This window comes from Engystomops pustulosus, chromosome 3, assembly GCF_040894005.1.
Source record: "Engystomops pustulosus chromosome 3, aEngPut4.maternal, whole genome shotgun sequence".
Classification (NCBI taxonomy): Eukaryota; Metazoa; Chordata; class Amphibia; order Anura; family Leptodactylidae; genus Engystomops; species Engystomops pustulosus.
In genome coordinates, this window is record NC_092413.1 from 119,201,646 (window position 1) to 119,345,824 (window position 144,179).

The 144,179-nt window shown below is 40.7% G+C and overlaps 3 protein-coding genes across 4 annotated transcripts; 1 reads left to right on the forward strand and 2 right to left on the reverse strand.

The window, feature by feature from the left end:
* Positions 1-30,198: 30,198 nt before the first annotated feature.
* Positions 30,199-65,642, reverse strand: FHL5 (four and a half LIM domains 5). Of its 2 annotated transcripts, none has more exons than XM_072141926.1 (6): positions 65,434-65,642; positions 40,216-40,387; positions 38,780-38,954; positions 35,422-35,591; positions 34,742-34,928; positions 30,199-33,320 (listed from the first exon to the last, which is right to left on the reverse strand). In XM_072141926.1, exons 2-6 carry the CDS (start codon positions 40,372-40,374, stop codon positions 33,169-33,171), a joined length of 843 nt encoding a protein of 280 aa, XP_071998027.1. In that variant the 5' UTR covers positions 40,375-40,387; positions 65,434-65,642; the 3' UTR covers positions 30,199-33,168. The 2 variants fall into 2 exon arrangements, with proteins under 2 accessions (XP_071998027.1, XP_071998028.1); XM_072141927.1 differs by lacking the exon at positions 65,434-65,642 and adding an exon at positions 64,565-64,696.
* Positions 65,643-76,123: 10,481 nt separating this feature from the next.
* UFL1 (UFM1 specific ligase 1) lies at positions 76,124-111,467 on the reverse strand. Its single transcript, XM_072141930.1, has 19 exons — positions 111,278-111,467; positions 108,624-108,769; positions 106,163-106,191; positions 103,656-103,753; positions 99,208-99,322; positions 98,188-98,318; positions 94,178-94,236; positions 92,949-93,095; positions 90,922-91,097; positions 90,154-90,333; positions 88,224-88,341; positions 87,374-87,499; positions 84,935-85,055; positions 84,490-84,656; positions 82,457-82,587; positions 82,287-82,367; positions 79,954-80,039; positions 78,092-78,272; positions 76,124-77,413 (listed from the first exon to the last, which is right to left on the reverse strand). The coding sequence occupies exons 1-19, from the start codon at positions 111,352-111,354 to the stop codon at positions 77,195-77,197; spliced, it is 2,388 nt and encodes a 795-aa protein (XP_071998031.1). The 5' UTR covers positions 111,355-111,467; the 3' UTR covers positions 76,124-77,194.
* Positions 111,468-128,482: 17,015 nt separating this feature from the next.
* LOC140121842 (cystatin-like) lies at positions 128,483-134,168 on the forward strand. Its single transcript, XM_072141928.1, has 3 exons — positions 128,483-128,769; positions 131,441-131,554; positions 133,929-134,168. Exons 1-3 carry the CDS (start codon positions 128,563-128,565, stop codon positions 134,013-134,015), a joined length of 408 nt encoding a protein of 135 aa, XP_071998029.1. The 5' UTR covers positions 128,483-128,562; the 3' UTR covers positions 134,016-134,168.
* Positions 134,169-144,179: the final 10,011 nt, after the last annotated feature.

Sequence of the window (144,179 nt, forward strand, 5' to 3'; positions counted from 1 at the left end):
CCTAGTTCACACTGCAGAATGATGATAAACTCAGTGTCTCCTAATCCTACCAGCACGGTTAGAGGAGACAGCAGGCACAGACGTGACCTCTTTACTCTAAGCTCCTTTTATCTCCGATGGTAGAGTGTCCATATCTTTCTTTCAAGGTTGGAGAGCGGGGAAGACTTGAAGTTCAGGACGACCCTGTAATGTCAGAATGCCACTTTTGGGGGAGGGAGGTCATGGTGAACACCTGAGGCATCTGAGCATGCCCTTCCTATGAAAGCTGAGGAACAGCCTGGGTCTGGGTTGCACACAGCCAGAATTTCCATGTCAGGAGAAGCAGGTATGGAGTCCACAGTACTAATGGAGGGTCACATGGCAGATCCTGAGCCACTGCAGTAGGTGGTAATCTGCTCTCCATAGAGGGGTCTTGTATAAAGAGGGAACCTTTAGAGGTTGGGCTGTGCCCTGACTCACTTCTCAATTCTGCTCCTGGTGCCCTATGAGATGGCATGTCTGCCTGCTGGTAAGAGCTAACAGTGGGCACTAGCATCTCCGGGGCCACAGGTATGAGAGAAAGCTGAAGAGGAGCACATGGTGTAGTGGTGCTTGGAGCCTTCGTGCACCAGGTGGAGGCGTCTGCTGTCTCCCAATGTGCACTCAGTAACAGAGAGATCTTCCTGGGAATGGCGCAGGTTTTCCTTCCCCTGGTGTAGCCGCAGCAGGTGAACAAAGCAGGAAGATGTAGCGCGACCTAACACGTGACAAGATGGCTAACCCCAGAGCCTGGTATCATAGTTGGAGATGGGAGTAGAAGAGGTCAATCTACCCAGGAGCCTCTTATGCTCCAGGTTTTCCATTTTAGTGCCAGATTCTGTTCCAATTCTAGGGCTCAGTGCATGTCTGCACTGCAACATGGCAAATCATGCCCCCCCATTTTGGGTCCTTTTTGGGCATTAGGGTTAATTGGAATGAATCTACCCTTTTACCTCTAGCAGACTCTAATGTACCCAAATTGCCTCTCCTGGTCTATCTACAGAGGGTCTTCCTCTTTAAATATTTAGGAGTTTAGGTGTCTTTCAGCAGTATCACTGTAGAATTCACATTTTCAAAATTATCATTCTTCCATTATTCTTATATTTATACATGCCTGTCCTGTTCTGCTCCTAAGACCATTGGCAATTGGTTGCCCCGGATATGTATTTATATTATTTGGCCTCCTGGCTTGTTTATGCTTACTAAGGGGTGGATATAAATAGAACAACACTGCTTCTGCTCTTGCATGTGTTCTGATAGGGCCTTATGAGGTACTCACTAACCTTATGTATAGGAATAAATCTTCCACTGATGTCCCCTCCCACTGAGTTGGCATAGGGTCAAGTCTAGTGCACTACTCCTTCTTCACCCAGTACCCTCCTATGGTTAAATCCCTGGCTTTCCCACTTCTTTTCTCTTCCCGGATGGACTATGAGGAGGTGCTGGGGTGAAGTTCCTGGGATGAAGAGCCACATTCTGTCTAATAACTCTGAATTTCTGTCCTTTGATGAACTTAAAGCAAAATTTTAATTGACTGTAAAAGCTTCCTTCCATTGCTCTCAACATGCTTTTGGGTTTCAATTTAGCTCTGTCTCAATCTCAGCTGTGTTTACAAAATTGGAAGGGTTGTTGGGCTATCAGAATTTTCCTAAGAAACTCACTTTCAGATGCTGTGTAAGGGGGGAGGGGGGGGGAGGAAGGGAATGGATGTGCATTGATATGTATGTCTGTTGTTCGTATTTTCCAAGTGGACATTGTAACTGACTTAAATAATTCCCTTATTTTTTGTGACTACTTATCTCAGTATGGACTGTGATTTTCTTCTGTTTCACTCCTAAATGCTGGTTGCCAAAACTGGACATTACGCATTGTTATTTTCTTTGTATGTAAGTTTATCACTGTTCTATTCTAAAAATTCTAAATGTATAAATAAATACTTTAAAATAAAGACAGTTACAGTATATTTGGTAATTGTAAACATTTTTCCTTTAAAGAGGTTCTCCAGAGACATACCAATTAGCCCCTAGGGCTAACTTGCTGATCTGTGGGGGTCTCAGTGATGGGACACCCATGGATAACAAAAATGGGGGTCCGTTGTACTGCCCTTGTACCCCGAGATGAAGAGAGCGGCATTCCCTGGCTGCTTCATTCATCTCTATGATGCTGGAGATTGGCAGCAATCTCCGCCAGCGGCATATAGAAGAATAGAGGAGCCGGCGCATGTGCGACTGGCTGCTTTCTTCATCTCAAGGGTACAACGGGGGTACAATAGACCCCTGTTAGTCATGACCTACACTACTGTTCCCACCGAGGAGCTAGGAAAGAGCTTATTACCTGATTAAGTGTTGGCCTCTACATTGTAATAGATTAATGTGACTCATGGACGTAATATATTTGGTGCACTACTGTACTGTACATACACCAAAAAAAATAAATTATTATTTTTGGGCACATCAATAATTAATGAGGCGAAGGTTCTGGATTGTTGTAGTGTACATATTGAATGTAACTGATAAATGGCAGTCCAGTGTTTCCATGCACCAACAGAGACCACCTGAAGAAAACTTCAAGGGATTTAGTTCAATAAAAACTTACGTCCCTTTGTCTCTTCCCCTTTCTCTTCTAATTCCACTTTCCCGTTTTCCCCCTTTTACCTCTCACCTTCCCTCTCTAACTCCCCACCTTTCATGACTTTTGATTGTAAGCAATGTCTGAGTTTTCACGATCTTGTTAACAAATACATTTTTGAACTTAGAAAAAAAACAACATCTAAGGCAAAATATTGGCTAAAGCTCTAACAAAGATGCTAAAAAATAATCGCCTATCTACACCCCCAGTGGCCTAGAACTCCATATTATGTGTTTGTCTGGTCAGACCCAGGTACTGTGTCTACTTTCCTCCACGTGTTCTGATTGCTAATGGATAACCATTTAGATTCTAGAGCGCTCTTGAACAGACCGCAATCAATCTAAACTGTGCTGTTAGACAGGCCAAGATAAATCAATGGAATCAGATGCATGTATCCAGTCTGGCTTTTGATTGCTAGGATTTGATTAGTGTCCTTTCTTTAGTGCTCTTGTTATGTGCTACGATAAGTCTATGGTGTAAGATGGCTGTAGTTTTATTGCAGTGTATTATTAAATATAATAACATCATTTAGGGAGCCCACTTATTATGAGGTTTATTAACTGCTAAAATTTGTGAATAAATCAGAACCTGCTATTTTAATCATGTAATCATTTGTGTTGACAGATAGCAGAGGATCTTATAATGTAATATTATATTAGCAACTTTTTCATAAAATACTATTTTTATGTGAGAAGCTAGCTAGTCAAAGAACACCTATCATGTAACCCTCCATAAATCCTTCATTTGTGTGCCAATCATCAGCATAATGCCCTCTATGAAATCTGTACATTTTACAAGAATACAAACTTATAATCCACAGGAATCCTTGTAGCAGGAATCATAGGAAAGGTCACCACTACTCAATGAAGATAGTGGCATATGTCTACAATTGTTTCTTCTCTGATTCATATTGGTGGTTTTCACCAAAGCTACCACTTTCCATTCAGGCTGGTAGAAATGGATAGCTTTAAAGATCTGATGGTGGCTGTCCCACAGGTGCCACTACTTTTCCTGCCCTGCAACAACAGGTTGCTGATATCAAATGTGCACTACACCATGCTAGGTGCACCTCACAACTGGCACATGGACCAGTAAACACAGGCAGGGATGTTACATCTGGCAGTAGGTGCTCTAGCTCACGTTCTGCACCCATCCAGGATTGCCGGACATCACCCATTGCCTGAACAGCAAGATGGCTTTTAACCACAGTGACATATATATATTTTTAATTATATATTTTTATTTCTTTATTTTTTAATGTGATATTGTTATTTCAAGTACTTTCCCTAGCCTGTTATGGGCAAGACAACTGCCCTGTTATTCACACCAATTTTCAGCCCTCTATGGGAACAGCCGGCCTTTAAGGAAACCCAGGAGTGCCAGCGCCAATCAGCACGCGTGCGGACCAGATCGGACGGGAGCAGGAGCGTAGAGAGCTGAGTTTGATGGTGGGTTCGGGGGGCCATGCCACAATGGAGAGGGGCATGAGTGTACACACAATCCGAGACATGGATCGCGAGGGCAACCGTGACAGCAGTGCTCCAAAAGCATAGGCAATGCCCCGTTGCAGGAAGGTGCTCATTTGCAGCACTCCAGTCAAAGGTGACTCATTGAATTATACCTTATGGAGGGCTTGAAGGGAGGAACATGACTCTGGTCTCTAACAAGGTTCTAGGAATACAATGGAAATGCATTATTGAATGAATTAACTGGAGTGTTCTTTTAAGCATTTATATATGTACATAGGTATGTTTGCAATGTGTATAAGAGGTTCTGTAAGATGGTGCAAATAGTTAGAAATCACAAAGGCGGTAGACTCCTTTTAGAGGGGCTGGGTCAACAAAGAAAGGGAGGACTGTGTGAGCATAGATAGCCCACTGTTCCACTATCTGAATAAAGTTGTGGATAGAGAAGTCCTTGTAAAAGAGCTCGTAAAGGTCAAAACATCCTATTGATACCTGACTAAGAAAGTTAATTTGTTAGGTTGTTATATTAACAGTTAGGGTGGCCAAACTTGGGTTTTGCACTTGGTTGTTTATTTTTTCATCCTAGTAACTGGTTAGATTTTGGTCACATCTTAAAACAAATATTTTCTTTTTTTTACTACCCAGCATGGGTCAATACCCCCTGGTATATTTGAAAACAAAGATATGGATGAAAACCCACGCTATATATAGATTTTGACCTCTAATATTATGATTTATTTTAAACATGTAAACTTGCCTGCTGATTCCTATTTGTACTGAATCACTTCTTAAATTGATTTCTGCTGGAAACATAACTTGAGCACTTTGCTTTTATAGTATAATAATGTGGTACTGGTAGATTTATTACATTGCATTGAAAACCAATATAATGAAGCTCATTCCTTATTGGTATTAAGTATTTAGTGCTCACAGCTCAGAGTTGTCATGCCAACATAAATGTCACCACATTAGGAGTGTAATGTGCAGCTTTATATATCGTAAAAAAAAATGCAGTTTATAATAGCAGAGCGTCTGCTCCAGTCTTGCCAACAAGTATTTTGAGAATTTGTTTTATGCATCATATTTTGCCTCTGATTTCTAATTTGGCTGCATTACAATCCATTAGAATTAGGAATATGTTGTGCAGTTGATCCATTTTTGTTTGAACAAAGTTTGGCTGGAAATGCTTGTGGGTGTTGTATAGGTCTAATAGTCTCATATTCATCAAGATCGAATGATAAATGTTAACAGAAGATAACACTGAGACCTTTATTAGTAAATACACATGTTGCGGATTTGTTGCAGAAAGTGCTGCAAAATTTCTCAAATTTATTTTGGTTCATTAGGATGGTTTACCTTACCTCTCCACATCGCAATCCCCAATGGATTGTGCCACTATTCACTACGAGCGTGCGCCCGATATCCTGCATGTGTCGCTCCCTGCTCAGGTCCGCTGGAGTTCACCTTCTTCTTCCTGGTGTATGTAAGTGCATTGGTTGTAACACAATTTGAATATTCAATCCCGCACTCAGTCTGAATCAGTCAGATCATCCGACGGCGCGGATCTATCGCTCCAATAGACTAAGCATTCACATACAGGAGGTCCCCTACTTAAGAACACTCGACTTACATACGACCCCTAGTTACAAACGGACTTCTGGATATTGGTAATTTATTGTACTTTAGTCCTAGGCTACAATGATCAGCTGTAACAGTTATCAAATGTGTCTGTAATGAAGCTTTAGTGTTAATCTTGATTCTTATGACAACCCAACATTTTTAAAATCCAATTGTCACAGAAACCAAAAAAGTTCTGTCTGGGATTACAATGATAAAATATACAGTTCCGACTTACATACAAATTCAACTTAAGAACAAACCTACAGACCCTATCTTGTATGTAACCCGGGGACTGCCTGTATAGAGTAAAGGCGAGAGAGAGACCCCGGCTAAGAGGTTTTCAAGTTAGATAGTTCATACAGATTTTGCCAGTTATATTTGATAATAGTCCTTTTATTTTTCATTTTACAAATACTGCTTTTCATTTTAGTTTTGAAATTGTGATTAAACCACTTACAGCATTCCTATTCATTTTGGTTTATTGAAACATGAAACTTTTTGAACCATTAAATTTTATTGCTGGTTTATCATGCTTCATTTTGATGGTAGATTTCCTATAAACTGGACAATTGAGCTGTGTCCCCATTTATACTAAAGTCAGTTTAGTATAAGGGTATATTCACCATACGTCCCCATAGACAGCAATGGCCAGCAGTACTGTGCCACACATGTGTGGCACCGTTCCGTGCCGTACACGGGTAAAAGATAGAGCATGCTCTATCCTTCCCTGTGTGTGCGGCCTGGTGGCACTGTTCTCTATGGAGGGGGGAGGGGTCAACTGCGATATGCAGTTGTGCGGGGCATATGGCTGTGTAAATGTATCCTAAGGGATATACATTCATGAGAAAAAGTAACAAAGAAAAGTTTTCAGCAGGTCTTAAAATCTTAAAAACCTTACAAGAACAACAAATAGCAAGGCTGGGTGGGCATAGTCAATAACTTGGATTTGGAAGTATTTGTAAAATCATATTAATTGGTGGTGCTTTATGGAGTTTTAGTAAGATCAATAGGTCACTGAATCTGATAAATAAGTCACCACCATCTTGAATCGAGTCAGTGCCCCCAGTGGGCCCCCAGCCGCCACCGAGGACCGGGAGCCCGCGCCGAGGTTCCGAGAGCCGGAGGGTGAGTATTAATTTTTGGGGCAGGCTGTATACTTTTTGGGGCAGGCTGTATACTTCTTGGGGCAGGCTGTATAATACATGGGGGCAGGCTGTATACTTTATGGGGGCAGGCTGATTGTATACTACTTGGGACAGGCTGTATACTACAGGGGCTTGCTGGTTGTATACTACAGGGGGCTAGCTGGCTGTATACTACACCCTCGGCTTATACTCGAGTCAATAGGTTTTCCCAGTTTTTGGTGGTAAAATTAGGGGTCTCGGCTTATACTCGGGTCGGCTTATACTCGAGTATATACGGTAATTGTGCCATGTTCTGGGTTGATGATGTTTTCAATGCTACCAATTTTAGGACTGTATGGTCTTCTGATCACTTTTTATAAAATTTTTATATTTCTCAAAATGGCATTTTCGACTTTGGGCATTATTTTCCGGTAACCGTTTTTATATATTGAATTTTTGAGTTTTTTTATTTAACTTTTTTATTTTAACTTTTTGTTTGTTTGTTTTACTAAGGTATTTTCAGACTTCCTAGGGTACTTTGTCATACTACAGTATGGCAGTATATGGGGAATTTGCACATCATCTATTGGTCTACATTAATTAAAGTGTTTGTGCCAGTTTTCAGTTTTCAGTGACTTGAACACTGAAAAGAAAGTGCAAACTGCTTGCACATGGATTTATGATGTGTTTGCGCCAGTTTAGTGTCATGGCTGCACTGTGCATGCCACACCACAAAATTTTGCATCTAAGGGGGCTTTCAGGTGCAGAGTCAGTCCATGCACCCCATTTATTATAGCAACTCAATATAATTGTATTGCGAGCTCTATGTTAAAGGTACACCAAAAATAAGTTGGTGGAAACTTCCTGAACAAAGCAAGGTGCCCCATATTAATGAAGACCATGCACCACTTTTGATTAATCTGGCGCACTTTGCACACTCACTGTGCACACTTTTGATAAACGTATCCTAATGTGTCTGATGTTGGATAATAAATCTGATGTAGTATAAGATTATCTAGTTGTAATTTACACATCCTATTAGTTGGCTTAGTTTATACCAGATACTCCGCTACAAATGATGCAGGCACGCACAGGGTTATGGAATAAACTACCTTTGTGCCCCTGTATGGATCCCTAAATATTGGTTTCGTAGGTTTCACAGTATATTAAGAGATTTAGTATGGAAGAGGGGAATCCCTCGGATCCAGCTAGAAAAACTGCAAATACCAAAGCATAAAGGGGGGTTAGCGCTCCCTAATACCTGGGTGTATTATTTGGCTGCGAAATGTCAGCAGTTTAGAGGCTGGGACCTGGCAGGGCATGATTCCTGGTGATCGCAGGTGGTCAGATATTAAGTAGGGACCTAGCTGCTGGTAGCTGTATTAGAAGCAGGACTTCTAGGGAGAAGGGCAAGTAGCCTCCCGATTCTAAGTCTTATGCAAAAAAAACCTGAGGAATGTATACAAGGCTGCTAGGGGTGGGTCCTTGGATTAAGTTTATTCCTTTGTGGGAGAACCCATATTTGGGAGAGGTATATTTGCTGGAGAACATGCAGGTATGGAGGAGACAGGGAATTGTATATTTGCTTTAGCTATATACTGGGGCAGTTCTTAAGTCGTACCCACAAATAACAAAAGAATTTGGGACCCAGAGGTCTATGTTCTTCAAATAGATGAAGGTGGACGGCACCCAGAGGTCTATGTTCTTCAAATAGATGAAGATGGACGGCACCCAGAGGTCTATGTTCTTCAAATAGATGAAGGTGGACGGCACTCCGCTTCCAACGGTGCTCAGGGGCCTGACCAAGACGATATACAATCAAATACACTCGTTTTCCTCTCAAAGCTTGTAGGTTTATTAACACAACATAAATAGCTACATCACAGTAATGATAGGACACGTTGAGAAAGTACTATTACGGCGCGCGTCGGTAAGGGGTTAAACATTCCTCCCAACTTTTAGGGGAGACAAAGAGGGACAAAAGTCCCATCCCCTTTTTTATAAACCATGCCCCCTTGCCCCACACACAAGCCTTATATAATTTTAACCTATCCTCCATATTGTGGCCTCCTGTCCTCCAGCTTCTTCCTGTGCTACAGCCTCCTAATCTTCCTGTAGCCTCCTGTCCTTCAGCCTCCTCCTGAGGACTCCTGTAATCCAGCCTCCTCCTGTCCTCCAGCCTCCTCCTTTAACCTCGTATCCTTCAGTCTTCTCCTGTGGCCCCTTGTCCTCCAGCCTCCCCCTAAGGCCCCCTGTCCTCCAGCTTCCTCCTGTGGCCCCCTGTTATCCAGCCTCCTCCAGTCCTCCAGCCTCCTACTGTAGCCTCCTGTCTTCTACCCTCCTCCTTTAGCCTCTGGCCTCCAGCCATCTTCTCTGTCCTCCTGTCCTGCAGACTCTTCCTATGGCCTCCTGTCCTCCAGCTTCCCTCTGTGGCCTCGTGTCCTTGAGGCTCTTTCTGTGGCCCCCTGTCCTCCAGCCTCCTCCTGTAGCCTCTTGTCCTCCAACCTCCTTCTCTAGCCTACTGTCCTGCAGCCTCCTCCTGTAACCTCCTGCCCTCCAGCCTCCTGTCCCTGTTCTCTAGCCATCTTCTGTGGCCTCCTGTCCTCCAGGCTCTTCCTGTGGCCCCCAGTTTCCCAGCCTCCTCCTGTGGCCTCCTGTCCTCCAGCCTCCTCCTGTAGCCTCTTGTCCTCCAGCCTCCTCCTGTAGCCTTCTCTCCTCAAGCCTCCTCCTGTAGCCTGCTGTCCTCCAGACTCCTCCTGTGCCCTCCTGTTTTCCAGTACCTTCTATGGCCTCCTGTCATCCACCCCTCCTTATATTGTGGCCTCCCTCCTCTGAATACTGTGGCCCAAATGCTCCATCCTCACTTATTGTGGCTTCTCTTCCCTCCAGGTTATGAAACAAAAAAATTTGACCTCTCCATCATTCCCCCCCCCCAGTCCTGCTTCCTCCTCTCCCCAGGGATCCGAGATGACGAGGAGGATGGCCCCGCTTCCTTCTCCATGTTATTTTGGAACCTTGGGGAGAGGAGGAAGCAATACTACAGAGGAAGATGGCAAGGTAAGTAAAGTTCTTTTTCTTTAAATAGAGTGGAGCAGCAGGAGCTGCTCCAGCCTCCTGGTCTTGGCTCTGCATCTCTACTGTGTCGGGATGGGGGAGACCAATAGACATTGCATGACAGACATTCTCCCTACCGCCTAGGATGGTTGGGAGCTATGCGGAAGAGATTAATGGAGCAGAACGGTGATGTGCGGCCGTGTGCTCCATTACTCTGATGGAGCGATGAGGGGTCAGACGGAGATATGTGGGAGCCCATTGGGCCCCTCGTTTTCAACCCAACCCTGCCCTGTGGACAGGACCTTACTTGTGTTCGTAGGAGAACCCCTTTAATAAATGTTTGCCAGTGTGTGTCTTCTGCATCTAGATTTCAAAGTTTGTAAGACTTTTAGCATAAAGTGATTGATGTAAGCAGGAGCTGGATTTATGAGGGGGCAGGTATCTTCAAAGATGTACTGTGGGAGGGAAGAGTGTGGGAAGTTTCTCTGTCAACCTATGTGGAGAAATTCACCAAAATGTGTTTTGCATACATTTTAGTAGATTTAATTTGGTACAAATATGTTGCCTGGGAACTTTAGATATTAAAGATACAAAATTCTTGTGGAATGTCATGTACTAAAAAATGCTGCCTCTGTGGTTGAAAATGAAGCATGTAGATAATGTCCTGAGGGAACTGATTGTGATCGGATATGTTTTATGAAGATATGTCTGATATCTGATGACAGTGGTGAATGTTTCCATACATAAAGAAGTAGGCAGTGCTAATTTTATTATCCGGGTGCTAAATGACAGAACTAATGTGACATGCAATGTGTTGCCTCTAGCCTTATTTTGTTGTGGAGTGAAGGTGTATTGTGATGTGACACTGTATGCATGACACTGGCCCAGATATATCAAAAGTGAGGCAAACAGCCTTAGTGCAGTTTGCCTCACAAATTTGCAGGGTGCGGCAGATTACTGAATACGATGCACGATCTTCAATTATCAGGTGCACCCTGCACTGCTCGGGAAGTGTGCACCTTTTACATACAGTGGGTGATACAATAACACATAATAAATGTGTTGCAAACTCTGACTATCCTTTAGATGCATATTTTTCTAAAGTGTCGGACAAAGTGCAGCCAAGACACAAAACTGGCACAAACACTTTATGAATACATACGCAAGCTCCAAAGGCGTTCTTTTTAGTGTAAAGATAGAAAAAAGGCTGGAGCAAACACAATTATATGATCTGTATCTGTATAAAGAAGAGTTGGAATGAGAAAAAGTCAAGCCCCTCAGAACCATTTATAACCAGATGGCCACACACAGAAATATTTCCATACCCTGAAGACCATATTGGGGCAAATTTATCAAGTGTCTGAAAGTCAGAATATTTCCAGTTGCCCATGGCAACCAATCACAGCTCAGGTTTCATGTTGCCAGTGCTCATGAATATTTTAAAGGGGAGCTGTGATTGGTTGCCATGGGCCACTGGAAATATTCTGACTTTCAGACACTTGCTAAATTTGCCCCATTATGTCTGTGACTGTGACCCTTAGGCGCCTTCTACACTAACGAGTGTGATGCGTTGAACTCGCAACGCATGCTGCTCGGATTGCACGGAACTGAACTGACATGCTGAGTTCACTCCCGGTGTGCAGCGTTCAGGCCATGCAATCCGAGCAGCACGCGTTGCGATGAACCCGCATCACACTTGCTAGTGTACAAGGGGCCACATTTATCACTTTTGTGCGCCTAAGTGTAGTAGTTGCGCCTAAATTCGGGCGCACTGTTTTGCCAGAATTATCACAAGCTACAACCATCTGTGATAAGTATATTTTCTGCCTCTTATTAATCACTTTACTTTAACACAGTTTAGGCGCAGTTTAGGCGCAGTTTAGGCGCAGTGTTAGATTCGGGGACTTACATGTGATCCTGCTACAAGCTCCTCTCTGCTACTCCCACAGCCCAGAATGAAGATAACACTCACAGCAGCACCCAGGTGTGTGACACCCTGCACCCAGTGACCTCCTCAGCAGTGGCTTCTCCTGGAGGGGATCCCCAGTGCTGGTCTCCTGCTGCACCCCTGTAATTCTGCACAGTATCCCCCTCAGACACTGTGCAGAATTACATGAGGAACACTTGTTTTTAGTATCTGCAAGCTTCTGCAAACTTGTGCAAACTTCTCTTGCTCTTGCTGTGAGCTCAGGTTTTGCAGAATATTTTGTAAATAGAAGGTGATGAAGTATAAATAGAGTCTGCAGCTCCTGTCTGCAGTGTATCTAATGTATCTATTATATGTTCCAGTGTCTGGCTGAGCTCTGCTGCTAGAAATGAGCTCTTCTGCAAAGGGGCTCAGTGCTTTCTTCTCAGATAACGCCACCTTCGGGCTGGAGTGTTTTTGCGCCCGTTTTTGCGCCTAAATGCAAAAGTCGCACGTGATGAATATCATTAGGCGCAGCAAAACATCTGGAATTGAATGATAGATGAGGGAAAGCTGGTTATTTTAGCTGCGCGGCTAATTTGACGTTTAATCGCAAAAATGGCGCAAAAACGGTGCGCCTAAACGAAAAGGCGCAAAAACAACAGAAAAAACAAGTGATAAATGTGGCCCAAGGTGTCTTACTCTGGAGCTAATGCACATTGGCATTTGACACTGACTTGCTGTACTTGTAATTGCTATTATTTACTCTAGGTAATTTTATAAGATTACACAAATTACCATGATGTCTAATTTGTTATTGTGTATATAGATTTACCAAAAGAAATATATACTATAAATGAACACAAGTACATTATTTATGCAGCAGTTATTTAGCGGCACTGAATAAAAGACTTCAGGCAGAGTTTAGAGATTATTTTTAGTCTGGCTGTAGGACATGAAATTAGCTATTTTTAGAATTCTTTTGGTGAATGGCTGCCGAGGAGAAACATTTACTAAGGAGATTATACTGTAGAAGGAAACGTATTCTTCTCTGGGAAATTCATAGCGACATTATTTATTTAGCGGAGCAAAAAATAATGTTCGTGTGCTGTATGTATATACGGGACTAGGCCTTGTGGGGGATATTGCAAGAAAAGAGGGAGATGCTGCGGAATGATGATCGTTCTCCCCGGGGCCTTCATGATGTAGCTGTAGGGATCACTTGGTAGACGGTAAATGGGGTGCCCCTGATGTTAGCAGCTTGTAGCAGGGATCACGCGGAGACAATGGATGTCAACCATAAACTTAAAGTTGCTTATTGTAGAACATGGCAATGACAAAAAACAGCAGATGACAGCTTAACTGGTTCAAGGTAACTGGTTTGATGTTTTTTGGAATAGGTTGCTCACAGCCTGGTATAAGTAGCTTCAGGCGGGGATGAATGTCTGCTTCAGCAGCAGGATAATGTAGGCTCTGGTATATGGCTCAGGTGCCTGATGGTTACAGGCCATGTGGTGAGAAGTGCCGAGCGCCAGCACCCTCTGGACTCTCTCTGGAGAGACCTCAGTTCAAAGATCCACAACTTTTTACCCCAAGGGCTTTTATAAACTTCCCTTGGGAGTGCCCAGCTCAGGTTATCCAACCAGCACCTTTATTACATAAGTGATAAACAATGCATCCTATCGTCAACAATAATAACCTTCCTTCCCAGGCAAATATTAACCAGCTGAATTACCAATTATAGACACCAGAAGGCTCACAAAGGTGGCATACGAATATCTTTTGGGAGCATTAGTTCGTAACACACTTCATTGGCAGGGGCGTTGCATAGGTATGCATATGTTTGTATTTTTATATATACTGCCCAGTATCTTTTCCATATGTACCTGTTATATAGAATTTTTCACAAGTATACACCAAACTATACGACACTAGTAGAATTGATTTGCATTGTATGGCTCTTCAAACGTAATAAAGTTTTTCACAAATACAGGTTGTAGCAGATTCCTATAGAGCCCTAGTAACTATCTGACACCCTTCTTTTACCTAAAAACAGTTTACCTCAGATCTCTGTAAAATCAGAGTTATAATCTTGCCTGGTATCTAGGGATAATTGGAGCAAGTCAAGGGGTGTGGCCTAATGTCATCTGACCAGAGTGACATCATCACAGTTCCTTAAGCTATGTAACATTAGCAAACTGTACCCCATGTACATATCTGACCACATAAAATAATCACAGAAGCCTGCATGGACTTCTACTCCTCTCCATGCAGGCTGCTGTGATTTCATATGATACAATATGCTATGATTTCATGAGATATATGCTTGGTGTACAGTTTTCTAATGCTAAAAAGCTGAGGGACCTGCGATGATATCACCCTGGTCACATGACATTACAGCTGCATACAGATATAGAATGGGGAGGAGCTGCTAGATTTAGCCCAAGGAGGCCACACCCACCTCGACTCGCTGTAGCCATGCTTAGATACTAGGTAAAACTATAAAGTTGAATATATGGGAATCTCAGAGGAATCATTTTTAGCTATAAGAAAGGTGTCATATAGTTACTAGGGCTCTATGGGACCTGTCAGTACCTGTATTTGTAAAAAAAAAAAAAAAGGGGTTGCGGGTTCCCTTAAAAATGCTCTAATTGAGCCAACAAGTGAAATAAAATAAAAAAAATATTATGACTCTCATTGGGAGCACACAATTCTGCACTCCACCCTATGCAAAATGAACTTAAAATTACAAATATTTACACAATGATTCATTATTATTTGTGCAAAGAATGGATCATTACATAATGGTAACATGTAATCTAAATGGAGCAGACTTCATTTTTTATAAGCTTATTTATTATATCTAGCCAGTTTCTCAAATGATTTTCCTGTCAGTGGTCAGTTGCTTCTCTCCATGACCTGATATAATCTCTCCCCAGGACATAGCTTGTCTAGCTTTATAACGAAATCACTTGCAGTAAACATCGCCATGGCAACTAAATACAAATGATAAAACATTTTTCGAGTATTTTAGTATTGGCTTTGGCTTCTCTGTTTAGTAACATTTTTAAACAAAAGTAGCACAGAAGCACTTTTTCTGATCCCTGCAATCCTCCCCTGACACCTGTATAGTCTTCTGAGGTCACCATCACGGTACATGCTGTCTCCATACAAAAAAGCATATAAGGCTGTAATTACTTTCACAAAGTCATTGTGGCTCTAGGAATTGACATCATATGTGCAATATACCGGCAGATGAAGGTGTTGCAAGACAAGTTGCGGAGCTCTGAGTAGTGATTGTTCTGTACTAGACTGAGACTAGGGAAACTGTCACTGCAATTTTGGACACTAAACCGCCTACTAATCGCCCTCTACGTGGTTACATTAAAAAAAAATTACATTTATGTTTAGGTACATCCAGGGTTTCCGGGACAAGCACGTTGGGAAGAGTGAAACTGGCATGGTACACCCCGTCTTTACTGTGCAAGCACCATAGGTAGGGTCCATGAGCAATTAGAGGGGTATTCCCATCTGGGCATTCACATTTAATTTAATTCATTTTCCATATGTAAACATTTCTTCAATTGAATACTATTAAAAAAAATGTTCCTGTGTGAAGATAATTTCTCATAAATGTATCCATGTTGTCCCTTAGAAACGAGATGGCTTCGCACTCTTGCAGCAATGGCCAGACGTGCACTGACCTCCTGGCTTCAGCGATCATTACCATTATTACCACAGGACAGCTGTGGGACCTGCAGTAACTCCAGGACATTATATATACAAAAATGTTTTGCTTCTTTGTGCAATCTCTCCAGCTGAGGTGGCCGTATCTGAAGACACAGTCTTGTTTCTAAGAGACCATATGACTACATTTATGAGAAATTATCTTCACACAGTTAAAAAATTTTTAATAACATCTAATTGAAAATAATTAAGCCAGGATATTATCCCAGCTTCACTTGAGGGGCCGGCACTGGATCTGCAGAAGTTAGTCCAATGTGACTCATTGGTCTCACATCTACATAAATATTTTTAATTGAGGCCACCCAAAACTCAAATACTGGTCTATCTGGGACCATAAAACACAGGTCCACATGTACCTGTAGTTCGTTTGACCTGACAGAAACTCTTTAAAAGAAGCCATAGCATAAAGAACCTTACCAGCCGACATACAATATTCCCATCCATGTAGTGCAAAATGTACTTTACTTAATCACTACTAATGCCCATGATGAGGACTCACAGGCTGGCAGTGATTGTGGGTGTCAACCATTTACCTGATGCCAGTGTGGACACTACAGTTGGATCGTTTCTACCTGATGATGTCATTGAGGAGCAACAATCTGTTCTCATGGCAGCCTGGGGTCTGTATGAGACTTCAGGACCATTCATTGGGCAGGATCTTTAACCCCTTAACGCCCTTTTTTTAAATCTGACATGTGTCACTTTAAGTGGTCATAACTTTGGAACTCTTTAACATATCCAGATGATTTTGAGATTTCTTTTTGTGACACATTGTACTTCATGTTGGTTGAGAAATTTAAGCAATATGTTTAGTATTTATTTATGAAATAAACGGAAAGTTGGCGAAAATGTAGAAAAAAACTATTTTCCAAATTCTACATTTTCTACTTTTTGGAAAGTTATCACCAAAATAACTTGACAACTAACATTTTCCATATGTCTGCTTTAACTTGGAATCATTTTTCAAACATATTTTCCTTTATTTAGGATGTTAGGAGGCTTATAACTTTAGGTGTGATTTTTCAGATTTTCACGGAAATCATCAAAACCTATTTTTCGAAGGCCAATTAAGTTAGAAGTGATTTTATAAGGCCTGCATGACAGAAAACCCCCACAAATGACACCATTTTAGAAACTGCACCGCTCAAAATATTCTAAACAACCTTTGGGAAGTTTTGTTAACCCTATGAGCATTTCATAAGGGTGAAAATAAATGAAAGGGAAATTACAGAAATGTAATTTTATCTTACAATATATTCATTGAACACTAAAATTTGCACCTTCACAATGGGTTGAAAAGGAAAATGCATTTTACAATGTTTAGGGCATTTCCTCCAGAGTATGCCAATACCCATTTTGTCACTGTACCCTGCTGTACGGGCACAGGGGGGCACTTGGAAAGGAAAGAGCGTTGTTTTGTTTTTGGAAGACAAATATGGGTGAAAAAGTTTTCATGTGTCAGGATGCATTTAGAGAGCCCTAGTGGTACCAAAATAGAGGAAATCTCCAACAAGTGGCACATTTTAGAAAGTATTTAAGTATTGGAGAATTTAGCAAGGTGTTATTTGTGTATTTTTCCCTTCAGGTGTTTGATTCAATTAGGCCCCAAAAAGGAAAAAGGTGAAAATTTTTACCCCTAATGTTTCATAACCACAAGGGATAAAAACATAATAACCCCCCAAAATGTGTAAACCTATTTCTCCCGAGTGTAGAAGTACCCCACTTGTGCATATAAAATGTTGTATGGGCGAACAGTAGAAGGAAAGAGGGATGTTTGCATTTTAGAAGCCAAATTTGACAGAAATCTTTTACATGCATTCGGAGAACCCTAGTGGTATAAAACAGAGAAGAACCCAAAAAGTGACCCTAGAGAATTAGCTCTGTATAATATGTGTATTTGCTCCTATAGATGTATGATCCAATTAGGCCCTAAAAATTAAAAAGGTGAAAATCTTCCTGTAAAGGTTACGTTTACCCCTAATTTTTGTAAGCTACAACGGATAAAAGATGAAATAACCCCAAAAAAGGTGTAAAACAATTTCTCCTGGGTGTAGAAGTACCCCACATGTGCATATAAATGTTGTATGGGTGCACAGTAGAGGGAAAGAGGGATGTTTGTCTTGTAGAATTTGCCAGAAATCCTTCACAAGTGTCAGGATACATTTGGAGAGCCATAGTGGTACCAAAACAGAGGAAAACCCGAAAAGTGACCCTTGGAGAATTTAGCAAGGTGTAATATTTGTTGTAGTGTAATACTCGTGGTAAAATGATCATTTTGAACATACAGGTGGTTTCCAAATATGATGTGCAATGGATGACCTTAATGGAAATTGCAATTATTTCCGGAAAGTTCAGTGTCTATTAGGTGACGTCTATTACGTGACGGCCGTTATGTGGTGCCCATTATGTGGCACCCGTTATGTGGCGCCCGTTATGTTGTGCCCATTATGTGACGCCTGTTAAGTGATGCCCATTATGTGACGCCCAGTTTGTGCCACTGTACTATTACTGTTAGGTCACTTCCTGCCGCGCTGTACTATTACGGCGCCCGTTGGTAAGGGGTTAACAGTGCCCCTGAGGCACACTGATTTGGATCCCTAGCTAATTCTCTTGTATAAATGTGATAACCCAAGAAATAAATTAGAGGCATAATTTGGAGTTTACAAAGAAAGCCAAAAAACGTGTCCACAAGCAAATGTGTTTTTTTTACAATGTGTTCATATTTAATAATAATAATAATAATAATAATAATAATCTTTAGGGATTAAACAAGATATGTTTCGCATCAGTGTAGCTACAGCATTCTCAAGATATGTTTGGTTCATAATGCATAAAAACAAATGGTAGATTTCCTTTAAGTCATCTGTGAGCTTTAAGTGAGGAGATGACATATAATAAAACAATTGCACTTTATTGCAATTTTTTTATTGCAATTTTTTCAATAACAAAAATGTAAAGAGTCCTAAGCAAAACTTTAGCTTAAAAAAGGCAACTATGGCTGGCATACAATATTCACTAGGCATGCAGGGGTTTAGGGGCAGTAGTGACTGTCATGCACCGATCTGTGGACAGCGGTAGCTGGCACACTATACTGGAGGCAGCTGTGGGTGGCACTCCCACATACGAGCACTTGTTGCTCGGTGTATGTGCAAATATAGCTGGCCTATTCTGATAAAAAATCAAGAGAAATCTTATCCAGGTAGTTGTGGACAGCATGCATTCATAGTGGACATGTAGCTGGAAGACATTGTTAGGAGAACCCGTGGGTGGATTAGACTTATAGGTGACCGGTGGTTGGCACATGCCGTTATCGGGCACATGTAGCATTCACAAGATATTATGGGTCTTATTTGTAGACTCATGGCTGTAAACTTTTTTGCATTCAATCATTATCCTTGAGTATAAGGGATGTACCCCCTGGAGTATGTACTGCTGGTTGAGAATGAATGTACTATAGGCCGTATTTTTCGGCCTATAAGGCGCACCTCTAATAAATGCCTGCTAAGCAGGGCCGGATTAAGGGTGGTGGGGGCCCCTGGGCGCAAAATATGGTGGAGGCCCCCACTGAGTGCAGCGTGCATACTCGTCCTCCTGCTCACTATCCACTATCCCCGCAGTAACACCGCTACATACAGCCGCCTCATCCCTAGTAACACAGCTACATGCAGCCGCCTCACCCCAGTAACACATCTACACACAGCCGCCTCATCCCCTGTAACACAGCTACATACAGCCACCTCGCCCCCAGTAGCACAGCTACATACAGCCGCCTCATCCCCAGTAACACAGCTACATACAGCCACCTCGTCCCCAGTAACACCGCTACATACTGCCGCCTCGCCCCCAGCAACACCACTACATACAGCCGCCTCACCCCCAGTAACACCGCTACATACAGCCGCCTCATCCCCTGTAACACAGCTACATACAGCCGCCTCATCCCCAGTAACACAGCTATACACAGCCGCCTCATCCCTAGTAACACAGCTACATACAGCCGCCTCATCCCCTGTAACACAGCTACATACAGTCATCTCGCCCCCAGTAACACAGCTACATACAGCCGCCTCGTCCCCAGTAACACCGCTACATACAGCCGCCTCGTCCCCAGTAACACCGCTACATACAGCCGCCTCGTCCCCAGTAACACAGCTACATACAGCCGCCTCGTCCCCAGTAACACCGCTACATACTGCCGCCTCGCCCCCAGTAACACCACTACATACAACCGCCTTGGCCCCAGTAACAGAGCTACATACAGCCGCCTCATCCTCAGTAACACAGCCGCCTCGACCCCAGTAACACATCTTGATATAAACCTTCACCCCTACCAGATATGCAGTCCCATTTAACATACACCTCAGCCCGCACCAGACACCCAGTCCTGCAGTTTATACAATTACACACATTTATACACTGATATATACACACATAAAGTTCTACACTGGTATGCTTGCACCCATCTATATATACAAGTATACACACACATTTATGTATACATTGTGATACCTGTGCAGGACAGGTTGTGGAGGGGAGGTATATTTCTCCAAGGTTCCTCTCATATGTGAAGTAGCAGTCCAGAGACTCGCCTGCTGCCTAATTAATGAGGTGTTCAGAAGGAAAGTATTTAGGGAAAGTCAGGTGGGCAATTCACTCTCTCTACCTGGAGACACAGGGCTGTCTGTGCGAGAGCCACATGCAAGTAAGGTTGCAATACTGCTGTGTTTGTTAGCTGGCAGGGAGAAGCCCTCCAGTTGCTAGTAAGGGCTGTACTGTGTATAGTCAGTGCCGGACAGGCAAGGAGTTTTGTTTGTGAATGTTTTTTTGTTTCTTTTCTTGCAATCTTCTGCAATAAACCTGACCCAGAGTCAGCTTCTACCTACCTGCTGCTGTTTGCCTCGAATTGATGGAAAAAGAAGCGTGACCTTTGACTCCAGCAAAGGCGATCCCTAACCAATTTCTTACAACATTTATACACTAATACACAGAGTATACACAAACTCATAAAGTATATACACACATACGGTATATATACATCACACACATATACACTGACCATATATACACATACATGCAGTATAAAAACACCATATACACACAGAATATACACACATACAGCAAATACACACACATTCAGTATATACAGCATTTTCACACACATACGGGAAATACACACACACACATTCAGTACACAGAGCATATACATACATACCACATACACAGCATATAAACATAATCATATATATTTAAATGTGCACATATATATGCTTATACAAATATATGCGTGTATAAATACAGTATATGCAACTATACACAGTATATACATATAAATACAGTATATACACATTATAATATACACAGTATATACACATTATATATACAGTAGATGCATGTATACACATATACACAGTATATACACATTATATATACAGTAGATGCATGTATACACATATACACAGTATATACACATTATATATACAGTAGATGCCTGTATACACATATACACAGTATATACACATTATATACACAGTAGATGCATGTATACACACATACACAGTATATATACAGTAGATGCATGTATACACATATACACAGTATATACACATTATATACACAGTAGATTCATATATACACATATACACAGTATATACACATTATATACACAGTAGATGCATATATACACATATACACAGTTACACATATATACAGTATATAAACAGTTACACATATATACAGTATATACACAGTATATAAACACTGTATATATACTGTATATACATATATTCAGTGTATATACATATATACACAGAATATACATCATATATACACAGATAAATACATACTGTATGTAATGTATATACTTACCCTTTTATGGTGACCGGCTGTGGCGTCAGGCTGGTGTTGGGGGGGGGGGGTCTGTCGGTTGCTTGTTCCGACAGGAGGGGGGGTTGTACGGGCAGGGGGGGGTTTTGGTCGGAGGACGGCTGCCTCTTCGCGCAAGGGGGGGATCGCGGAGGACAGCTGCTTCTTCGGGCGGGAGGGGGGGGGAGATCGCGGAGGACAGCTGCTTGTTCGGGCGGGGGGGGATCGCGGAGGACAGCTGCTTCTTCGGGCGGGGGGGGGGGTCGCGGAGGACAGCTGCTTCTTCGGTCGGGGGGGGGGGTCGCGGAGGACAGCTGCTTCTTCGGGCGGGGGGGTTGATCGTGGAGAACAGCTGCTTCTTCGGGCGGGGGGGAGCGGAGGACAGCTGCTTCTTTGGGTGGGGGGGGCTGCGGAGGACAGCTGCTTCTTCGGGCGGGGGGGGGAGCGTAGGACAGCTGCTTCTTCGGTGGGGGGGACGGCTGTTTCTTCGGGCGGGGGGAGCGGGGACGGCTGTTTCTTCGGATGGAGCTATTAAACACTGGTAAATGTGCAGTACATCTTGTCTGTAGTCAGGGCCGGCGCAATGGGTAGGCAAAGGTGGCAATTGCCCAGGGCCCCCAGGGAGAAAGGGGAGAATCTCTTCTTTCAAATGAAACTTGAATTTTGTTTCTAGGTGCCAGGGATCCAGAGATATTCAGGTTTAAAGTGAGAATATCAGGTGCCATTTTTATATATAAATATCATTTCCGACGGCAGTTTAACAGTTAATATCTCTGTTTTTTTCTGCATTTTAGAAACACAAATTTAGATTCATATAAAAGAGGAGACTCTCTTCTTTCATAGGAAAAAAGAAGTGAGTTTCTATGAGTCACAGACCCAGAGATACAGCCCCCTGAAGTGTCTCCCCCTCTTCAGATTCTTAGCCATCAGGCTGCGGGAGCATTTGCTGCACACAGGAGCTGCTGCACCTCACAGATAATGGAAATATTCACTTTATATGTTACTAGTACTACATTTTGAGAAGGGATAATATCAACTAATATTCATGTTTTTAACCCTTCCCTATGCAAATCTAAGAACACACTTTGGGCCACATGTATCAATCGTTTTTTTTCTGTTGTTTTTGCGCCTTTTCATTCAGGCGCACCATTTTTTGTGCCATTTTTGCGACTAAATGCTAGCTGCGCAGCAAAAAATAACCAGCTTTCCCTCATTTATCCTAGCGATCCAGATGTTTTGATGCGCCTAATGATATTCATCACTTGCGACTTTTCATTTAGGCGCAAAAACGGGCGCAAAAACACTCCAGCCCGGAGCTGGCGTTAACTGAGAAGAAAGCACTGAGCCCCTTTGCAGAACAGCTCATTTCTAGCAGAAAAGCTCATCCAGACACTGCAGACACTAGAACAGATCATACAGACATGAGATACTCTGCAGACACTAGTACAGATAATACAGTCATTAGATACTCTGCAGACAGGAGTTACAGACTCTATTTACAGTTCATCACCTTCCATTTACAAAACATTCTGCAGAATCCTGATCTCACAGCAAGAGAGAAGAGAACGTTACAGAATGTTGCACATAGTACTGATAAGTGTCCCCCATGTAATTCTGCACAGTATCACCAGTGTGTCTGAGGGGGATATTGTGCAGAATTACAGGGGTGCAGCAGGAGACCAGCACTGGGGGATCCCCTCCAGGAGAAGCCACTGCTGAGGAGGTCACTGGGTGCTGGGTGTCACACACCTGGGTGCTGCTGTGAGTGTTATCTTCATTCTGGGCTGTGGGAGAAGCAGAGAGGAGCGTGTAGCAGGATCACATGTAAGTGCCCGAATCTAACATTGCGCCGAAACTGCGCCAAAATTGCGCCTAAACTGTGTTAAAGTGAAGTGATTAATAAGAGGCAGGAAATTAACTTATTACAGATGGTTGTAGCTTGTGATAATTCTGGAAAACAGTGCGCCTGAATTTAGGCACAACTACTACACCTAGGCGCACAAAAGTGATAAATGTGGCCCATTCTCTCTTATTCCCTTTTATTTTGTGATAGATATTTTTTGTTGGGAGAATTGACTGATACGATGAACATTCAATCCTCTTCGCCTAATGGGACTACACCGCGACCAGAACATGTCCATAAAGTTATATGTAACACCAAAAACACACACATGTCCTGGTATAAAGTTTTTATTTCCCATCATCCTCCATTATTTACACCTATGTTATGACGTTCTCACTCTCATTCTTATGAAGCGGGGAGGGTTCTGTTATTGTGATAATACAATGGTGCACATCTAAACTTGACTTTTATTATCTCATTAGAGGGGTTTATGGATATATAGTTATTTATTTGGGTTACCATTGCGTAAGGAACAGACAATGATAGATCTGTGTGAATTTTCTGCAGTTCCCTTTGCTGCATATTTTGGTGAATATCCACATGTGGGGTATGTATGCTCTCCTCACATCTGTTTTAGGAAAGTAGATTTTCTTTATACAAGTATCTGGATTTGTACATATTTTAGAGGAAATTTTGAATGTTAATTGCCAAATGCATCGCCTGGTTGTCTGCTTTCAAAATTCTATAGGTTTTATGGCGCCTTTTACTTTTTATTCTGTTTTATTGATATATTTTGCAGGTTGTGACTGTCTAAAAATGTCTAGCTGAAAAGCAGATATCTAGTTATTACAGTTTTAGTGATATTATGTGGATTTATTTATGTGAACATATCAATAGGGCACATTTGTGAACTCTACAAATGTCCATGTATTACATTTAGGAGATGTGAAGGTAAACATTTTCTGTTTGGATCAAATTTTTTGCCATCAAGGTCAAATTTTAAGTATTTTTAATAAAATGTTTCAATTTGAATCAAAATTGCATGAAGGCGCCTATGTCTATAAACTCTTTGATGCAATTTTGAAAATGGGGCAAGTGTCTGCTTTCAGAAAATATCAGTCCCTCTCCCCAATGGGCCTCACAGTCTAATCAACCTACCAGTAATTTTTTGGAGTGTAGGAGGAAACCGGAGGACCCGGAGGAAACCCACGCAGACACAGAGAGAACATACAAAATATTTGCAGATGTTGACCATCGCTGCAAGGCTGTATTGCTAATCACGGAGCCACCATGCTGCCCATAAATCTCCCTATCATTTATCTATCGCCTATAAAATTCTCCCATATTACAGTTTGTTTTACCATACTAAAGGAGCCTCTTACTGACTGTGACTGGTCATAAAATAGTTTTATTTTGGGGCCCCACTTTTAGTTTTGCCCAGGGCCCCACTTTGTCTAGAACCGGCCCTGTCTGTGGTACATTTCTGTATAAGTTGATATATAAGGCGCACTGGCCGAAAAATACGGTAATATTATTATTATTTACAATGCCTGGGAGCCATGTATTTCATAATGCTCTGTCTAAAGGCTTCTTATAATGTTATATTAAGCACTGTTAAACTTCTGCACATCTGAAATGCTTGACTGTGTGTTCAGTGCAATGTAGCTCTAGTATGGTTTAACAATTCATATATATATATATATATATATATATATAAATATATATATATATATATATATATATATATATATATATATATATATATATATATCTATATCATGGTCTTCCCATACTTATTTTTTACATATGACTTTCCAGCCACAGTTCTACAAAGGGGAAAATACTGTTAATTCCCATACATATATGTTTTTTGCATTAATACAATTTGCAGCAGGGAATTGTGAATTCTGCTATAAACAAAACCCAGGCTAGTGCAGACATAACCAGTGCTCTCAAATATATATCTGTACATTACAGGCAGTCCCCGGGTTACATACAAGATAAGGTCCGGGTTTGTTCTTAAGTTGAATCTGTAGGTAAGTCGAAACTGTATATTTTATAATTGAAGTTCTAGACAATTTTATTTCTTTTGCTCCAGTGACAATTGGAGTTTCAAAATTTTTGCTGTAATTGGACCAAGGATTAACAATAAAGCTTCATTACAGACACCTTACAGCTGATCATTGCAGTGTGGGACTATAGTAACATCCAGAGAGCTTCACCAGAGGTCACAGTGGGCAGTGAGATCCCTCTGTAACTATGGGTTGTCTGTAAATCGGGTGTCCTTAAGTAGGGGACCGCCTGTACATAGTGGGAGGTATTTCATCATTTTTCTTCATCTATTGCTTACAGTAGCTGATTGTAATGAGACCAGATGTTATATGTGTCTATTCATGTCTTCTCTTCTAATATTTTAAAGAATAAGAACTCAAATTACCATACAAAACATAACAGCGAATTATAATAGTATGTGCCATTTTGTTGGCAATTTGTCATTTTTCATTAAAGGATATAATGTATCAATTTCTTCACTTTTACTGCAACCTAGTGGCCAAAACTGGAATTTTTGCTTGTGGTTTATAATTACCATAATTTTTTTTTTCCACTAACACTACTGCAATGTATCCCCAGTCCCCTAGCAGAACAGTAAAAAAATGTAAGTAAAGTTTAATAAATAAATAATAAAAATAAAAACCCCACAAAAATCACTCATTTCCCAATATATTTAGTACTAAAAAAAATAAAATAACTCCCCCACTCACAAAATTGGCAATGTTGCCTCAGTTGCGACTTTAGCCATGCAAATATTACATTATCATAACCGTATTGTGAAGGGTTTCAAAATAAAAATAAAAAACAAATAAAAAATTGCTATTTTAGTGCTTCCTACCTCCCAAAAATATGTAATAGAAAGCGATCAAAAAGTCATATGTACCCTATAATAGTACTAATCTTACCTTTCATTTTTACCATAATAAATAAGCCCTAATAATCTTCTTTTTATTGGGGCATAAAACCATTACAGCTCTCAGAATATGGCAATACATGGGCAAATGAGGTTTCCTTAGAAAAGTGTTTTATTTTCTAAATGGGGAACTGTGTAAAAAATTTTATCAAAAAACATTTGGCTAAAACATTGTTTTATTCTGTTTCACTGCAGGAAAGCGTTAATAAATTTAAATCATTATGCTATTTTAACCATAACAATTAAACAATTGGAAAATACAAACCTTACCACAAAAGACAAACCCACATATGCCCATGCCAGATAAAAAGAAAAAAAAGTTCTGTCTTTTGGAATTTGATCAGGGAAAAACTAAAAAAGTGCTTTGTCCTGAAGGCCATTTTAGGCCCTGTCATTAAGGTGTTATGAAGAAAAACAATGCTTTTCAATTACTTGTTGTACAGAGAGGATTGTAGATTGTGGGAGGTCAGCTGACTTAGACAGAACTATTTACATTTTACTTTCTAAATGATCTCAGGCCCCATTGTTTCTGAGCAATTGGATGATGCAGTGCTTAAGCAGGGGGTCGTCAGCTACCGACATTACCACTAAGCCTCTGCATCAAAGTTCTCCCCCTCCATGGCAAACCTGGTTATGTCTTAATGGGCAAACTTCATTAACACCCCTAGGAATCCATTCTGCAAACGTGTCAATTATTATTACAGGTTTATAGATGATATGCTTTTAGTGTGGAATGGTGATAATGCCTGTTTTGCAGATTTTCCAAAATACATTAATAATAATAATTTGAATGTAAATGATACATTTTTTTGGATTTGACTCTGTATGTAGATATAGGAGAGTGCTAAACAATCTCATGTTAAAGAGAAGATGATTAGCTGTGCCATAACCTGGGCAGTTATAGGACCTGTTCTATGTTTTGTGGTGTGGCTCTTGGCGGCCATCATAAGGCTTTAAAAGAAGATGAAAGGGACGCCACCAATCAAACACATCATCTGTAAGTAACCAGTTTTCAGCCATACACAGAGCTACAGCTGTAGTACACGAACATACATCAAGCTGAAGTTGTAGTTCTCAGATATGCATGGAGCTACAGCTACAGTACACAGCTATACATGCAGCTACAGCCACAGTACACAGCCATACATAGAACTACATCTGTAGTTCACAGCTATACCTGGAGCTACAGCCACAGTACACAGCTATACATTTTGGCATTTCTTTATACTGAGCTGTGTTCTGGGGCTATATTTACCTTCTGAGCTTGTTTCTGTATCTATGTACAGTGCTTTGTTTTGGCACTAGTTTAGTGTGCAGACCTTTTTTCAGTTGTTGTTAACTTGGTTCTGGATCTATGCACATGAAACAAAATGTTATAGTGATATAGTGCTGTATTGGTTTTTAAATGACTGTATATATTTATCTATAAGGAATCAGGTTACCAGGTCCCTTGCAGATTAATTAAATTGCAGCCATATGTAGCAGTTGGCTTCCCATTGTTACTGGAAGAGTCTAAGTGGTGAATAAAATATAACTTTTAATGTAGCATTGTTAAAAAGTTAAGTAAAAAGTAGTGCAAAAGTATATGATACGGTTACTCCTAAACAAAAAAATGATTGCCTAAAAAGTCATATGTCCAAATTTCTGGTGTCCTTTCTAACCCTGAGGAGTCTATCAGTAATTTCGATAATTTTTTACATAAGTAGAACTGATCTCTAAACGGTGTGGACTCACCAGAAGTAGTATTAGGACCAGAAGCGGGGCACAATCGTCCAGACCTTTCCGTGTTGTCTATGCAGGTTGGAGTTGGTGTAGATAATCCAATCGCTGGTCCAAAAGAAGTCACAGAGGAACAGTGCAGGTTATAGAGTATGCACAAGGATACAGCTGTCAAGAGGGAAGAAGGACAGATACGGATATCGTACAGTGCTGACCCTGTTATTCCCTGCTGAGACAGATGACTATTATTCCCTGTGCAACCTAACCTCGGAGCCGCAGCCCTATGAAGCTGCCACCCCGACAGGAACCTATCCCTGATAAATCTGGCCCTGTTAAAAGCCTTGACGTCTAAGGGAAGGTGTATACAAGTATATTGCATGGAGTTATCAGGTGGAAGTCTCAACATGTTATGTTTCGCCTTACTTAAGGCTCATCAGGGGACATATATAACGCAGCCACCTTGATCAATAACAAGACATATGACTTTTTAGGCAGTCATTTTTTTGTTTAGGAGTAACCGTATCATATACCTTTGCACTACTTTTTACTTAACTTTTTAACAATGCTACATTAAAAGTTATATTTTATTCACCACTTAGACTCTCCCTTATACATAAAGGTGATATTACGCAACTATATTTGACGATACATTATAATTCTCTACAAAACCATTGTTACTGGAAGCAGCTAAAGTCTAGGACTAGCCAACCCTGTTTGTTGTTGGGTAATTTAATTGCGATTCTTCTGGGATACAATTCTTTTAAGATGCTTTCCTTGATGAAATGTTGTCTGCATATGTCCTGCTGTTTTCCATTATGTTTTTACTGGTATAGCTGCTGGGACAATTTTTTAATGCACTGCAATTATCACTTGTTCTTGAAGTAGGGCTTATATTTGAAACAAAAATCCAAAAACCATGCTAAAATCCCCCAAATGGGTCTGATGGCACTGTAACCATAATCCCATGACCTCCCATTGAGAAGTTAGAATTCATTTCAGGTCCTGGATCTGGTCCAGGTAGGATGTTTTCTAGAACCCACCTAGGGGTGTGTCTATACCACCAATACAAGCAAGTCACCCCTTTTGGTCATTGCCCCTAGACACGACTGTGTAACTTCTTACTTTGGGTCGGGTGGCTGCAATCTTGGATTCCTGTGTGACTCCGTGCTGCTGAGTTTCTGTCTCTGCAATGAGCCTGTAGCACTGCCCCCCTGCAGTACAGCACAGAGCTCACAGTTACTCACTGATTCACTTCCTGCCAGCACATTGTGAGGAAAGAGAAGCTGAAAACTACAAACTACAAGGAGATAAATGATCCGGGGGAAGGGGGAGGCAGGCACATATCTTGGAGAACAGAGATGTATCAGAGCTAACTGTGTAAAAGTCTGTCAGCCTCTGTCCGTCATGCCTCTGTGTAATAGGCATCTCATGCCTCTCTCATCTGTCTCATCTCTCCTTCTACGTATCAGTGTGTTACTACAATGTCAGAAGCCAGATGAAAGTGTATATACACGTGTTCCCTGATAACGTAACCATATTGACTAGATCATAATGGGGCACGTTTACTAAGGGTCCACGGACCGCAATTCCGTTGGATTTTCCTGAATATTTCCGTTTTGCACCAAATTGCCCTGGGTATTTGGCGCAAGACGCCAGCTTGCATGCGACAGAAATCGGGGGCTTGGCCGTCGGACAACGGATTCGGACAAACCGCGGAATTTAAAAAATGAAATGTGTTGCAAGATGGTAAAGTAAATGTGCCCCAATGTGTCTGTTTAGAGAGTCCCTGCCCACACCCTGGAATCTTACACTGAGCAGCCGAGGGAGTGATAGAAGCTAAAACAGCACTTACACTGAGTAACATTGTAAAGTAAGGGGTTAAAATTATCTTTATGGTGTAAACATCACTAGCGGATTGAGATTTGAGAATTTTCTTTTGTGGGAAAACCCCTTTATGGCAATTAAATATGTAAATGTAACCTGTGTTGTTCTTTTATTTCAATCCATGAATCCCCATGTCCTCTGCAACTCTTCTCCCCACTCCTCTGTTGCAGCAGCAGAGGAAAAAGGATAATGGCAAGAGCTCACAGCTCTGGACGCGGATAGAATTTATATCCCAGAAACATACCCCTGCCGGCCTGGACAGTTACCGTAATCTGGGGTTCGGTAAAATCAATGTAAAGTTGTTGCATTTGGTGGTGTTTTTCTGATATATATAATGTAGTTGGATGAATAAAGTCCACACATAATTGTGACATTTATTATAAGAAGAAACAGTATACAGACTTCTGGTGACAGTGTAATTATGTAAATAATGAACACACATAGATGTAGCAATATACATATCTAAAACATGGGATGAAATTGACCTTTTTTTTATCTTCCAGAAACAAAAAACATTTTAATCTGTTCATAGCCCTCTAAGCTTTCAACAATGTTTTTGCAGAACACAGTAGTCCAGTGTTTTTACATGGGGAAATAACACTGTTTCTGGTCATTCTGTGTACATTTGTATACACCTAATTTTGCAGTTGTCTCAAAGTTGGTTGATGGAGACACCGCTGATGTGACTCACTGCCCCCCCTTCTCTCTGCAGAGAGCTTCATTTTACTCACACCTCAGTGTGAAGAGAAAGCATGATGCCATGATAAGATATATTGAAAACTTTCTTATACATACTTGCACTTTTATTGAAAAATAATGACCATTTAAATACTGGTAGAAGTAAGAGAGATAGCAGCCAAAAAAATAGAAGACCAGTCACCAGAATTTTACCCCTCACACCGGTAATACCTGCTCATAAATGGTTAAAGTCCTGCCACTGAGGTTCTGTAACAACATTACAAACGATTTTACTTTTTCTGAGTAGAGAAGACTCAAATTCTGAATAGAAGAGTCATGTTTTCTCCAGGCAGCCAGTGAACTAGGCTTTCATGTTTGATTGATAGCACAGTGTCTCTTCAAATCTCCGCCTTCTCAGCCTGAGCAGACAGGAACTCTTCCCATCCACTTCCTGTCCTTACTTGAATGCTGTTCCTCTCACTGCATGGTGTATTTAGCAGAGCCAAGCAGCAATGGGCAGAACCAACATAGACAAAGCCAGAAAAGTACCACACATGCACTTTTTGTACTTTTGCCGTTTTTAATGTGACCAATAAATCTAAGTTATTTTTACTACAACTGGTGTCCCAGAGAACCCTTTTCTACTTTTTCTACATCACAGTTACCTCACTGAAATCTTGTGCATGCACCTTTGTTCTATGGCCAGCTATTGTACATCACTGTAGCAAGTTAGTCAGTAGAGAAAACACATAATATGGAGCTTACTATGGAGCAATAGGCGTGTATGGTAAATTTTAGTCTAGGAGCTGTGACCCAGGTATGGTCTGCGGATGCTGGGGGAAGCATTTGTTTGTGAATATGCAAGGAGAGCTGACGCTCTTACAGGCACAGGTGTAACCTAGAATTTTGAGATTGCGAAGTGCTGTTTAAGATGCTAATAAAGACGCTTACAATATGAGCGTATTGGTGTCATGTTGGTGCTAACAGACTCCTCTAAAATAGAACATTTTCACTCATTCTTTATTTACAAATGGTTATGACGTCTTTTATTAAAACCACCTTAAATAACCATTATCTGCAGGCTCTGAACTGAACTTTGCAGAATTTATTATGATTGGCAGGTACATCCTAACATCCAGAAAGGTTAGAATCACAATCCTACAGAACAGCTTCCACAACAGCTGCTTATTTTTATGTTGTTCATATATTTTACATAAATGATAGATAATGACATGCAGCTATGCTTTTATATATACTGTAACACAAAAACTATAAAGCAATAAATTTAATCCTACAATTTCCAATACTTGTAATTAAAACATGTCAAAGGGGTTGGCCACTTTACTTCATGTTTTTTGGAATATGTGTGTAAGTGTGGGGACAAGATATTTGGTAATTTACAAATATACATCTAAAATTTCTGCACCGCTTTCTTGATATGTAAAGTGAAGCCTCCTGTCTTTTACCTCATCAGCCGGGCATTCCTGTCCATAACATGGCTGCAGATGGAGGGTCATGTGATCTCTATCTGTTCATGAATAATTGCCTTGCAAGGACCTTATTATAGTGTTCATGAATAAAAAATCAAGATCCTCGCAAGGCACTTGTTCATGGAGAGTTAGAGATCACATGACCCTCCATCTGCGGCCATTTTATGGACAGGAAGAACACAGGAGGTTTCACTTTACATATCAAGAAAGCGGTCCAAACTTTTAATAGATGTACAGTATATTGATAAACATACGTAATATGCTGCCTCCCACACTTACACGCACATTACAAAAACGAGGTAATGTGGCCAACTCTTTTCACTCATTTCCAATCCTAGAGTTTGCAAAGGAAAAAGGACACACTTTTGACAAAAGAATGTTGTCCCAACAATTATTAGTGTCCACGTTTATTCAGCTCAAATGAAAAAAAAACTATAGGCACTTGTTTTGAACAAAAATGGTTGCTTTGCTGTGCTTGTAATGTGTGTCTGTCTTTTGCAAAAACATTTTTTTTTGTAAGGAGAACTTTTATTAACATGTCCTCTTAGGAATCATCACCTGTTTCCGGGACTGACCACACTGGCGGTGCCGGGATGCCTTGCATCATAGTGATATATGTGCAAGCAGACACCAAACTGTCATCATGATAATACTTTGGCAATGCTTGTTAGCAGGGACTCCTTGCATCATATTTACTGTGATCCACAACATTGCTTCCCTGGCACCGTGGTCAGTACATGAAATGCAGCCAGCCATGTATTGTGGAACTGCCATATTCGTGATGCTCTGTTCATGATCATCATCTATTGTACAGAAAATCTCTCTCCTTGTAGGCTTTGGCACCTAATAGAGTCATGTTCATGGGTTGCTGTTTGGTATTGCTGATCCTTGATTAAGGGTTAACTGCAATACCAGACACATCCAGTGTACAAGAGTGGTGCATTATTTTATTCAATGTTATTTAATGGTGCACTGAGATCACACATATTTCACAAAAGGGCTTATATCGGGAGATCATATTCACTAGATCTTACAAACATCTCTAGAAAATATTATTGCATTAGGTAACTCCATTCTAAGGATAGATGATTAGCTTGATTTCCGGCAATATCTAATGTAAGCATATAAGATGCCCTATGGATTTTCACATTGAGCCCTATCCGTCTACATGTCCTGACCACACTCAGTGCAGAATATTTGGTTTTGCTGTGAGAAGAATCTTTGTCCAACAAGGGAAGCTTTGCATTTCGAACAGGCAAAGCAGTCGCTGTGCCACTGACAATCCTCGAATGAGATGTACTGGCCGCCTCCTTGACCTGCACACACACAAAATGGATGAAAATGGGAGAAATAATAGATTAATGCAAACAAGCCCCTCCTGATATCAGAGTAGCTTCTTATCGAAAAATGGCATGAAGCAGTCTCTATCTTAATTTGTGTGCAAAATAAATAGCTGTTACATAGCAACAAACAAAATATTTGGCTCCATGCTTGTTTTAGCATCAGCAGTGAGTCACAAAGAAATATGACCCCCAGCCGTGATAAGAACCTTCATTCAAGACTGCATATTATAGTAGAGAGAACACAGGTGTCTGCTGAAGTAAAGGCAATATTACAGCAGATGGCAGATATTATAGAACATTTGATAAGTTTGCCACATGCAAATCTATTATTCAAAACATGTACATTAAATGTGATGTTAATATTATTCCAAATGTTAGACTCGTTTCTGCTTCATTTGATTGGATTTCTATATATCATTGCACTTATCCCTGCCATTATGGTCTTCTACAGTTCTTTATGCACATATTACTTAATGATATCGACTAGTCAATTGGCCAGTAAACCACAAAAACTTGAATGGTCTCATTTTGACCTTGTTTTAGCAGGAAAAGTATGTACCATACCAAGGGATCCTCCAACAAATTGTTAGATGGAGCCAAAAATAGTCTACTGATGGCACCATTATAACATGACACTAAAAGGGGGTTACTTGTAGGCTCTTCCTGGTATTGCACACATTTAAATGGATGCAACTGAACTACAGGACATGACATGTTCTATTGACACATGTAGTGCTGTTTTGTCATTGGGACATTGATGGATCACCTGATGGACCATTTCCAACACAGTAATAAATAAGTGGGATGCTTCAGACAAACCTAAAGATTCCTACATACTCCATTATGGTATTTCATTTCAGTTTCCTATCTCTTGTTTTAGTTCCTGTTTCAATCTTTATATATCACATTGGGATGGTTGCTTAGCAGCATTGTGAATCTGCCTCTGGTGACACTTTAGTCTGTGGAGAGCTAAGAATCATCGGTGGTATCATATGATCCTTATGAAAACTGTTCCACCCATACTCTTCACACGGAAAGGGGAGGGGGGTGGGGCTCCTTTTTAGAGCTGCTGATAAAGAGCTTACACCTCAGCCTCCCTGGCCGTATACTTATGATTAGAATAATATAGATGTAGAGGATAATCACAGTGCAACTAGGAGCAATGGCTATGTATCTAAATGATAATGTGATGCTGTGATGGGCATCATGGGATTGATAGCAAAGTAGAGAGGAAGTTAAGAATACAGTAGCGGAAGTTGGATGGAATGGAGTGTGAGTTGAAGGATTGTATTATGTTTGTGTTTTTGTATTACATTGGTGTTTTTGTATTGTTGGAAAACTTAAATTACACTTAGATTACATAAACAAATAAAATAATAGAGTATAATACTTACCAGAGATAGGTTTTGCACAAGCAGTGCACTTTTCTGCAAATAGATTACCGAAGCACTCCACACAGTAGGGATTATCATCCTTTGATGTAAACTTTTCCCCAGCCAATTTCTTCTTGCACCCAGAACATAAAAAGCACTCACTATGAAAAGGCTGGTCTTCAAAAGATATTCCATCCTTGGTGATAGCCTATTGAAGCATGATTGTATGAATATGCTGTAAATATACACTCCATATTACCATATGTGATGGTAATCTATATAAAGACCAATTATTTATGTATACAATACCTGACAGCATTGAGAAAAAAATCAAAGCACATTGTAAAAGTGCCCATAGAATACAGTCACCATGCCAGTAATGGTGGGAAAATTACCCCCATAAATATATTTCAGTTGAGCTCATTCAGGCTGCCTTTCATTATTTTAGACCTAGTGATGTTATCAAATCTGGTGTAGATTTAATGTAAAGTTTCAAATCTAAAAAAAAATCACTGCTATGTTGTTTTCAGCAAACAAAGTAACATAAATAGTAGCAAAGTAAGATGTCAGCATATTTTCCTAAATTGTGTATATTGATATGGAAAAAGAAGCTTAATTTAAATGAACATAGATCTATACAATCAGTATAAAATTGCTGGATTACTCTCATTTGTACATAATTTTTTTCCTAGAAGATTTACCTTTTTACAGGCAACACATTGCTGTGCAAACTCTTTCTCATAGCAAGGGATACAATATAAGCTAGACTGCTTAGGCACAAAGGATTTGGATCCTAAAGGTTGCTGGCATCCTTGGCATACAAAGCATGTCTCATGCCAGTTACATCCCTTGTAGTCAATTTTCCTGGAACCTATAATATGAAGGAAACAAGTTATGGAAATAAGGGTTACATTCTGGCATACATAATGATGGTTTACATGTATGAAGGGAAATTACAGAAATGGGATCTTCTTCTTATTTATTATATTACCCAAAACATGGAGAGGCTGTCTGGTGCAAGTAACACTCGCGGAGATAAGAATACTTTTATATGTATTATACTGAATATTCTTCATTCAGTTTCTTCAAAAATGTAAAAAAAGTCAATTACTTCACCTCTGGAGTTGAAGATAATAAACTCTCACAAATGTCTCAACTGCCAATTTTCGGCTTATCTTTGCAACATTTGCCAATATACTGCACCTTTTTACTTAAAGAGGACATTTCACCACCTTCCATATGTGGGGATTAGCATTCTGTTGGGGCTGTTATACAGATTCAGGGAAACTTTACATTTTCTTTCAAGCCCCCACTGTTGCAGAGATATCAGTACTGGTATCTGACCATTATAATATGTGTTTGGTCAGAGAGGAGCAGCTGGGGCTGGAGCTGGAGGTGTGTTTTATGCTAATCTTCTCTAATACTGTCAGGAGTGAGCTGTGACTTTTTTCTATGTTCATCTAAAGGCTATGTTCACACACATTCCACTGACATTGTTGACATTGTGTTGACATTGTGTTTACATTTCATTGACAAAAAATGCTATATTAAAAATTGCAATGCGATGGGATGCAAACACGATGGAAACGTGAGCACAGTGTAAATGCTAACGCATTGCAAACACACCTGCAATGTAAACGCAAATGCAATTTAAACACAAACCTGTGCAGAAGTGCAATATAAAGACAATGGGGCTTATTTACTAAGGGACAGGTATTTAACTGGGGATTGTGTCGCACGCAATGGGATTGTGGCGAGGCTGCACTGGCTTTCATGTGACAGAAATCGAGGGGGCCGGGTCGTCGGATGATCCGACTGATTTGGACTGAGCGCAGGATTTAAATTTCAAATTGTGTTGCAAGATCAAGCACTTACATACACCGGGAAGAAGAAGGTGAACTCCAGCGGACCGGAGAGGGGAAGCAACACATACAGGATATTGGGCTCACGATCTTAGTGAATCACAGCACAGTGCATTATACACGGACAATGCACTTTCGTGAACTTTGCAGGATCGGGTAAGTAAATGTGCCCGGTGTATGGAAAGTAAAAAATTGTAGTTTTTGCCATTTTGAAAAAATCAAGAAAAAGTGAACCAAAGTATGAAAAAGTTTTTTGCACCAGAAGATGGCAAAATCAAAAAACACATTTTTGGACAGGAGCTTTTCATTTTGTAAATGTATGAAAACATTATAAAACCTATACAAATTAAGTATCCCCATGATCTCACCGACCCAAAGAATAAAGTAAACATGTCATTTGGGGTTCACAGTGAAAGCTGTAAAATCCAAGCCCACAAGAAAACTGCAATTCATGCAAATGCATTTTTTCAGCATTTTCATTGCATTTGGATTTTTTTTCCCACTTCCCAGTACACAGCATGGAATATTAAATACTGTCACCATGAAGTGGAATTCTTTACGCAGAAAACAAGCCATCACAGAGCTCTTTACGTGTAAAAATAAAAAAAGTTATAGATTTTTGAAGGTGGGGAGTGAAAAATAGAAATGAAAAAACAAAAAAAAGCCAGGTCGTTAAGGGGTTAAACACCCCCAAAGCATTTGTGACCTCGTCACTCGGCACTTCCTCCCTCTCTGTGCCAGAAATCTTGCGACAGCAATAAGTATCAAACTCACTACTGTTGCAAGATTTTAGCAGGAGGGGGAAGTGCTGCAAAAGCAGAGAGGAGATCTCAAAGGCTCCAAGAGGGCATGTAATGCCCTCACAGCATTTGTATTTCATTTAAAGAAAATCTGAGATCAAAATAAAGAATGAAAAACCAGGGACACTTACTCCAGGCAGTGTGACTGTGGTCATATTCTTATATTTGTTATCCATGACCTCATTCCTTCTTAAATAAGCTTTTAAAATTATGCTAATGAGCTAATGTCTGAGGGGCTCTGATGGGTGTTTCCAGAGTCCCTCTTTTCACTGGTTGTTACATTGAGCAGATTAGATCTCCCCTCCCCTGCACTTCATGCTGCTGGATTACACAGGCAGAGGGAGGAGGGAGAGAGCAGGAGACATGTTGTGCTCATTTTCACAACAAGTGAAAATATATCACTGAGGGGCTTTGAGGGTCAACTTTGTTCAATGGTTTCTATTCCCTGTTTCTAAAGAACATAGTTTACTTACTTTCTACATCACACCTCCAACCAGTCCCCAATTAGCATAGCAAAACATTAGGGGGATTTATCCCACTCCACAATTTAGCATGTTCCATTCCCTGGCGTAAGGTTAAAGTAATTGGAATTCTTGGCCATGCGCCAGGAAAGGTGACTTTATCATGTCTTCTTTTCCAGTACAAGCCTTGATAAATATTCCTCATTGGGCTTTCACTGTTTTCATTAGATTGTCCTGTTGTGTGGAGGACATGGGGATAACCGACTTTATGCCAAACTCAGTGGGGGAATTTATTAATGTGTGGGGCTAGGTTTCTTTTCTGGCACCTGATGTTTTGCACTTTAATTTTACATTGTGGAGCATAACCTTAATGTATTTTGCGCACCATACGGAGAAATAAAGGGGGTCAGAAATAACACTCCACATTCAGGACGGGGTTTCAAAGTTGATAGACTTGCTTTTTGTTGGTCTAAATGTACCAGAATTGCACCATAAAAAGGTTTGGGAAAGTAGAATATGAAACAGAAGCAGCATTCAAATTGAGAGTAAAATAAAAAGGTTTTTGTGGTGCCAACCCTATGTAAATCGGAATAGGCGCAAAATAAAAACCCTTGGATTGTCTAGCTAAAAACAGGTGCAAAAGCATTAATAAACTCCCCTCACTGTATTCTACATCATCCAGACTATGGGATATTTTCATAGGTTAATTTGAAGAGGGCACGTCCTTGCGCTTGGTTTGTAGTTGCAGTTTTTGAAGCCAAAAGTAGGTGCGGATCATAACGGATGAGAATACAGTATGTCATTGAGAGGTGCTTTTCTTTTTTTCACTCCATTCTTGGTTTGGACATCAAAAACTGCATCTGAAAACCTGACTGATTGGAGCAATTTATGTGATTCATATGGTTCTGATTTTGGAGAAAGACAGCGGAGGCTTACCAGGCATTATGTTGGCTTTGCAGTTAAAACACTTTGCAGAATGTTCATTAGAGTAACAGTCAATACACAGCAGGAGTTCATCCTTTGCAGCAAAAGGCTTCTCTACCAAAGAACATGCACACTTGACACATTTAAAGCAATCTTCGTGCCAATGACTGTCTTTATAGCAAAGGTCCTTAAATAAAAGAAAACATCCATGAGCTTTATGCCAAATATATTTTTGCTACACACATAGTTTAACACCTTAAATGGGTTTTCCGACCAATCCTGTCAGGTGCTATCCAAAGGATAGGGCCTAACCTGCTGAGACCCCCGCAGATCACAAGAATGGGGGGTCCGATGGGCGATTTACGATTGGAGTTCGGCGATCTCTGTCAACTCCATAGAGATGAATGGAGCAGAACAGACATGCAGGGCTTTCTGCTCCATTTATCTCCGGGATTGATTACGGGTCCGACATTACTGAGACCCCCACGGTCAGCAAGTTAGGCCCTATCATGGCATAAAATGGTCTTCAGGCCAAAAATTCCTAAGGACAAAACTTTGTATTTTCCAATGGGTTCATTTTTATCGTTAAAAATAGCATGATGATTCAATGCTGAAGTGGCAGAGAATAAAGTTTTGAGACTTGTTTATTTATTTTTATTAAAAACTTTTATTTAACTTTTAGTCCCACTAGGACACTTACACTTGGGATACCTTGATCCGTCATACTGTACAATACATTGCACTCATACAGTATTTTACTGACAAGGGGTTAAACTGCCTGGGATTATCTTCCTGTCGGTCAGAGGCAGCAAGGACAAGGCTGTATCTAACAGAGGATGAATTAGATTGACCAAATGCGCCAAGGGGCTCCTAATTCGGACAATCTATTTCGTCCTGTTTCGCTATCCAGTTAAGCCATTAATGAATATGGAGAAGCCATTGGTTTCTGCATCCAGGAGAACTAAGAGTTGACCACACAAATATGCAACATTTTTCAGTTACTCCTATGTGAGCTATGGAAACCTCTTCTGGCTTACAAACATCTCCCAATTTTCTGAACTACCTATTTGCTAACCTACTCAGATTTATCAAGTGTATCCAGGCATGGTAGACAGCAAATACTTAGGACTTAGTTGCACAAATTCATCCAAACATTGTTGGGAGTGAATGGAGAGACAATTGTTTAAGAGAAATATTTCTGGTATTTTAAAGGGGTGACCTTCTCAAACAAGAGGCCAATATACACCAAAGTTGTATCACAGAAAAATATTGGTGATCCTTCAAAGATGGGGATTTTATAATGTAGAAGCCATCAAGTGAATATTCTCATAATACTGTTGACAGTCAATTGAGAAAAATGAAGGGAATTTCATAAAAAATTACTTTGATATTATGGGGCAGTTTTCAATCAGTTTAGCAATATGCTGTCTAGTTTTGTGGAAATTTACCTTGGAATCACATTCAATAGGGTTTTTACATCCTTCACATTTATTTGCAAAAATGCTTTCAAAACATTTCACACAGTAGGGATTGTCTTCTCTCACTGTATATTTTTGACCATAAAGGGTGTTTTTACAATTATAACAGTCAAAGGCTTTGTTATCCATGACAGAGATTCAGCTGGAAAACAATAACATAGAGAAATGTTAGATAAAAGGTCAAGTTTTAGTGATGATGAAATGTTGCTACACAAACTATTAAAATAAAATTGCACAGAAAAAATCTATTTAGATATATCTTTAATTAGTTTTTTTACATTTTTAAAATGTTTTATTAATTTTCAGCAATAATAATACAAAAAACGTGAGAGAGGTAAAAAGAACCACTAAGAAAAAAAAACACTTATGTTAATAATGCTAAGTTCTCAGTACCATTCAGACCTCCATTCTTTACTTCCTTTAAGTAAAGTAAAAGAGGAGGTTTAATGTATCAATTAAAAATCTCATTGACATCAATGTAAATTTTATGTTGGATACTTGCATGTTGAATTTAACTTATCCTTCTCTTTTTCACGTCACATCCTATTACGTATAACCTTGAGCTTTATTCGGATTTTATGAAGGTATGACTAAGGATGGCGTTCTGTCTGAAACGCGTCAACTTTTTTAATTGTGCACATTATGGCCCACATTTACTAATACAGTGCAGTCTACTCTACATGCTTTGTTGCCTGCTTGATATTTCACATAATCTAAATGTGCTTTTCGTGATTGCAATTTTTCTATAAATTTACAATGTTTTAAAATCTATAAATGTAAGTATAGATGAAAACATCACTAGGTGTTCTTCAAATTGAGCAATTCTATTATTCATTATTCATAGCATTATATTATTATTATTTCCAAAAGTTCAAAGGGAGTCTGTGTCCTTGAACCAGTGCAAATCTACTGCAATTGGCAAATGGTTAGCCAGCATTCCCCTATTTTTGTAGATTTCTAGATCTTAATGGTTTTATGGACCACACTAGATTTATAATCAGGTAGCCCTAATCTTGATCTAAGCACTATCTTTTTTAGTTACCAACTCATGTCTAGAATTCCTTGTTCCAGTAGCCATGTAATTTTTTTCCACCTCTGAACCATGATACAATAGTGTAAACAGAAATTGCTTTGGAGTAAGAAAATCCATCAGAAAAGCCTATCCCTAGGTACATTCAAAATTTGGTTGTTTATCTTTGGGATTTTACTTTTCCATTACTAAAAAGAAGTATTCTTTGATAAGGATTTGTGATCACATTAGTGAAGGGTGGTAAGCCACCCACATCTATAAAGAAATTTTGGGAGGACCAACATCTTTGTGATGTTTGCTTTGACTATCCTTGAGAAGGGCTCATTACATTTTGATAAGTCTTCCTTTTTTAATAAGGCTATTTGTGTTAACTTCCCTTGTGGCAGCAATATTTTTTTCCAATTTGAATTTCCAAGTTCATTATTTTCAACAATTTTTGTTTATATTTTTGACACCATTTTATATTTCACGATAAAGCCTTATTGCTCCATTTTCTCATGTGCTTTGTTTTTAAGGCGATCCACATGACACATCTTCTTTATTTTTTGTCAGTATGATTACACAGATACCACATTTATATAGTTTATGTTTTGATAGTTTAAGAATAATATAAAAAAACTGTTTCTTATACCCATAACTTTTTATACTTTGGTGTATGGAGCTGTGTATTCTTTGTTTGAAGAGCTTTATTTTAGGAATTTAATAACCCTTTGATAAATTTTCACTATGCGTATTTCACTATGCGTATCCAAGAAGGAGAGATTTGGACATTTGGATGTATATTCTGTTACGGCATTCATCACATAGGATAATCGTTTTGATAGATCCAGCAATTTGAGCATCTGGGATACTTAACATTTTTATGATTTTATTTGTTCCTTTACTTATATATGCCTTAAAGGGAAAGGGGTGATTTAACCATTTAAACAGAAAATGGGGCATTATAAGCAGAGGACTACAGAAAAAAAGAAGCATTGTAAAGAGTGAGGGCCATACGATTATACAATGTGGGGTCAAGTAAGGTGGGAAGAATTATACTTCAAAAATATACTTGGGAATGGAGTTAGTGACAGAGAAATGGTGGGGTCTGTGAACCCAAAATTTCATATGGGAGGCTGCATAGGATGCACATTTATTAACAAATGTAAATTACCAGTATACCTACCACCTACCAAATAGCCTGACAAGTAAAAGCAACATTTTATATGGCACTTTATTATCTTCACAGATATACCTTTCTTTGCATGCCATCTGTCATTTAAGATGAAATCCAGTTTGTACCTTTATGTAAAGAAACCTCTTGTTGCACAAGAACCAGCATGTGCCATCTGGTGCACCAATTTTCTCCCCACAAAAGGGGGTATTATAAGTATGGGGCTATAGAAAAGGGGGTATTTTAAATTGGGGCCAACAAAAAAATGAGCAATATGAATAGTGGTACAAAAAGGGGCCCTATACAGCTTGTACAGGGGGCGGAGTATACTAAGTGGAGACCACTAAGGGGGACATTAATATACATAGTGAGCATAATAGGGGGCGCTTGCCACATATGGTAACACTCTTTAAAACTCCCAAAATGATGAGGTATGGTAGCTGTACAGTGGTGGACCCAAGTTCATGCTTGTAAATCCAAGCATCCCAATTCTTTTACAAAGGAGCAAAATAGGACCCAGGACAAGCCTGTCCAACACTGAAGATTATACAAAGGTCTACAGAAGGACAACTTACTATTTACAAGGTGAGAACACTCCTATCTATATAGGAGAAGATATTTTCTTTAAATGTGTTCTTAAGTTGAATTTGTATGCTACATCTTTGATCTGCTATATTTTATAACATTTTTTGTTGTCCCTGGGACAAAGTTTTGTTCTGTCATGGAAACAAGGATTATTAATAAAGCTTCATTACAGACACCTTACAGCTGATCATTGCAGCCTGGGACTAAAGTAAAATATTCAGAGAGCTTCACCAATGTCATGAAACCTAGAGTAGAATTCCACTTCACTATGACATTAGAAATCTATTAGTTTATTTGACTCTTTTGTGGTAGATATATTAGTTCCCTAATTTACTCTTCTTAATAATTTAAGTTACAAACATGTAGTGGTTACAAGTCTGTCTTATTAAGTTGAATGATGTTAAATTATGCTGACGTTCTACAAAAATATGTAGGTTGTACAGTTCAAACTGGATGACATCTTTGGTAGGTTAAGCTTTTTCAGACATATTCTAATAAATTATTCCCATTCTTTGTTTAGTTTTAATGTTTTTCTTTCCGATTTTTTACAGTATATAAATTTTAAAGGGCAAGTTGTGGACTGAAGATAAAGTGTTTGTCCCATGGCCTCAGCAGTAGGGTGAGATAGCAAGAGAAAGCAAGGTAAATGCAGGATATTATGTTCCTGGCCTGCAGTAAAAAAATGTACTTAACTTGGATATGGTCACAATAAGAGTACAGGCGGTCCCCTACTTAAGGACAACCGACTTACAGACAACCCATAGTTACAGACAGACCCCTCTGACCTCTGGTTAAGCTCTCTGAATGCTTTACTATAGTCACAGGCTGCAATAATCATCTGTAAGATGTCTGTAATGAAGCTTTATTGCTAATCCTTGGTCTCATTACAGCAAATAATGTTTAAACTCCAAATGTCACTGGGGTCAAAATTTTTTTTGTCTGGATCTACAATTATAAAATATACAGTTTCGACTTACATACAAATTCAACTTAAGAACAAACCTCCGGACCCTATCTTGTACGTAACCCGGGGACTGCCTGTACTGCGGTACATTATTATGCCACTCAACTGTAGAGATATGTGACCTTCCTTAAAAGAAACCTACCATGAACAATCTACCATTAGAAGTAGATATGCTGGTAGATTTCTCCTACTTGCTTCTGCCCTAATCTGTAATTTAATAATCCTGGAATTTAACCCAATATGTTAAAAAAAAAACGTTATTTTAGTAATATACAAATTAACTGCAGAGGCTACTGGGGCATGTGGTAGCCTGGCCGGGCACTTGGAGCTAAATCTAGTACAGGCCCCAGTAGCCTCTGCAGTTAATTTTCATACTAAAATAACATTTGTTAACAAGTTAGGTTAAACCAGGGTTCCCCAAACTACGGCCCGCGGACCGTTTCGATCCGGCCCCCGACACTTTGCGCGCCAGCGCCGGGCCCTCGCGGCCTGCAACAGTCGGGCAGGAGCCTCCGTCCGTCCGGACAGGAAGCTCCTGCCCGTCACTGTATAGTGCTCGATGCGGCCGGAAACGGCCGCTCGAGCACTATTACTGGAGCGATGTGGCCGGAATACAACCCCGGCGCACATCGCTCCATGAACTAGGCTGCGCGGCCGCGCGATGACGTCATCGCGTGGCCGCGCACCCCTTCCTGCCCGGACGCGGCAAGAAGATAGAAGACTTAGGTGAGTACAGGGTTTTTATTTTTTTATTAAAGGTCAGTAAAAAGATTGTGGTGACTGGGGGCTAGTATAGTTAGTTATGAGGGGCAGCTTAGGAAATAATTAATTATAAGGGGTAGCTTAGGAAATAATTAATTATGAGGGGCAGAATAGGAAATAATTAATTATGAGGGGTAGAATAGGAAATAATTAATTATAAGGGGTAGCTTAGGAAATAATTAATTATGAGGGGCAGAATAGGAAATAATTAATTATGAGGGGTAGAATAGGAAATAATTAATTATGAGGGGTAGAATAGGAAATAATTAATTATAAGGGGCAGATTAGTAAATAATTATAAGGGGCAGATTAGTAAATAATTAATTATAAGGGGCAGCATAGGAAATAATTATAAGGGGCAGATTAGTAAATAATTAATTATAAGGGGTAGCATAGGAAACAATTAATTATGAGGGGCAGCATAGGAAATAATTAATTATGAGGGGCAGCATAGGAAATAATTAATTATGAGGGGCAGCATAGGAAATAATTAATTATGAGGGGCAGCATAGGAAATAATTAATTATGAGGGGTAGCATAGGAAATAATTAATTATGAGGGGTAGAATAGGAAATAATTAATTATGAGGGGTAGAATAGGAAATAATTAATTATGAGGCGCAGTATAGGAATAATTAATTATGAGGGGCAGCATAGGAAATAATTAATGGTGCGGGTATAGGAAATAATTAATTATGAGGGGCAGTTTAGTCATTAATGGGGGGGAGGCATATTCAATAATTAATGGAGAGAGGGAGGTTCCAGTATATTAATTAATTAATTGGGCCAATATATAAAATAGTTCACAAGGGGGTGCAGTACCGGTATATTAAATAATTAATTGAGGGGGGTGCCAGTGTATTATGGATGCGGTCACATGTACCGCTATTTATTTTTAGACTTAAGTCCGGCCCTCCGACGGTCTGAGGGGGACAGTGAGCGGCCCCCTATGTAAAAAGTTTGGGGACCCCTGGGTTAAACTAAGAATGAATCTACCATCAGATCTACTTCTGAAAGCATATTTCTCATGCTAGGTTTCCTTTAAGGAGGCTCACATATCTCGACACTCATTGTGATCATTTCATAATAATCGGCAGGTTCAGTGTTACACATAAAGTAGAGTCACTCTCAGTTGACATAGTGAAATATAGGGCCTCATTTATTAATGTGTTTTCGACAGTTTTCTGTCTGAATTTGCACTAGAGAGAACATGCAAACTGCTTTGACATGTATTTATAAAGTGTCTGCGCCAGTTTTGTGTCGCAGCTGCACTGTCACAAGACAGAAAAAATGTGCTTCTAAAGGGCCGAGTTTGCGCCACATTTATTACTGACAATCGACACAATTCTGTCTGCACCACAATTCTGCAGCATGAACAAAGTGCACCAAAAAAATGGTGCCCACTTTCAGAGCATTGCAGTGTGCGCCACTCTGCACACTCCACAGGCAAACTGCACGTAGTAAAGACTGCGCTAGTTTCGATAAATACACATTCCTTGATTGCTATTAGTTTATTACATTTTGTCTGAATTCGAAAAAGTTTTTACCTTTATCCTGTGGAATCTATTAATATCTTGATTCTGCTTTATTCTGCATTGACAAAACAGCTCACAGTGAAAGGGGAAACATAAGTTATGGACTCCAAATACTTCTTTCTTTTAGTTTTTTTTTTAATTAATCTATTCATTTCCAGCATCTGACTTCTGGAGAAAAACAGATCTGCTCTCAGTCAATAAGCTATCTCTGTGACCCAGCGAGTATTCACTATGAGTGTTCTGTCTGGTCAGATTTAGGTTAAGACAGCTGCAGGATTAAAATTGTCTGCCCTTGATCTTGGATGTATTGCTTCAGAGGTTAGCTAAGATATAATTAGTTTCTATGTACGGTATTACAGTATATATATTGTGCCCCTAGAACTCAAACATAGCATTCAACAGACTCAATCTACTCTAGCTGTACCCATGTATCATTATTCAGAAATCACTCTGTCATCACTATTTAGAGGGATCCTGTCAGGTGGTTTTGCAACCACAAACTGGGCCAAGTATGTGAAGCAACAATAATGGACTTTTCCTATGTGGTCTAGTTAGTTCTATTTCACCTTCATGAATGGGGAGACAGTTCTAAACCTTTTTGTTTGTGCGCCAATTCAATAATCCCTTGCCCACAAACTTACATCCCACTGAAAATTATTGCACACTTCCTGTGCCACCCTGCGCCCATATTGATACATGCCTGTCAGAGTTGTTCAGAGTTCATTCAGAATTCAGTCCGAATGCTATGTAAGAATGGCCCAGTTCTATTATTTTGGCTGCGCCAGTTGTCTGTCTGACTTTGCACTGAAAAGAACGTCTTTGTAGCTTTCACATGTATTTATAAAGTCTTAGTTTTGTGTCGTGGATTCACTGGATACAAGAGGTGGAAAAGGAAACGACTGGGTCCTAAATAAAAGTTACGTTTTATACAAATGAGTCTCAGTGAGGTCCCTTTTGGACCTTTTTTGTATGTAACTTTCATGGATTCACTTGGGCACATTTACTAAGGGTATTGCGCCACACTTTTGTCACTCTGTGCACATTCTTCCAAGCTAAAATTGCTTGCATGGGTATTTAAGAAGTTTTTAAGCCGCTACAGTGTCACATGTGTCCCTTTTGCGGAGCAGCTGCGCTGGCTTCCAAGAGACACAAATTAGGGGGCGTGCCGTCAGTTGGCCTATGTTAAAGGTGCACCACAAAAAAGATGGTGAACTCTGTCGGACCTGTGCAGGGAAGCAACAGATTCATGATTTCTGGCGCACAATCTTAATAAGTTGCTGCGCACAGCATTATACACTAAATGCACTAATTATACATTAGTGCATTTTTTGAATTTCTAAGTAAATTTGCACAACTGTGTCCAACAACACAGAAAATTGTGCTCCTAAAGGGGCCTATTAGTGCTTAGTTGGAGTTTGCGATATTACAGCATTTGATACAACAACTCGACAGAATTGTGTCACACGCTGTATGTTAAAAGTGCACCTAAAAAGGAAGGTTCTCACCTCGCAAGCAGTGCAGAGTGCGCCAGATAATAGAAGATCTCGTGCCTGTATTTTATAATCTGGCAAACCCTGCAGACTGCACATAGTATAGATTGCACTACTTTTGATAGCTCTTGCCCAATGTATTGTTTTTTGTAGCACAAATCAATGACCTGTGTCTGATTGTCTCTGCTCTAAGCTACTCCCTTGAAACTCAAGCAGGAAAACTGACCGCACTAGGATACATCCTAGTTCTTTAATTTTTTTTAAACACCTTTTTCACATGCAACATGAATAAAAATGCATGTCTGAATAAAACAATATAACAATAACTGTGTGTCAGAGTTTAGTGTGAGTTTAATGTGATGGTGGATTGCTTTGGACTCACACATGACACTGTAAGGTGTCTGTAAGGTAAAGTTTTATCCCTGTTCCCATGACAGCACAAAATTTAAAAAATCCAATTCTCACAGGAGCAAATAAAATTGTCTAGAGTTACAATTATATTCATATATAATCTCTAATTTTATACACTATCATACACAGTATAATAGACTTCACTTTTGGCAATTTTCTGACAATATGTATAGTACTATCATTTGTGTTTTTGAATGTTCTACAGTTGTAAAACTGTAATAGCTGTTTTACTTTTTTCCCAAAAAACCCTAGAATATCTCAGTGGAGCAGGGAATCGTCCACTATGTCTGTTTGCTGCTATACTAAAGTTAAGTACACTGGCCACAAACTATTTTCTTGTACAGGTGCTGTACGGTTCTACCTTAGGCAGACTGTGCTATATACACATCAAATGTTTTTCATGTTGGTCTGATAATTAATCTAACCACTTACACTAAATAAAATTGTAAAGTTTTGAAACAACTTGCCTAAGTCTGACTGAGGGGCAAGTATTAAAATGAGCTGTGGAGTGGTGTCTTCTCCTAATAGCCACTTTAACCCCTTAACGCTCTGCGCCGTAGCTCTATGGCGCAGAGGTATAAGGGATGTATGAAGAGGGCTCACGGGCTGAGTCCCCTCCGTCGCCGGCGGCATTTAAAAGACTGCGGCGCGCAGGCGCCGCCATCTTTGTTATGATCGCCGCGCCCCCGAACGTCATCGGGGGGCAGCGATCGGTTGCCATGGTAGCCTTGGGTCTTCGTTTGACCCGAGGATACATGGCTTCTGCATATGCATATGCCTGTGGCTCATTGTAATGTATAGTGTGCAAAAATGCCATATATTGCAATACTGTAGTATTGCAGTATATGGTAGGAGCGATCTGACCATCTAGGGTTAATGTACCCTAGATGGTCTAAAAAATAGTGAAAAAAAAAAGTTTAAAAAATAAAAAAAATTAATAAAATATTAAAAGTTCAAATCACCCCCCTTTCCCTAGAACGGATATAAAACATAATAAACAGTAAAAATCACAAACATATTAGGTATCGCCGCGTCCCAAAGTGCCCGATCTATCAAAATATAAAAACGGTTACGGGCGGCGGTGGCCTCCGAGGCGGGAAATGGCGCCCAAATGTCCGAAATGCGACTTTTATACCTTTTTACATAACATAAAAAATGATCAAAATGTCGCACAGACCTCAAAATGGTAGCAATGAAAACGTCGCCTCATTTCGCAAAAAATGACCCCTCACACATCTCCGTGCGCCAAAGTATGAAAAAGTTATTAGCGTCAGAAATGGCAAAAAAATTTTCTTCTTTTTTGTACACATTCGTTTAATTTTTGAAAATGTATTAAAACACAATAAAACCTGTATAAATTTGGTATCACTGCGATCGCACCGAACCAAAGAATAAAGTAGGCGTGTTATTTGGAGCGAAGAGTGAAAGTCGTAAAAACTGAGCCCACAAGAACGTGACGCACGTGACGTTTTTTTTTTCAATTTTTCCACATTTGGAATTTTTTTTCAGCTTCGCAGTACACGGCATGTTAAAATAAATAACATTACGGGAAAGTAAATTTTGTTACGCATAAAATAAGCCCTCACACAGGTCTGTACATGTAAAAATGAAAAAGTTATGGATTTTTGAAGTTGGAGAGCGAGAAATGAGCCGAAAAACTCTGCGTGCGCACGATCGTGCGCACGCAGCGCCGAAGCAGTTTATGCTATAAAGTTTAAAAAGTGTTAAAACCGCGATACCGCGGTTTTAACACTAACGAAACTAAGCACCGGCACCAGCTCACCCTGAGCTTGTGCTCGGTGTTTACAGCTTACACCTACCATTTGAAATGGTAGGTTTCCTTTAAGTCTCAGGAGCACAGAGGATTTTCTCTAAAGTAGAAAGGCCTTTGCAGCATATAATCACTTCTGCCAATACTGTCGCCTGTGTTTCAATTTCCTCATCAAATTGTCAAGGTACCTTTCACTTGAGAAACACTGCCCTAAAACAATGATTCATGACTTATCAAATATGATGCTGTAATCACTTAAACCTGAGGCAAAGGGGGCAGTAGTGTGTAACTAGTACAAATATAAGCTGGTGACCCTTACTAATGTTAGCTGCTGCAGCCAAAAAGATATTTTTCACAGTTGTTCTCCGCACAAGAATTTAGGCAACATAATGACATGCTACTTTAGTAAATGATTTTAAGTCTCCTGATTTTCATTACCAGTAAAATGAGATTATAGACAATAGCATTTCTCTATTGAACTTTAAGCAGAATAAATAAAATAGCTCTTTTTGTTCTTTATAAGTGTATTTTCTAATCAAGATGTTAAAGTTGGAGATGCTTGCAATAAAATGTATTCTAAGTAATTTCCTGATGCAACAAATAACTATTAACTAAATTATTCCTTCTCCACCAGACTTTGACTTCTAGTGTTCACCGCTGACTGAAGGTCCTAAACCAGTGGAGTTGCTAGATCTGAATTTTAGAAGTGGATGTCTTTTATTAAGCTCTTATATATGAGAGCTTTGTGGCAGTAACTGATTTGAAAGGAGACCATATAATTCTACATTTATTGTCTAGACAGATGACAGATGAAGTTTTAGAGGTTGGCCTTATCACAAACAGTACATGTAACAATATATTCCATACATTGAAGAGAGTTGTTTTTCAATCTAATAACCACATACCAGTAGGTATATTGTAACATCTGCACCAGTGTCTTCCTCTGTCCGCAGAATGCGGCTTATGATGCATTGAATTTCTATCTGTGTTTTTTCAAAGTATGAACTGTGGTTTATGTTGCGGTCTGTGTTTAGACTAATTGCACCATACCTAGTCACTCTGCAGCTCTGCTTTGGTCCAGCAATACTTAAAGGGGTATTTAAGGAATAAGCATAATTCATATACAAATGGGTCCATAAAATATAAGCTAATATTTAAATAGTTGTTAAAATGTTTCTCCCCTTTGCAGAAAAAAACCTGTGGACATACACTGTAATGAAGAATTATAATGCTACTGGCCCTTTAATCAGTCCATTGATTTTCTCCATACAGAGCAGACACAGGACAGAAGATGGCTGCTGGTCCCATGTCCACATCACATGTCCTGCACCTGCCTGGACAGGTCATGTAATCATCACTATGTTTGGCTGAAGTTGATAGGTTGCAGTGCATCCAGTATGGCCAGTGTTGGGGTTAGACATATCACAGTGAGGTAATGTGCAGTGATGGAAGTTCATTACTATGGTAACAGAGCAAGAAAGTCTTTAAGATCATCACTGGGAGCAGAGCATAAGAGAAAAGAGGAGTTACTGAGAACTAAAGGGACTTGTAGTTTCCAGTAGCACCATCTTGGTGATAACTCTGCTTATTTTAGAAAGCCCATAACATTTTGTGAATCATAAAAAACAAACTATTGAGGCTCCATTTTTGTGACTAATGACATTGAGTTTTGTTATATTCATTTATTTATAGCATCATGGGTTTTTGTATCAGATTCTCATATTCCCGAAATACCCCTTTAACAAACTGTGATTGACTACCTATATTTATTCCGCTTACCACCAGTTCATTGCTGGCTATATTTTCTGGCTAGTTCTATATCATGCTTCTCTTGCTATACTTATGTATTTCAGGTTATCCTTTATTGGCCTAGGTTATGTGACTATCCCTTTGCACTCTGATTTTGTGCCATATTCTATATCTCTGTTGTGACCTGGACCTCTTACCTTTGAGTTGTTTGTGAGGCTTGTTTTGTGTCTTTGGTATAGGAAGGGCACATGGATCAGTTACTGGCCACTGGTTAAAGTGGACCCTGTAAGTAGACATGGACAGTTTTTTTGGGGGGAGGGTCAGATTTAAGGCTCACTTTCCTGTCTGTCATCCCTGAGTCCCCATTACATATATATGAATATATTTTTATTCTGCATTTAAAAGGCAGAGATGTGTCAAAAATAGTGAGTAACAAGATTGGTCATAAAACCACAGATAATTAATTTGGATTCTGATTGGATATTGGGGATACCTGACTTATTTTTCTTTGGCTAGTTTAGAAACATAAAACTTTTTAACTGTGATGAATGGTTCCCTCTATAACATCAATCTGATGGCCTTGTGTTCCTCACTAAATCAATCTTATTAATTGTTCTTTCTGTTAAATGTTTCCTTTGAAGAGGTCAACTTGCAACTTTCCCAAGACACAAAGCGGTACCATGACATTTTGTGATCTAGAACAGATGCCTATATCATGCTTTCTAGGTTATGTTTTCCTAGAACATGTTCCATAATTTTGTGAAAAGTCAGCAGTAAAAAAATGATACCCATCAAGAAAATGTAATTAACAAGAATTTATTATGTATAATTAAATGTAGTGAGTAAAGCAGTTTTATTATCAGTGCTACGCCAGTGGCGTAGAAGGCCTGAAATAATGACAAATGCTAGCTTGATTCGATTATTTTCCCCTTTCTGCCACCTCCATTCCAGGGGAAGTGGGGGGCGTGGCCAGCCAGGAGTGGGCGTGATCGGCTGGGAATTGGCCAGTGCGGGGCATACCTGTCCCCACCCCTGAATTTTCATACGTGAATTGGTGGGGATAGAAATAAATGCTGCACAAGCCCCTGCCAGATACAACCAGAGGCCGGCGTGTCTTGATGTATCCTACGGCTCATGAGCGACGGTGTAGGATAAATAATCTCCAATACCTTTAACACTATACTGTTAGTAACTTGAAGACAATGTAGCGATAAGTGTTTTCATCAAAATTAATTTGGGAGCTGTTTCACGCTTCAAAAAGATTTTTCTGTTTGATGTTGCCAAATTTTGTACAGTAAATATCTTGTAAAGACCAAAACAGTTAAACTTTCAGTTTTACCGCATTACATTTTGTTCTCCTTAAGAAAAGAACAACTTGTTGTGCACTGATAAAAACATTTGGCACAGGATAGTCATATGTGAAAGACAGAAGTGTTTCTATATAAAGACAGTACTGCATTTGGAATTCTTTTTTTGGGAGTGCTTGATGATGAGCACAAACACATTACTCAGCCACAGTACCTAGGCAATGCCAAAGCTACAGCAAATTGTATTCTTCTTATTGTGTGTATTCTTCTAAATCCTTTTTAAATTTTCTTAGAATGGAATTTTTGGGTGTTTTTTTTGGGTGTGGGGGGTTGCTCTTGAGTTCTCTTGGTACTTATAGTTTGTGCCGCAATCTAAAACATGTTTAAATCTGAAATGTAAAAAATAACGCACCTAGAAGATATTGATGGTATCAGAAGCAACTTTATAAATATGTAATGATGATATATCTGAGGAAATAATTAGAAAATAATGCTAAAGGGGTATTCCAGGAATAACCATAATTCATATACAAATGAGTCCTTAAAATAAAAGCTAATATATAATTAGTTATTATTTAAAATTTTGCTCCCCTTAGCAGAAAATTCTGTTGACTTACACTATTATGGAAAATAATTGGGCCCCCACCATCCTGTATGCCCCCACTCTTGCCACTTGATCAGCAGTATCGGTGTACTGTGCAATGCAGTACAGGATGTCCCTGTGCTCTCCTAGCTCCAGGACTAAACTGTGGCTGAGGGGTAGAGCTTTAACGTTGCCAGGATGTGGACAGAAATAAAGCGGCAGTGTCCACAGACTCCACAAATGTAAGGTAAGCATGGAAATGCAGATTTATAGATGAATGAATTGATGGAAGCCATGTCTTTTTTTTTCATGCAGGGTGACAGGATGTTATCTATGAATGTTCTCCACTCTGTCTTGAACCCGGAACACAATACGGAAGAAGGCAACATCCGCAGAGGTGTAAGGCTGCACACTAAGGCCCATTCACACAAACATAGAGGGGAGGAACGCTCACCCCCTCCTTCTCCACCAGCACTTGTGCTATGCTTGCATTACAGCTACTCCTGTATTATGCTCTGTGTGGAATACACACTGCGGTCATTTATCTTATCTCTGTTTGTTTTGGCTTGTTTTTGCTTTTGTCTTTTTTCCATATGCTACTGAAAAATTTTGCACAAATGTCTCAAGCCACTTCTTTCCATTTTCTACGTTTTCCTTAAGTATGGTTATGTCTGAAGAGATAAATATGTGTTACTGACGATAATCTAATGTCCGTCGGACTTCAGTGCACATTTCAAAAAGTCCCAAAAAGGCACAAAAATTGCAATGCACCAAAGTCTATAAAAAGACAGAATAAAAAGGAAGAAACATAATGATAAATGACCCCCAATGTGTGTGGGCATAATAAAAGGTCAAGCTCCTCCCAATCACGTTTGAATTATGTTACAAAATGCATTGTGTGAACGCAGCTTTAGCTTAGGGGGTAAAAATTTGATTCTGGATCAACTGAAATCGATATTATAAGGTTGTGCATAAACTGAGGTGCATATTATGCAGTTCTGAAGCAGCTGATATGTGTATTATGATGCTCTGCAGATAAAATGTGTAATATGGGACTGTAGGAGAGTTTTATAGGAGATAGACAGATGATAGGTAGATTGATGATAAAATAAAGATGAAAGATGATAAATTCATAGATAGATGATAGATATATACAGTAGAAGAGAGATATAAGGTTTGAGTGGTAGATGGATAGAGATATATAGGTAGATTTATAGGTAATCTCTTTCATATAAATCTAAAATTGTGTTTCTCTGTGACAAGTATTCGGAGATATTCACATTTAAAGCGACAATTTTAATTGTGATATGTTCAGAGCATCTGATATCTCCACAATCGCGTGGTGTCGAGCGCTCAAGGATACTCCCGACCTCCGATGTCAATGAACAAAAGGATAGATGAAGTGGACCTCCACTGTCCGGGATGACGATATCCCCGACGCGCGTTTCGGCTAACTTGTCCAAAAAGTTGCATGTAACATGAAAAACACACATTCCTGAATAACATTTTTATTTCCCACCATCCCTCTGTTATTTACACTTATGTTATGGTATCTTATCCATATTCTTATGAACTGCGGAAGATTCCGTTATAGCAAGGCTAGTACAATGGTGCACATAAAACAACCATCTAAAAGTGAACTTTCTTATTTCATTTGCTTTGTTAATGGATATATAGTTTTTATTTGGGTTATGTTTGCATAAGGGAAAGTACAATAATACATCTGTGTGAAGCTCAGTGCAAATTTCTGCAAAAATTTACTTTAAATTCAATGACGTCTTCTGCTACCTGGCTGGCATTTCAGTGCCTTCCCCCAATAGCCAGTAGTCACAGTGTCTTCCCCAGTAGCCCCAGTGACCGCTCCTAGAAGCCAGAAGACATAGCCCTTGCCCTCAGTAGCCAGTAATAGGGCCACCGGAAGCAAGCAATCATGCCCTTAATACTAATAGAGGCCCCACTGTGGACCGATAATACATTTGAATACTCACCTATCTGGTGCCTCTCCTGAGTGGTGCAGTGATGATATCATTGCCTGCGCCTACACCAGGTCATGCATCAGAGGTCAAAGGCCTTTTGAAGCCTATGACCTGTGTAGCAGGTAAGATGTGCATGCGATAAGACCACATTGATTGCACAGCGAGAGGAAAACCTGCTATATGGGAATCACAGAGCTGGGAACACAGACTACTGTACTTTCTGACCCCCAGGATTTGGAAACCAATTGCAGCCTGGCTTCTTCCCTGCTCGCAGAGCCAGCTAGAATTTTAACATCTGGCTCATGTGAGCCAGAAACAACTGGGCAGATCCCACCCCTGATTGTGTGTATTAATTAAAATGTTTGTTGATCAGTTGTGATTTATGAAAAAAAAAATATTTTGACCGGACAGGGGCTTTTTACTTTGTGTGGTATTTATTTTTAAACACATTTGTGGAGTGCAACCAAATATTGCATGGCTTTTATTTTAGTGTTTTTGTGTAAATTCTTGTTGATGTTGTGAATTATGGTATATATAAATCTGCTCACTTTGGGACAGGCTGTCAACTGCAATAAGCAAGTTGTCTGCTTTCAAAAAATATAAATGTTTTAGGGGGTGCCATTACTTTTTAATGTTTGATCGCTTTATATGGCAAGATGTGAATGTGAGGTGTACAGCTAATTATTTTCTTTTTGTGGCACATTTTGTGCTTTCAAACTAAATATTTATGATAAATATAATTTTATAAATAAAATTGTACAATTTGAATAAAAATTGTATAAAGGACTATGCTACAATAAACAGCTATAACAGTTATCACAGGTGTCTGCAATTAAGCTTTATTATTAATCCTGGTTCTTATGACAATCCAACATTTTTAAAATCCATTTGTCACAGAGACCAAAAAGATTTTGTCTGGAGCTACAATTATAAAATATACAGTTCCGACTTACATACAAATTCAACTTAAGAACAAACCTACAGAACCTATCTTGTATGTAACCCAGGGACCGCCTGATATTATAATTCTTTATGCTGTACTTTCATACTGTAATTTGTACATGTCAAAACTGTATAAATTGCTTTGCCCGATAATGCGACAAAATTTGCAGAAATGCCTTGCAGTGAAAGCATTAAAAAGGGAATTATTGGGAGCCCCCACCACCTTTTCTGCCCTCAGGCCTCCACCACCCTTAATCCGGCCCTGACTTTGCCAATTGTGATGCAGTTTAAGACTGTCTGACCTAACTCCTCATTGAGGTACATTTACTAAGGGTCGCGTTTTTCTACCGGGTTTCCCGAATTTTTCCGATTTGCGCCGAATTGCCCCTGGATTTTGGCGCACGCGATCGGATTCTGGCGCATCGGCACCGGCTTTCAAGCGACAGAAATCGGGGGGGCGTGGCCGTCACAAAACCTGACGGATTCGGAGAAACCCGCTGAATTTCTTAAAAAATTTGTGTCGCAAAAAGAGTACTCACAAACGTGAGGTGGTGAATTCCGGCGGACTTCAGCGCAGCAGCGACACCTAGTGGACACCGGGTGCACGAACTTAGTGAATCCCGGCAGAACCCAAATCAGCGTCGGAGAACGCCCCGCTGGATCGCGACTGGGTAAGTAAATCTGCCCCATTATTGTCTTACTTTGAGGCACTGCAGATTGAAGTTTGCAGTAATCAGAGCTTTCTATGTGGTTGCATAGTTTGTCATTTAGTTTACTACAATATTATTAGTTGTGTTAGTAGTACTAGTAGTAATCGTAGTATTATATTACTAAATTAATCTGTATTGCAGTTTAGAAACTTTTTGCTGCACAATATAGTAAATATTATTTTTGCAGTACATTGCAGCTAAAAAGTGACATCCTCATTTATTCAAGATCAGTTCATCATAAGTGATGCCAAGGATTTGACAGTATGTTGCCACATGTAGATAATAATAAGAATATGATGGCAGCACTCCATGTGGTACATATGAATGGTACACAGTGCTCTCATGCCACATTAGCACACTAATACATTTTGTAAGGGCAGCAGGTGACCTGTGTCCATTACTATGCAACAGCTGATTATAAAGTGATTTTCTGTGAATATTAACTATGGATTGGTTATAGTAGATGAAAGGGGCTGTGCGACACATGGCACCAATATCACCATGACAGTACGATTGGCACAGATTTCACCATCCCAGCAGACAGCTTCATCCATAGTGTATCAATTGGACGGCAGAAGTGCATAAATAGGTCACATTTACTTCTATGAGAATTCCTCCTGCGGTTCTGCTGTCCTGCCTGAAACACTGTGGATAGAGCTGTCTGCTTCCTGTTCTTTAATTGATGCAACGTCTTGTTGTTCCTATTGCGCGCAGTCTGGCAACAAGGATGCCACACCACAGCGAATGGAAAGAGTAACTATTTGTAGGACAAGTCTTTTGGTGTTAATGTCAAATTCATGGTGTTCAACCCCTACCACATGAGAACGCTGTGTGGGGAGAGCACGGATCCTCACTCCAGATGAGAGACATTCACAATTGCACCAACACGATCCAGCTCAAATCCAAACGAGCACAGCGTTCAGTAAAACATCTTCTTTATTTAATGACCTTACCCATGGGAAGGAGCCACACACCGACCCCACACAGGCACCTTCCCATGGGTAAGGTCATATGTACTTTTTGGCAATTTTAATACTAACATCATGATGTGACATAAGCTACATTGCCTGCAGGATGATTTAGTATAACACACTTACCGTATATGCTCGTGTATAAGCCGAGTTTTTCAGCACAAAAAATGTGCTGAAAAACGTCCCCTCAGCTTATACACGAGTCAATATCCAGCTATAAAGAGTAAAAAATACTTAGAAAATAATAAACTTATATACTCACCCTCTGGTGGCCCCGATGTGCAGCGCTGCTCCCCCGATGACCGCGCCGATTGTCTTCAGGCTTCCGCGCCCGTCTTCTTTCTTCTGCTGGGCGGCGCCATGTCTTTCCCCCGGGAGGCGCCTAGTATGACGTCAGCAGCGGCGCGTCATACTAGGCGCCGGCCGGGAGAGAGCAATGGCGGCGCCCAGCAGAAGAAAGAAGACAGACGTGGAAGCCTGAAGACAAGCGGCGCGGAAGCCTGAAGAAAAGCAGCCCGGACATCGGGGGCCACCGGAGGGTGAGTATAGAAGTTTATTTTTTTTAATGCTGGGGGCAAGCTGTATACCACCGGGGGAAGGCTGTATACCACTGGGGGAAGGCTGTATACTACTGGGGGCAGGCTGTATACTACTGGGGGCAGGCTGGGCTGGCTGTATACTATAGGGGGCTGGTTGGCTATATACTGGGGGGGGGGGGTCTGTGACCAATGCATTTCCCACCCTCGGCTTATACTCAAGTCAATAGTGTTTCCCAGTTTTTGGTGGTAAAATTAGGGGTCTTGGCTTATACTCGGGTCGGCTTATACTCGAGTATATACGGTATTTCATTCTTTTTTACTCTAATCCACACTTGTGCCCACACTTTATTGTGCCAGGCAAACTTCTCATGTGCATTGGTGTCTAATACAAATGTACTTTTGTGATTGTTTATAATAAAAAAGTGATTTTTTATTCTACATGACTATTTTTGGTGATCTTTTTGGTTTAGCTGTCTTGCACACATTCCACATGTTTTGGATATTTGATTTCATTGTAGCATCTATGGTAATACTTTTCCTTTTTTTGGTTTGGTTGCCCATTTTAACACATGGGTAGACCCAGTGCAAAGTTTTGAAAACTGCCCCCTCACACTTTGTTTGCGATTTGGTGTAGCAGTATAAGATTAAGATTATCACCACCTCTGTGGCCTCCACAAAATAGACAATAAAAGCAGTGATATAATGAAACTTGTTGCACAGAAACTATAACAATGCTAAATGTATTACATGTGAACAGTGCCAAAATCAATCTTGCTACATAGATACAGCAACAGAATGAAGCTATTACATAGATACATTACCAGAACCAACATTCCAACATTGAAACAGCAACAAAACCAAGCTTACCATATAGCTGCAATATCATAACTAAGAAATGCAGATAACTATGGATACATACAGAAATATGTTACCAAAACCAAGCTTGCTGCATAGATATGTTGCAAGAGCCAAGGTTATTTAATAGACAGATTACCAGAACCAAGCCTACCACATGGAAACAGCAGCAGTACCAAGCTAACTAAATAGATACAGAACCAGAACCAAGATTACTATATAGATGCAGTACTAGAAACAAGCAGAGTAAGTCAGACAGCCTTATACTGCACCAGATTTATCACAATGTCTGATGCTGGATAATAAATTGTAAGTAGTACAAGGTTGTCTCCATGTTCGCCACCCTCATAGGAGAACAGAGAGTCACAGTAGATAGGAAATGCAGAAAATTTTTTAACTCATAATAAAATACCATCCAATAAATAAGAGTGGCCCAGCAGTAGCCAATATGTCACCAGTGCCCCTGCAGTAGCCAATATAGTAACAATGAATGTATAGTAGCCAATATAGTCAAAGAGCCATACATTAGTCAATGTAGTCACAGGATCTCCACAGTCCCAATATAGTCACATGGGCCCCATAATAGCCTGTTTAATCACAGAAACACTAGCTATTATAGTTACAATGCCCACACAATAGCTATGCCAATAGCAGTGCCAATAACAATAGTCAATAGTCAAAGTGCCCCCCAAGTCTAAATTGTTTTTCGCAGTAGCCCATAGTCACACTGTCCCCACAGTAACCAATAGTCACAGGCACCCCTTTTTTATTATCACCCCCTCCTCAATAGTAACAATGAACCCATAGTTTAAGTGAAAAAACTAAATACTTGCCTTATTCCTCTCTATTCTCTTATCACCTTCTTCCGTCTGGAGCTACTGTGCAGGTGACATGTGATGTCATCACATATTGCTTGCGCCACATCTACTATCTCACAGGCAAAACACTGGTGGCCTGTGAGATGTAGAGCAATGGAGGAAATCAGGAATCTATTTCGGAAGTAGTTCCCGTGGTAGATTCCCCCTCCTTGCACCACCCTTTTTATTTAATCCTTTAATGTAGCCCTTCTAAAAATAAACTTTATTTTATCTATATGCAAATGATATGCAGTAGCTACTGGGGGCATGGAGTAGCGTTGCGAGTTTGGGTGGCGAAGGCTACTCCACCCTCCCAGTAGCCTCTGTAGATCCGCCTACCCACTCTTCATTTACTCTGTGAACTCGAATGTACTGCTGTGGCTTCTGGAGTGTCTCCAAAAGCAATGAGAGCACTGAGTATGCTCTGCACCGAGTCACACCAGAAACCACAGTGCTACAGGGGCATGGAGTAGACTTTGCCATTGGAGTTCGCAGGGGCTACTAAAATGTTTCTTTTTACAGGGGCTACAATATAGGATTAGATAAAAAGGGTTTGGAGATGGTGCAGGTGGGAGAATGTACCACTGGAACTAGAAAGAAGATTGGTGGTGGTAGATTTTCTCTAAAGAAGCAGGGAGAGTGTGGAGCCATCAATTGAGGCGGTTGGGTCTAGTGGGAAGGATGTGTTAGATGGAAGAAAGATTATGGCCCACAGTTACTAAAAACACTGCACTAGTGTTTCAGATTCAGAATTTCTGGCGCACAATCTGCATGAATCTGGCACCCTCTGCACTGTCCTGACAGAGTGCAGCACTTTTTTTGGTACACCTTTAACATAGAGCATAACACACATTTCTGTCGGGCTTTGCATGAGCAATGTGGCACACCATAATGCCCATTTTAGTGCAGAAATTTGTGTGGTGCAGGAACTTCTTCAATACCTGTGCAAGCAGTTTGCACCTAAAAGAAAGTGCAAAATCCAACAGAAAACTGGTGAACGTCCCTTAGTAAATATGCCCCTATGAGTTCTGTTTTGTCCTTCTTAACTTGAACAAATGGGAAGTGAAGAAGGAAGATATGGCTGATAGGCACTCTGGAATTCTGGCTAGAAGAGAGATGATATATGGGCCAGAGATATAGATATGTGTATCATTATATTGAAAGCCATAGGACTTAATTAGTGAAACAAGTCAGTGAAACTAGATCAGTGGCATCTGCAAGTGGAGTAGACTGGCCAAGGCTCTGTAGCTTCAGAGCAAAACATTATTGTATGAAAAATATTTGAAAAACAAACAGGGAATGGATATCTAAATAAACCACAAACCTCAGAGGAATACTATAGTTTATCCCCTTCCCCTTTTCTCTCCCCCTCCTACCCCGTCCTGTTTTCTAAAGTCTATTTTTGGAAAATCCATAAAAAATATGCACACAGAACTTCTAACAAGATTTTCCGATAGAAAGAAAAATAACAATCTCTATGTTGTAGAATAAACACACAATCTGCAGGGATGTTTTTCTCCATAGGTTGTAAAAGGACACAAGTGCACTGTATTCAGCCTTTCTCCAACCTGACTTCTTTACACAGAGGATAGTGACACATGGATCTCTGGACAGTTATGGCTAATTCTGCTTCACAGAGGGAGGAGGAAAGTTCCTACTGAACCCACAGAGGAAGTTATCAAATATCCCTGGATCATATTAACTCTATTATCCTGTTATCAATGATAAAAACATTTGGAGAGAGAAAGATCTCCACTGCACTTCCACATATTATACACTGATCTATAGCCGCTAGGCTGCATTAACAAAACAAACTTGAGGTTTGATCAACACACTTACCACGTCATGGTGACTTTGGTCTAGTGGGTCTCTACACTAATGAGTGTATCATCACTTGAAGTCCACCATCGTGGTAGATGCCACATGATACTGCACCCTTATGCGTGGGGACCTACTTAAATGAGGTCACCATGAAATGGTTAGTGAGCTTATGCAATTTGATCAAAATGTAACTCTAGAACTTCAATTTTGTTTTGTTAATCAATTATGTTATCAATTTATCCCTAGGAAGGGATTGAGAAGATGAATCCTGCCATTTTAACTGCCCCACCTGATTAAACTAATCAATTAAAAAGTACTGTATTGTTTCATATTGTTGACAAAGGCATTTTTGAAATGAACATGCCATAAGCTACTGGATCCTATCTTCAGGTAAAAATGAACAGGTTCCCTATTAAGAAGTTTAGCCCACAAATCACACTTGTGCAAGCAGTTTGCATGTTCTTTTCAGTAAAACTGATGCAAACACTTTAATAATGTGGGCCAATTGCCTTTAGAAGTCACCCAATAGGTCAGGAGTAAGTACTTACAACATTAGGTAGTTTGAACTTTAATGTTGGATGAATTACATATATATTATATATATTTAAAAAATTGACCACCCCCAGATGGCACTAGTACCAGAGGAGCTATAATCCATGCAGTGGTAGCAGCTGTACCCGTGGTTTGATACATGGGAGGCTCAAAGGCTCCTGAAAAGAAATCAATATTACAAATAGAAGATGAGTCAAAGACCCTTAAAGCGTAACCATCATTTAAGTTAATTTTTAGTATCGTTTGTGTTTGCAGTGGTGTTGTAAACATTTTTAATGAGAAATTCTGCATAGTCCATAAGAAAACACACATTTTTCTTGCGATGGAAATCCGTGTTCACAGGATGTATGCCCGCCATACTATGGCACACTATACATTGGTGCCAGGGAGAGGAGGAGCAGCGCTCACCCCTGCCCCTCGTCATAGCAATGTATGACGCACAGCGCCGTATTCCGGGGGAAGATAGGACGCGGTACGGTATGTGCGTCTATTGCCGTGTATGTCCCCCATACGTTCGTGTGAATGTAGACTTAGATGTATACTCCCTGTGTTTGTTGATATAGTTGCGAGCAGAGAGGATTATCCCTTTCTGCTCTCTGCCTTACTATAGAATTATATGAGCACTATTTTGTAACAGAAGATCTCATTAATTCTTGATATACAGGTCTTTCCTCATCTAGCTGAAAGTGAAAGTAAGAGACATTGAGACAAAGGTGAATACTAAGAGCACATTCCAAGCCATCTATAAACTAGTAAGTAAATCAGGGGATGATGCTCTGAATTCTGATCAAAAATCTATTTCTCTACAAATGAAGTCTAGCATTAGTCTGCATGGTGTACATATCTGCAGCTCGGATGGCATAGTATAGTAAAGCGCGTAGATGTAAATGCATCTCTTCCTGATATGTTCCTTTCACAGCCTTCATATTGGATAATCTATTGCCTTAGATATAAAGCGTGACGCATCATAAGTAACTTCAAGTGACACAGATCATCACTCTGCTATTACAGCCAAGCGTTAAACCATGAATACACGGTGGAATGTGATCTCAGTGCAAGGCAATTTCAAAGAATAAACTGTTCTAGACATGTTATTACATTGAAGCCTCTTTATATATGTCTTTATCAACAAGCACAATCTGCTTGGAAAAAACCTGTGCATATACATAATGGAGTATTAATGCACTTTAAATGTAACTACATTGGTACCTTCAGTATGAGCAATGACTGAATGAGATACTTCTTCAGTATATGACATCTAGGGCTATTCATGTGTGTATATGTACATATGTTGGATCAATGTACTGAGCATACTAAAGCATTGTTACTTCAAGGGAGCCTAAAAATGTTCTAGTGAGGCTACAATCTACTAATTGCAATGAATAAATCTCTTTTTAGTACATTTTAGATGTCTATGACTGCAGAAGCAGTCGCTTTTCCTTTACCTGGATAAAGCACTAGCCTTATATCTAAAGTGAATGCTATCAAAGTAAAGATTACTACTGTATATATAGACAATGGGGGTCATTTACTAAGGGGCCCAATTCGTGTTTTCCCGACGTGTTACCCGAATATTTCCGATTTGCGCCAATTTCCTCTGAATTGCGCCGGGATTTTGTCGCACGCGATCGGATTGTGGCGCATCGGCGCTGGCATGCACGCAACGGAAAACGGGGGCGTGGCCGAACAAAAACCCGACAGATTCGGAAAAACCGCCGCATTCAAAACAAAAAATGTGTCATGGAGCTTGCACTTACCTTCACTCAGCCCGGCTCGGTGTATTCCGGTGCGTTCCAGGGAACTTCAGCGCAGCAGCGCCACCTGGTGGACGTCGGAGGAGCTGCCTTAATAAATCCCGGTCGGACCCGAATCCAGCGCAGAGAACGCGCCGCTGGATCGCGAATGGACCAGGTAAGTAAATCTGCCCCAAAGTCTTTCCACACCCTGCAGGGATATGTGCCTCGTTATCTACTTTATATAGGTAATAGTACCGTTTATTAAGTATATACTGATCATTTAATCTAATTTAAGAACAAAAAAAGCAGTAACATGGCTAATGATAGCATTTTACAGAAAATAAAATTATATACAGTGGTATATTCTACATTGATTTGGGGGTATTCAGTTTCATCCTAAATCCATTACCTTTAGGAGCTTCCGTAAAGCTATATGAGTAATGTTTACATCACTGTTGAAAAATAAATGTTAGTAAAACAATCCATAATCTTTATATGTTAGTTGATCCAGATCAAGTATCCCTGGCAGATTTATGGAAACAGAAACATAAAAGAGGCAGGTTTTTTTTCATAAAACCAAATGTCAACATTCAGAGTAAAAGGAATATATGTAATGTTGTAAAGTGGAGTAAAATGAGAGGATAAAGGATCATGTAATTACCTTATATCACAAAGAAAACACAAATTCCAGAATTATATCCCTAATGTTTAGATCATTCATCAGAAACTGATGACCATTTCATGTAATGACATGTCCACATTTTACATCTGATTCCGAACAATAACTTAGTTGTTACAAAGCCACAAAATATATCAGTACAATGTAAAGTAGTGGCCACATACTCAAAGATTACAGTATTACAAGAATCCTACTGAAGATATATACTTACAGCTTCCTCTCTCCTTCTCAGCTGAGCTGCTAGTGACTTCTAGGGACGGTTCCCAGTTACATACTGGAGTCAGTGAGCAATGTTTCAGTAATTCAACGCTTGTCAGATTTTGGCTCGCAGGCAGAGCAACTTTGTTATTCTTCACATTTATCCTAATGCCTGTCTCTCAAATAGCAGTAACGGATGTTTGTGTTCAGGTCCTAAACTTGCAAATTAAAGAGAGGAGCATAGATTTAATGAATAATGTGAAGTTCAGCTGGCTTCCTTTTGACCATGGCCAGAACCCAAAGGGGCTAGCTTTTGGAATTTCAGTGGCTGGAGAAATGAATGGAATGCGCATCTCATAGCGCTCAGTTGTGAAGAGGATGTATAGATTTCACAAGAGCTGATGTTACTGTACTACAACACTAATTTACAGGAAATCAACAGATAAAATATAGTGTCTTTTACTGAAAGCAAAAGAAAATAAAGGGAAAACTGTAAAATTTGGGGTAATAATATAATATATTCAGGAAAGAAAACCCTGTGTGGTCTGATGCTACAATCATCTGACCTTTTGTTTCTTACTAACTTACATTATGTGGAAAAGCAGATGGATAAACAGTAAAACAACAACCTATGAAAGCAGGGTCAGACTTCATAGTTCGACTTTGTTTGTAGTCTGAAACCATGGAGACACAGGAGCTAAAGACTGTACATAAAAACATCCAAAACTCATTCAGAAATTAAAATGTACCAAATCTATTATCAGAAAATGAAAAAAAAAACAATTTTTACAGTGTTATGCTTTTTACCAGGTACAATAGAAGCAAACAAGAAAATCTGTGCCATATTCCATCTATTGCCATTTTTCACCATAGCCAGAAAGGCTATGGGCATGATATCAGAGCCCCTCTGTGCTGCAGATTCACAGGCTGCTACATTCTAAAGGAGCACTTCCCCCTCCCACTGTGTGCTCACTGCTGCTGAGATTACAAAGAATGCAGGGGGAGAACGAGACTGAGATGTGCTGCTCCACAGTGTAATGACAGCTTGTGAAGCCAGAGCACAGAGGACTTCTGTAACATGCCCATAGTCCAGCAAGCTCATTAGCATAATTTAAAAAGTTGATTAGAAAAGGAAAGAGGTCATGTATAACAATTACAAGAAGATGACCACAGTTCCTGGATATAGGAATAAGTGCCCCTGGTTTATTATGATACATTTTGATGGTAGATTCCTTTAAGGGTTGTTTTTCACAAAATGGCAATAAGAGAGAAGATAGTACATTAGGTAAATATTAATTTCTGTACATGATTTTGTGGGCTACCATCTCACCTGAGCTCTCGTAAAGGAAATCAACCACAAAAAAAAAAGGGCTAGAAATACTCACCTTCGCTCCTTTTCATCTTGATCCCAGCACTGTCTGTCGCTCTCCATGTAGACAAGATGTCCGGTGCTCCAGGCTGCTAATTATGCACACCCCGCACCTCCCTCTCCCATGCTAGGAGAGGGAGGTGACATCACACAAGAGGCATGGGAGAGGGAGGAGCGGGGCGTACCTAATTAGCAGCCTGGAGCGCCGGACATCTTGTCCCCATGCTTCGTGCTGCTAATTAAATGTTTTTTCTAGGCAATTCTGCAATAAGACTAGTGGCAAACAGCGCCAAGGTAAGTATTTCTAGCCTTTTATTTGTTTTTTATAAGTGGTTAATTTCCTTTAAGCATATTTAGTTAAGAGATTTATAACATGAGATTCATGACAATAGATGTCAATTTTGCCAGTGAGTCTACAGCCGACACACTGGGTTGTTTTGGAGACTTTTCTAGACATAGAAGTTTTTTTTAAGTCTACAGGTCCTGTGTAACATATGTGTCTCCAAACAAAGCCTGTGTATGACTCTGCTTTCATAGGTTGTTATTTTCACAGTCTTGTAAGACAAAGGTCCTCAGCTGAAACATGTCCATTGCTGTAAATGCAATAAAGTGGAACCTCAAAGAGAGAAGTACTGAATTTTCCCTTTTGTTCCAGTGAATGCTCCTTCCTTGAACTTTCCATGCACGTTCTGGAGTTCCTCAGTGGATGATTGGTGAGCTAGTGGGTTTTTTTTGCTACACTAATATTTACCCCCACCATGCTTCTTCAGGTATCACATGTATTTAGTAAAAGATCTATTTCCATCATGTATATCTACTATCAGTTATATGCAGCACATATGTGAGAGTAACAGAATAAGACACCTGACACTGAGTCCTGTTATTTAGCTTACTCTCTCCTCATATACCTAAATCCTTTTTCATATCAGTTTTCTCCACTTGCCTCCTTGTTAAAGTGTGACTGTTGCCACTGGCGAAGAACATAATGTTACATAACTGTACACAAGCAGTAAAGGTCACCTTGGTGTTATTGCCCACTTCTACATTCAACTAAATGTATTAGTGGAAGTTTGATATCATTTTCTTGTTGTTTACTAATGTATTATTAAGAATTTCTAAGTATGGGAAACTATACATGTGTACTAGGAACCAAAAGGGGGCATTTATCATTGAATTTTTTGGTCTGTTTTTTTTTTTACTGTTGTGCCTTATTTAAGTATCAGCACCACAATATTTGTCCTTTTCTGACATGCGCACCTTTGTTTTTTTGGAAGCACAATTTGGGCGCAATTTTGCAATCCCAACACTTTTCCTGCGCTTCTAGTTTCCTTAAACTTTTTTTTGGTGCAACTTTTGGTGCACAATTACAATTGCAAATCTTTTACATATCTTTTAGGATCCATTTCTAATTTTGCCTTACTGCAAAATTCTGAGCAAAACATTGAAGTGTGAAGTTTGCTTAAGGGTGTCATATCATTGGGCATTAGTGTTCACAGCATGGCAATACAAGAACTCTGAATGTATCTCAGGAGCTCACAATGGGTTTATTCACAAATTGTTCATACAGAACCAAAAGGTAAAACAGTTCCTGGGTGTAGAGTTTTTGAGATTGCAGTGTCCAACTGGCCCTCAGCAAAGGGGCATTTAGTGTACATAAATGATAAAGCAGATCCATCCTTTAAAATATAATTTAAACTATGTACCCACCTTCCTGGCGTAGCCCTTTTTCTTTTTGAACTTCCATTCTTTACTTTGCACTTTTTTGCTTTTTTTATTTACAGAATTATATGAGATCTCGTTTTCTGTGGGACAAATTTTTATCTAGTGACATTATTGAATATGCTGTACAATTTACTAGAAAGCTGGTAAGAAATTCTAAATGTGTTGAATCAACAAGGAAATTCAATTGCGCCATTTCCTTTTAAGCTTTGTTTTTGCAACTTTCATGGTGAAGACCAAATGACACGACTAAAACAGAGAAGAAGCAGTGTCACTATCCTTCTATCCGCTGAAGTCATATGTCAAAATTCTTATGCAATTTATTTCTATAATTCATATGCAATTTCAGGTGGTTCTCAACATGTAAGTATGATCAATAATAGAAGAAGATGAAAGCATTGGCCCTCACCAAAAAAACAAATGCTTTTATTACCGCTTGTTTAAAAGCAGAAAGACAGACATGGGGGAGAGGCATAGACTTAAGCTTGTAGGCAGCAATCTTTTCATTGTTTCGCACTAGACTGCTTTTCTTCCAGACCAGATGACATTCCTTGAAAGGCCTAAAAGTCACAGTTGGAATAGGTCTTGTCGCCCCTACATGCTGAGACTTCCACCCCAGTTTACATGAAGACGCATTACATTACGTTTGGGGATATTGATACAGCACTAGAAGCAGCATTTCAATTCTAGGAGGCACATTGCATCTCCGCAGAGCAAAGCCTGGAAATGAACCATCAACCATATCTATTCTGTGTTACAAGTAATTCCTTAAAGGGAGGCTACCAGCAGTGTTTTCCATACAAAGGTGCAGACAGTATATGGTAGTAGTCTCGTAAAGCAGTGTGATAATACTTCTGTGTGTTATAGCAGCAGGATTATGAAAAAATGAATTTATATTCCAGGAAGATAAATGGACTTGGTCCACTACTGTGTGAAACCTCTTCCCCAGATTGCTGCATAAGAGCAGTATAAAGCTTCTGGTTAGATATTGCATTTTAGTAAAGACATCTCACACAGTCCAGCTAAAATCCTGGAATATAAATGCATTGTTTACAGTCCTGTGTGACAAATATGGTTACACAGATCTCCAGGGTCTATAAATAAGACTTTCTGCCACTTTGTATGTTGAAAACCGCTGCCCTTTAAAATGTTACTTTTCAGATAACTGTGCCTATGACAATCAATCTCTTATAGTTTAACTCCTCTGATATTCTTAGGTTTATAATTCCAGCTGAACGTTTAACACTGTAACTGTAATAGTAGGTGACATGTATTAGTAGATGCATAAACAAGTGCAATGAAACTGAATAGCTCATACTTATTTATTAGAGTACACTCACTTGCATTTAACAGACTGAGATCACTATCCATAGCTGTGAAACTGTGACCTCTCTTCAACACCTGTTCCCGTGCATAAAGCGCAATGCAGGAACAGAGTGTTATTCTTGTTACCATGTCACAATATGGCCTTTAAACAACTAGGCAGAAGTTATAGCGAGCAACTGCCCTATGAAATAGCCAATCCCCAGAGGTCCAGTCATACAATATATCATCTTCAAGGATTAATAGGAGACTCCTCATTTCCCATGAATGCTTTCAAGATAAATAAAGATCAAGCAAATAGACAAGCAATTAGTTCACAAACATTTGAGAATTTGGAAGGCCAAGGAAGGACACAAAAGTCACAGGAAAAATAATCAGTATGAAATCTTTTCCAAAGATCATGAAAATATTATCATTTTCATATCTATTTTGATCACATCTTCTTCACATGCAGGCTGTGTTTTCTTCCTCCTGGAGAGCGACATATACACTCATCGGCTGAGGCTATGGAGGATGGATGCAACTGGATGTCATCTATCCCCAGCCTCCGCTGAGCACATACTGTAGGTGATGTAACTGCCTAAATATGGACAGTTTCGGCACTCAGACACGTCTGGGTTGATCATGCCTTCTCGTGGAAAAGAAGGTGATCCCCTTTTCTCAATGTATATATGTTATAATTGCTTATTTGCACTGGTTTAAATGAATCCACCCTAAATTGGCACTTAGTGTGTTATCAATTTGATATGGAAGACAACATTTTTATGTTTCTGGAAAATATCCATATTGTATTTGTAAAACTCTGCATAGAGCATCTATAAAAAAATGTACAATACAGCGCCATTATAATCCGTAACATGAATGTCTGCTAACTAGCTAACTGTTGCAGTTCAGCAGTCCATCTGATAGATTGAGGACTTGAAATGGTTAATCACTAAACCGTTATGTAACTTTCACACCTACTCTTTACATCTAGTGATTCTTTGCTGTAACTAAATGAATATTCAATTTTTTTTAAAAATTAATTTATCACATACAAACAGTACTGATGTGTAATGGATACAGAAAAGCACTAAAATACATTTAGTTTTAAATAAAAAAGAGAGGAGTAGAGCAATGGCTGCATTTCTGGGAAACATACAGAAGCATAGAAGAATTCTTTACATAGCTCTCAGTTTTGATTGTAATACGAGACAGAGAGAGGAAGATGTTGTGAATGTTCCCATGGGAGAGCAACATTGCATGCAGAAAATCTACAGCTTTTTACAATAGCAGCAAATATCTAGAAGTGCTTCCACATGCAGGAACAATACAGAATACTTGGGTAGGATCATAAAGGGGAACCTGTCAGAAGAAGTTGATCCAATACACTGGTAAATTGGTAGTATGAAGTTATAGAGGCGTGGAGTATAGCTTCGAAGTCAGGCTCTCCCACCTCAGAACACCCCCTCAGCTGACTTTGGTATCATGTACTCGACTTTTGGAGAGCTGGTCAGGGTCAGGGTCTGGTCATTGAAAATCTGACATTTTTCATCAGAGTTCAATCAGTTTTCAGTCATTTATATTAGTCTCTCAGTTTTACACATGCGTTTGTTTGGTGTTTTCAATGCGTTTTTGATGCATCTTCATAGACTGGTATGGTGCGTTTTTCATGTGTGTGACTTGCAAAAGTAGAGTATGCTGAGAGAGGGGAGGAGTTTCCGGGTATTTATACGGGTTTTCTATCCTCCGGCCTTCATACCATGATCAAGATTATGGGGGTCATTTACTAAGGGCCCGATTCGCGGTTTCCTGACGTGTTACACGAATATTTCCAATTTGCGCCAATTTCCCCTGTATTGCCCCTGGATTTTGGCGCACGCGATCGGATTGTGTCGCATCGGTGACACCAGACGGATTTGGAAAAACCGCCGCATTTAAAACAATAAAAGTGTCGCTTGGGACGCGCTTACCTTCACTTGGTCCGGCCCGGTGAACTTGAGTGCGTTCAGATGCTTTTCGGCGCAGCAGCGCCACCTGGTGGACGGCGGAGGAACTACCTTGATGAATCCCGGCCGGACCCGAATCCACCGCAGAGAACGCGCCGCTGGATCGCGAACGGACTGGGTAAGTAAATCTGCTCCTATGTGTTATCGAAACAAGTGGGTGTAAGGGCTGTATTTCCTGTGCACTATGGACTTTTATATGGAACAATAAAGAGGACTGCTATTTTATCGTCCGATGGAGTGCTGAAGTACATTTTCTTTTTGCTATTTTTGGCACCTGCTTCAGGGCAGAGATCTGTGCACACTCCGGATGTGAAAGGGCCAGGTGAGCGGAGGTTGTGGATTTGATAATTACGCCAAAACAACGCCAAGCATAAACAAAATCCCAATGATAAATTCCCCTCAGTGGGTAGAATGGGGCACATGTATCAAACTTTTGGCTTGCCTTTTCGTTAATTTTTGAGGCTTTTCATGGCGCTGGTGCTAATTTGCGACCTTTTTTGCGTCTAAAACAGTCTTCTAAGTGAGCTATTTTCTGCAGTGTTCCCCGAGTTATTAGCTCAATCCAAATGTATAAGTAGCAACTTTTTTACAAAGTCACAAATTTAAGCGTAAATCTATGGCTGCCCCTGACCAGGCGTACAAATTAGCTTGCAGAATTTTTGCAACTTTTTTTTTTTTTTAAAAAGTCACAAATTCCCTAAAGATCAAATGCCACATGTATTAATAAGGAAAAAGATGACCAAAGCTGAACTTATAATACATATGCCTCAATGTGTCAAAATGCAATACAAGTTCTGCACAACAAAAATACGAGCATAACATGTGCTTGGAAAAACGCAAGTGTGAAAGGGGCCTTAGTAATCTTACTGTCAATTACTGTTCTGAAGTGGGGAGAGCTCTTTGCTAAACTCAGCACCTGCATGATTTTTTTTACAACCAATTTTAATATCACTCCAAAGTTGATTATCTGGAAAATGCCACCAAATCTTATTTGGATGGTGATAAGCTGCTTCATACTAGCAGTGTTCTATAAGGTCAATTTCTGCTGACAGGTTCCATTTATACTTCAGTCATATGCTGTAGGCCTTTGTAAAGCAAAGCAGAAATTCTTTTTGATTGCAATTTAAATGTCATAAATTTGATGTGTATTGTGCATTCCATGAGTAAATTTCCACTTTTATTCTGAAGAAATTTGATAAATTCTCATCCATGTTTCTAATGTAGGGATAAATGTCACATTTTGCATTCTCTAACCATCCTGCAGTGCATTCATCCAAGGAGAACCTGTCACAAGCTTGTACCCCATTAAACTACTAGCCCCTTCTGGTAGGGTATGATATATCCTTTATAGAATTCCCTCTTTGATGTTATAGCTCTGCCTCTAAAGTCATATGCAAATGTAGTTTTATGGACAGTTTTAATTCTGTTTGTTGTTTGTTCTGCTTTTTGATGCGGATTTGAGTTATTTGTAGTGGATTTTTTATGTGGATTTACAAGTATTTTTTCTCCAAGCCTTTTCATATATGTATTGTTTAAGCTTATCTGGAGTCAAAAGTTTGCATTGAATCTGTTTCATGATGCAAATTTTCACATACCCATAAACAATGTAAAAGAAACATATTTGTTTCCATCCAAATTAAAAACTTATGTTACTGTATTATCAATAACACGCAGATACCCTTAGAGGCTGATGGGGGAACGTCCCTTCAGACACTTGGGCTGGGTAATATAGTAAAGATAACAATCCCATCTTACAATTAATGCTCCCCCTTCAGATCTTCTCATTTGCATATGACTTTGGAGGCGATTTTGTTTTATGGGTAAACATACAAGAGTTGTAGAAAGTATATTGTATACCCTTCCTGGGGGGTTAGGGGTAGAAGTTTAGTTGAATAAAAGCTGGTGAATGTGTTGCTTCAAATATTTGAGACTTTACTGTTTTGCAAAGTGCTCATTAAAAAGTGAGTAGGGTTTAGTTAGAGACTTAGCCGATCATTGGCCAGCAGATTTAAAGGAGATGTCTAGCCTCAAAAAAAAACAAAAAACAAAACAATATATCTGGTTAGGGATGTTCGTGTGCATAAGGCCTTAGACCAGGGGTCCCCAAACTACGGCCCGCGGGCCACATGCGGCCCGCGGACCGTTTCTATGCGGCCCCCGTCGCATCGGACCGCAAACTTCGGCAGTCGGGCAGGAGCCTCCGTCCGTCCGGACAGGAAGCTCCTGCCAGTCACAACATAGTGCTCGATGCGGTCGGAATCGGCCGCTCGAGCACTATTACTGCAGGTGGAGCGATGTGGCCGGAAGACAACCCCGGCGCACATCGCTCTTTGAACCTGCATGCGCGGCCGCGTGATGACGTCATCACGCGGCCGCGCACCTTTTCCTGTCCGGCAGGCACAAGAAGAAAGAAGACGCAGGAGCCAGAGGTAAGTATAGGATTTTTAAATTTTTTTAAACAGCAGTTAAAACATTGTGCCGGCTGGGGGGCCCTAATAATGAAACAATTCATGGTCGGTGGGTGGTGGGAGCATATAAAAGAACTAATGGTGGTGGTGGGGGGGGGGGGGGCACATAAAATAACTAATGGGGGGGGGGCATATAAAATAACTAATGGTGGGGGGGGGCATATAAAATAACTAATGGTGGGTGGTGGGGGCACATAAAATAACTAATGGTGGGGGGGGCATATAAAATAACTAATGGTGGGTGGGGGGGCACATAAAATAACTAATGGTGGGTGGGGGGGCACATAAAATAACTAATGGTGGGTGGGGGGCACATAAAATAACTAATGGTGGGTGGGGGGGCATATAAAATAACTAATGGTGGGTGGGGGGCACATAAAATAACTAATGGTGGGTGGGGGGGGCATATAAAATAACTAATGGTGGGAGGGGGGGCATATAAAATAACTAATGGTGGGTGGGTGGGGGGCACATAAAATAACTAATGGTGGGTGGGGGGCATATAAAATAACTAATGGTGGGTGGGGGGCACATAAAATAACTAATGGTGGGTGGGGGGCATATAAAATAACTAATGGTGGGTGGGGGGCACATAAAATAACTAATGGTGGGTGGGGGGGCATATAAAATAACTAATGGTGGGTGGGGGGCACATAAAAGAACTAATGGTGGGTGGAGGGCATATAAAATAACTAATGGTGGGTGGGGGGCACATAAAAGAACTAATGGTGGGTGGAGGGCATATAAAATAACTAATGGTGGGTGGAGGGCATATAAAATAACTAATGGTGGGTGGGGGGGCACATAAAATAACTAATGGTGGGTGGGGGGGCACATAAAATAACTAATGGTGAAGGGGCAGCATAGGAAATAATTAATTTTAAGGGCCAGTCTAGTAATTAATAGGGGGGGGGGCAGCATATTTAATAATTAATTGACCCAATTAATTAATTCATTGGGCCAATATATAAAATAGTTCACAAGGTGGTGCAGTATATTAAATAATTAATGGGGGGGGGGCAGTGTATTACAGATGTGGTCACATGTACCGCTTTTTATCCGGCCCTCCAATGGTCTGAGAGAGACAATGAACGGCCCCCTATGTAAAAAGTTTGGGGACCCCTGCCTTAGACGTTAACCCTCATGTGATTTTCTGGCATACAGAAGGATGGTGATGAGTCTTATTTAGGATATTCCCATGCACACATTTTGGAACAAATTCCTCAATGTATGCAGTTAGTCTGAATGGTTGATAATCTACTGTCCTACACTTAGTTGAGAGATAGATACAACTCAATAAAATCTTTTGGGGGCCTACACCCCCAGAGTCTTACCTAGAATTAATACAATTGTATCTACTTTTCTAATAAGAGTAGGGTTTAAAAGCTGAATGTAGAAAGTACATCCCCTTGCAGATTCTGCATCTTGAATAAAACCAACCAATACGATACGTCATCGTATTTTGACAGCTGGTGTCTATCAACTACTGCCTCTGACTCCACAATTAGTATTTTTTTTTTTTTTAATATGAGTCAATAGAAAATGTAAAAGAAAAAAAAATTCTCTGCATCAAAATCCACAACCCATTCATTTCCATCGGTCTGCTGATTTATTTCCATTTGTCCAAGAAATGTGACATGACAGATCTACAGGCGAGTTGGGGATCACACATTAAGAACTGTGCAGAAAAATCCTTTGGCATATTTTTTTTTATTCTAAGCCTTCATTCCCCTATGCACGGTGGTGCTTATTAAATCTGGGGGAATTCATTAGCACTTTAGAATTGGCATCCACTTATTTAACTACTGAAATCCAAGTCACAGAAAGTTCCAAGTCTCAATAGATAACATAGGTCCGATTTATTGAATAGGAGTCAGGGCCAACAATCATAAAAATAAGCACAGAAAATACATTCTAGTATTTATTTTTCTAATATTATGTATGTTTTGAAGGGAACACAAAATTAAATGGCTTTAATTTGGAAAAATATTTTATATCAATCTTTCGTAAATTAAAGCAAGAATTACCCATCTCTTAGAGATATTCTAATGAAATATAATGCTTAGCACAGCCAAGCATCTGTGGTAAAAGGTACATGTGATATTTGGATTATTTTGCTAACACAATTGTACAAATTAGAAAAAAAACTCAACAATGGGTATATTTGGATAGTGATTCTCAGAGAAGACACCTACTTCTATTAGGCAGCTGTGTCTAGAACGAAGGTCGAGGATATGCAGTTTTATGCCATATACAAGAGAGAAGTGTATACCAACATATGGCTCTCAAGCCAATTAAAAAGCAATTAAACTAAAAATTAAAATGTTTTCCCTATCCATAGATGCATGATAAGTGCAGGATTTAAAAATCTCAGGACTCAAGGTCTCAAGTCTCCTTTTGCTGCTCTATTACTAAACGCTCATAAATAACTAATGGCATGGATAGCAGTGACTCATACACACAGCGGTGGTTTCTACAGCTGAGTGTATGAGCCACAAATTACAGAGCAGGCCCTATTCCAGCCCGAGTTTGAGGCTCAGACAGTCCTCGCGGTGTGTGAGCAGACCACCCCCACCGATAACATGCAGCCTAATATTGTGTATGTTCATGTGCAGGAGGCCTTATTCTGCATCCTATGAATAGTTATATACAAAGTTAATTCTGGGGACAAGGAGCTCTATTTTCTAATATGTTTTCTGGTATGTTTCCTTAAATGGAAATAAATAAATTCAGATCTTCTCTACAAAAAGGATATGTTCTCAATAAGGTTCTGCTGAATTCAAGTTACATTTCCCCCATTTTAGCATTTATTCTTTATATTTCTTTAATTGCAATAATCAAAACCTTCTATTAAGTGTTCATTGGAGCTTAGCAGAAATATAGCTTTTGGATACAAAATTAGTCTAGTTACTCCTCTGACGCGGAGGACTTTCTGGGTCGGAGAACAAAATCTTTGATTTTAGCAGACAGCTCTTGAAGTTCTTTTCTAATGCTATCTGAAGCTTTTCCAGATTCTTCTGCTAGATCTCCAGTCACGTCTACATCATCGTCATCCTTTTGCTTTGTCTGACCTATTAACTGTTTTACTACGAGGCTTTGGTAGTTATTCAACAAGCTGTGCTGTTCCTGAGTAAAAGAGGGGGAAAAAAGCTGACATAAATATAAATGAATTACATCAAAAATGATAAAAAAGCAATTCCTTAAAAACAAATAACATATTAGAAAGTTGATAAGACAATCACTTTAAACACATGTCAGAGACAATCCCTTCAAGGAGTTGTATAAAATGTGGTTGTTATCCCCTATTCACAGTAGTTGTACCTGCACTGATTATATGGACCCCACAATTCATATGGCTGAGGTTCTCTTACTTACTGAGTGAAGCCCTGGCCTTGTGAATGCCATTCTCATGATTGATAACCATTGCAGTAGTCAGACCTCCATCAATCACATCATCTACTATGTAACAATCAAAGTTGGTACAACTTCTTTAAAATGCAGTCCAAGCTCACTCTTTACCAAGCATATTGTAGTATTATCTTGTGTCTATACAGATAAATGGTTGTCCTTGTAACACAAGGATGGCTACAGTCTGCCATGAAATGATCACCCTTATGAAGTGTGCTCTTTGTTTTGGCCCATAGAAGGAGTTTCCACGTGTGATGCCCACATGTCTTCATGAGACAACCTCTTTATTGATACAAAATAACAGTAGAATATTACATTTCTCTTTGCTAGTGCACATGGTGTAAAGTATATTTGCTGTGCTACAGTGTAATGAAGAGTTTTGTTTTTTTCCACTACCTCAGGGATCTTTGTGCTTAAGAAGAAAATGATCTGTGGGACACATCTTCCTGGTGCATGAAGCATACAATGTGTAGTCAACTGAAACAACAAGACGGAGGTCAGGTGTAGAACTAGAGCTGCATCTTCTGTCAACTTCAGCTGCTCTATAAGGGCTTGCCTGTGCTGGAACAAAACTTGCCTAAAAACAAAAGAAAAGTTCAAGTGAATCAGTGAATGGTTTTACTTAAAAAGACATGCAACCTGAAAGAAAACAAAAATCTGGTGAAAAGGCTGCTGCAGTGACAGGATTCCTAAAATGCTAAAGCTGCCACATTGTGCAGCCATGGGCCACATACGGCCCTCTAACTTTGATGTTCTAAGAGAGAGAGAGTAGTTCAGAAATTCAACATGACCTAGTCCTTTGTTCCCTGGGAGAAAAAACTACTGCAAAATCTAGAGTTTAGATAACAAAAGTGTAAAATAATGTCATTAAACATGTAAAAATCTTACATGTTTTTACCTTTCTTTCAACACAAGAAGCTTCCCTGTCACATTCAGGACACTGGAGGGAATTTATCAAGCACTGGCCCACTCACCGCCCATTTGGGGGTGCAATTCCTGGCCTGGCACCTCCTACACCAGGAGCCTAGATAAATCCCCTCTGTATCAGGAAACAGCCATCTCTCAGCACTCCACACTCATTCCAGGATACATGTAAATATTTCAGGTAATTTTTAGGATATGTCTTAGTTTGTATTTAAGTTCAGCACACCATCTTATAATCATCATGAAAGCCAATTTTTGCTTGAGATGAGTCCAGGTTAATGGCTGCATGAGGAGTGTTACTTCAGGCTATTAGGTAAAGATTAGAAACTCATCTTTCACATCGCATCAGGCTTGTGGTTCTGAGTGTCATAAAAACAGGAGATACAGGCCGTCTAAGACATGCCTTTAAGTGCCTGTAACATGAGTTTTGCAAAACACAGATGCGAATTAGAAGAAGAGATTCTATTCTTCAGTGTGATGCCAAAATGGTTTAAGATAATATGAAGTCCAATAACTATGTGTCTGAAGTGCCTCCAGAATCTGAGCTTGTACCTGAAAGTAACTTTTTTCAACTTATTTGCAAATGGATTTAGTTGTTAGCAATATCTGACATAAGGGCTGTTAAAAGGAATATTTCATACCTTGCGTAAGGGTGCTGTTAGTTTAGTGGGGTTAAAGCTGGTGAAAGGTTCCCCCTAACAAAAATACATATTATAATCTTCCTTCTATTAGAAGGTGTACTTTTGGTTCCTTACAATAAGTTGCTGCCCCATTACCAGGAAACGTGAGGTGACATCCCATCTGAGATAGTACAAAAATTGCCAGAAATATTTACAGGCATCTTATAGTTGTGGAAGAGTGTTGTTATTGGCGACTGTCCCTCTACACATCTTCTGTGCTGTTGACAAGATTCATGCCAATCACAGAAGGTATGGTATAAGATTAATGGTGGCCCAATTCATTCAGTAATTGAATAAAAATAAGCACATAAAAATGTCTGTGTGGATGAGGAAATAGAGCAAAGATCCAGAAGCCATATGGATAGAGTCTAATGGCACTGGTATGGCTTTAGCTTTGAAGTGGTCCAACAATCATGTTGCACAAAAGGCTGCCTAGCGGTTTTACAAGCTGAACAAAAACATTTCTAGAAAAATAAGGGTCACTTACACTTCAACCCTGCTTTAAACTGTGAATAGATAATTGAATATATATATATAGTGATAAAGAAACTCCATACCAGCTTATGATAATTATAATTATGCATATTTGTTGAAGAACTCCTAACATGGGATGTTTAATCGTTTCATGAAAAATTAAAACAAAATAGTATGTACCTCTCTTTCTTTTTATCTCCTTTTTTAACTAATATGCCACACGCATCAGCTGCTGCATCCAGGCAAGACAGAAATTCTTCAATACTCTGCAAAGTTGAAAATGGATTATAAGAAAAACATTAGAACGAAATTGTACCGGCTGAGTTTTTTAATGGCGTCACGTTAAGGTACATAGAATTTATTGATAAACTTTTAGAAAACCGTTATAATTAGCATAACTCAATTTACATTACCTGGCTCCATGCCAGCAATGTGTGGCGAGTCCTGGGGGTAGAAGGGTCAGCCACAGCCAGTGTGCGCCTGTGTCTGTTTCCTCTTCTCCACACTCACACAGTCTTCCCTCCCTCAGGACTCACCACAAGCTGCCAGGGAGGGGCTGCATTTCCTCAGGAGGGGGTTGGCTGCAACCAATGCATTTCCCACCATATGCTTATACTCGAGTCAATAAGTTTTCCTAGTTATTTGTGGCAAAATTAGGGACCTCGGCTTATACTCTAGTAAACAGTAACTACCTTCAATTGCCTAGTCTATAGAGGCAGGTGGTGCCCGGATAAATTCCGCTGTGGGGCCTTTGGTCCAATTCTTCCTTGACTCAATGCTCGATTAAATCACTTAAAATCCGGTAAACTTTTAAACCTACTCAGTGGGACTCTGAAGGACAAGTGTAATATCAGTGTTTCCAGAGTTTGTTTCTGCACGGATTGTGTTAACCAATACTCAATCCCAATAAAAGGAGTTTAAATAAAAAATCCCTGCCTAGGACGTATCTCATATGTCCTTGCAGGGAGGCATCTGTATAGCCAAGGACGTATGGGATACGTCCTTCCTTCAAGGGGCTATAAGGATGGCTATGTGGCACCTAGAAACTCATATGAAAGAAGAAGTTCCTTTTTCAAATGAATCTAAAATTGTGTTTCTAGGATTCAGGGAACTAAAGATATTCAAGTTTAAAATGAGAATTACGATTTTTCATATCTAAAAATCACTCCCAGCGGCACTTTAACAGTTAGTATCTCCAGTTTCCTGACACCTAGAAACATATGAGATTCATATGAAAGATTCTCCTCTTTCAGAAGAAAAAAAAAATAAGTGTGTTCTAGGTGTCACAGATCTAAAGTTTTAGCCCTCTAAACTGTGTGCCCCCCTCCAGATTCTTAGCTGGCAGGCTACAGGGAGAATTTGGAGGATACTACTGCACCTCACAGATAATGTAAATATTGGCTTTCAATGCTACTTAATTTTGATAAGGTATAATGATCAACTAATGTTTATGTTTTTAACCCTCTCCTATTCAGAACAATCTGGCCTTATATTGCGTGAATTTTTTTTCACCAAAATTAAGCAAAACGATGACCATTCAATCCTCTTTGCCTTAATTGGCTACATATAACTTTTTAGACATGTTCTGGGTTGCGATGTTCATATGTAACACGAAAAACACACAAAATCATTTAGTGCATATACACATGTTAGGTATGTATGAACCCCTCACATCTTACTGTTTTTAGGAAAGTATATTTTCTTTAAAATATGTACATATTCAGACTACTTGTACAGAGGACATTTTGAATGTTCATGTAATGTTTGCATTTTATCACAGTTTGCTGCAAAGTTGCATGAAGGTGGTAGTGAATTTAAAACTTATTATTGTATACATAGTAGGCTGCGATTTATGAAAAAAAATGATTTTGACAGAAAAAGATCTTTTTACTTTGTGTGTTTCATATTTTAAAACATATTTGTGGATTGCAACCAAATATGGTATGGTTTTTGATTTAGCATTTTTTGGGAGTGTAAATTCTTGTTGATGTTGTGAATTGTGGTATATATAAATCTGCTCACTTTGCAAGGCAAATAATTTAAATAAAATTTCGCACTTTGAATCAAAATTGCATGAAGGTGTACATATCTATAAACTCTTTAATGAAATTTTTAAAATGGGCATGTGTCTGCTTTTAGAAAATAGATGGTTTGTTGGGGGTTAATTATAATTCTTTTTGCTGAAATTTCAGTTTTATATGTAAACATCAATATTGTAAATATTTGTTCTGGCCAATGACGTAACAACATTTGCAGAAATGCCTGGCAGTGAAAGAGTTATAGGAAATCTACCACCAGGATCACTCTTACCCTGACATTGTGAAGTCCATACCTGGTGCTGACTGAGCGAGTGAAAGGAGTCTTTCAGCTTTTCAGAGTTGTGAGTGAGTTTTTGTGCCACACTAGAGGTCATGTGACCCACTCAGAACACGTTTAAAAATTCTATTTCTCTGACCTTGTGTACTCCTGGAGGGTGTGGAACATCAAAATAGGGTATGTAAACTCGACTTTACCTTCCCAGCCAATGAACTGTTCAGTTTTGTCAAAGGTCCCCTTGATTCCTCCTGGAATTTATTCAACATCTTTTTCCTAACCTTAAAAAAATAAAAATAATTTCATACACATATATTAAAGTAAATGTTGTGTCCATAAGTTACTACTCGCTATAAGACAGACACAATACCTCACTAGTAATGGTCGAGCTGTCCTCCACAGCCATCATAATATCCCCAGCCAGGAAATTGAAGATCAGATTGGTAATGTCTGTACAAACAGTCTTCAGCAAATGCTTGGAAAGATTATTTTGCGTTTCATCTGTAAAAAAGACAGAAATAGCAAGCAATTTAAGACTATAAGACCGCATTATGCTAACCTGAGCATAACTGTAAACTTCACTAAGGAGCAGCCTAAATGGATGTTTGCTATTGTTTAGTGTGTATTGTTTAGAGTCATAACAAAAGGGGTTTTGCTCACAGAGGTGTACACCACCAATGTAACTCAATGAATGTGGGTAAATTTGGTAACAGCTAAAGTGTGCAAGATAAAATGTTACCTTTATTTCATATAATATATATAAAATTAATTGGGTAATGTGAAATAAAATTAGATAGCACCAGGATAATAATCTTTGTGTTCCTACTATACAAGGGCGACCCCTTGTTTTGTGTTCCTGTGGTACTCAAACAGTGGTTCCAGGAACCAAGATTTGTGTACTGTAACATTTGTATGCTATGCATTTTTATTTATTACACATTACTGTGTGCTCTACGAGCTGAATTTTTCTATTAAGATAAACTGTAATATTACACTGCACATTTTGTGGAGAGGACTCTTATTGTTAGTCCAGTTTGTATAGGCTTGACAAGTTAGTACATTAAAATCGGTAGCTACAGCTGTAAAAATACAGATTTTTTTTTCAATCTGTACACTTATAAATCTCACATACGCTGGATTATATTCCTATTTAGGTAAACTGTCTGCTACAATCGTGCATTGCTAGTATGATCATGTAGGCACCTCTGTTTATAGTGAATCAGCAATGTGCGATTGTCTCAGCAGAAGGAGTGCAGTGACGTTATCACTATTAATCCCGGTAGAATCTGTGTGTGGGGCAAGGTCCAAATATAACTCTGGCAAATAAGAATTAATTATCCCTGTATCTGTCCCTTCTAGATTATATCCCTAGTTCCTTCCTTATGCCCGTTTGGCCGGGTCACCTCAGCTTCTTCTATAGGATAAGATGGACAAATAAGAAACAATATTACACTACACATTGTGTAAAGAGGATTTGTTCTTATCAAGACACAAAAAGTAACAGTCTTAATAGGAAAAAAATAAAAACACGTTCTCAGAGCAGGGGTAAGGAACCTATTGCTAGCGAGCGAGAGGTGGCTCTTTTGATGGCTCGCAGACAATCTTTAATAAGTAGCGACCATCACTGTGTGCATCTAAGCATATTGTATAGCTCTTACGGAATTACATTTTAAAATATGTGGTAATCATGGCTCTCAGCCTAAAAGATTCCTGACCGGTATTAGAGCATCCTCACTTATCAGAAATGAGTAATAAATAAATTAAAAAAAATAAAAAATACACCCTACAAATACTACAGGAAACAGCTATCTACTGCTGTATTTTGGTCCCTAGATCCACTGTTTAAGTAGCACAAGAACACAAAACAACGGGCCACCCTGTGCTTATAGTAGGACCAAAAAGATTATTATCCCTAGTAGCATGAGATTTTAATTTATTTCACACATACCAATTTTTTTTATATTAATGAAATAAAGGTTACATTTTATCTTGCCCACTGCGTATTTCCTAGCATTCACTACAGGACGGTTACATCACATTCATGTAGTGATGAAAAATTTATCACTCACTGACACTACTTTACTTTTACATTTCTGAGAAGTTTAGTGTAGCCAGAGCTTTTTCTACCTAGTACATAAAAAGAAAGGATATAACAGAAGTTGTCGAATGCTGAAGTGAGCCTTACAGTGAAATTGTCCATTATCAGTATTCCTCAACCTCCTGTTGTCACACAAGTTATTGATAGCAGCAAAGAACCTAAGAAAGCGGCAACTAAATCATCTGCTACTGCAGCAGTCTACTTGGGAACCTTTTCATGAAAACAGAAGTGCCCCCTAGTGGTCATTTCTATTTGACTAGTTTTGGATGCATTTGAAGAAATTAAGATGAAATTAATTTACAGACCTGTAAAAAGCTTTATCCCCTTTTCAAATAGACGGATATTGTTATAAAGAGTGGACACTTCTTCTTGGAAGTCTTTCATAGTCTGTTTCCGACTGGCTCCTGATGAGGATGATGTTGAAGACATGAAAACAGACCGTACCACCTCTTGGTAATTTTTGGTAAGTGGCCTGTAAAACACAACATTACACATTCAATATTATAAAACCAACTACAGTAAATTAGGTGACACCTCTTGTGGAATTCTAGTAAAAAAGTAATGTTTTCCACTTCTGTAAATTATTGTCACAACTCCCAGTATAAACCCAGTCACCACAGAAAAATAAAAGTGTGTTGCAAATCATAAGACATTGATCATATTGTATTGCCGATATATGTACCATACATATACCATGCACCACAAAACTACTAAGTCAACAAATGACTAAAACCAAATTGAACAACTTACCTGATTAGGTTTTCAGAGAGCTCAATGAGCAGCTCATCTGGAGCATCTGGAACATGTTTTCTTAACACATCTTGAATTTCTTCCAGGGACATAAATGGGATCTCTCGCTCCTTTGGTTTGTCTGATGCAAATCAGCAAAAAACACAACATAATTAACCCCTTGCTGCCAAAGCCACTTTTCACTTTCCTGACACGGCCCATTTTTTCAAATCCGACATGTGTCACTAGAACTGGTTATAATTTTGGAACTCTAACATATCCAAGTGATTTTGAAATTGTTTGCTCTTTACACTTTGTACTTCATATATGTTTTGGTGGTATGTTTTGCGCTTATTTATGGAAAAAAAAATTAATTTGGAAAATTCAGAAAAATTATTGATTTTCTAAATTGAAAATGTTCTTTTTCAATACATAGTCAGAACAGCAAATAAACTTGATAACTAACATTAACCAAATGGGGCACATTTACTAAGGGTCCGAATCGCGTTTTTCCGCCGGGTTTCCCGAATATATTTCTGATTCGCGTCGAAATGCCCCGGGATTTTGGTGCACGTGATCATATTGTGGCGCATCGGCGCCAGCTTTCACGCGGCTGAAATGGGAGGGGGCGTGGCTGTCAGAAAACCTGGATTAGGAATAAACGCTAAATTTAAAAAATAAATAAATAAATTGTGACGCAAAAATAGCACTCACATACACCAAGACGTAGGAGGTGAATTCCGGCGGACTTCAGCGCAGCAGCGACACCTAGTGGACATCGGGCGCACGACCTTAGTGAATACTGGCAAAACCCGAATCAGCGTCGGAGAACGCACCGCTGGATCGCTACTGGACCGGGGAAACTAAATCTGCCCCAATGTCTCCTTTATGTTGACACAGTTTCTATGCATCCTCTCATTTTTGTAGGATTTTATGCGGCTTTTAACTTATGGTGCGATTCTTCACATTGTCATTAAAAACGCAAAATCACGCTATTTAGGGAACTGCTCAGCTTACAGGGGTTAAAACAATATTGTATGCAATTTTGAAATGTAAATTTTTTTTGCTTAATGAATGTGTTTTTCAAAAAAATTTACACATTGTCAGTGGATAAAATTCCCAAACTTGCTGCAATTGACCACAATACACGCCAGGGCATTGAATGGAAGCTGCACCATTCAGAGCAGATTTTGCATTGTCACTTTTAAAGGGCTATAAGATCTTTATTTTTTTGGCAATTTGGACATATAAGGGCTTATTTTCTGCAAGATTAGATGCACTTAACAAAATCTCCTCAATAAGCTAAAGACCCACTAACATGAAGTATTTGTAAACTCTTGAATGTATGGAGGAAAAGAATATCATCAATTCTGGTTCCCGTTCTTTATGTATTTTTTGGGGGCCGTATACCTCATCATAAAAATATTTATGTTATCTTTATTCTATAGATCACTATGATTACGGTGATACCTCATTTATATATATTTTTAAATATTTTTACAATTTTACTGAAGCAAAACTAATATTGAGAAAATCTAATTTATTAAAAATTAATTTTAGCTTTAATATTTTTTGGTTGACAGAGCTGGTTTAGGACTTTTTTACATTTTGAGTTACCCTCTTCAGTGGTACCACTTGGCGCACAACTTTTTCTGATCACTTTTTGAGACATTTTTGTGAAGGGATTTTGATGAAAAAGTTTTTTTGGGATTTTCTTCTTCAAGCATTTTAGCATTTTCTCGAGTGGGTCCAATAAGGTTTCTGATTTATTGTACAGATTGTTACGGACGCGGGGGGTGGTTGAGATGAGGGGGAGAGAGATTGTGTTTTTTATTTTATTTATACTTTATTTGATGTGTATAGAGGATGTTGGTGTTTAGGGGACTTTTACTTAATAATTTACTTATTTTTATTAACGAGGTGTACTAAACCTTTTCTTTTTTTTTTTTTTTTTTTTTTTACAAATTGGCTTGAACAAGCAATGCACTGATGGCTAGTTCAAGCTCTTATTCACTTAACAGAGTAATACAGATTACAGGAAGGACCTGGCTCGAGGAGAACACCGTGCAGCCACAGGGTTTCCATCAGAGTAACAGATCCCCCCGGTAAGCGCCATGGGGTGAAGGGTCTAGAAGCCTTGTGACTGCGATGTGTAAGGGGTTAAAGCCCATGATCAGAGGAAGCTCTGATAGCAGGTGTTAGAGATGGCTGTCAGCAGTAACATACAGCAGACACCCGTAGCTTATGGCACCGGCTGTGTTCCGGAGCCGATGCCAGAAGCTTGATGTAATAGTATTGCATAATGTGGGAATGGAAAGGGGTTACATCTTATAAGTCCAGTATCTTTATAAATTTTCCCTGTATTTAATCTTCTCTTATAAGTACCTTTTATTCAAAGTATATATAAATTTGGGCTGCATTTGAGAATATACAACCCAGGGGAGTTAACATGTAACCTACTTGTGGTAGCAGTCTGTGACTCGTCATCGCTGTCTTCATCTTTCCTTGATTTTTTCTTAGTCTTTTTTATCTTTATCTCTCTGGCATTTCCAAGCCCACCGCCACCTCTGGAGCTTCCACTGCCCTCTAGAGGACAAAGAGCATAAGAGAAAGTTGAGAGCACAGTGTGCATTGATATATCAGTTAAAACCAAGGTTGTATTCCAGCATTTATCAATCAATATCATATAGGGAAAAGTCCACAACAGGCATCACATCACTGTAGAATTTGGAGGAACGCTGAAGTCTCTCTACTATTCACCAATCAAACCACCAACCATGGTTTAGCTGCTTTAAGCAGATTATCAAAAGCGGTTTCAGACCCTTACCAATCCAGTATTAAAAAATTAAAACTCACAATACCCTTTATAATCATAATGTATGCTCATAAGCCAACTACACCTACAGTGGAGAAAATGAGCATCATCGGTACTAATCATCGGTACTAATAAATGGATATTTGTGGAGGGCAGGGTAAGTGCTTTAAGACGAAAACATGAAATTCCAGACAAATTTGCATATGTTCATGTGTGTATTTCATGAGGAATTTTAGGTGTAGTTTTTGATGCAAAATTACATGCAATTTCTCTACATAAAGTTTGTAACCTTTTTTTACACCCGATATTCTGTAATTTCCAGGGAACAATCTGAAATCCAAATCAATACAAAGTTTGTTTGGGGACTACATGTGGATTTTTACAGTTTCTCCAACATCTATGTAAAATAATTGCATACAAAAACGCAAAGCCACAATCTTCCTTGGTCTGGGGCTCAATGGAAATAACTGAACACCTAAAAAAAGAAATAGTAACCTGTGGCTTTCTTCCGCCTCTCATCCTTTTTCTCTTTTCTGCCCATCGCATTTTCTAACAATGCGGCTTGCTTGAGATCTTCTTCTGTTACCAAAAATACAGGGCTCTTCTTCATCTCCTGGAAAATAAAGCACAAAGGTCACTACAAACAGCAATTCTCTTATTAGGTTTGTGAGATTTTGAACAATACTGTATCCAAGATGTAATGTGTTCCTTGATACTCCAGGAGCTTGCTGGAAGCCTTTAGACTCTCCATACTGTGGGCTACTCATCTCACAAAAACCATCATAATCAGGCCAATAGTTGCTTTATAAAGAGAAATTGGCGTCTCAAAACCTTTGGACCCAGGAGGTAGTAAAGAGCGAGGAAGTGGAAGTGTCGCAAAGTATAAATGCTGTACAGGCAGTCCCCGAGTTACATACAAGATAGGTTCTTTAGGCTTGTTCTCAAGTTGAGTTTGTATGCAAGTTGGAATTGTATACTTCATAATTGTAAAAAAAAAATTATTTTGGTCTCTGTGACAATTGGATTTTAAAAAGGTTGGATTGTTATAAGAACCAGGATTAACAATTAAGCTTAAAGGGGACCTACCACCACGAATCTACCTATAAAAAAGGTAGATCGGGTGGTAGGTGGATCAATAGGACGTGAGGATAGCCCTTTTAAAGGGCTAATCATCACGTCCCCGCACTGTTTTCTGAACTTATATTAAAGGTTTATACTAATTTTGTTATGCGGCTACTGGGGCGTGGAGTAGCCACAGCTGTGGCTACACGGCGCGGCTACTCCACTCCCCAGTAGCCACTTTACCCCTCCTACCCACAATCTTCGGTGCGCAGCTCCTTGCAGCTCGCCCTCGTCCGACGAACCTGCCGTCTGCGCATGCGCAGAACAGCAGGCCCGCACCTGTGCGGTCACTGCTCCGAAACAGGCGGATCGCCGGACGAGGATTGTGGGTAGGAGGGGTAAAGTGGCTACTGGGGCGTGTAGTAGCTGCGCCGTGTAGCCACAGCTGCGGCTACTCCACGCCCCAGTAGCCGCATAACAAAATTAGCATAAACCTTTAATATAAGTTCACAAAACAGTGTGGGGACGTGAGTATTAGCCCTTAAAAGGGCTATCCTCACGTCCTATTGATCCACCTACCACCCGATCTACCTTTATAGGTAGATTCGTGGTGGTAGGTTCCCTTTAATTGCTAACACCTTTGAGAATCGTTATAGCTGTTTATTGTAGCCTAGGGCTAAAGTACAGTTAATTACCAACATCCAGAGGTCCGTTTGTAACTAGGAGACGTCTGTAAGTTGGGTGTTCTTAAGTAGGGGACTGCCTGTATATTGTTTGGGGAAATTATTTATTATGAGGGCCTATTTAAAAATTCAAAAATGGTTCATTTTTTATTAAAACTAATTAAATATAGGGCACTATATACACTCACCGGCCACTTTATTAGGTACACCTGTCCAACTGCTCGTTAACACTTAATTTCTAATCATCCAATCACATGGCGGCAACTCAGTGCATTTAGGCATGTAGACATGGTCAAGACAATTTCCTGCAGTTCAAACCGAGCATCAGTATGGGGAAGAAAGGTGATTTGAGTGCCTTTGAACGTGGCATGGTTGTTGGTGCCAGAAGGGCTGGTCTGATTGAATATTGAGTATAAGTCTAGGGTGGGAAATGCATTGTTCACAGCTTCCCTATTTATAGCTTTCAGGAATATTCTGCAACACGTCCACTTGTTTTTTCCTTACATGAACATTCCCTGTTCTTATTCCTTATTTTTCACTTTCAAGAATATAATCTTGCATGAGCTGCTGTTCAATAATCTAAGGTTGCCATGAACAATAAAATCTGTTAAAATGTTATAATGACACATTCCCTTTATTTAAAAGTGTAAAACTACTTCAACTGTAAAAACCATGCATACCTTCTCAGCCTTCTGTTGCATCAGATCATTAAAGATACTGGCACATTCATTTATAAACTTCTCACTGATGACAATGTTGTCTCCAAAGATTCGAGCAGAAGACTTTTTATTTAATGTTCTCATGACTTGCTGAAGTAAAATTAAGGAATCTTCCGTGGAAAAACAGCTCGGTAACAGTGGCTAGGATTAACAAATCAAAAATTAGACAACCTTGTGTTTTAAGGAGCCTCTTATCTTAGAATTCCATTGGATAAGATAAATTGTTCAGTCCCAAGAGATCTGGATGAAAAAGACTTTACTGTGTCACCATTCTTATTATTAGAGAATCACTCTGATATAATTATGAACTATTGTCTCTAGTATCTTTACACACCCAATCCCCCTCTATATATAGTCTCGGGGTTCACCAGCTTTTTGTATGATGCAATCACATGTACTGTACTGATTATAGCACATACAACTATCACAGTTACTGCTCATTAGTAGTTACACTTCTGCAGTGATAACAGTGCAGCCTTCTGGGGACATAAGTTATCGGAAGAAGGATAATCACAATGTTAACCAAGCAGGTAGAGATTATACAGTCTATTTGTCCATGTAATGTTGTTCTAAGGAATGATGGGAGAAGTAACAGACAAAGATATAAGAGAAATCTAACAGTCATGATGGTGTCTGAGAGCAGACAAGAGGATGTAGCAGAGCTGTATGTGAGTAAACAGATTTTTTTTTTTTTTTAGAATTCTGCAACACGCCGACTGTACATGGTACCTCAATTTCCAGCCATGATCCTGAGCTTATAGCCTCCTCGACTGAAGCTTCCAACTGATCCACTATACTTTGGCCAACACATACAGACTTCAAATACACCAGCGTGGCAGACTTGTATCTTTTTCTGATATAACCAATAGGGTCAGGGATCCCAAGTCTAGATAAAGAATCATACTCTGAAAAAATATAGTAAAATATGCATTGATTAATTAATCTTAAATAACATAAGAGTAGCAGTTTACATAGACATAATATATTTTCATTTAATTTCACCACTTTAGAGAGGTTGATACGATACAGAAACTATTCAGGATTATATTCTGTAAACTGTAAAAAGAGAACGATTATACAGATGGCTGTATTTGGGAAAAATTCTCTCCTTTCTTGCCCCCTGCTGTGTCATGACGATACAACATAAAGTATCTTATGTAAGGACAGGAAGTCGGTGTCTTCACTCACTCCAAAGAGTGCAAGTCTTACAGCATTGTTTGTATGACTGCATTCTTTTCATATACATTTTTTGTACTTAAACATAAAATTAGTTTCTCATTGCTACATTGGGGAATACAGCACCATGGGTGTAGGCCAGGCCACAAGGATGTGGACACTAGGTAGAAAAAAAAAAAAAAAAGTGTTGACTCCCCCTCTGTGGGCTGTACCCTCATCACATCAGCTGAAAAAATATAAACTACAAAGGGATACAACATATTCTGAATCCGGGAAGAACACAGCGAGTGCCCATAAAGGACATAACGTAAAGCAAAGGGTGTGATCTGTGATCGCAAGTACGATACGGCAAGTACAAAAATTCTAACAGTGTGGGGCACAGCACAATGGGATATCCCACAGTGCTCCCTTAATGGAGGGGAATATGACAGCATGTGCACAGGATGGTATTGGCATAGGCCAGGGAATGGATTTGATAGAACTTTGAGAAACTATGAACAGAGGCCCACCTGGCAGCCTTGCACACCTGGACAACTGAAACCTGATGCCAAATGGCCCAGGAGTCGAGTGAGTGGTGACCAGGGTTCACCAGCAGAACAACCAAACAGTCTCCAGCGCATATAGGAAACAACTGCACAAGCTGAGCGCCTTCAATTTCTGACATCAATGGAAATTTGTTAGTTTTCAGTTATCATTTTTGCAAAAGAAGTTAAAGGGGTTGGCCACTTTCAGTAAACAATTGATATTATTTGTGTAATGAAAAGTTATACAATCTTACAATATACTTTCTTTATCAATTCCTCATTTTCTAGATCTCTGTTTGCTGTACTTCTATAGAAATCTTCTCTATTTACTTCAAGTGGTACGAATCTGTCCATGCTGATGTGATGGACCTGCAGGTGCATTATCTGTTATTATCACTCAGAGGAATAGGAGTTGTATAATAATAACGGCTCATTCACCTGATGCACATTGATACAGAAAGTATATTGTAAAATTGTACAACTTTTTCTTGTACAAACAATATGAATTATTTGCTGAAAGTGGACAACGCCTATAATCGCACAAGTCCAAGTTTTAACTGGACCTTGGAAGTAGCCACTTTATTTCCTCTTTATAGCTGCAACCTAAAAATTAGATAAGTAAATGTTGGTGATGTGTGGGGGACAACATATTAGCAGTTATTATTTGAGAACAGTTAGGAATTAATAGAGATTGTTGATGGTAGTTGGTACATCACAGTCACGCTATGTATATAGTGTGGGGTCTGATATTGACACCTTGCTCAATGTGAAGGCGGTTAATTAAAAGGCAATATGTGTTTACCAGCAATTCTGTGTGTATTGTAGTCGGTAAATGTCATGTTTCTCTGTTATGCCCCTGCTATTCTATTCTAGCTAACACAAACAAGACATAATACGGAACATTGTATTCTATAGAATATAAAAGAGCTAAGCTTGTGGGTCGGGAGGCAGCTTTTTCATGCCAGAAGCTGCATTCTCTAAATCACCTTCATGTAGCTGAAAACAAGATTCACAAAGGCCTCCTTGTTTCTTGAACATAGAAGAGAAGTATGTTACCTAGGTAACCGTTTTGCTTGAAAAAGGCGTCTATCCAATTGCTCTGGGTTCTGGCGTAGATGTCAGGAATAAACACAGCCTTATCCTGCCTTCCACCGACCACTGTGCCCTTTAGTCGGCCACAGTTAACAAGTTCCTCCAACAGTGCTGCAAAAAGGGGATTAAAGCAAGATTTTCTTTAGAGAACATCGAAATAGCATTTCTTAATTGTCCCAGCAGCTGCATATAAATGTAAGCAGTATCAGAGGAGTAGCACATGAAAAGATCTATAAAAATTTATAAAAAAATATTTTAGTGAGTTTACTAACGGGTTTGACCATAAAAAGCTTAAGACATGGTTAGGAAGCAGTATTAGAGAGCCTTGTTCCATACCTTTGTATGTGTTAGCAGCTGCAGGACTGTGAAAAATACATTTCTATGCCATGATGGTAGCGCGTCGTGTGCACGATGGGAGTCTGCTCAAACTTAATCACATCCGATCCCCTCTGCTGTAATATCCAACCAGAAGCCTGCTATAGCTCTTGGGGATGGGTTGTGCATTAAGAACTTTGCTGTAATCGGACATAGGAGAGAGAGGATTTCAATGTACCATGTCCAGCTACAATCTTGCAATATAAATGCATTTTTACAGCCCTGCTGCTACCAACACACACATAGGTATTATTACACAGGACTCCCCAGACTGCTAACCAACACTAATTGATGCTGTGGCAGGTTGAACATGTGTCCTTTGAACATTGGTCAATCCAATACTATGGAAGTATCAGAAATTGCAGTGCACAGAGCACAACCATCTCACACATAGACTGTGAATGAGTTAAGGAGAAACCGTAGCATTTCCTCTGCTCATACTTTATGCACAATAAATATATGGAACCTCTAGCGAGGCTGGGATTAATGAGGTCAGGACTACTGTACTTATATCATAATGTCAGATTCTTTGTATAAGAAGCTGTTACTACAGTAAACTCTTGTTTTGGCAACGCATTTGTTTTAATTTTGTTCTTCTTTTCACCTCATGCCCAGAGTAACCCACATGTCCTTTTTACACAAAAAGGCATCATATCCAAAGTATCAAAAAAACCTAAACAACTCGATACATACACAACACCCCAGCCACTCATCCTTAAATCTTGTACCATAATAAATGAGCATATAGTTCTATATATAAAGTTAAACCCTAGACAAAGGTATCAAAACGAAAACATCAGCAATGCAGAAACACTTACAGTACAGAAGATGCTCTGGAAAACCATACTGAGAAATCAAACTGATCACAGGGGTGGGTCTAAAAAAAACAAAACAAAAACAAGTAAGAACACTGAAGACTACTGGAATTGTTGCTTTCATGCCGTTAAATGGAACATGTACAGAAATACATACTGAGAAAGGCTTCCTTGTGTATGCTGTAATTGAGAAAGCATTGCCTGTTCTCTTGTCTTTGCTGAAGTGCTTTTATAATCTTTATCTACTTTTCATATAGTGATTAAAGCTATAGACAGTGTTGGGTATTGATCCTGGAATGCATTTATATTCCAGGATAGTAGCTGGACACCGCAGACTGGGGGAAGACTCATAATTTGTCCAAGGTCCAGCTACATAAATGAATGGTTCCTTCACAGTTCTGCCGATACGAAGAATACACATAAAAAGTATGATTACTCAGGTCTCAATGGTTGCTACCAAACACTATATGCAACTTTCTGTGTTCAAAATTGCTGGTACTAATTATAAAACTTAATAAACACATAACACAAAACGCCTGGACTTGTGGCGCGTCCAGGTAAAGTTGTGTGAGCCAAGTGCTCCGAACAGCCACCAGCATACCCACATTTATGCATCATACCTTTTCTCCCCACATGCCCGCAGACCACTCAGAGGGTGCTCCGGCATCAACATCACTTGTAGGATTGTGCTATAAACACTCACTTCTAGAAGCAGAGATTCCCCTCATGTCTCCCCAAAAGTGGTGGCCTCAGACAAAGAGGATCAAAGGGGCAAGTCGGATGCCAGCCAGCAGCTCTAACTACTGGATTAATTACAAGCGTCGTGCAAAAGAATATAGGACACGGTCACCAATTCCATTGGAGATCCCCAAAAACTTTGGAACAGGAGCCGAATACTCACTTCTTGCAGTTAGAGAAGCTTGAACAATAAGTCATCAATAAGATGATATGGCTGAAGCTTTAATCTGTATTTAGCACATAGAAAATTACAATGCAAACAGGGCTGCAAATCTGGACGACTGGACAATCATTTCAGGCGGAGTAATTTAAGGCCTTGTTACATGCATATCATCGTGTTACTAGTCCCCTAGTGATCGAAGGCTCTACAGAGTTACTTTCCCCAGATTATTCAGTAGACTTACATACATCGCAAAGTCTTCATTATTTGCACTGAAATGTTCCAAAGAAAATGGAAATTTCAACTGCAGTACCCTGCAACCCTCAGGACCTGGCTACGGATCCAAATGTAATGAACGCATGCCCACCAGTCCCAGTCCCGAATCTACTATGCTTTTGTAAATTAAGCGCATATACACAAATTTACTCACTTTCACATTTTGGACCTAATTGTATCAGATCATGCACTACACATACTCAAAATTACTTACACATATTGCAAGGAACAAAACAGGATTTGGCGCTTCCCTGCATTTCAAGCTAGAGATGACTCCCTCTTACAAATGCTTTGGTGCTGGTGGTCCACATTTAAGTTTCAAAACACTCACCACCTAAATAACAGAGCATTGTCCTGGGAATCTACCAGGATGAGTATTAGGGGGAAGAGTAATGGCCAATCTCCAAAAAAAAACCAATAACGCTAAACACGCATCAAATAGCACAGAGAAAAGTGTACAAATACTTACCCCCGACCCCACAATACTTACAACAAAACAGGCTGCAATATGTCTGCAAGAGCTGTAAGACCTTACACCATGTCAGGAGACTTTTAGATGAAACGGGAGTCTCATAAACAGATACTAAAGCCATAGTTACTGCCTTTAGACAGTTTTATGAATCCCTCTATACGGATTCCAGCCCCAATTATTCAGATAGAGGGTCACAATATTTAGCCACTGAAAAGTCACAACAATGAACAAGTAGCGAACAGGAAGTTCACAATGCCATAAAAAATTTATATAACATTCCAAGTCCAGATGGATATTCAGCAGAGTTTTATAAAGCACTACACCCCAAAGTTTCTCCAGTATTAGCAAATCATTTCACTGCCTTTCTTACTGGCTTCCTGATCCCAAATGCAGCGAACATGGAGTATATAAAAAATACTTCCCAAACCACGTAGAGATTTTGAGGGTGCGTTTACATGTGGTGTTAAAGGGGTAGTCCCGCAAAGACAAGTTTCTTAAATATACTCAGGACAACAATTCAATGTTATTAACAAAAATACAGCATTTCAAAGATATAATACCAACTTGTTTCTATTGTCTTTAGTCCTGGTGTACACAATTTCAGTAACCCCTGGTTTCCAATCTTGTATCTTCTGTCTTTAGGGTCAACAGCCATCTTGCCTGAAGTTGTGGAGAGCTGAACTGTTCTCTCCCTCTACTCCATGCAGGGCCTCTCCCGCCAGCACAACCTCACACTGATACACACACACACTGACTTCCTGCAGGCAAACAGCAGCAGCAGCAGCAGCGTGAGGAGAGCTACAAGCAGATAAGATCTTTATGAGGGGGAGGCAAAGGGGGCACATCAGATCTGACAGTGTGAGAGCAGAGATGACTGTGTCATTGTGTGTTATATCCATCTCACAAATATAATGTATCTCATCTCTGATCTGCCTCTCTAGGTGTCAGGTACTAGTACAATGTTCAAACGGCAAATGAAAGTGTATATAAACCACATTGTCAGCTCACAGAACTTGATGGATAATAATGTGTCTGCCCACACCCTGGAATTTTACACTGACCATCACTATGTAATAGGAGCTAAAACAGCAATGAAACTGAGTAAACTTGAAAAGTAAGGGGTTAAAAATTATCACTAGGGGATTGAAATTCGAGAATTTACTTTTGTGGGCAAACGCCTTTTCAAACCCATCACAACAGCTGGGGAGATTTGCGTAATTACATTGCTGTCAACATTGCTTTCCAAAACGCATGTGTAAACATAGTGTTAAATACATTCATTATCTGGATGTTACTACACGCATTAACAGTAAATTAATTAGGGAAATCTCCTCTTTTCAGCTGTTGTGATGCGCTTGAAACCGCATGGCCGAACACCACTATAAACGCACCCTCACAGGTTGGGATCATATCATATAATTCCACTAATCATCCAGAACTTGAAATTGGGTGTGAAGATAAAGGCAGACTGCCTAGCACGCAACTTCTAACACACACCCACCCGCCCAGGTAGGATTTATTAAGGACCAAGCTGCTGTGAGAAATCTAAGGACCAGACGGGGCTCCAGCGGTTGCTAGTGGAGAAGAGAACACTACTAACTTTGGGCACTGAAAAAAATGTTTGACAACGTCTACTGGCACTGGCTGGAGCAGGTTTTAGACAAAATTTATCTCAGCACTATACTCTTCCCCAGGAGCTCTGATTTCCATGACTGGTATGCCTTCAGCATGCACAAAGGCACAAGCAGGGCTGTGCCTTATTCCACTCCTATTAAACCTCGCTCTAGAACCAATAGTCCCTTAGTTGGAAATATTGGTTGAAGACACAGTAGCGCTTTACAAATCTAGACACTATTTTGTTCTAGGTCTCCATGACTTAACAGTTGGTTTAAAGGTTCTTGTTGCAAGTAAAGAGAGTGGGGGAGGTGTAGGAAGACACAAAAGACTGGATACAGGGCTCTAACCACTAATTTAGGCAGAAAGGACACATCCTCCATTCTCCAAGAAGCTTGATTCCAGTACCATATGTAAAAAGTGATTCCCAGACGTGTAGGGGCTACAATATTCATGCAGCACAGGACCCATGGCAGTCTTAATCTGCCCCTGCATACTACTATGTCACTGCTGCCCTGTGTGGCCTCATCATTACAAAACTGACAGCCTCCTAGTCAACTATGATGTGGGCAGACAAGGCCCAACTTCTCTAGAAGTGTCCAAGTCATGTTAAAAGTGACACGATTGACAAAGAGCAAAATTTACACAGGCAACATAAAAAGACTTTGAGAAGCAGATCTCCCTAAATATTTATTACAGAGAAGAATTTAAGCAGACAGGTTACTATTACAGGATAATGTGAAACACTCTTACCTCGTGATTGCAGTGAAAAGTCCTCGGATGCGTGCCCGATGGCGGGCTACAAATGCCTCAGTATAAATAACACCTTTGTTGTTCTGATCAATCTTTCCATGAATAATACTTCCAAGTCTAACTGACAATGACTACAATAAAGAAATACTTCATTTAATAGGAAAAAGAGGCTATTGAGTGTAGGCAATGTTAAGGTTATATTAACATCACATCGTAGCTGACCATTGTTAGGATAAGTCAGGTGGATTCTCAACATAGCTGTCCATCGGGGGACTAGGATGTATCCGATTGTATGCTAATACAGTGGGTTACATTGTCATGTTCATCCCCTCCACATAAAAGCAGGAGGAGAAGAGTGTTTCTCCCAGTGATGTAACTGTCCTTATATCTTCGCAGAGTGCACACTCAGCGAAGGCCAGGTATAGATGGAATACTTTGCATCTGTCTTCCATAAACTATTATAGCCTATGCGAAGCATATACATCCCTCAGATGGAAGAACCAGGACGGAAATAAGCAGCTTGTTACATCTTTCCACCCTGTGATTCACAGTATGCAATGTATACTGTGCATACAGAGGCCAAAAGGATGCCTCTGTCTGCCCCTATATATCTATGGATATGCTCAGGACCTTTCCTGGTGTATACACCTGGCATATAAAGAAATCATGGTGAATGTAGCCTAAAATAGCTAACCATCCAGCATCTTTCCACATTCTAATAGAGGGAATACATTTATTTTAATGGCAACCTGTAAGGTATTACGATCCCTACAATGCATGAAATAATTTATGGGTATTGAGTATGTTCCAATAAAAGCACACTTTTAGGAAGAGGTGTAAACAGATCATTTATGTGGAGAAATGGGGCTGAAAAGGTTAATCACAGGCTTAGGTTTGTCCTGAAAACTATATTCCAGGAAATGTCAGCAGTAAGAAGTGACTGATTTATGCTGTAATGCAGTGGTAATAATAAAAAATACAGAGCTGGTGAAATATGGCTGTGGCGCAGTCCTTTATCACCTCTGTCAGGAAGTCTCCAGGAAGGTCGTATGTCTTGCACAGTTCTGAGATAGTCACTTGGCCAGCTTCCTGCAATTTTTCATTAACTTCTTCAGCTATTTGGTCCAGATAGTTGCTAATAAAACAAGAAATATAAATTAATACACATCTCATTAAGAATACGTATAAAGCTCAGAGCCACAGCCTCTTGGGGTTTTTTTTATAAACTATTCCTATCTGAAATTTCATGTCAATTAAAATATAAGTTTCAGTATTAACATTAAGGGCCAGCATGTACTTCAGGTAATAGTACAGGCCAGCCGGCTTAGGCCGCGCCAACAAAGAAAGGAATCACCACTGCATCAACATAGTGGATGGAATTTATATGGATCTCACCAAAACAATTTGAAAAAGTCAACTACTAGGTTATTTTCTCAATTCCTACCTACTGCAACAACAAAACTGACATTCTGCCTTATGTCCCTGAGGTTTGAAAATGCATGAAGCAAATGCTTCTACAGAAGCCTTAGGGTGATGCCACACGTGATGGCGTTTTGAACCAGGTTGTGGTCCGTTTTCAAGCAGTCCATCCAAAAACGCATGTGTTTTTGAAAACACATCTGTTTTTGACAGGTTTAACCAATTATCTTAATTAAAACTGGTCAAAAATGGATACATTTTCAAAAAATGCATGCATTTTTGAAAGGACTGCTTAAAAACAGACCAAAAATGTGTTCAAAACGCCATGTGTGTTTCGCCTGTAGGCAGCTTGTAAATAAAGGCCAGCGGGACTATATTATGCTCATGTTGTTAACCCTCTCAAACCCAGATCAGAGAGAACGCCTTTTCAAACAGTTGCATGTAACAAGTAAAACACACATTCCTGAATAAGTTTTTATTTCCCTCCATTATTTATAGCGTGCTAACTGTTATGATCCGCTGGAGGTTTAGTTACTGCAATGCCAATACAATGGAGCACATGTTACACCCATCTAAACACCCATCACTATGATCATGTCATTTTGGACAAAATGCGTTGGTTTGCAGTGTCCATACCCATGAAGTGATGTGATATGTGGATTTTAAAATGGAACCAATAAATTGAGAAGTATTTTTATGAATCCTGGATGTGCTGGAATATACTTTCGATTGTATGCGGAGTCATAGAGGTGTCAACGTTTTCTCTGTGCACATAAGGCTTCTTGGCTGTAGCAGTAAACTGGATTTTTTTTGTTCTTATTATAAAAAGTTTTATAGGTTTATTTTCTATACTGCTATGTTGTACAATGCTGAAAACCTGTATATACACCTATTCAGACGTCGAATTAGCACCTCACCAAGCGACGCATGATGAGGCGCCAATATTCCCCAGAATAATTGCCATGCGTAAAAGTACGCTTGGCAATTATCCCCTGTAAAGTGCTGGATAAGCAGTCCGGCGCGCACTTTAATCGTGGAGGAAAGTATCACTGTGACCAGAGCACGCGGGCACTGCTCTGCGCATGATGCAGTGTCCACAAGACCAATAACAAAGTTACTTCCTTTCAAGCTGCTAGTATTAAGCAGCAAGTAAGGGCCTTTGTTATTGGCTGAGTGCACTTGTGCCTTCAGGTGTTTCATCAGTTTGTGCAGCTTCCAGACTTCATCCACACATGCCCCACTGCTCCACAATTTGGCAGAACCAGGTAAAAAAAAAAAAATAAAAAAAAAATTGCCAGCTCCTATCCTGCTACTATCACCTGGCCTTGTACTGTCCTCCTGCCCAAGTGGGGCACATTTACTAAGGGCAGTACTCCACGCTGCTGTATGGCACTAGCTGCCATCGTTCCTCCCCTCCCCCGGACAAGCTGCCCAGTCACGGGAGGTGATGTACTCGAGGTCGGGGTAAAGGCAAAGTGTGCAGAGCTGCATCCATCCTCCTGCTTCTACCCCTCCCTCACACACTGAGCCCAGCAACAGCGATCATCATGGCAGAGGAGCAACAACAAGCTCAGCTGCCTTCCTCGTCACCAGGGGCACTGCCAGCTCTGATGACAGGACTGCAGGGCACAGAGGCCAATGCATTGTAATAGAAGATCGAGAACTCCATGTGGTAAGCTGCAGAGCACTGTGCCCTGTCATTCATCTAGCACAGTGATGGCTAACCCATGACACGCGTGTCAGTGCTGACACGCCTAACCGTTTTCAGTGACACGCGGCCACCGGAGAGTTAAGTTTCATCCTCGGCTCCTACACGGCCAGGTGAAGTAGCCGGGAGGCTGAGAGATTGTCATGCACTGAGCTCACAGCACTTCCTCCTCCTCTTCCTCCAACGGTCCGGCCCCTCCCTCTGTGTGAGCTGTGCCTCGTGTCTCCAGTCAGCACAGGTATCATCCCGGGGCTCAGCAGCAGGAGAGGTGACCCGGCCATCAACTCCCGAAACTCCTCTGCAGCTCCTGATAGTTGTGCTGGGGGGAGTTGTTGTGGTAGGTCACCTCTACACTGACCATCTCCACAGCAGGGATGAGGGAGGACAACCACTCTCATCATACATACAAGACATCATACAGTGAGTAAGGTCAGTGTACTGTATGATAGAAGACATCTGGGCTTGTGTGTCAGTTTTGTGACGTACAAGCCCTGAAATAATTACAACGCCTTGCAAACCGCCAGACATTGCGATTATTTTGCTCCTCATGAAGGAGATGCAGACAGCGGCACCTGCGCCTCGCTATAACCTGTGAACTTTCATGACAAAGTTTACAGGTTACTAAGCAATTCCACACGCGTCTGATTGTAACCAATCTATTACAATGTACGATGTGGAAAATCCCCATATACTGCCTTACTGTAGTATGATAGTACATGGTAGGATCAATCAGACAACCTACGGTTAAAGTACCCTAGAAGTTAAATAATTATACATTTTTGTTATTTAAACTATAAATATAACAAAATTATGTTTTTTTTTTTCTCAAGGCGACACACCACCCGAGTTAAGCTCGGTTTTTTGGTGAATTTTGACACACCAAGCTCAAAAGGTTGCCCATCACTGATCTAGCATGTTACATCTGGCATCCTCCCTTACTTGTGACTGACATGTACAACATAGAGAACACAGGTCAAAATATCTTATGTATGCATTTTGTACACGTCACTTCATATATGTGTAAGCATATTGGATATATCTGTGCGTTTGATTAAATATATTGGGGCACATTTACTAAGGGCAATGCGCCAGTTTTCTGTCAGACTTTGCACCTTCTTTTAGGTGCAAACTGCTTGTGCAGGTATTAAAGAAGAGTCTGTGCCACATTAGTGTTGCACACTACTGTTTTGTGGTGTGGCTGCACTAGTCTTCAACACGACACAAATTTCTGCACTGAACTAGGCGCCAGATTTACCATGCAGAGTCTGACAGAAAATGTGTTGCATGCCCGTGTTAAAGGTGCACAAAAAAAAAAAAAAAGGTGCACTGAGTCGAGGAAGTGCAGGGGACACCAGATTCATGAATAATGTGCGCCAAAAATCCTGTACCTGGTGACCCCTGCACACAGTACACACTGCACTGTAGTCAATGTGCCGCACAGACTCCACATATGCTCCCCAAGGAATTCGACAGAACCAGGTAAAAAAAAATAAACAGAAAAAGTGAGCCATTAGCTGACAATGATAGCCTGCCCATGTTTACTGTTGAATCACTATCAGTTCTGGTTACAGGGTAAAGGTAATACAATTTAGGCTGCTTTTATGCATTCCAGTTGGCTTGACTTTAAAAACTCAAGTCAAGCGGAATGGGGAGGGGCTTAGTGCGATCACATACGTGTTTCAGCTGAAACACATGTGATCCGCAAGGGTGCGGTCACACATACCGCTAGCACTGCATTTACAAATGCAGCACTTGCATACGGGGACGGGCCTCGGGACAATAACATATGCCTTTCTGTGGTGTGTACTCCTTGTCGGCTAAAAATACTCCTCCTGAATGACAAGAGGAGTATTTTTACTCTGCCTTGAAAAAGTTAATGCAGCCTCTGTGTCTGTAGCTTGTAGTTCTCCTCGTGCTGCTGCCAGCAGGAACTCAGTATCTGTGTATCAGCGTGAGCTCCACCCTAGACTGCAGGGGGACGGGGCTGGAGTGCAGGGAGCACAGAGCAACTCAGCTCCAGGGCCTTCCCAAATAAATCCAAAATAGCTTCCCCCAACCCAAAGTCAGAAGTTACAGGGTTGTGTCTAGGGGCAAATGAAATTGTGTAGACCAGGACTGATAAGAGACAGGTTGGACTTATATGTATAATGTATATAGATATGTGTTTCCATTCCAGCGGTCTAGTTGTACACAAGTAAATCTTGGATACGTTAACAATCACTACTGACCTTCTCTCATAAGAAATATAAAAAGGTGGATATCACAAATCTGAAGTCAAACATGTTACTTAGTCCTAGCACACCATTCTATAGTACAATGTAAATAAAGCTTGGTAACTTACTTATCCACAAGCTGTCCGAGCACCAGCTGAACATTCTTATCTACTCTTACAAGCTCATCGGCTCTACTCTCAATGTGAGTCAGGTCAACATTGACAATCTGCAAATAAGAATATACTGATCAATAAGCACAACACTTACAAAGAAATGTTACACCATTAAAGGGGTTAAAATACCTCATGTATTGTAATGTGTGTGTAAGTGTGGGAGGCAGTATAGTAAGTGCACTGCTATATTACACTGCTTTCTTGGTATAAAAAGCAAAGCCTCCTGTCTTGTACCTCATCAGCCAGGACCTTAGTCTTGTATTCTTGAATCCTATCATAAGGTCCATCTGCAGCCATTTTATAGTCAGGAATGTTTGGCTGATGAGGTTAAAGACTTCACTTTACATATCAAAAAGCGCTTGAAACACTTTCAGCATATGTATATTCGATTGGTTGTAAGGGTATGTTTATTGTTAATGCTGTTTAACCCCAGGCACTGATGGTCATGGTCTTTAAATGATGATCTCTCTGGAAAAGCTTTACATATCATAACAATTTTTAGTTTAGTTGGATAGTTTTATTAATTACATATTTGTTCTTTATAAAATTTGCCAATAAAAGACTACAAATGTGAAAAAATAAGCCTTTTGTCATTTTTCCAATCAAAGCTTTTTAAATAAGTAACTTAAAATATGTTCTAAATATGTACAGCATTATTCCATCAACCTTTCACAGGTTCAGCCACAGATGCAGAGAGTCCATGTACTCCCGCAAAGTAAAAGTCTCCTGCAGCTTCTTCTACATTCTGCCTTCATCTGACAGCTTGGAGGGGGACACACTTCAATTGCCTATATCCCCTGAACCCTGGCACCTAGGAACACAATTAGGATTGTGTATGGATGCTTAAGTGAACTGGAGATATTCACTCTTAAAGCTGTGGATATCCCCGTTCTTTTAAATATATATATGAGCAATTCGGCAAAACTGTGCAGCACTGCGTAATCTGTGTGCGCTATATAAATATTATAATAATTATATATTTTATATATATGACATAAAGTAGCCAACCCCTTTAATAGCGGATAAAAATAGCGCAGCAGCTGTGTCTTTATTTTCAACTATTAATAAGCAAAACGGCAACTGAAGGTTACCTACTGCACAATATAGACTATGGGGAATACAAGATATTTTGTTTCTAATTTCCGTTACAATCCCCAAAACAAAGAGTGTAATGGGCATCCATGACACAAGTGTGAGCTGGGGCTTAAATGACGTCGGTGAATGCCCACTTGTCAGAAGTCCAGAATGTTGATTTTCCACATCAAGAGCGGGAATCATTTCATTCTTCAACACTTGAGCAAATTTTTTTGCCTCAAGCGCAGTAGCCATGGTGACAGATGTCACTATAACCTGTAAGTATAATGCCCCAAGTTTGAAAGTAGGATAAATATAGGCTCATTTGTCTTTTAAATCCTACATGATAAATCCAGAACAACGCAGTTCTTCAGTCAAGAAGATAAGGAGGGTGTGTGAGGAGGAGCAAAGAAGCGCTGCACACTGAGGTATTCTGACAAGGTACATATTATATACCTACATTTAAAGTACATCTACCATCAAAATCATAATAAACCATGGACACTTACTCATAGATCCAGGCACTAACTGTGGTAATCTTCTTACATTTATTATCCACGTTCTCCTTCTTTCTAAAATAAGCTTTTAACATTATGCTTATGCTAATATGGGGCATGGTACCAGAAGCGCTCCGTGCTGCAGATTCTCAGCCTGTTACACTGTGCAGGAGCAGGAGTGCAAAGGAAACAGGGTGATTATAACAGACAATCTGCAGCACAAAGGGCCTGTGGGAATGCCCCCATAGCCCCACGGCTCATTACATAATTTTAAAAGTTGATTTAAGAAGGAAGGAGGCCATGGATAACAAATATAAGAAGATTACAACAGTCATAGTGCCTGGATCTATGAGTAAGTGCCCCTGGTTTATCATGCACAATTTTGATCTAAAAGCCATGCTTTTCAGAAATGGCATAAAAAAAGTTGAATGATGAATCCTCTAGGGGTTAAACCAAAGTTTCATTGTTAGCACTGAGCACAAATGTTGTCACTTCCATTTAAATTAAAAAAGGAGTGTCAGGAAACAAGCTCAACCTGCCACTTCTGCCATATTCTAGAAGCCTCTATAGAAAATAAGATATATACTTGGTTTCATTATATGAAACTATTATGGGGGGGCTACACTTTACATAATATCAATCATTCTAAATTATATATTTGGGTGCCCAATATTTAATATAACCAACTATGGGGTACAGTATATGACTCAGGGAGAATGTATACGACTATTACTAATATTAGTTTATGGGGGCAGCTAGATACCACTTCTGCCTGTAGTTACTGACCTTCTAGTGAGTGAGCATGTGTAGTGTCATTCACAGAAGAAATGGTGTACTGGAGTCAAACGGCCAATGCTATCAAATTGAGATATAAAGTGTTCTAATACTTACCTGTTGAAGTTCAACTATGTTCACTCGTCCTACACAGGGAAAAAAAAACAAGACGATGGTCATCATTTGGTCTTACTAGTAAGTAAGGGAACCTGTTATCAGGTTTTAATGTTTAAACCTGTAGTTTCTTACTTAATACCACAAACTGTATTTTTTACATAGTCAATTTATATTAAAATAAAGTTTACAAATCTACCTGGCAGAGAAGTCATATAGGCACTCAGGCCTCCAAGCCATGATGTACTGCTACTCCTCTCTGATGAAATCTCCTACTTCCACAGTCTTCTCTATGCTGTGGACATGCAGAGAGGAGCCTTCACCACAGCTTCCAATAAAGACTCCACTGCACATGTCCTCAGGAAAGAGGCAGTACTTGTAAATTGAGTTTGGGGTACATAAATAGGATACTAATCCGTCTTGTATTACAAAAAAAACATCTGTCCCAGCAGAGAAGACTGCTGAGGCAAGAGCTGTTCTTAGGCTCTGTCGGTCAAAAAAAATGCAGGATGGAAAGACATAGCAAGCTACAGCTTTTCATCCGGCTGCCTCCGCCTGAGCAATGTATAAGGCAATAGACGGCTATGGGGAGCAGATGCAATGTATTGCAACTCTTCCCACAGGAGAGAGGACCTGGTGATGTTACTGTCCACATTTGGACAGTGACATAATTGGGGGAATCCCCTATTCATCGTCAGCTGCCAATTCCCCCCACATTCAGGAGGAAAGGGGGGGGGGGTACCCGGGCGACATATCCCACTGTATAGGCATATAGTGGGATATGTCTGTACCTTATGTTGTAAGGACACATCGGAACCCTCTTGACGTGTCCTTACAACATATGGCAAATAAGGTGATGTAACCCAGGCTTACCTCAGCTGGGTTCTCTGCTGTTCCTTGCATCCATCGCTGTGTATATCTATCACATCTTGCAGCCATATTTACCTCCTCTCCTGTGCTGGTGAGCCCGGTGACATAAATGAATGAATGCAAGTGTCCTGTGTGACGTCACCAAGGCAGAGGAGGCAAGTATGGCTGCTGGAGGCGTGCATCATTATTAACCCCAAAAGATCATGTATGTCACAGAGCACCTGAGGCTAATAAGTATATTTTTCAAAGTCTTCTTCTTCCATGGGAATGCCCGTCGTGTTAGGGCTTAAGAGAATGTGTTTCAGGATCATGGAGAAGACACTGATAGATAAGTATAGTTAGCTTAATTCACTACCATGCAAACACAAGACTATAGAAGCAGGAGATTTGGTGAGAGAGGAGCAAAGAAAAGGAGGGAAAAGGAGGGAAATCATGACTTGGAGGCCTGAGTGACATGCTCATATGGCTCAGGGGCTTTTCTGGCATAACGCCCTATTGACTTTTCAGAAAAATAAAAACAACTTGGGGTTGAGGAACTAAGGGTGCAGTCACACGTTGCGTTTAACGCATGCATTGCAACAGCAGAAGAGAGATTTGCCTAATTAAACAGCTGTTAACACGCAAGTGTTAACATTTGCTTTTTGTAAACACAAGTGTTAACAGCTGTTTAATTGCTGTTGCAATGCATTTTAAATGCATGCGTTAAACGCAGCCTGTGACTGCACCCTTAGTTTTTAAACCCCAAGTTGTTTTTATTTTTCAAGAAAAGTCAATAGGGCCATTAAAGGGCACCTACCACCACGAATATACCTATAAAGGTAGATCGGGTGGTAGGTGGATGTATGGGACGTGAGGATAGCCCTTTTTAGAGCTAATCCTCACGTCCCCGCTACCCTAGCATAAACTTTATTGCCCTAATATGTTAATTTAATTAAGCGGCTACCGGGGCGTGGAGTAGCCGGACAAGAGGCTACACGGCGCGGCTACTCCACGCCCCAGTAGCTGCTTTCCCCCGCCTACCCTGTGATCTTCGGCGCGCAGCTCCTGGCAGCTGCGCGCCCTCGTCCGAGAAGCCGGAGTTCTGCGCATGCGCAGTAACTCCGGCCTCGTTCCCGAGATCGCGCATCTTGGCCGGAGTTACTGCGCATGCGCAGAACTCCGGCTTCTCGGACGAGGGCGCGCAGCTGCCAGGAGCTGCGCGCCGAAGATCACAGGGTAGGCGGGGGAAAGCAGCTACTGGGGCGTGGAGTAGCCGCGCCGTGTAGCCTCGTGTCCGGCTACTCCACGCCCCGGTAGCCGCTTAATTAAATTAACATATTAGGGCAATAAAGTTTATGCTAGGGTAGCGGGGACGTGAGGATTAGCTCTAAAAAGGGCTATCCTCACGTCCCATACATCCACCTACCACCCGATCTACCTTTATAGGTAGATTCGTGGTGGTAGGTTCCCTTTAACATAAAAATAGAGTTTTAAAATGTACCCACGTGTGACCGCACCCTAAGGATGTAGAGGAACCTGTCAGATTAAAATGTCAAAACCCAATGACAGGTAATCTTTTACATTAATAACTCAGAATAAATTGTACCATACTCACCACCTCGAACCTGCAGCTCATCCCCAATCTCCTTTGATATCTGTGAAGGTGTGATGTATTCTTTTCCATCTAGGGTGTGCACTACATCCAGCTGTTTCTCAGCAATGAGCTTGGAAACTATTTCAATGCAGTTGCGCTCTGACAATCTGTAATGATTAAGTAAAAAAAAAAAGTCTGTATGTACACTGTGTTTCAAAACTGGTTGGACTCTTTAGGTATCATATTAAAGATAATAATAACCACAAACCTGATGTGATTTGAAGATGAGATTTATGTGAGCTGCAGAACTACAGGCATAGAAAGAAGTTGCATATATTGGATCTTTATCTGCAGCTCTGGATGGGATTTCACATAAAAAAGGGAATTGTAGAAAGAAATTTTCATACCTCACATGAGGGAGCTAGTAGTTTAAATTGGGTAAAATCAGGTGACAAAGTAATTTTAAATAACTCCCAAGGTGAGCATGAGCAAAATATGGAGCTAATTCTAGCCCAATAGTGTGCAATGACTAGAGCAAAACGGCAACATATGGAAATGATTGGTATGAAAACCAATTGAGAGGTCACAACCTGATGGAGGTTGTAGACCAGTGATGGCAAACCTTTTAGAGGCCGAGTGCCCAAACTACAACAAAGACCCGCTTATTTATCGCAAAGTGCCAACACAGGAATTTAATTTGTGATTTATACTCCCTTCTCTGTCACAGTTTTCAGTGATACCAGTCCCTGAGGACACCAATAAAGCAGAAAATAGTTCCTGGTACAGCTGTCACTTTAAAATACCTCTGTACACAGCAAGTCCTGGGCTGTCTGGGACTGCAGGAAGATACCGAGAGTCATCTCTGGTGATGGCCTGAGTGCCCACAGAAAGGGCTCTGAGTGCCACCTCTTGCACCAGTGCCATAGGTTAGCCATCACTGTTGTAGACCAAAAGCCACTGCACTGACCAAAATGTAAGCATTCATGCAGAATCTTATATCCAAGTCATCTCTAGTCCCAGCATTAAGACACACAGCTGTGTATGATCCTGCAGAAAGGTACAATTTTCAGATAAGAGTCACCTCCTTATAGTATAGAGTGAAGTCATGGGGTCTCACATTCCTGCGCTGATCATGAACATATAAGGTGAATACACAGAATAAAGATGAGCTAGACTTTGATGTATTTGTGCTGCTGCAGCGTTAGATTCTTATGGTTAAATAATCATGTTCATATAACAGATTTTCTGTGAAGTGCTCTACATTACATAAAAATACAGGTGGCTCTGCTCACTAGTGGTGGGGGAGGGCTTTGTAAACATTAGAAATACACAAACCATGTGACACTAGTTCAGAAGCCTAAGGGGACTGCACATGACTCCCTCTACATCCTTTTAATCCAAACTATACCCTCATACCCCGTATTAGTCTATGTGAGATGTATGGTCCTTGTCACATACTCTTAATGTCCTCCATGTCTTAGCAGCTGGACATGTGAACTGTGCCCTGTATAGGATGATGCATTCTGCTGCAATATCCTATACAATTGCATTAGGTACTATGCCAGGAACCTGTCCTGGCATGTAAGCTAAACGCCTTCCCACATAAACTTCCAATGTTTATCCCAGGCAGGACTTGCATATTACTATATGTGGTTAATGCCCATTGTCACAGTGATGTTCCAACTGCAGGCAGTGTCAATCATTATGTGCCCACTAAGGACAGTGCCAGTCACTGGGCTCTGTGGCCACTGCAGTTAGCGCCAGTCATTACACTGTGCCCAGTGGACAGTCCATAGTAGGCACAGGAAAGGACAGATGCTACCAGTTGCACTCCTTTCTCTGCGCCTAATGATTCGTATTAGGAAATGGCATGCCCTGTTTGGCGGTCCATATCTGGGAAAGCTGCTCTCCGGATCGTGACCACCATCAGCAGCTCCTGGCAAAACTTCACATGCCACCAGCCAGGGTGCCTCCACATGCCACCAGCCAGGGTGCCTCCACATGCCACCAGCCAGGGTGCCTCCACATGCCACCAGCCAGGGTGCCTCCACATGCCACCAGCCAGGGTGCCTCCACATGCCACCAGCCAGGGCGCCTCCACATGCCACCAGCCAGGGCGCCTCCACATGCCACCAGCCAGGGCGCCTCCACATGCCACCAGCCAGGGCGCCTCCACATGCCACCAGCCAGGGCGCCTCCACATGCCACCAGCCAGGGCGCCTCCACATGCCACCAGCCCGGGCGCCTCCACATGCCACCAGCCCGGGCGCCTCCACATGCCACCAGCCAGGGCGCCTCCACATGCCACCAGCCAGGGCGCCTCCACATGCCACCAGCCAGGGCGCCTCCACATGCCACCAGCCAGGGCGCCTCCACATGCCACCAGCCAGGGTGCCTCCACATGCCACCAGCCAGGGTGCCTCCACATGCCACCAGCCAGGGTGCCTCCACATGCCACCAGCCAGGGTGCCTCCACATGCCACCAGCCAGGGTAATGTCAGGGGTTATGAGAGCCTCTCTCCTGGGATGACTTCTGCTACAGAATTGTCTATTATCTACAAAGTTTCAGCAGCTCTTGGCCAGAGATGTAGCAGAGCTGCCTCCCGTCACGTGTTAGGTAGGTGCAGGTAGAGCCGGGCACTCTTCCCGGAGCCCCCTCAGGCATGGTCGCTTACCTCTGCACAGTATCGCTTAGCTGGGCTCTCTGGAAGTCGGCCGCAAGCCGCCGGATCTCTTCCCAGTCGGCAGACATGTCTGTTGTGTAGAGCTGTCAGCGTCTTGCGGTTCACGAACACGTCATGCTACGGCGTGTGAAAAAGACCAAGACACCACAACCTGTGACTTCGCGTTCTGCAAAGCTGTACTGCTGAGAGAAGAGCATAAATATGGTAGTTGTTTTATCACCCAAGTCATAGCTAACTCCATCACCTTGTGCCTACGTACTGCACACTGTGTGCACTAGATAATTCAGATAGATAGATCAGAAAATACTCTGCACTCCAGTCTCACAGCACATACCGCAGCATTTATGTGGCGCCCCCTGGCGGCTGTTAGAGGGCCCTATTATAAAACTTCCATTGTAGAATTCCATCATGTACAATATTGGCCTCTTTTCCTGGAACGTTTTTTTCCTCTGTCTGCTTTTCAGCTAGAAATTTTAAGACAGTCACAACCTGCAAAATATAGCAATAAAACAGGTTAAAAAGGAAAGCCCCCCGTAAAACTTATATAATTTTGAAAGGAGACAACCAGGCGATGCATTTGGCAATTAAGATTTAACCACCCTCATGTAACTTTGTGACAAACACAAATTATTAAACAAAAAGTGCATTGAAAATACCTTGATACCTTACATTTTTACATAAAACTCACATCGAAGTGGAGGCTTACGCACAAATAGGGATTTAAAAATAATAACACAAAGTGAGCAGATTTATGAATACCACATTACACAACATCAATAATTTACACTCCCAAAATGATAAAACTATGACATATTTGGTTGCTATCCAGAAAAGTGTTTAAAGAAATATCACACAAAGAATAAAAAGCTCCTATTCTGTCAAAATCAAATTTTTCCAGAAATCACCATGTAAACTAGAATAAGTTTTAAATTCATACATACTACCACCTTCATGCAACTTTGCAGCAAACAGCAATAAAATGCAAAAATTGCATGACAATTCTAAATTTCCTCTAAAATATGTACAAATGAGAGTTAGGACGTCATAATATAGGTATAAATAATGGAGGATGGTGTGAAATAAAAACTTTATTCCAGAACAGGAGTTTGTTTTTGGTGTTACATATAACTTTATGGACATGTTCTGGGTTGCAGTGTTAGTATGTGGCCACATTAGGCAAAGAGCATCGAAAGTTCATCGTATTAGTCAATTTTCGATTGACTATTATCTGTAAGGTGCAGTAGCTCCTGTGTGCAGCCTGATGGCTAAGAATCTGGAAGGGGGATACAATTCAGGGGGCTGTATCTCTGGCTCTGTGACACATAGAACCTCACTTCTTTTTCCCTATGAAAGAAGAGAGTCTCCTCTTTTTTATGAATCTAAATATGTGTAAGTGTCAGGAAAACGGAGATATTAACAGTTAAAATGCCGTCAGGACTTATTTTCATATATAAAAATCGCACATGATATTCTCAATTTAAACCTGAATATCTCTGGATCCATGGCACCTAGAAACACAATTTTAGATTTATTTGAAAGAAGAGATTCTCGCCCACTTTGCCTACCCATAGCGCCGGCCCTGGACATCAGCTACACACGTACCTGACATGTTCTGCTATAACATGGCTGCCTGGAGCTGTTGTATCTCTCCTACGCACACACACAAGCTGCAGGGGGCCCCAGCACCAGGAAGCTTGTGGAGGAGCAATTACACCAACATACACCCTCACATCATTATACAGACTGTCAGTCAAGCACTAGGAGTTTGGCTGTGCCTCCCACTCATGAATAAGCTGGACAGCTGAATATGATGACTCATTGGACATCTCACAGGTCATTTGCATACAACTTTAGGACGTTGCTTAAGTATACAAGCATGTAGAGGGACAATGAAGGGATAGAGGCAATGCTTTCTAATGGCAGTTGAAAAATGAAAATATGTTTAGTTTAGGGGGTTAATTTGCTTGACAGGTTCTATTTAACCCCTTAATGACCGCCCTATCGGGTTTTTACGGCGGTCATTAAGGGTACTTCTTCTGATGCGACGCCTTTCTACGGCGGCGCATCAGAAGAAGTTTTTGGGACACCGGGTCTCGCTGGTGCCGGTGTCGGGCTGTGATATCACAGCCCAGACCCGGCACTAACACCCGGGATCGGAAAAACTCCGATCCCGGGTGTTTAACCCCTTGCACGCCGCGGTCAAGCAGGACCGCGGCGTGCAAGTGTGTCCCCCGTGGATCGGACCCCCCCGGTGTGCTTACCGGGGGATCCGATCCCTCCTGCCGCTGCCCCGGGTTCCGACGAGTGACCCGGGGCTGTCGGCTCCTCTTCTCACCGGGTCCTGCCTTCCTGGCAGGACCCGGCTGTAAGTAACTGAGCATGCGCAGCATGCTCAGTTACTTACACTATACACTGCAATACAAGTGTATTGCAGTGTAAAGGCTTGAATAAGCGATCGGATGATCGCTTATTCAAGCCAAGAAGTAGAAAATGTAAAAAAGTAAAAAAAAAAAAATTTAATCTTTTTAGAATATAATTAAATAAATAAATAAAATAAAAGTCCCATAATCTCCCCAGTAACACATAAAATGCAAATAAAGTATATAAAACACAAAACACGTACATATTTGGTATCACCGCGTCCGTATTAATCTGTACAATAAATCTAAATCAATATTGAACCCGCTCGGTGAACTACGTAAAAAAAAAAAAAACTTCCCATAATATACAATTTTTCATCAAACACCATCACAAAAAATGTTCTAAAAAGTGATCAAAAAACGTTACGGTACCTAATATGATACGACTGAAAAGAACAACTGTTTTCGCAAAAAATAAGCCCTCAACCAGATCTGACAACAGAAAAATACAGAAGTTATGGCCCTGAAAATTTGTCAATAGTAAAAACAATGCGATTTTCTCCAATATTGGTTTTGCTCAGGAAAATTGAGCAAAATAAGAAAAACTATATAAATGAGGTATCACCGCAATCGTAGTGAACCAGAGAATAAAGATAAAATATTATTTTTACCTTACGGTGAGCGGGGGGGGGGGGAATGCTCACAATCCAAAATAAAAATTGATGATTTTGTTTGTGTCCCCCTTGAAATAGTTAATAAAATCTCATGAATAAGCTTTAGACTCCCAAAATAAATTATTTATACATTGTATCTCATCCCATAAAAAATAAGCCCTCATATGATCGCATTACCAAAAAAAATTAAAATTTATAGGTCGTACAATGTGACAATACAAATCTGCTGTGGATGGCGCCTCCATTCATTCTATACTTGGCCGTGCGCCCGTACAGCAGTCACCACCACATATGGGGCATCAGTACACTCGGGAGGAATTGGGCATCAAGCGTTGCAGTGCGTTTCATCATTTAATTTATTCTGAAAATGTCAGTTTTGGCCTAAATGAATGTATTTCCAAAAAAATTCCATAGTTTCTAAATCGCAGGTCCATATTTTTTAACCCATGTGAAACACTTAAAGGGTTAATAGACTTAATAGAAGTTGTTTTACATATGTTGAGGGGTGAACTTTCTATAGTGGGGTAATTTATGGGGTTTTACTATTATTTAGGCCTTTCAAAGTCACTTGGAAGCTGAGTTGTCCCTCAAAATGTGAGTTTTGGCAATTTTCATGAAAATAAGAAAAATCGCACCTAAAGTTCTGCACCTCATAACATCCTAGAAAAATGACCGGAAGCATAAAATATCATCCCAACATAAAGCAGATATTCTGTAAATGTTAATTATCAAACTTTTTGGGTAGTTTTACTTCCTGTCTGGAAACCAGAACATTTCAAACTTGGAAAATGAAGAATTTTTACAAACTTTTGCCAAATTTTCACTTTTTTTCAGAACGAAACGCAAAACTTATCACTTAAATTTTATAACTAACATGAAGTACAATGTGTCACGAGAAAACATTCTCAAAATCACCAGGATATGTTAAAGCGTTCCGAAGTTATAACCAATTATCGTGAGACATGTCAGATTTGAAAAATCGAGTCTGGTCATTGAGCTGAAAACTAGTGTCGGTGATAAGGGGTTAAACTTCATCATGTGATTCTATGGACAGGTGGGTTGTATCTAAACAACAGAACTTCATTGGGAAGGTTCTAGGCGCAGGAAAAATCCATTGCATAAAATAGAGACCTAAGTTATCCAATTGTACAGCTACGAGAAATCAGACCGCAAATACATTTGTGTGAAAGGGGCCTAAGGCCACATTCCCACATGGCAGTGCTTTGAAAACCGAGTCGCCTCATGGGAGAACAGCCTTACGGTGAAGACACACATGGCGTTTTTAGGCCATTTTCGGGCCATTTTAAGTTAGTGTGTTTTCACATAGTTAAAAACGCATCCGTTTTTTTTTTAAAACGCATCCGTTTTTTGAAAACGCATGCTTTTTTGTCCGGTTTTTGTTGCGCAATTTCAGAAAAAAGGACAAAATGCATGCGTTTTCAAAAAACTTATGCGCTTTTTAACGCATGCGTTTTTAACGATGTGTTTTCTTACAACTCCTCTGCTTGAAGGCCATGTTTGCCGCTTGATGTGACTTATGCAGAGCTTCACAATGACATTTAGTATAAACAAGTCTAATATTTTTCTAGTAGTATGTTCACAATTTTGTGTGTTCCTGCACTTCCTGCGCCCATAATAAGCCATCTCACCTTAAACCAGCTGGTCTGTTACTGCCGTTACCGATACCCAGCCGCCCGTGGTCGCACATGCAATGGACTTCAGCATCTGGGCGATGACTGACCAGTTTTCCAAAATGTCCCATTTTGTTCCTCTTTCAGGTCTTCCGTCTGCTCCTCCCCTTGCCAGTGTGTTCTTTCATCACATCTTCCGGCTTCATGAACTTCCTCAGCACATCGTGTCTGATTGAGGTGTTCAGTTTGTTTCTAAGTTCTGGCAATCCTTGTGTAACCAGCAGCAAGTAAATCTGGACTCTTCTTCCGCTTATCACACACAATCAAATGGTCAAGTGGAAAGGGTGAACCAGACTTTGGGCTGTTATCTTTGCCATCTTGTCTCTGCCCATCAGAATGACAGGTCCAATCTGTTGCCATGGGCGGAGTTCTCCTATAGCTCCCTGGACTCTGAGTCTGCTGGCGCTGCTCCTTTCTTTATTGTCTACGGATGAATTCCACGCCCACCTCTTCCTCTGCCTGTTCCCTCGGGTGTTCCTGCGGTAGAAGAGTTTGTGCAGGACCTCAAATCAATCTGGGAACAGACTTGTCAGTCCCTACTTCAGTGATTGGCTACCACTGATTGGCGCTGCCCATTTCCCAGATTTTGATAAAAGCCGACCTCTCGCAGCATTCTCCAGCGGATCTTCGTGCTATATGCCTCGAGAAAGCTAGTACTGTTGCGATATTGGGTATATTGATCTCCCGTTGTGACCCGATTGCGTGGAGTAAATTTGAATCTGTCATGAACCCCACACCCAGAATTTAGCCCTTAATCTTCTCCCACTTCCACAAAATGGCGTCCTAACACTAAATTTACTCCACGCACTCGGCAGCCAGATCGAAGTCCATTCACTGCACCCATGAGTTACTATTACAAAGAAGAAGTTGCGCGCACTTATCACGAAGCTGGAGTTCTGCGCATGCGCAGAACGCAGGCCGGCGGCTGCTTGGTCTCTGCTCCAAATCCGTAGCTACTGGGCATACTCATAAATTCGGCTTCCAGGACGAGTGCGCTCAGCTCCTCTTTGCTGCGCGCACTCCTCTATCCTTAAATACATTAGTTGCACCTACCACCGGATCTACCTTAAGAGGTACATCCGTGGTGGTAGTTGTCCATTAATCGCTTCCCGTTGCATGGCATACTGGAAGCGGGAGGACAGACAGGGCTCATGGGCTGAGCTCTCTCCGTTCCAGGTGGGTGTTTGTTGCATATTACAGCAAACATCCAACGGTGCGCTGGCATTTAAAATTTATGGGAGCCGGCGCAGGAGCCAGAGGGAGGCACACGGGTGCACCTGCAACCCGGAATATGGGTTGCAGGAACACCTGTGCTCTTGATAGCATTGTGTCTTTTGGACATCTTAAGGGTGTGTTCAGTTTTATCAGATACATTTTATGAAGCCAAAGGCAGGTGTGGATCATAATGGTGAGAACATATAATTGAGAGAAGCCGTTCCTCCCCTAAACTAAACGTGAGAAAGCACCCTTAGATGGTACACCAAGAAAGCTAAAAAAAGATAGTAAAAAATAAATAACAGCACACTCATAGCACAACTGTCCCCAGAAGCCCAAATTCACATCACCTGTCCCCATTAGGCATTTCTCACAAGCCAATGCTTGCTCCCAGTAGTCTAATAGTTGCCAATAGTTTTAGCTCCTCCAACAGTCACAGGTCTCCACAGTAATCAAGAGTCACAGTCATCATTGGGAGAGAAAAAAGAACTGGACCACACATCCACACATCACACAATGATCTATTGCCGCTAGGCTACTGTAACATCCGTGCCTAAACGTCGCACTATCCACAATTTGCGAAATAGATGGCGTTTATTTATGTATGAACTGTGGTTTAGTGTTTGGATTAACTGAGCCACACCCTGCTCCTTGCATTTTAGCCCTACCCAGCAAGGGTTACTAGCCTGATGGACAGTTTTCCCAGTGTGCTGCTGGAGGCGTGTCTGGGAACTGCCTTATATACCTGCCTATTCCCATTCTTGTTTGGTATTCTGTGTTTTGTAACCGATTCTGTACCTTTGCATCCATCTTGGTTTTCACCCAGTTTGTTTGTCTCCACTTGTCGGCCTGTATCTGTTGTTTGTCCCTCAGTATCGTTTACCTCCTAGTGTTATCCCACTTTCCCTATCTCAGACCTGTGTTACTATTCTGTGCACCAGTGTGAACACTGGTCCTGTATTCCAGTTACCTGTCCGCTCCACCATCCAGCAGCTGCCAGATGAAGTAAGCCTTCCCTGTCATCTTGTAAGGTCGCTCACGGACCGTCAGTTAGGTTCCTGATATATATATCTGCTTTATAGCAGGTCCTTAGCCCTCAGGGACGTCGCAGGGTGAGTTCGCCACAACTTACCTAGTCTGACAGCTAGCGCCAAGCCTGGTTGTGGTTTCGTGGTTGTTCGACAGGTGCTGACATAATAACCAGCCTTACTTACACTATGGAGGCCACGGAAGCTGTTGTTAGTCAGGTACAGAGACAGCGTCTCCCTTTGATTTCTGGTCAGTCTGTGTATGAGCCAAAAGTTAAGCATTCTGATCTCTTCACTGGAGACATTTTTTCCTTTAGGGACGGTTGCAAGCTGTATTTCCGCCTTGGGTCCCAGTCTTCTGGTAATGATGCCCATAGGGTAGGCATCATCATGTCACTCCTTCTTGGAAGCCCTCCTCCCAACCTCTGTGGGAATGGTGAGGGTCCAGTGGCCCCTCATAAAATGAGGGGTACTGTAACGTCCGTGCCTAAACGTCGCTCTATCCGCAGTTTACGGATAAGATGGCGTTTATTTGTGTGTGAACTGTGACTTAATTTTTGTTTTAACTGAGCCACACCCTGCTCCTTGCATTTTAGCCCTGCCCAGCAAGGGTTACTAGCCTTATGGACAGTTTTCCCAATGTGCTGTTGGAGGGGTGTCTGGGAACTGCCTTATATACCTGCCTATTCCCATCATCCCGGGCTGCTTATTTCAAGTCTTACCTGTGTATCTAGTGCTCTTGCTATCTTGTTTGGTATTCTGTGTTTTGTATCCGATTCTGTACCTTTGCAGCCATCTTTTGGTTTTGACCCGGTTTGTTTGTTTCCGCTTGTCTGCCTGTATCTGTTGTTTGTCCCTCAGTATTATTTAACTTCTAGTGTTCTCCCACTTTACTTGACTCCTGTATTCCGGTTACCTGTCCGCTCCACCATCCAGCAGCTGCCAGACGAAGGAAGCCTTCCCTGTCATCTTGTAGGGTCGCTCACGGACCGTCAGTGAGGTTCCTGATAGTGGGTTCGCCCTTATCAGGGCGGTTTATCTGCTTTAGGCAGGGCCTTAGTTCGCCACCACTTACCTAGTCTGACAGCTAGCGCCAAGCCTGGTTGTGGCTGCTCGGTTGTTGGACAGGTGGTAAGAGCTACATTTACAATGTGATGTGTTTATGATTTTTACTGTTTATTTATATTTATATCAGTTCTAGGGAAAGGGGGGTGATTTGAGTTTTTAGGGTTTTTTTATTATAATTTTTTTTTTAAAACTTTTTTTTATTTTTACTATTTTTCAGACTCCCTAGGGTACTTTAACCCGAGGTTGTCTGATCGATCCTACCATATACAGTATATGGGGATTTTACTCCTCATACATTACAATGTGCTGATAGCACATTGTAATGCATGGGTTAACCCGAAGTAGACTCGGGTCTTCGTGAGACCCTAGGCTACCATGGCGACGGATCGCCGCTCCCTGATGACGTCATGGGGAGCGGCGATCCTCGAAAAGATGGCGGCGCCCACGAGCCGCTATCTTTTTGAAGCCGCCGGCACCTTTGCCGGTTGCGATCAGCGGGAAAACACCAGCGATCTGGCAATATGCAGCAAAGACTTACCGGCTATGGAGAGGGCTCAGCGCATGAGCCTTCTCCATGCACCCGCGGCCGACCTGTGACGTGCTATTACATCACGGGTCGTGAACGGGTTAAAAGGAGCATCTAACATTGTTTCAGTGATTGCTCCATTAACACAGGTGTGGGTGTTGATGAGGACAGGGCTGAAGATCTGTCATGATTAAGTAAGAATCACACCACTGGACACTTTAAAAGGAGGCTGGTGCTTGACATCATTGTTTCTCTTCTGTTAACTATGGTTATCTCTAAATAAACACTTGCAGTTGTCAGGACTAGGAGTCTCTGTACCCTCTGGACCACCGCGGGAGATGATTCTGGCCGTCCTGGGACCGGAGTCTAAGTTGCACCCAGAGCCCGCCGCAAAGCAGGATGGACTTGCTGCGGAGGGATACCACCAGGTCATTCCACAGGTGCGACCAGCCCGCGGTGGCTGCCAAGGCAGTAACACAAGAGACAGTCTGTACCCGGAGTGACGACAGAAAAACAGCACTGGAAGGTACACCAGGACGCTCCAGTAAGAAGGGTAATGGGAGCACAGGCAAGGTCAGACAGGTGATGGTAGTGGGAGATTCGAATATAAGGGGAACACACAGGGCAATCTGTCACAAAGACCGTGCATACCGAACAGTGTGTTGTTTGCCGGGTGCTCGGGTTCGGCATTGTTTGCGGATCGGGTTGACGGATTACTGGGAGGGGCTGGTGAGGAACCAGCGGTCATGGTCCACATTGGCACTAATGACAAAGTAAGAGGTAGGAGGAAGGTCCTTAAGAATGATTTCAGGGATTTAGGCCATAAGCTCAGGGCAAGGACCTCAAAGGTAGTTTTCTCCGAAATACTGCCTGTACCACGTGCCACACCAGAAAGGCAGCGGGAGATCAGGGAGGTAAATAAGTGGCTCAAAAGTTGGTGTAGGAAGGAGGGTTTTGGGTTCATGGAGAACTGGGCTGACTTTTCTGTCGACTACAGGCTCTACAGTATAATGGGCTGCACCTCAATGGGGAGGGTGCAGCTGTTTTGGGGGAAAAAATGGCTAGAAGGTTGGAGGAGTGTTTAAACTAGAGACCTGGGGGGAGGGCAACTACACTTCTGCAGGGCAAATAGACAGTGTAGATAGAGAGCTGGGAAGAGTCATAGTCCATGGGGGAGGAAGGGGGGCTGGAATGAGATTGGGGAATAAGAACAAAAGGAATACGGAAAGGGAAAACCATATAAAGTGTATGTACACAAATGCCAGAAGCCTCACAAACAAAATGGAGGAACTGGAACTCTTGATGTTGGAGCAGAAATATGATATAGTGGGTATCAGCGAGACATGGCTGAACAGTAGCTATGACTGGGCGGTTACTATAGATGGTTATAGTCTTTTTAGAAAGGATCGTATAAATAAAAAAGGGGGAGGGGTTTGTTTATATGTGAATTCTTGCCTCAAGCCTGTCTTGCGAGATGACATCAGTAACGCAAATGCAAATGTGGAGTCCCTATGGGTGGAGATAAGGGGAGGGAAAAAAATATTATAAAATATTACTAGGGGTTTGTTATAAGGCTCCAAATATAATGGAGGCAGCAGAGGAAATGCTGATAAGTGAAATGGATGCGGCTTCAAAGCATGGTGAAGTACTTATCATGGGGGACTTCAATTACCCAGATATTGACTGGGGGGCAGAAACCTGCAGGTCCTTCAAAGGTAGCAGGTTCTTGTCAACAACAAAAGACAATTACCTGTCGCAACTAGTCCTGGAGCCAAAAAGAGGGGGGGGCACTGCTGGACCTTATCCTTACCAACAGACCTGATAGGGTATCAAAACTACAGGTTGGGGGGAACCTGGGGAATAGTGATCATAATATCATTGATTTTGTATTACCCTTTACTAAGAGTGTTAGTGAAGGGGCAACCAGAACTCTAACCTTCAGGAGGGCAAATTTTCAGCAACTAAGGTAAGACCGTAAAGGCATAGACTAGGATAATGTTCTCAAAGACAAAAGCCCCCACCAAAAATGGGACTTTTTCTCATATATTCTGAAAAAGTCCTGTGAGAAACACATACATTATGGGAAAAAGCATAAAAGGAACAAGAAAAAGCCTATGTGGCTAACTAGTCTTGTAAGGAAAGCAATAAGCGAGAAAGATAAGGCGTTTAAGGTGCTAAAACGTGAAGGTAGCGATGAGGCATTACAGGATTATAGAGAGAAAAATAAATCATGTAAAAAGCAGATAAAGGCCGCAAAAATAGAGACTAAGAGAAATATTGCCAAGGAGAGCAAAAATAACCCCAAATTATTTTTCAAGTATATAAATGATAAGAAACTAAAAACAGAGAGTGTGGGTCCCCTTAGAAATAACATGGGGGTCAGGGTGGAAGGAGATGAGGAAAGGGCCAATCTACTGAATGTCGCCTTCTCAACTGTCTTTACCCAGGAAAATCCCCTGGTGGAAGACACAATGAGGAATAATGTAAATTCTTTTTGGAATGTCAACAGTTTAACCCAGGAAGAGGTACGGCGCCACCTCGCAACCACTAAGATAGATAAATCACCGGGGCCAGATGGCATACACCCCCGGGTTCTGCATGAATTATGTACGGTGATAGACAGACCGTCATTTTTAATATTTGAAGATTCACTGAGGACTGGTTATGTTCCACAGGACTGGCGCATAGCAAATGTGGTACCAATATACAAAAAAGGATCACATAGCGATCCTGGAAACTACAGATCCGTGAGTCTAACTGCTGTGGTGGGGAAAATATTTGAGGGGTTTGTTAGAGATGCTATCCTGGAGTATCTCACTGTGCACAACCTTATAACCCAGCGTCAGCATGGGTTTATGAGAGATCGGTCCTGTCAGACTAATCTGATTGGTTTCTGCGAGGAGGTAAGTTCAAGACTGGATCTGGGGGACACTGTGGATGTTTTATATCTGGACTTTTCAAAGGCATTTGACACCGTGCCACATAAAAGGTTGGTATATAAAATGAGACTGCTGGGAATAGGAGAAAACCTGTGTATTTGGGTAAGTAATTGGCTTAGTGATAGAAAACAGAGGGTGGTCATGGCACATTCTCAGATTGGTTTGATGTTACCAGTGGAGTGCCACAGGGGCCATTATTGGGGCCATTTCTTATTAATATTTTTATAAATGACCTTGTAGTGGGTTTACACAGTCAAGTTTCAATATTTGCAGATGATACTAAGCTGTGTAAAGTAATAAATACTGAGGTCGATAGTTTAGCATTACAGAGGGATTTGTGGAAGCTTGAGGAGTGGGCAGAGAAATGGTTGATGAGGTTTAATGTAGATAAATGTAAAGTTATGCACTTGGGCCATGGAAACAAAAAGTATAATTATGTTCTAAACAGTCAATTACTTAGTAAAACTGGAGCTGAAAAGGACTTGGGGGTATTGGTGGATGGTAAACTTAATTTTAGTGACCAGAGCCAGGCGGCTGCTGCTAAAGCAAATAAAATTATGGAATGTATCAAGAGAGGAATAGATTCTCATGATAAAGACATAGTTTTGCCCTTATACAAATCCCTGGTCAGACCACACATGGAATATTGTGTACAGTTTTGGGCACCAGTGTATAAAATGGATATAGTAGAGCTGGAACGGGTGCAGAGGAAAGCAACCAGGATTAATAGGGGAATGGAGGGATTAGAATTCACTGACAAATTACAAAATTTGGGATTATTCAGTTTAGAAAAAAGACGACTGAGGGGAGACCTCATTACAATGTACAAATACCTGAACGGACAGTACAAGGATCTCTCCAAAGATCTTTTTATACCTAGGCATGTGACCAGGACAAGGGGGCATCCTCTACGCCTAGAGGAGAGGCGATTTTACCTTCAACATAGACAAAAGTTCTTTACTGTACGAGCAGTGAGACTATGGAACTCTCTGCCGCAGGAGCTTGTTATGGCGAACTCTATGTACTTGTTCAAGAGAGGCCTGGATGCCTTTCTGGAGAGAAAAAATATCACAGGTTATGGGGATAAAACATTTATTTAATTCTTAAAGGTTGGACTTGATGGACTTGCATCTTTTTCCAGCCTTATATACTATGATACTATAATACTATGAATCGCAGGAGCTGGCACACAGGAACGCAGGACCACAGGAACGGACTGGCACATAGGAACACAGGACCAAAGGAACGGACTTGGCACACAGGAATCACAGGAACGCAGAAAACAGGAATGCAGGAATCACAGGAGAGCTTTCTTTTCATGGAAGTTTAAAGATCTGGCAAGGGTAACAGGAAGAGGTTGGAATTTAAATCAGGCCAGCGCCAATTATCGGCACGCGCCGAGTCGTGGGAACAGCGGAGATCGCTGCTGGAGCCAGGGGAGGTAAGTGGTGCCAGGCACCGGAGGTACATGGAGAGGCACTGGTGCACCCGCGATCCGAGTCAGGTATCGCGGGAGCACCCGTGACAGTAGTCATTATTTCACTGCACAAAACTGGCCTAACAGGGAAGAGTATCGCAGCTAGAAAGATTGCACCTCAGTCAACAATCTATTGCATCATCAAGAAATTCAAGGAGAGAGGTTCCATTGTTGGCAAAAAGGCTCCAGGGCACCCAAGTAGGACCAGCAAGCGCCAGGACCGCTTCTTAAAAGTGTTTCAGCTTCCGGATCGGGCTACCAGCAGTGCAGAGCTTGTTCAGGAATGGCAGCAGGCAGGTGTGAGTCCATTTGCACGCATTGTGAGGCGGAGACTCTTGGAGCAAGGCCTGGTGTCAAGGAGGGCAGCAAAGAAGCCACTTCTCTCCAGAAAAACATCAGTGGACTGCTGAGGACTGGGGTAAAGTCATTTTCTCTGATGAATCCCCTCTCTGATTGTTTGGAAAATCTGGAAAACAGCTTGTTCGGCGAAGACAAGGTGAGCGATACCACCAGTTTTATCTCATGCCGACTATAAAGCATCCTGCAACCATTCATGTGTGAGCTTGCATCTCAGCTAAGGGAATCGGCTCTCTCACATTCTTGCCTAAAAAAACATCCATGAATAAAGAATGGTACCACAATGTCCTCCAACAGCAACTTCTCCCAACCGTCCAAGAGCAGTTTGGTTATCAACAATGCCTTTTCCATGTGATAACTAAATGGCTCAGGGAACAAAACCTCAGGGACAGACTGATATTCTGCACAAGGTACAGGGAGTGGACTGCTGAGGACTGGGGTAAAGCCATTTTCTCGGATGAATACTGTTAAGGAGATCGCACAGGTTTCGGACGCCATCTTGACTACTGTCCGCCATCTTAGCTACAGCGGCCATGTTCCCTAACCATTGTCAAGTTAATGTCATGATTCAAACTTCATTTTATGTAACCTGTTTGCTCGCCTGTCAGCTAATACCCTTTGACATTTAATGAGAAGCCAGTCTGTCCTCGATGCTGCATGATATTAGGATTCTGAAGCCCACTTATCATATCCTTCTCAGCAAACTAGTATAAACAATATCTGTGTACAAGGTCTCTGAGAACTGAGCACAATTAATTAACTTTTTTCCCAGAATGTGCTGATGACCAATAGGTTTGGAGTATACTATTCACGCCCCTCTGATGACTCTTCTGTCTGTTATATATTATGCATTTTGATTACTAAAGGGTAGAAGATCTTGACTAAGAGATTGACGTGTGTCTTGTTTTTTATGTTCAATCATGGGTTAATTAGGACTCGCCTTACAAAAGTCAAGAGGGCTGTTGGGGCCCTGCATAAAAATCCCTATCAAATACCCTTTCCGATTGTTTGGAACATCTGGAAAACTGCTTGTTCGGAGAAGACAAGGTGAGCGATACCACCAGTCTTGTCTCATGCCAATTGTAAAGCATCCTGCAACCATTCATGTGTGGGGTTGCTTCTCAGCCAAGGGAATCGGCTCTCTCACATTCTTGCCTAAAAACACATCCATGAATAAAGAATAGTACCAGAATGTCCTCCAAGAGCAACTTCTCCCAACCGTCCAAGAGCAGTTTGGTGATCAACAAAACAGAGAATTTGGGTCCATGGCCTGGAAACTCTCCAGATCTTAATCTCATTGAGAACTTGTGGTCAATCATCAAGAGACGGTTGGACAAACAAAACCAACAAATTGTGACAAAATGCAAGCATTGATTGTGCAAGAATGGACTGCTATCAGTCAGGATTTGGTCCAGAAGTTGATTGAGAGCATGCCAGGGAGAATTACAGAGGTCCTGAAGAAGAAGGGTCAACACTGCAAATATTAACTTGCTGCATTAACTCATTCTAACTGCATTCTGCTGCATTAACTAATTTCTCGCTCTCCACCTTCAAAAATCCATAACTTTTTCATTTTAATGTGTGAGGGCGTATTTTGTGCGTAACAAAATTTACTTTCCCGTAATGGTATTTATTTTAACATGCCGTGTATTGGAAAAAAATTCCAAATGTGGAAAAATTGGAAAAAAAAACGCATGTCACGTTCCTGTGGGCTCAGTTTTTACGACTTTGACTGTGCTCTCCAAATAACACCTCAGCTTTATTCTGTGGTTCGGTACAATCGCGGTGATACCAAATTTATATAGGTTTTATTGCGTTTTAATACATTTTCAAAAATTAAATGAATGGGTACAAAAAAGAAAATTTTTTTTGCCATCTACTGACGCTAATAACTTTTTCATACTTTGGCGCACGGAGATGTGTGAGGTGTCATTTTTTTGCGAAATGAGCTGACATTTTCATTGCTACCATTTTGAGGTCTGTGCGTCATTTTGATCACTTTTTATTCCATTTTTTATGTCATGTAAAAAGGTGTAAAAGTCACATTTCAGATATTTGGGCGTCATTTTCCGTCTCGGAGGTCACCACCGGCCGTTTTTATATTTTGATAGATTGCCCATTTTGGGACGCGGCAATAACTTATATGTTTGCGATTTTTACTGTTTATTATGTTTTATATCAGTTCTAGGGAAAGGGGGTGATTTGAATTTTTAATATTTTATTTTTATTATTTTTTTTTTACTTTTTTTTGCCTCCTACATTATACTGCAATACTGCTGTATTGCAGTATATGGCATTTTTGCAGGTCATTCATTACAATGAACCACTGGCTCATTGTAACGAATCTGCAGAAGCCATTTAGCCTCGGGACAAACAAAGTTATTAGCGGTGGGGGTTTGCTGCATTATGCAACAACCCCCACCCTTGTATGAAGAGGACTCAGCCCGTGAGCCCTCTTCATACATTCCCTGCACCTCTGCGCCGTAGAGCAACGGCGCAGAGCGTTAAGGGGTTAAAGGGGTATTCCCATGAAGACAAAATTCTTAGTTATATTCAGGATAACAAACTAACACATTCCCTAATTCACTGTTAGTAACAAAAAGCATTTTACAGACACAAGTCCAACCTGTTACTCAGTTATGGATTTTTAAAGGCGGGAATTAAAAAACTAAAAAGCAAAAATGAAAAAGGGCATCGGCGTGAAGGGTTTAATCTTTCATACATAAAAGAAATTGAAAACTAAAAGGAGGGTTATAAATGTAATGGGAAAGGAGTCATGAAAGCACTAAGCAGGGGCATAACTACAGGGATAGCAGCCATAGCATCTGCTATGGGGCCCACAGTGTCAGGGGGCCCAGGCAACTGCGGTATTGTATGTGAATATGCTATATGTGATGCATATATGCTCTAAATGTGTATGCATATGTGCTGTGTATGTGTTGTATGTCTGTGTATATGATGCATGGGTGCATATGGTTATGTATGTATGTGCATATATATGGTGTATGTATATTTTTAAGGGGTAAATGGGGCCCCATTCAGAAGTCCACTATGGGGCCCTGCCTCTCCTAGTTATGCCACTGGCTGTTTATTATTTCTTATTTTTAAAGTTCTGTAGGTTTGTTCTTAAACTGAATTTGTATGTAAGCTGGAACTGTATATTTTATAATTGTAGCCCCAGCCAAATTTTTTTGGTCTCCGTGACAACTCAACTGGATTTTAAAAATGTTGGGTTGTCATAAAATCCGGGATTAACAATAAATCTAAACTGCAGACACCTGTGATAAGTGTTACATCTGATCATTGTATCCTGGGACTAAAGTACAGTAAATTACCAACATCCAGAGGTCCGTTTGTAACTATGGGTCATCTGTAAGTCGGGTGTTCTTAAGTAGGGGACTGCCACTTAGTTATTAAGATGGACGTACAATGCACAATCTTCCCATATTTACACACCCACAGACTGTATGACACGACTATAATATGTTGTGTGAACAAGGCTTTGTTTGGTGAGAATTGGCTCCCAGCAAGGCCTGTGCTAATAAACATGGCAAAGTGCATTTTATCGTGACAGTCTTCAATGTTATGTTTTTCACCCACTTCCTATATCCAGTTTGGCTTTTGCAATGTAACAATGTACGGGTCACTGCCCCCTTTCCTCTCTCTCGCGTGACCCTGCGTATTTGTCCGTTTTGTGCAAAATGAATCTTTACTTTGGGCAAATTCTCGTTTCTTCGCCTGTATACATCTCTTCTCTATACATAATTGCTGCGACACATAACGGAAAGCTAAGCAATAAGTATATCACCGAAATAATGGCGTGACGAGCCCTTTCACCACGGGCAGACAAGAGGTGCGGTGCCCACACTAAACATGGCGGCCGCATTCCTGGGAGAAGCCACCTCCCTGTATACGCAGTGCCCTGCGACCCCCGGACAGTCATGGCGCGGCTGTGTGTTGTGCTGGCGGTGCTCGTCTGCTTGTCTGCTATCACACAGGCAAGCCAATTATTAGGAGGATGGGAGCCATTGGATGTTGACTCCGCAGGGGTGAAACAGGCTATGGAATCTGCATTATCCCAGTATAACAAGCAGAGCAATGACATGTTCCAGTACCGGGCGGTGAAAGTGAACAAAGCCAAAAAACAGGTCAGTGCCCGATCAGGAGGCTCCTGGGACCGCAGTACTTGTGCGTAGCGGGGCTGAGCGTTACAGTACTGGGGTGGTACAAGGGTACTAGCAGGGGCTGTGTAGTGACTGTATATGGCTGGTGCTTTGTCCTGCCATGAAGTGATTACTGGGCAGATTATCTGTGGCTCAGCAGAGAACATTGCAGAGCTGGATGTGTTGTGATGCCCTGCAGAGCTCACCCTCTTAACCCCTTACTACTATAAATCATGTAGCCCTCCGCCAGTATTTTCTGTGATTTTGCACATTTTAGGCTTCCTAAGAAATGCAGTTTTTTCCAAATATCAGGAAAAGTAGTAAAACTCTCCCATGGGTTCACGAAGAGGGCTCTTTGAGTTCTTTGAACTTTTGGTCGGTATTCACACCGAGAAAAAAACCTTCAGGAGGCACCACTACGTTTCATATCTCTAAATGTATACATGAGTTGTGCCATCAGCACAGCTCAAAAAGGTGAGTGTAATATTTTACACTACTGTCACTCAACGATTACTGGAAGATAACCTGCACATTGAGAGCCCCTTGGCTCTCTTGTTTGTTTCATTTTAGGCTTCCTGAGATACACATGTGGATTTCCTCATAATTCCTGACATATTCTGTAGCTTAGGATAGTCTGTTGTTATCACTCGCTCATTCTTTTCCACGTCGAGGCTTAAAACCTACTGTTGTCTATGCAAGGAGGTTTCACAAAACTGCGTATAGTCAAGTTTCTGCCACGTCCTTCAAAACTCACTATAGCACATTGCAACACCCTCGCCGATGCAATGGCGAGGGAGTGTTTGCGAATACGTCCCACCTGCATGTATCCACATTAAACTACATGGTCCTGATAGGACATAGGGGATATTGCAGTGGTGAATCCTGCCTGGCAAGGCAGAGGTTAAGTATTTTGTATGATGCAAGATGCTATTGTCCAATGATATGTGTTACATCCTGTGCTCTGTAAGCTGAGATGTGATTGGAGGAGCAGCCACCACCTGACCAAAGGGAGGTAATAAAACCTCTGGCCAGGAATGTTCTGGAGGATTATTCGAGTGGGGAATTAGAGAGATGATTCTAGTGTGGAATCCTAGAGATCAGTGAGTGAGTGAGGAATCTCTGTCTAGCCCATACCAGAGCAGGAAGAGCTTAGCCCCTGCCTCTGAAGAGTGGAGTATTAGACTAGAGTTAGTGTAGTGAGGAAAAGGGGTATCATCTTACCTTTAAAGGTGATACCTGAAGCCCTACAGGACAAGCTGAAGCTTCCTACCAGGACACAGCTGCCTCCCAGCCTGCCCTCTACATCCAGGCTGGTGAACTATCTCCTGAGGCTCCCTCCAATTCACATCTCAGCGCTCCATCTACCTGTTAAAGGCATGTTGCTGCGGTTCCTGCCGGTTCAAATAAAGAACTGTAAGTTGTTTTCTTCAACTTCTGTCTCCGTCTGGTCCCTGCTAATACGGCTGCCTTCATCACCGGCACCCTGTCCATCACCCAGAGACTCACACTCGGGACATTAAGGGGTTGCCCCAGGGAGATCCGCTATAGCGGCCTCTCCCTCATCTTTTCTTGCCAACACCACCCTGATGGAGACCTGCCAGGCTGTAGGACAGCCCTCCGGTTCCCCCGTACCAAGCACCATGACAATAGCGTGCTTAGGCCGCAACCGCCAGCCACTCCGGTACCGCGGGCCCCGGCTGTCTCCAGGCCTCACCTCAAGGGCTAGGCCCCGGTGGGGGATGTTGCAACATGTTCAGGTTTTATACGTATAAGACAGCTTTATGTCAGCCAGGTACTGTAGCATCCTGGTCGTTCCAGAGCGCTCTGCATCATAACTACCCCTGATGCAATAAGTTCAGGTCATAAGGCCGTGACTAGTCCAAGAAATGTGGCAGAAATCTGGAACATGTTTCTCCCGCTAAACATAGTCTTGTAAAAAAAAGAAAAAAGCTACATTCACATCATGGGGGAGACTTATCACTGCTTCTACGCCAGTTTTCTGAATTTGCGATTCTTAAAACGCATACGTCACCTCCACGCCATGTGGCCAAAGATTTTCAAAACCCAGGTTTTTATGCAAATATATGTTTTACCTGGAGGCGTGCAAGAGGCTTGGCCCTTTTGATGTATGCCGGAGCGCGGTCACTATCATACAATCTTGCATCGGCATATAGCCCTCCCTTATTCCTAGACAGATAAAAACGAGGTGTGAGCCTATTCTTATCCTAAATTGTAATAGTATTTAGGCTCTGTTCGGGATGAAATGATGCACTTCATTACAATATTCTATTGTGTGTTTCAAGAAGTAAACTTTTGTATACAGACCAGACGGAGGTGAACACGGATAGTCCAGTGGAGGTATATGGATAGATGTACAATGCATGTGTGAACCTTTTATGGCCTACATGCAGATTATGTTTAAAAACCTAACCTCATGTGCACTGCATATTAACCAGTCCAAAACAGGTCTTGTTCTAAGTTTTTCATGTGGACTTTGGGTCCATATATGATGCTGTATGAGGCTTATCTATGTTTAGACGCTACCAGATATTTGGTGGATTCAGAATCTGATGAACTTCAAAATGTCATTATGGTAAGTATGTACATCTTGTACTATAGTCAACATGTAAGATTTCTTCCTTCCTCTCCAAAATAGGTTGTATCTGGAATAAAGTACATATTGGATGTGGATGTTGGACGGACAAACTGTAGGAAGCCAGCCACAAATGCAAATGCCTGTCAACTCCATACAGATCCTACGCTTGCTAAGGTATTGTCCAGCTTTAGAATTTATTTTCCCCTTATTTATTTTCAAGTTATTTCTGTTCTGATCTTACCTTCTGGTAGGTCATTATATTTGGATGGGTATGTATGACAGATGAAATGCAATTTGTGAACCGCAACAGAGCTGCAGTAACCCTGCTCTGTCAGTACATAGAAAACTGAGGTTGCTTCAATCTCTGTTCAGGGGCTGGAAGTTGCTGTGGGCAGCTGATTGATATGAGTCTGATGTTGGTGTCAATGTATGATATGACCTTTTATTAAAATGCAGCTCATGCTTCATATACGTTACTTTGAGTACATAGGGCAATACTAGGTAGAAAAAAATAGCTTTATAATATAGAAATCTAAACATCTGTAACAAGATCTTAAAGAGAAGCTGTCACATTTTCGCATATACAGCTAGTGACAGGTTCCTGTAGAGCCCTGTTAATTTATTGACCTCCTTTTAGATAAAAATAGTTTCCCTCATATCCCCAGAAATAAACTTTATTTTATATCCCTGGCATCAAAGAAGGCTTGTCATGCTCGGCCGGCCCCTCCCATCTCTCTTCCGAGCATGTCATGTGACCAGAGTGACAGCATCAAAGGTACTTTAGCCTTCTAACATTAGCAAACTGTAGACCAGGCATATATCTGATCACATGAAATCACAGCAGCCTCCATGAACTTCTACTCTTCTCCATCCTCCAGGAAGGCATGCTGTAATTTCATGTAATCAGATACATACATCGGGTAGATGTTGAAAATGTTATAGGACCATAGATGATGTCAACCTGGTCCTTCCCAGTGATGAAACAGAGATATCCATACAGCAGAATATCATAGCCTGTCAATCAATAACAAGGAGGCAGGGCAATGCAAGTAATTGTTTTACATGTGTGACTCACTAGTGATGGACTCTCATCATGTGAGTTGCATATAAGTTTAGAAACTGATTTCTGTAACATTGCAGCCATGGAAAGGAACAGTTTAGGGATAAGGGCAATGATTTTTAATAATAGTTTTAAATGAGGTCTTTATTTTGGCTGGGTTAGTTTGCATGACAGGTTCTCTGTTAAATATGTTTTTTTTTTTTCCGTTAAACTCACAGATACGCTGTATTCCTGCAGGTTACAAGTAGACACAGATACTGTACACCACTCTCCATTTTTCTGATTCCTAAAACTTCTTCAGAGAAAGATTGGTACTGTAGATTAAGATCACATCTTCATGTTTAGTAGATTATGAACAAACTGTTTGTTTTTACTATTATATCAGGACACGTTGGGTACTTGAACACTTGTACAGTATAAATTGTGAATAAACTTCCTCTCTTTTAGTGAAATAGAGACTGCCATATGACGGCCATTGTAGTCCCATACAGCATTCTCCCTTTCAGCTGTCAGGGAAACCAATTGGCGCCCATGGACAGTTGCTGCATAGGTGCTGGAGCAGTCATAGTTTTTAGGAAAATATTAATTAGAACTGGTTTATATTCTCTGCTAGCAGTAGTACCTGGCATTGCCAAAGATAGTAAATAATTGCTCTTAGCTATACCGTAAATGAATGGGTTAACAAAAAATATTTCGGACATAAAAAAAAATCAAACCAAAAACTGAAATTTGCGTTGCTCCTGATCCGTACATGTTCACACTACCTTCCCTGGTTCTTGTAACCGTGCTATTTCTCCTGGTGGGGCCCTACATTGAGATTGGTGTCATTAGAAGCTGGCCCTGCAGTGTTGTGATGTTAATTCTGCCACGTGTTTATACGTATATACGTGATTTCCTTCCTAGAAATGTGTCCAAGCTTTGAATAAATAGTGTTTGTCTGTCTTTTCATCCCTTGGAGCATGGGATTGTGGGAGATAATTCAAGAAGTACTTGCAGATATGTAGTGTATGTCGCACTGGATGTGACTGGAATATCGGAAATGATATAACTGCAGATTGATATTCCAACCACATCCAGAGCTGTAGTCATCTGAGATCATATAACGGTAAATGATTGCAGCTCTGGATGTGATTGGATTTGTGACTGGAGTATTGGATATATTACGGCAAGGATAACACTGCAGCTTTGGATGTGACTGGAGTATCAGAGATGATCTAATGTCTCTGCCTTGGGTAATCATCACAGTTTTTAATCATAAGCTGTCTTATGATTACATACCAAGAGTGTAATCTATTGCCTATAGCATCCACTGAGAGCTCATTAAAATGACCTGTTGCAAAATAGAAGCTGAGCTGTGATCAACATTGTAACCTTGTCCTGTAACTTGTCTTCATCCATAAACCATGATGTAATTGAATTAGTAATTTGATGATCAGAAAGGCTGCTATATTAAAGTGCTAATTTTTACTTATTTTCTATTTGTTTTAGATTTCTACTTGCACTTTTGAAGTGTTTGTGAAGCCTTGGATGGGAATCTCTAAGTTGATAAATCATTCATGTGCTAGTTCCACCTAATAAGGCGGCTAACAAGGTGTTTTATTCAGTTATTATAGCATACACTATGGTGAGATTGGTCACCTGTAGTTTTTAACTTCAATAAAAACTTATTGTAAAAATGAACTATATAATGTTTAACCATAATAAAGTTAACCAGTTTCTTCTCAGAAAGTTACCTCTCCCTTATGCGTGTAATGCTCTGATGACCAAATTTCTGTTCCAGCAAGCAAACTTTGATACACAGTTGCATGCAATATATATTAGTACAGACCAAAAGTATGGACACACCTTCTCATTCAAAGAGTTTTCTAAATTTTCGTGACCATAAAAATTGTAGATTCACACTGAAGGCATCACAACTATGAATTAACACATGTGGATAACAAAAAAAGTGTGAAACAACTGAAAATATGTCTTCTATTGTAGGTTCTTTAAAGTATCCACCTTTTGCTTGGATTACTGCTTTGGAAACCCTTGGCATTCTTCTGGTAGTCACCAGAAAAAGTTTTTCACATCACAGGTCTGCCCTGTCAGGTTTAATAAGTGGGATTTCTTGCCTTATAAATGGGGTTGGGGACATCACTTGCGTTGTGCAGAAGTCAGGTGGATACACAGCTGATAGTCCTACTGAATAGACTGTTAGAATTTGTATTATGGCTAGAAAAAAGCGGATAAGTAAAGAAAAACAAGTGCCCATAATTACCTTAAGAAATGAAGGTCAGTCAGTCCGAAAAATTGGGAAAACTTTGAAAGTGTTAAGTGCAGTTGCAAAAACCATCAAGCGCTACAAAGAAACTGGTTCACATGATAACCTCCCCAGGAAAGGAAGACCAAGAGTCACCTCAGATGAACTTCTCCTCTGCAGCAGAGTCACCAGCCTCAGAAATCGCAGGTTAACAGCAGTTCAGATAAGAGACCAGGTCAATGCTAGCAGCAGACACATCTCTAAAGTCATGGCCATAAGTTTTGAGAATGATACAAATGTTAATTTTTACAAAGTCTACTGCATCAGGTTTTAGAATGGCAATTTGCATATACAGGCAGTCCCCGGGTTACATACAAGATAGGATCCAGAGGTTTGTTTCATAAGTCGAAACTGTATATTTTATAATTGTAGATCCAGACAAAAAAAATTTTGGCCCCAGTGACAACTGGAGTTTAAACATTTTTTGCTGTAATGGGACCAAGGATTATCAATAAAGCTTCATTACAGACCCCTTACAGCTCATCATTGCAATCTGGGACTATAGTAAAGCATTCAGAGAGCTTCACCTGAGGTCACAGGGGTCTGTCTGTAACTATGGGTTGTCTGTAAGTCAGGTGTCCTTAAAAGGGTTATCCGGGTTTTAAAAATTACCTAGGGCCGGGCTGGGGAGGGTTAGTTAAACATAATAAACATGTACTTACCTCGTCCGGCGCCGCTGATGTCCCGATGTCATCGGCAGCACCGGAGGAGGTAAGTACATGTTTATTGTGTTTAAATAGCCCTCCCCAGCCTGGCCATAAGAAATTTTTTAAACCCGGATAACCCCTTTAAGTAGGGGACTGCCTGTACTCCAAAATGTTATAAAGGGTGATCAGCTTAACAACAATTAATTGAAATGTCAATATTTGCCTTAGAAAATTAACTATTTTCCCCAAAACACATTTCAACTTGATTGCAGGCCTGCCTTAAAAGGAGCAGCTAACATTTCAGTGATTGCTCCATTAACACAGGTGTGGGTGTTGATGAGGACAGGGCTGGAGATCAATCTGTCATGATTAAATAAGAATTACACCACTGGACACATTAAAAGGAGGCTGGTGCTCGTTTCTCTTCTGTTAACCATGGTTATCTGTAATGAAACACGTGCAGTCATCATTGCACTGCACAAAACTGCCCTAACAAGGAAGAGTATGACAGCTAGAAAGATTGCACCTCAGCCAACAATCGATCACATCATCAAGGAATTCAAGGAGAGAGGTTCCATTGTTGCCAAAAAGGCTCCAGGGTGCCGAAGAAGGACCAGCAAGCGCCAGGACTATCTCTTAAAAGTGTTTCAGCTTTGGGATCGGGCTACCAGCAGTGCAGAGCTTGCGCAGGAATGGCAGCAGGCAGGTGTGAGTGCATCTGCACGCACTGTGAGACTGCGGAGACTCTTGGAGCAAGGCCCCACCCTCAACCTCCCATCAGTGTTTTTCCTGTCCCTACAGGGATTGAGAGTGAAACCTCTCTCCTCCAAGAGGGGAGGAGGTGTGATCTTGTACCTCCTGTGGGTGCCTGCTCCATCCGGGCTTCCCTCATCTGGCCTCCTCGTGAGTCCTACTTGGGGTCTCCAGGTCCTGGATTGCCATCAGGCAATGTCCGCGGCCATACGGCTCGTTTTCAGGTCCGTGGCAGTCGGCACGTAGTGCTCTTTCACACGTAAAGTCACTTCCGGTTTGACGAAAGTGACGTCACAGACCTCAGCATCACAGCCTAGGAAACGGGCTGTAAAAGAGGACATCAGACGCTGGAAGGTATGTGTAAAGATTGCGGTTGAATACACATCTGCTGAGGTCTATGTGGATTAGCGGAGACCATCTCAGTATGGCAGAGGAGGCTGAAATCCGTTCCCTAACCCTGGGCTCTGTAAGGGTGATTAGCTGAACGCCAATGAATATTTTTTGGCACTATATGTTGTGATTAGGCGTCTACTTCTAATAAGCATTACTCCTTTTAAATGACAGGATAAATATCTCTGTAAAAGAAAAGGAAAAATCTAAAGATTGTGAGAACGATAAACCAAAAAAGGCACCTTCTAAACGTTGCTAGATTTGTAACACAAAACTTGACGTCTCTTATAAGAAGAGCTTGTGCAGGGATTGTTTAGATAAAATATTGAAAGAAGAAAAATTATCATTTATGGATGAACTAGGGCTGGTTATGCGTGAAGAGATAAGAGCTTCAAGAAGTCCGCTGCATTAGAGAGTTAGGGGGAACCCTGTATTTATAGATATTGATGATGATGAACAACCTTCTTGTTCTTATGAAGTAGATATGGATAAACCTGACATGATGATGCAACAATCTGTACCAAATGACCCCAAGTACCTATTTCGAAATGAGGATACGGATGGACTAATCAAGACATTAAGAGACACCTTAAATATTGAAGACACAATAGAAGAAAGATCCGTAGTAGATGAACTGTTTGGTGGATTAAGACAGAAAAAGGTTAGAGTTTTTACTATTATTGATAATCTTAAAGATCTTATCCTGGATGAGTGGAAGGATCTGGAAAACACTTCGCAAGGAATTTAGAAATCGCCTATCGTGCGACCCAGAACAGACAAAGATCTGGGATAATGTACCCAAGGTAGATATTCCTATAGCAAAGGCAGTTAAGAAAACTGATCTACCATTTGATGATTCCACTCAGCTAAAAGATGCCATGGATCTGAAATCAGATTGTCTGCTTAAAAAAAGCATGGGAAACCTCAATGGCAACACTAAAACCAAATATTGCAACTACCTCTGTGTCCCGCACTCTTCTCTTCTGGTTAAGACAACTTGAAGATCATCTTAGAGAAGGTACATCTAGAGAAGAAATCTTAGACTCTATTCAGTTACTAAAATCGGCTGCAGCTTTTCTAGCGGATGCATCAGCGGAGACCATTCATTTTTCAGCAAGAGAGGCCGCATTATCAAATGCGACTAGAAGAGCACTTTGGCTAAGGCAATGGTCTGGAGATGTGTGGCTTTGAGATGTGCGCTCTAAGTCAAAGTTATGTAGGCTTCCATTTTCCGGTAATTTTCTGTTCGTATCAGAATTGGATTAAATCCTAGACAAAGCAGCAGGTAAAAAGAAGGGATTTCCGTAGGCTAGGAACAACCTAAAAAACCGCTTTTTCGTAACTTCCGATCAACCAAAGAACAGCCAAAATTCAAAAATAGACAGACCTGGAAACAGGGATTCTGTAATGCATACAGAGGAGTGAACAGCAAGCCCTTCTTTTTCAGTTCCTCAAACAAGCAAGAGAAAAGACACCAGAGTGGGGGAAAGATATAACATCAAACAGGTGGGTACTCACTATAATAAAAAATGGTTATTTTATAGAGTTTGTATCGCCTCCTCCTCATCGGTTTATTCTATCCAGGCAATCATCGAACAGGTTAACATGTCACCTTTGGAAGGAAGTATCCTGCAGGTTGAAACTGAATGTGATCAGTCCATCCAGAAGGAAAAGCTACGGGTCATTATTCTCCTTTCATTTAAAAAATGAATGGAGTTTTCAAATTGATAACAAATTTGAAAGACTACAGGGAGCAAAGAGAGAAATTTCAGCAGCACGGCGTCACACAGAAATCCAAGATGGCAGCCCTACACTAAGAAGTAACAGGGTCATGTCTAGGGGCAACTGAGATTGGTTGTGATTATGTATGTAAAATGCTGTATTTTTGTTAATAACAGTGAATTAGAGAATGTGTTATTTTGTTATCATGAGTATATTTAAGCCCTTCCCGACGCAGCCCTTTTTTTTTTTTTTTATTTTTCACTCCCCACCTTCAAAAATCTATAACTTTATTTTTATTTTTCCATTTACAGAGCTGTGTAATGGCTTATTTTCTGCGTATGGGTTTGGGTTGATATGATTGCGGGGATACCAAATTTGTATAGGTTTTATAATGTTTTCATACATTTAGTAAAATTAAAACCTCCTGTACAAAAACATTTTTTGGGATTTTGCCATCTTCTGGGGCTAATAACTTTTTTTATACTTTGGTGTATGGAGCTTTGGGAGGTGTCGTTTTTTGCGGATTTTGGTGACGTTTACCATTTTTAGGACTGTGCAACCTTTTGATCACTTTTTATGGAATTTTTATTTTTTTTTAATGGCAAAAGTGCCATTTTTTACTTTGGGCGCGATTTTCTGTTACGGGGTTAAACGCAGTGAAAAACCGTTATCATATATTTTATAGATCGGGCATTTTCGGACAATTTAATGTGTTTTACTGTTTAATTATATCAGTTCTAGGGAAAGGGGGGTGATTTGAGTTTTTAGGTTTTTTAATTTATTTTTTTACTTTTACTATTTTTCAGACTCCCTAGGGTACTTTAACCCTAGGGTGCCTGTACGATCCTATCATATACTGCCATACTACAGTATGGCAGTATATGTGGATTTTACTCCCCATTCATTACAATGTGCTGATAGCACATTGTAATACATGGGTTAACCCGAAGTAGCCTCGGGTCTTTACATGTTAAGATAATGCGCTACCATTGCATTTTGTAAACTTAAAAGTTAACACAATGTGGCAAAATGCAATGTAGACACCACGTGAGAACGCAGCGTTGCACCATAAAGAGAGATGAAGAGGGCTCACAAACTCAGTGGAAATGCAAATGTGATGCAACTTCAATGTAAATGCAATGTGAATTCAAATGCACTGTAAAATAATGTTACCGTAAATGGAATAAAAATGCTAACACAAGGTCACGAACCCCACTCCCCGAAGTTCAAACATGGGGTGCACCTACTCCATGGAGTCCCAAAATTTATCCCTTAAGCTCCGCCCACTTCCACAAAATGGTGTCCTAATGCTAAATCTACTCCACGCAATCTCTGCACCCAGTCCACACTGCCACCACCCACGAGTAAATGTTAAAATTAACTCTGGTAACGTGATTCCCTTTGGAGACTAATTTTTTTTTTTGTAGAAACCTTTTGCCATGCTTCTTCTTTATATTTCCATGACCGTAGAAACTGCTAAGAACTCACCCTATTTTGAAAATTACACCCCTCCATGATATTAACCGGTTAATGACCGGGCCCTTTTCTGTTTTTTCATGTCCATTTTTCACTCCCCACCTTCAAAAATCTATAACTTTTTTATTTTTAAACGTAAAGAGCTGTGTGACAGTTGTTTTCTGTGTAACAAATTGCACTTCATAATGATGGTATTAAATATTCCATGCCATGTACTCGGAAGCGGGAAAAAAATTCCAAATGCAATGAAAATGGTGAAAAAACGCATTTGTGCCATTTTCCTGTGGGCTTGGATATTACGTCTTTCACTGAGCGCCCCAAATGACATGTCTACTTTATTCTTTGGGTCGGTACGATTAAGGGGATACCAAATTTGTATAGGTTTTATAATGTTTACATACATTTACAAAAATTAAAACCTCCTGTACAAAAATAATTTTTTTGATTTTGCCAAATTCTGGCGCTAATAACTTTTTTATACTTTGGTGTACGGAGCTGTGGGTGGTGTCATTTTTTGCGAAATTTTATAATATTTTAAATGATATCATTTTTAGGACTGTACGGCCTTTTGATCACTTTTTATAGATTTTTTAAAAAAAATTTTTAAATGGCAAAAAAGTGCCAATTTTGGCGCTATTTTCTGTTATGGGGTTAAACGCATTAAAAAACCGTTATCATATTTTGATCGGGCATTTTCGGACGCATCGATACCTGATGTGTTTATGATTTTTACTGTTTATTTATATTTATGTCAGTTCTAGGGAAAGGGAGGTGATTTGAAATTTTAGGTTTTTTTATTATAATTTTTTTAACTTTTTATTTTTATTTATACTATTTTTCAGACTCCCTAGGGTACTTTAACCCTAGGTTGTCTGATCGATCCTATCATATACTGCCATACTACAGTATGGCAGTATATGGGGATTTTCTTCCTCATTAGGGTTAGACCCGAGGCTACCATGGAGACGGATCGTAAGATGGGCGGCGCCCACGCACCGCTATCTGTTTGAGGCTGCCGGCAGCTTTGCCGGCAGCCCACGTTGTGAAAACACCCGCGATCGGTGCTAGCACCGATCGCGGATGTTACCGGTAAGCCTTTGCTGCAATATGCAGCAAAGACTTACCGGCTATGGAGAGGGCTCAGCCCGTGAGCCCTCTCCATGCAGTGCGACCCGACCGCCGCCGTGAATACACGGCGGGTGGTCGCGAACCGGTTAACCCAGGGGTTTAGTTAGCAATTTAACCCCACAGGTGGACCCCAAATAAAATGCATAGTGCATAGTAAAAAATATCCATTATGTCATAGTGTGCCCAGCTCCTGCCACGGGAGACAAACACCCCAAAAATCATGATGCGTGTTCTCCTGCATACCCCAATACCCAATATGGGGCAAAAATCTACAATCTGGGCAAATGGCTGGGCCTATAAGGGAAGGTGCAGCATGATGTATAAGCTGTGCATAGGACTTCAGGGTTAAATTTACATTTAAAAATAAATACGGAAGCACTCCTGACGAAGCATCAGCGAAACGCGCGTCGGGGTGTACCTGCTCGGCCTTCCTCCTGTCTGCCCTCTGCCTATTTTACCATGCCTGCGGGTAAGTGCAATATGTAAAGCCACTAACTATATACACCGGAAGGTACCTCCAGGGTACTAAACAGGCTAGAACTGCATTGCTATTTACCTTCTATTTTATTGGCCCTATTATTGGGCACTGCCACTAACATTTTTTACATACTTTCACCTATGGGGCTCTAGACGGAGGGGGGCCGTTTTGGTATTCTGTGTGGTCCCAATTGTCATCTGGGACACCTGGTTCCCTTGGTATATTTTTAATATGATCTGTATATTTATATGCGTTTGACTTGGAATACTATGAATAAAAAGATATGTGTTTTCTTCAAGTGATGATTTGCCTAGCTCTTTTCTCGCTGATATTGACTATTTGAATTGTTGGGAGCTGTGTCAGTGTATTTGATACCGGGGTATTTTTTGGTTTTGCTCTTTCATACATAGTCCTGGTTTTTCTGGGCATGTTTCACAATGGTAAATGGTTTCCTTCCGAATGCCTTTTTGGAGCCCATCCTGCACCTTTTTTGTGTCCTTCCCTTCTTGACAGTTTGGGGGACTTCTCCTGGAATGTGCTGCCCTGGTACAATATGTGTTGTGGCCCCTCTTCCAGAACTGCTGGCACACCCCCCTTCCTGGTCTCCAAAAAGAAAATACTCAATAACACCTCTTTAAATTCCAGGAAAGTTCCCCTCTGGCCTGCACATTGATGTAGCACATAAGCATTATATAGTGCTATCTACATGATGTGCATGGCCAGCTTCTTGTACCACACACTCCATTAACCACATGGCGTTGTATGGCTGAAGCACCTGGTCAGACAAGTAAACCCCTCCCATGTACTTATTATAATCCAGTATGCAGTCAGGTTTGGGAGTTTCTGTACTGGTACCTTGTGCTGCGACAGGGGTGCTGATGTGTTCATGTATTATTGTTTATACAAGGACCTATATCTTGTCCTTGTACTTAACACAAAATACAGAGTTGCTCCATAGTGTCCTATTCTTGTGCCTTCTAATTTTTTGCTCAAGCAGTGACCTAGGGAGATCTCTCTGATTTCTGCGTACGGTGCTGCATGCCGCAGTATTTTTGGAAGCGAGGCACGTGATTAGTGTAGTGCTGGTGTAGAAATTGTCCAAGTAAAGGTGGTAGCCCTGGTCCAGCAATTTGTGCACCAAATAAAAACTGATCAAAAAGTCACATTAACACCACATTGATTCAAATCAAAAGTACAACTCATCACGCACAAAATAAGCCCTTTATACAGCTCAATCAACCAAAATGCCTCTTAGAACATGGCGATGCAAAAAGAAGCGATTTTTCTCACTAAATGCGTTTTTATTCTGCAAAACTATTAACATAAAAAAAAGCTATATGAAGGGGATAATTATACTGATCCATAGAACGCAAATATAAACATGTTTTCTATGCTATATGGTGTGAAAAACAAAAATTAAAAGTTAAAGGACATTACCACCAGGATTGTAAACCAAGCACAATGACTTACTGAAGTGTGCCTCCTTTTGCGGGATCTGCACTTCTTTTCGCTTCTTATGCCCTTGTATTTAAGAAACGGAGGCTTTTAAAAATTATGCAATTGAGCTTGAGGGGCTCCAGGCTCCATTAACCCCTTAGCGCTCCAAGCCATAGCTGTACTGCGCTGAGTCCTGCGAATATCTCTCAGCGCAGTAGAGCTGTGGCGTGGAGACGATGCCGGTTCAGCTCTGCACAGGAGCCGAGCCGGCATCGGGGTCAGCGGTAATCTATTGCTGACATCTCCAGCTACCAGCTGCGGTCGAAGTGGGCTCCGATCGCGGGTGTTTAACCCGTTAAATGCCGCCGTTTTCGGGGGCGCCGATCATTGCTTTGGCATCTCTTGGGTCCGATCGGGACCCCAGATATGCCTGAAGGCAGTGCCATTAAGATGGCGTCAGTGACGTCATCTTAAAGGCACAGTGTCAGCCTATGCATGTGCATAGGCTGACACTGCTAATACCTTGCAATACCTCAGTATTGCAAAGTATTATCATGAACAAGCAATCAGATGATTGCTTGTTCATGTCCCATGGTGGAACAAGTAAAAAAAGTAAAAAAAAAAAAAATGTTTTTTCAAAAAAAAAATTTAGTTTATAAATCAATAAAAATGCCCATAAGCCCCAAAACATATAAAGAGACATACACTCACCGGCCACTTTATTAGGTACACCTGTCCAACTGCTCGTTAACACTTAATTTCTAATCAGCCAATCACATGGCGGCAACTCGGTGCATTTAGGCATGTAGACATGGTCAAGACAATCTCCTGCAGTTCAAACCGAGCATCAGTATGGGGAAGAAAGGTGATTTGAGTGCCTTTGAATGTGGCATGGTTGTTGGTGCCAGAAGGGCTGGTCTGAGTATTTCAGAAACTGCTGATCTACTGGGATTTTCACGCACAACCATCTCTAGGGTTTACAGAGAATGGTCCGAAAAAGAAAAAACATCCAGTGAGCGGCAGTTCTGTGGGCGGAAATGCCTTGTTGATGCCAGAGGTCAGAGGAGAATGGGAAGACTGGTTCGAGCTGATAGAAAGGCAACAGTGACTCAAATCGCCACCCGTTACAACCAAGGTAGGCAGAAGAGCATCTCTGAACGCACAGTACGTCAAACTTTGAGGCAGATGGGCTACAGCAGCAGAAGACCACACCGGGTGCCACTCCTTTCAGCTAAGAACAGGAAACTGAGGCTACAGTTTGCACAAGCTCATCAAAATTGGACAGTAGAAGATTGGAAAAAGGTTGCCTGGTCTGATGAGTCTCAATTTCTGCTGCGACATTCGGATGGTAGGGTCAGAATTTGGCGTCAACAACATGAAAGCATGGATCCATCCTGCCTTGTATC

Coding starts and splice junctions, on each gene's coding strand:
- FHL5 (XM_072141926.1), bottom strand. CDS start 40,374: ATGGATAACAAAGCCTTTGACTGTTATAATTGTAAAAACACCCTTTAT. Junction 38,955..40,215: donor CTATTGAATGTGATTCCAAG/GTAAATTTCCAC, acceptor CTTTTATTTAAG/GACCTTTGCTATAAAGACAG. Junction 34,929..35,421: donor AATGTGTTGCCTGTAAAAAG/GTAAATCTTCTA, acceptor ATGCTTCAATAG/GCTATCACCAAGGATGGAAT.
- UFL1 (XM_072141930.1), bottom strand. CDS start 111,354: ATGTCTGCCGACTGGGAAGAGATCCGGCGGCTTGCGGCCGACTTCCAG. Junction 106,192..108,623: donor TGAGCTGCAGGTTCGAGGTG/GTGAGTATGGTA, acceptor TTCCCTGTGTAG/GACGAGTGAACATAGTTGAA. Junction 77,414..78,091: donor TAAGCACAAAGATCCCTGAG/GTAGTGGAAAAA, acceptor TCTTTTACTCAG/GAACAGCACAGCTTGTTGAA.
- LOC140121842 (XM_072141928.1), top strand. CDS start 128,563: ATGGCGCGGCTGTGTGTTGTGCTGGCGGTGCTCGTCTGCTTGTCTGCT. Junction 128,770..131,440: donor TGAACAAAGCCAAAAAACAG/GTCAGTGCCCGA, acceptor TCTCCAAAATAG/GTTGTATCTGGAATAAAGTA. Junction 131,555..133,928: donor CAGATCCTACGCTTGCTAAG/GTATTGTCCAGC, acceptor TATTTGTTTTAG/ATTTCTACTTGCACTTTTGA.